Here is a 144,179-nt window from a genome sequence, read left to right on the forward strand (position 1 = left end):
CTTTAGCTAGATGTATCAACAACTTCAACGAGCTGTATCAACAACTTTAACGAGCTGTATCAACAACTTTTGTTAGATGTATCAACAACTTTAGCTAGATGTATCAACAACTTTAGCTAGATGTATCAACAACTTTAGCTAGATGTATCAACAACTTTAGCTAGATGTATCAACAACTTTAGCTAGATGTATCAATAACTTTAGCTAGATGTATCAACAACTTTAGCTAGATGTATCAACAACTTTAGCTAGATGCATCAACAACTTTTAACGAGCTGTATCAACAACTTTAGCTAGATGTATCAACAACTTTTAACGAGCTGTATCAACAACTTTAGCTAGATGTATCAACAACTTTAGCTAGATGCATCAACAACTTTTAACGAGCTGTATCAACAACTTTAGCTAGATGCATCAACAACTTTTAACGAGCTGTATCAACAACTTTAGCTAGATGTATCAACAACTTCAACGAGCTGTATCAACAACTTTAACGAGCTATATCAACAACTTTTGTTAGATGTATCAACAACTTTAGCTAGATGTATCAACAACTTTAGCTAGATGTATCAACAACTTTAGCTAGATGTATCAACAACTTTAGCTAGATGTATCAACAACTTTAGCTAGATGCATCAACAACTTTTAACGAGCTGTATCAACAACTTTAGCTAGATGTATCAACAACTTTTAACGAGCTGTATCAACAACTTTAGCTAGATGTATCAACAACTTTAGCTAGATGCATCAACAACTTTTAACGAGCTGTATCAACAACTTTAGCTAGATGCATCAACAACTTTTAACGAGCTGTATCAACAACTTTAGCTAGATGTATCAACAACTTCAACGAGCTGTATCAACAACTTTAACGAGCTGTATCAACAACTTTTGTTAGATGTATCAACAACTTTAGCTAGATGTATCAACAACTTTAGCTAGATGTATCAACAACTTTAGCTAGATGTATCAACAACTTTAGCTAGATGTATCAACAACTTTAGCTAGATGTATCAACAACTTTAGCTAGATGTATCAATAACTTTAGCTAGATGTATCAACAACTTTAGCTAGATGTATCAACAACTTTAGCTAGATGCATCAACAACTTTTAACGAGCTGTATCAACAACTTTAGCTAGATGTATCAACAACTTCAACGAGCTGTATCAACAACTTTAACGAGCTGTATCAACAACTTTTGTTAGATGTATCAACAACTTTAGCGAGATGTATCAACAACTTTAGCTAGATGTATCAACAACTTTAGCTAGATGTATCAACAACTTTAGCTAGATGTATCAACAACTTTAGCTAGATGTATCAACAACTTTAGCTAGATGTATCAATAACTTTAGCTAGATGTATCAACAACTTTAGCTAGATGCATCAACAACTTTTAACGAGCTGTATCAACAACTTTAGCTAGATGTATCAACCAATCATCACTTTACCTCCCCGACCTCGTTCTCTTGACATGAGCAATTGTTTCTACCACCTTCCTTCCATGTTAGCCCTCTGTTTCAGTGCTAGCCGACGTTAGCTTCTTTTGATATTAGCCAAAGTTTCTACCCTGTTCTTTTGATGCCAGCCAATCCGCTCCTCTGTCTCATTGATGTTATCAAGTTAGCTCTAGCTAGCCTGTTCTGCTGTTGTTAGCCAGTTAGCTCCTTATTTACACCCCATTACTCTGATATTAGCCAAAGTTTCTACCCTGTTCCTTTGATGTTAGCCAATCACCTCCTCTGTCTCATTGATGTTAGCTCAAGCTACCTTGTTCTGTTGTTGTTAGCCAGTTAGCTCCTTACCTACTCCCCATTTCTTTGATATTAGCCAAAGTTTCTATCCTGTTCCTTTGATGTTAGCCAATCAGCTCCTCTGTCTCATTGATATTAGCAAGTTAGCTCTGGCTACCCTGTTCTGTTGTTGTTAGCCAGTTAGCTCCTTACTTACTCCCCATTTCTTTGATATTAGCCAAAGTTCCTACCCTGTTCCTTTTATGCCAGCCAATCAGCTCATTTGTCTCATTCATGTTAGCAAGTTAGCTCTAGCTAGCCTGTTCTGTTGTTGTTAGCCAGTTAGCTCCTTACTTACACACCATTTCGTTGATATTAGCCAAAGTTTCTACCCTGTTCCTTTGATGTTAGCCAATCACCTCCTCTGTCTCATTGATGTTAGCCAGTTAGCTGTAGCTACCTTCTTCTGTGATTGTTACACAATTAGCTCCTTACTTACACCTAATTTCTTTGATATTAGCCAAAGTTTCTACCCTGTTCTTTTGATGCCAGCCAATCAGCTCTTCTGTCTCATTGATGTTAGTAAGTTAGCTCTAGCTACCTTGTTCTGTTGTTAGCCATTTAGCGCATTACTTACACCCCATTTTTGTGATATTAGCCAATGTTTCCACCCTGCTTCTTTGATGTTAGCCAGTTAGCTCCTTAGCTACCTTTTTCCTTTTGGTGTTAGCCAACCAGCTCATCCGTCTCTTCAATATTAGCCTCTTAGCTACGTTGTTCCTTTTCATGTCCGACAATCAGCTCTTCTGTTTCAATGTCAGTGTCTCTTGATATTATTAAATGTTTCTACCGTTTCTTCAATGTCAGGAAATCAGCTGCTTTGTCTCGCTAATGTTAGCCACTTAGCTCTTCAGCTATCTTGTTTCTCAGATGATATCCAAGCAACTTCTCTGTTTCAGTCTTAGCTTCTGTCGACCCTGCTTCTCTGTCTCTTCGATGTTAGCCAGTTGACTAAATAGTTACCCTGTTCCTTTGAAGTTACCAATTAACTCTATGTTTCGATGTTAGCCAATGTTTCTACCCTTTGATGCCAACCATTTCCTCCGTCTCTTCAGTATTAGCCTCTTAGCGACCTTGTTCCTTTGATGTGGGCCAATTAGCTCCTCTGTTTCAATGTTAGCGTCGCTTGATATTAATCAGCGTTTCTGGCCTGCTTCTTTGATGTTAACCAATCAGCTTCTCTCTCTTCGATGTTAGCCAGTTGGCTCTTAAGCTATCTTGTTTCTTTGATGTTAGCAATTAACTCCTATGTTTTGATGTTAGCCAACATTAGCTTCTCTTGAAGGTAGCCAAAGTTTCTACACTGTTACTTTGATGTTAGCTAACCAGCTCCTCCGTCTCTTCGATGTTAGCCAGTTAGCTTCTCAACTAACTTGTTCCTCGACGATAGGCGATCAACTCCCCCGATTCAACGTTATCGTCTCTTGAAGATAGCCAAATTGATGGATGGTTACCCTTGAAAACTATAATGTCTCCAAATGTGTTGAAAAGGAGGAACTCGCCCCAGATATATCCATCCATTCATTTTCTACCGCTTGTCCCTTTCGGGGTCGCGGAGGGTCCTGGAGCCTATCTACATTTTTTAAAATTTATAATAATATTTGGACCAGCTACACATTCCTTTGAGAAAAAATCCCCTCATCACTAGCCTTGGTCCACCCTTGTAAACATTCGTTGACCACGGACTCTTTGACCCACTGGACTTATCTACTCTTTTACTATAAAGAGAGTGAATAATTCTTTATCTGGGCTCACTTTGATAAGACAAGACCGACCTCTGACTGTACAACAAAAGAACGAAGGCGGACGCTTGCCTCTCTTCTCCCTTATCTTCCCTGCTTTTGCTTCTTTGTCTCGTCTTGTCTCGTCTTAACTTCTGGCAGCCTCTTTTTAGACTGCTCCCCAAAATCTAAACAATGGAATTGATCCACTGGCCTCTCGACAAAATTGACAAGATCTTCTCGACGAGAAACTCGGGTTCAGGGGAACCTGTCGGTCCTGACTGAACATTTGTTGCTGGGTACACGACGGACTCTCGGGAGAATTTGAGGGTCATGTGCCTGGCGATTCTTTCCGTCGAGGACTACGACACCTGTTCATGGACTACTACTATACAGGTACACACACATACGCCCCACGCCCCAATGTTCGCCGCTTCACCCCTTGTGGTGTGATGGATAACAGAGCACCACCCCTTGGGCTTCAGCTTTGGACTGATATGCCCGCCCCCTACTGTCGTTGCAAGTCTCGAGTTTTGAATCTGGTAGCTAAGGCTGCCTTAAAGAAGCCGCATGCAATAAATCAAAAGGCATTAATAAATCATGTTCTTTTCCAATACCTCTACAACTGATAACTGTAGTTCAGCCGGGATATGCTCATTTCAAAATTTCAATGCCCCGCCCTTCACCGTTTGGCCAATTAGAAAGTCCGTGAGTGTGTCACATCCAGGTTCCCAGTTCGTATCGCCATTGTCGTCTGGCTACTGCCACTGGTAAAGTTACTAAACATGTCAGACTTCAGTAAATCTAAAAGGCGTTGTTATGATTCTCAACTTATTCATGACAAAGCCAGGAACAAAACGAGGATTTGTAACGGGGATGCCTTTGAAAGATGGAGACGATTGAAGGCGGAGAAGATTTGTTCATCTGACGCCAAACTTGCTAATTTCCTCCTTGATAGGTAAGTCAGGCATTTACGTTTTCTTATAACTTGTAATAAATGGAAATGGACAATTCATCGTAAACTATGTTGTCCAATACAGTCTATGATCTTGTCTAACAAAGCTAGTATGTTCCTGCAACGAATACTTAGTGTGATGGTGCTTTGCTCCTAGTGTAATGCTTACTGTGCTAGCCCGGTCAATGACACATCGACATACAGGTTAACGTGTCCTGGGCATGACGTTAAAGTGCATCGGGCAGTGGAGGCTCCTCTATGGGGTCTTTGGGCACTAAGAGGTTAACCCCTTTACTACTGTTACCCCAGGTGGCCCTTGGCAAAGGCCTAGTACCTGACTGCCCCTTAGCCAGGGATACGGTGAAGACCTCAACGGCGGAGCAGGCGGAAGACGGTAGATGTAAGAACCACCACAACGGCTGCGATGGCGAAAGAAGGCACCCCCACATCCATGTGGGCCCAGTTATGGGGAAATAACGACCCAAGACCTCAACGGTGGAACAGGCGGAGGATGATTGCTAACCCTATGGAGCGGGATGGCGGATGAAGGCTGCAGCAGAAAAGGGTCCCCAGTCGTCTTGGACTCCATGCCACTGGACCCTGACCCGGATCTGTCAAGGATCGTGCGGTGACTGTCTGTGCACCAGTCTCCCCACGTTAAACAAAGTCACGCACAGGCATCCTCCATAAAGGGATACCCCCCTACCAGGAGGATAGTCATACTCGCTTCGAGTGACCGCCGATGATAGGTTAACGGGGGAAATATATGCCCGTTAGCCTGTATGTCCATGTGTATTCCAATTGACAGGGCAAAATATAATTTCGACAAATAAAACCTATGTGGACATGGGTAGTGTCAGTTAGGAAATGGGTTCCAAGATGACGTTTGTCATCATGGCAATGTCAAACGTATGGAGACAGCCAAATCACATGATAAAATAATTCCTCATTCGTGTAGCCTATAGGCATACCTTGGTAACATGTCTTCTCTTTAGTTCTTTTACATGAGGTTGCTAAGCTTCCTCTACTTATTTTCACCAGTATAACCATTGCTAGTGTTGGTTGTAGTTTGTTTTAGTCTTTGTTTTCTGATAGTACTGACAATAACCATATGATCGCCATTTGTTGTGATATTGTACGCCATACTTGCCAACCTTGAGACCTCCGATTTCGGGAGGTCGGGGGCGGGGGCGTGGTCGGGGGTGCGGCGGGGGGCGTGGTTGGGGGCGTGGTTAAGATATATATATATATATATATATATATATATATATATATATATATATATATATATATAAGAAATACTTGACTTTCAGTGAATTCTAGCTATATATATATATATATATATATATAAATAAAATAAATACTTGAATTTCAGTGTTCATTTACAAACTACAACTCACAAACACTTTAGAGTTAGGCTCCACCATCAGAATTTGTACTTAAACTTATAAAGATCACATGGATATTATTCAGTGAGTTGATTCACCAAAACTAACCTGTTATACAGGAGGAAAAAGCACACAGGACGTTTCAATTGTTCACAGACTGGTCGCGCTCATCAGAATGACAAGACACTTCCGGTCTGCAGTTGATAGCATTCAATTGGGAAGAAACGCCCTACTGCCCCCTACTGACCAATGTGAATACTGATAAATGTGTAATGACAGCTCCAAAAACGAATTCAAACCACAAAATAAAATAAATAAATCAACACAAAAATGTGACACATTATGGGTGGGTCACATATGCATGTACAGTAGATGGCAGTATTGTCCTGTTTAAAAGTGTCACAACATTGCTGTTTACGGCAGACGAACTGCTTTACGGTAGACACTGTTGTTGTGTGTCGTCAACACGTCACTCAGGTCCGCCTGAATTTCGGGAGTTTTTCGGGAGAAAATTTGTCCCGGGAGGTTTTCGGGAGAGGCGCTGAATTTCGGGAGTCTCCCGGAAAATCCGGGAGGGTTGGCAAGTATGTTGTACGCAGGCATGACGTACTTCCACCTAAAAATAGCCTAATTTCTGTATAAAATGTGTTGGTTAGAGATTTGTTATGGACAAAACGCTTGTCTGTTTAGCTATTATGGTCCTGGGCTCGATCCTGCGCTCGGGATCTTTCTGTGTGGAGTTTGCATGTCCGCGCTCGGGATCTTTCTGTATGGAGTTTGCAAGTTCTCCCCGTGACTGCGTGGGTTCCCTCCGGGTACTCCGGCTTCCTCCCACTTCCAAAGACATGCACCTGGGGATAAGTTGATTAGCAACACTAAATTGGCCCGAGTGTGTGAATGTGAGTGTGAATGTTGTCTATCTGTGTTGGCCCTGTGATGAGGTGGCGACTTGTCCAGGGTGTACACCGCCCTCCGCCCGAATGCAGCTGAGATAGGCTCCAGCGCCCCCCGCGACCCCGAAGGGAATAAGCGGTAGAACATAGATGGATGGAAGGGTCCCAGCACCTCAACTCCTAGTGAGAGGCTGGGGAAGATTGAAGTTCCTTGGAGTAGCCCAGTCCATCGAGCTGGATTTGGCTGCGTATCTGGCAACCTCAGTCAGGGAGAGTGGGAGGGGACTACAGAATTTTGACCATGACCATTTCTGGCCACAACATTACATATGGTACCTTTAATGCACGGGCTTACCAGGGGCCCCGATTTTGACGGCGGAATGAAATGATTGGTGTTCATAGCTGTCAATCTCAAACAACCAAGGCTCGTTTTGCGATTGTGTTCTCTCTGATTCTCTCTCGGCTGCGTGGTTTTTGTCTACTGCTGCGAGCACGGCTCAAACCCACGTCGCTCTTGTGAAAGAGCAGTGTACTACCATTGAGCTAAAACACAGGCCGTCTCCCGCATCGCCAGCACTTTACTTGAAATTGACCGGCTTCTGTTCCACTCATGAACACAATTATTTGTAAAATGGGTCATATTGTTTACATGGTAATTGTCAGTGACGTGCGGTGAGGTTGATGGCTAGTGAGGCACTGACTTCATCACAGTCAGATTTACAAACATATGAACCCTAAAGAGTATCTTATTCACCATTTGATTGGCAGCAGTTAACGGGTTATGTTTAAAAGCTCATACCAGCATTCTTCCCTGCTTGGCACTCAGCATCAAGGGTTGGAATTGGGGGTTAAATCACCAAAAATTATTCCCGGGCGCGGCGCCGCTGCTGCCCACTGCTCCCCTCACCTCCCAGGGGGTGATCAAGGGGATGGGTCAAATGCAGACGACAAATTTCATTACACCTAGTGTGTGTGTGACAATCATTGGTACTTTAACTTAACTTTAACTTTACACATACAAACTGTAGCACACAAAAAAGCACATTTAATAAAAAAAACTTTATTATGGTCTTACCTTTACTTATAAATTAAGTCCATGCGCCGCAACTAAAGCCCTCACTTAAACTTTCCACGTGCAAGATTGAATCTATTTAAAAAAGTGTAACCGAGGGTTTATAAATGTCGCCTATACTGTATGAAACTACAAAATAACAAACACGGAGGCTCCAGTTTACACGAGGACCACTTTATTTACCTTCTTTCGAAAACCTCCGCAACGTGTCATCACTTCCGCTCTTAGCGCCTTCAAAATAAGAGCTCAAGGCATATACTGTATAACAGCGCATAACAGGAACTTAACATCACAAAGAGGAAAGCCCATGAAAATATGTTACAAAAGTTATTTAATAAGAAGCCACAAAGTGCAAAAACAATAATGTTCGTGTTGGAGGAGTTGTGAATTAGGTACACCTGCAGTCTGCAGGTGTACCTAATGTTGTGGCCCTGCAGTCATTCACAACTCCTCCAACACCAACATTATTGTTTTGGCACTTTTTGGCTTCTTATGAAATAACTTTTTTAAATAGATTCAATCTTGCACGTGGAAAGTTTAAGTGTGGGCTTTAGTTGATATAACAATTCTACGGCGGGGGTGCAGGAGGCGGGATTACTGGAGCCTCAGCCAGTGCGTCTTTTGCAGCCATTTTATGATCGCTCAGCACAAGAAATACGTTACACACATACAGTTGTTGACAAAATACACTGTACATTATTATATACCTCAGCTACCTAAACTATGGAAATGTATAATATAATTCATATAGCAATACAGTCTCACTGCACAGCAGGCCAGCAGTTAGCCGAGTCCGGAATCCATGTTGAGGCACTGAGTGACGTGCCTCCACTGGCTGCTGTTCACCGCACCGTCTCTTCTCAGTATTTGAACGGCAAATGTGAAAATTCAACGATTTTGAATAAAAATAATCTAAAACTGGTGAAGTTAAATGGAAAATAACTTTATAGTATAATCACTGGATACATATAACAATTAAATTTTTTTTTTTCTTTTTACATTTTTTTTTTTTCCATGATGGCAGGTGAGGCCCCGCCTCACCTGCCTCTAGTGATTGCACGTCACTGGTAATTGTTATATATTGTATATATGATATAGACATAATATAATATAATACATCAGTATATATAATATACTCTACATATATTATGTAAATATTACGTATATATGTATTTTATATCGCTATATATAGTCCATTTATACCTGCATTGTCCTTTCCATCCTTACACTTTCCATCATTGCAACTGAGCTACTGTGTGGAACAATTTCCCTTGCGGATCATTACAGTTTGTCTAAGTCCAAGTCTAATATTTTGGCCACAGTTTGAACAGTAACACTGTGTTTGAAAATCTACGTGATCTTGCTCCTTCCACGTTAACCAATTAGCTCGTCCCTAGCTCAATCGTCCCTTTTGCTCATAGCCATCCATCCATCCATCCATCCATTTTCTACCGCTTGTCCCGTTCGGGGTCGCGGGGCTGCTGGAGCCTATCTCAGCTGCATTCGGGCAGAAGGCGGGGTACACCCTGGACAAGTCGCCACCTCATCGCAGGGCTGCTCAGAGCCAATCAACCCTTTTGTGTCTGCGCTATCTCCAATCCTTCTTCTCCGGTTGCGGCCAAACACCTCAAGATCCAAGATGCTTTATTATTGTCCAGTCTTTAACATGTACAAGACACATAAGAACTGAAATTTCATTTTCGGCACAGTCCCACTAAGAGCAGACATACGTTACAAGGGGACAAGACGAGACCGCCGAAGATCTCAAAGTTCGACACCAGGTGTAGTCCCTCCCCGCCTTCCCCGGTGTTTCCGCTCCTCCGTCCCCGTTTCGGTCGCTGGCGTTTTTTTTGCACTTTGCTCCCGGTGTGTGTCGTGCACACGCGCCGCTTACAAGCAGATTAAAGGCACTTATTATTATATAATCCCAAACCGGGGTTATGTTACGGCGAAGGGATGAGCGTCGCCCGTGAATCATGGCGGCCGCACTTTCATGCGGGAGGTGTCCTTCTTCTCCGCACCGTCTGGTCACACACACACACACACACACACACACACACACGCACACACACACACACACACACACATGCACGCAATGACACAGCTTCTTTTTTTCCGGAACATTTTTTTAAGTAGGGCTCTCTGTACCCCTCCCCAGCTTGCACCTCTTCCTCCAGCATCACCCAGCACACGTCACCGTCCCTCCGTCCGCGATGTGACGTAACACCACCACCCCCCCGTCCCCTCCCCCCCTTCTCCTCTTCATCCCTCCATCTTTCCCACCCCCCCTCCCCCCGCAGGGATGAAGGTGTTAAGTCATCCGAGCGGCACGCGAAAAAAGAGCGAGGTGGCGCAGTGCTCGTGCCTTTTTTTACCGTGTAATTCATTCCCCCCCCCCGCACCCCTACAGCTCCAACCTTGTGTTCCTAATATCGCCCCCCACCCCCCCGCCTCAGAGTAACCTTGAGATGTGACGCAGTGACATTAAAACCTTGCCGTGGTTTTCCACCATCTTGTCCAAAATGCGCCACTTCTTGTTCTGCACCCCCTCAACCCCGTGTGTGTCCCCGGCCTTACCGACATACATCACCCCCTCTTTGGTCTTGGCCGCAGCCTCCTCCATGCCGGCCTTGGTCTTCTCGGCGGCGGCCACCACGCCCTCCTTGGCCATGGAGAAGCCCTTCATGAGTGCATCCATCGTGGGGCGACGACACGGCTGCTGCTCCCCGGAAAAAACTGGGCCTGGACGTGCGGGTGGACCGTGTTGCTGCAGGACAGTGAGCGATGCGCAGCGCAGGATGGGAGATGTCACACTGTGTGTGTGTGTGTGTGTGTGTGTGTGTGTGTGTGTGTGTGGTTGGCTCCGCCTCCTCGGGATGCTGAGAAAGGAGGGGGCCGAGCAGCCACGAGGCGAGGAGAGATGCTGCAGCATTTTCCACATCCAGTCCCGGTCTACCCCTGCGCGTCCCATCGGGCTTGATTGACACGTCGCCGTGGAAACACCTCCCGGAAGATGCTGATCCGGCGGTTACATAACGGCAGAGCAGATTCTCCTGGGAGATGATGCCATGTACAACCCCCCCACCCACCCACCCCACACACAACCCCCTCTGACTCGACACGCTTGATGCAAATATTTCATTTCTTTTTTTATTGCAACCACTCCCGCAGTCGTTTCAATAAAAAAAAAATAAAAAAAAATGCTGAGTCGTGAATATTTTTGAGTGCAACGCTTTTAAGGTCTGGACATTTTCGGGGGCTGGTGCTCAAGCCAGAAACAAAAATTAATTTGATTATTATTTTTTAGTGCCCGAGAGCCCTGGTGCAGGGGTTCTCAAAAAGATTTTCCAGCTCTGTTTATCGACCTGTCTAAAGTAGGGTTGTACCAGTGACGTGCAGTCACTAGAGGCAGGTGAGGCCCCGGCTCACCTGCCATCATGGAAAGAAAAAAATGTAAAAATATTTTTTTTTAATTAAATTGTTATATGTATCCAGTGATTATACTATAAAGTTATTTTCCATTTAACTTCACCAGTTTTAGATTATTTTTATTCAAAATGGCTGAATTTTCACATTTGCCGTTCAAATACTGAGATGAGAGACGGTGCGGTGATCAGCAGCCAGTTGAGGCACGTCACTCAGTGCCTCAACATGGATTGCGGACTCGGCTAACTGCTGGCCTGCTGTACAGTGAGACCGTATTGCTATATGAATTATATTATACATTTCCATAGTTTAGTTAGCTGAGGTATATAATGTACAGTGTATTTTGTCAACAACTGTATGTGTGTAACGTATTTCTTGTGCTGAGCGATCATAAAACTGCTGCAAAAGACGCACTGGCTGAGGCTCGCCTCCTGCACCCCCGCCGTAGAATGCATGGCAACCCCTGACGGGAGTGTTATATCAACTAAAGCCCACACTTAAACTTTCCACGTGCAAGATTGAATCTATTTAAAAAAGTTATTTCATAAAAAGCCAAAAAGTGCAAAAACAATAATGTTCGTGTTGGAGGAGTTGTGAATGACTGCAGGGCCACAACATTAGGTACACCTGCAGACTGCAGGTGTACCTAATTCACAACTCCTCCAACATGAATGTTTTTGCACTTTTTGGTTTCTTATTAAATAACTTTTGTAACCTATTTTTTATGGGCTTTCCTCTTTGTGATGTTAAGTTCCTGTTATGCGCTGTTATACAGTATATACCTTGAGCTCTTATTTTGAAGGCGCTAAGAGCGGAAGTGACGACAGGTTGGAGTGGAGCGGAAGTTTTTGAAAGAAGGTAAATAAAGTGATCGTCGTGTAAACTGGAGCCTCCGTGTTTGTTATTTTGTAGTTTCATACAGTATAGGCGACATTTATAAACCCTCGGTTACACTTTTTTAAATAGATTCAATCTTGCACGTGGAAAGTTTAAGTGAGGGCTTTAGTTGATATAACACTCCCGTCAGGGGGTGCATTAATCCAGCACAATAGCGGCTCATGGATTTATTTTATAAGTAAAGGTAAGACCTTTTTTATTAAATGTGCTTTTTTGTGTGCTACAGTTTGTATGTGTAAAGTTAAAGTTAAGTTAAAGTACCAATGATTGTCACACACACACTAGGTGTGGTGAATTTTGTCCTCTGCATTTGACCCATCCCTTGATCACCCCCTGGGAGGTGAGGGGAGCAGTGGGCAGCAGCGGCGTCGCGCCCGGGAATAATTGTTGGTGATTTAACCCCCAATTCCAAGCCTTGATGCTGAGTGCCAAGCAGGGAAGAATGCTGGTATGAGCTTTTAAACATAACCCGTTAACTGCTGCCAATCAAATGGTGAATAAGATACTCTTTAGGGTTCATATGTTTGTAAATCTGACTGTGATGAAGTCAGTGCCTCACCAGTCATGAACCTCACCGCACGTCACTGGGTTGTACCCATACCAATATTTTGGTACCCGTACCAAATTGTATTTTGATACTTTTCAATACTTTTCTAAATAAAGGGGACCACATTATTTGCTTTATTTTAACAAAAAAATCTTAGGGTACATTAAACATATGTTTTATATTGCAAGTTTGTCCTTAAATAAAATAGTGAACATACTAGACAACTTTACTTTTAGTAGTAAGCATACTTGCCAACCTTGAGACCTCCGATTTCGGGGGAGGGGGGGAGGGGGCGTGGTCGGGGTGGGACGGGGTGGGACGGGGGCGTGGCTAAAAGGGGAGGAGTATATTTACAGCTAGAATTCACCAAGTCAAGTATTTCATATATATATATATATATATATATATATATATATATATATATATATACACATATATATATATATACATATATATATATATATATATAGACATATATATATATATATGTATATATATATATATGTATATATATGTGTATATATATATATATATATATATATATATATATATATATATATATATATATGTATGTATGTATGTATGTATATATATATGTATATATATATATATATGTATATATATATATATACGTATATATACGTATATATATATATATATATATATATATATATATATATATATATATATATAATACTTGAATTTCAGTGTTCATTTATTTACACATATACACACACATAACACTCATCTACTCATTGTTGAGTTAAGGGTTGAATTGTCCATCCTTGTTCTATTCTCTGTCACTATTTTTCGAATCATGCTGAACACCCTCTCTGATGATGCATTGATGTGTGGCACGCACAAAAGTGCTTTCATTAAATGCACTAGATGGCAGTATTGTCCTGTTTAAGAGTGTCACAACATTGCTGTTTACGGCAGACGAACTGCTTTACGGTATACAAAAACGTGACTGCTGTTGTTGTGTGTTGTTGCCGCGCTGGGAGGACGTTAATGAAAATGCCTAACAATAAACCCACATAAGAAACCAAGAACTCGCCCTCCATCATTCTACAGTTATAACGTGATTGGGCAGGTATGCTGTTTATATTGTGGGTTAGCGGACTCGGAGTCTCCCGGAAAATCCGGGAGGGTTGGCAAGTATGGTAGTAAGTAAACAAAGAAAGGCTCCTAATTAATCTGCTGATGTATGCAGTAACATATTGTGTCATTTATCTACCTATTATTTTGTCAACATTATTAAGGACAAGCTGTAAAAAAATTAATTATTAATCTACTTGTTCATTTACTGTTAATATCTGCTTATTTTCTCTTCTAACATGTTCTATCTACACTTCTGTTAAAATTTAATAATCACTTATTCTTCTGTTGTTTGATACTTTACATTAGTTTTGGATGATACCACAAATTTAGGGTGTAGATCTGATTCCAAGTAGTTACAGGATCATACATTGGTCATAATTTAAGTCCTCATGTGTCCAGGGACATATTTCCTGAGTTTATAAACATTATATACATTAAAAAAAAAAGATTTTATGATGCTAAAAAATATTGATGTAATCAAAGAAGTATCGAGTAGATACGATACTGTACTTGGTATCATTACAGTGGATGTCAGGTGTAGATCCACCCATGGCGTTTGTTTACATTGTGACGCCGGTTTAGCTATTCCTCGTCCTGCAGGGATGATACTTGTAAGAAACATACTTTGTTTGTCGCCATGGAGGCGAGGATTAGTGATTTAGAAGTAGCTACAACACTGCAGGCTGTGGATGGACGTTAGCCGCTAGCTAGCTAGTCATGTCTTAAAGCACCTCTTCCTAAAGGCGTTTCAGTGTTATAACTTCACCTTTATCTTTACTTTTTAGACCAAAATGCGTTCGTTATCCCTTTTCTGTCTACACACAGTGTCTGCTTGTAAGTACTCCGTGATTGTGCGCTGCCGAACATGCTCGTCTGCTCGTAAAAAAACAGTAATGTCATGACATGACGACGACGCGCCATCATGCCTGTTAAAAAAAAAAAAAGGTGGCGGGGGGAACTTTTAGAGGCGGTATAGTACCGAATATATTCATTAGTATACCGGTACTACACTAGTACCGGTATAGTGTACAACCCTATTCTAAAGCATTTGATACGACCATTTTGGTGGACAGACTGCACAGGATTGGCTGATCTCAGCGTTTTTTTAATGACCTGTGCTGGATCCTCTGTGTCTTTCCTCCCAGTAACATTTTTTTGTAACGGTGTTACAGAAAAGATCAATTAGAATAATGCATAATGTTGGCTATAGAGAACATACAAATCATTTATTTATTGAATCAAAAATATCGAAATTCAACAATTTGGTGCATTTGCAAACAGCTAAAATGATGTACAAAGCAAACTATAACCTGCTTGCCAAGAATGTACAAATATACCCTTAGAAGAAAATCTAATTTAAAACATCTGTATGCTCGTACAACACTTAAAACCTTTAGTATATCCGTATGTGGAATTACATTATGGAATGAATTAACCAAATAAATCACACAAAGCACCAATATGATGAATATCTTGAACCCCCTTTTTTTTTTTTTTTTTTAGATAAAGATTATTTATGTATTTAATATTTGTATTTATTTATTATTTATTTGTTCACTGTTCTGTTACAGAGAACAAGGAAATGGGATAAAATTGCTATGGTATGAAAAGGGGTAGGATTGAATAAGCTCAGCTTCTTCCTACTCTTTTTCTGGACGTGCTGTAATGAATCAACTGGAAATATGTGATTGCATACAAATAAACTGAAACTGAACGGTATTAAAGGGTGTTCCTCAGGGTTCCATATCAGGTCCATTGTTGTTTTCCATTCATGTGAACAATCTCTGTGAAAATGTGTCGGATGCTGCAGCCTTCCATTTTTATGCAGATCGCCCATAGCGTTTCTACTCATATGGATTTTTCATTCGTCGCTCTAAGCCATACTTGCCAACCTTGAAACCTCCGATTTCGGGAGGTGGGGGGTGGGGGCGTGGTCGGGGGTAGGGCGGGGCGTGGTTAAGAGGGGAGGAGTATATTGACAGCTAGAATTCACCAAGTCAAGTATTTCATATATATATATATACATCCTGAAAATATGCAAATAAACTGTGTTTAGATGATTGATACCTCAAACTTGCATAAATAAATCTTAAGGAATATAACATAACTTGGCTTCTGAGAGTTTCAAAATGTAATGAATAAAATGCTAAAGTTGTTGATAAACAAGCAATTATTTTAATAATTAAATATGGTCATTTTAAATGAATTATTATGATAATTTAAAATCAATTATTTCAAATATGTTTATTTTAATGTATAATTCTATGGCTGGATGTAATAAGGAGTCACGAAAAAATACAAATAAAAATACAATTAATTTTGATGTTTTTAGCAAAATATAGTAAAAATGTATTTATTATTATTATTTTTTTAAATTCCATCCATTTTCTACCGCTTATTCCCTTTGGGGTCGCGGGGGGCGCTGGAGCCTATCTCAGCTACAATCGGGCGGAAGGCGGGGTACACCCTGGACAAGTCGCTACCTCATCGCAGGGCCAACACAGATAGACAGACAACATTCACACTCACATCCACACACTAGGGCCAATTTAGTGTTGCCAATCAACTTATCCCCAGGTGCATGTCTTTGGAGGTGGGAGGAAGCCGGAGTACCCGGAGGGAACCCACGCAGTCACGGGGAGGACATGCAAACTCCACACAGAAAGATCCCGAGCCCGGGATTGAACCCAAGACTACTCAGGACCTTCGTATTGAATTAATAAATATATTTATTTTTAGGTAAAATAAACATAATAATACAATTTATCTCTAGTCTGGATGATTTAGTTCTTGTCACTCTGTTGTCCTCCCGTCATGAAAAAAGGCTGTCCTCACTCAGGCATGGAGCTGGAGGGGGCGTGGCTTCCAGCTCCGGCTGAAAATCGGGAGATTTTCGGGAGAATATTTGTCCCGGGAGGTTTTCGGGAGAGGCGCTGAATTTCAGGAGTCTCCCGGAAAATTCGGGAGGGTTGGCAAGTATGCTCTAAGCAACGTTTGTAAGTTTTACAATATAACTAAAACAATTCTTACTTACGAAACCGTCCCATGTGCTCTCGGATTTGCTATCGTAATGTATGTGGTATCATATTGGCATTAGCTAATATGATAATATTACTTCCTCCTTCTATTCTATTCTATTACATACACTTGTTTGTTTAACCTACTCAGTGGCCTAGTGGTTAGAGTGTCCGCCCTGAGATCGGTAGGTTGTGAGTTCAAACCCCGGCCGAGTCATACCAAAGACTATAAAAATGGGACCCAATGCCTCCCTGCTTGGCACTCAGTATCAAGGGTTGGAATTGGGGGTTAAATCACCAAAATGATTCCCGGGCGCGGCCACTGCTGCTGCCCACTGCTCCCCTCACCTCCCAGGGGGTGATCAAGGGTGATGGGTCAAATGCAGAGAATAATTTCGCCACACCTAGTGTGTGTGTGACAATCATTGGTACTTTAACTTTAACTTTAACTTTTTGAGCACAACAAAGAGTACACAATAACTAAACAAATACAAAAAATACTACCTGTTACTCTTTTAAATCCTTTTTGCCCCTCACAGTCCAATAAATTATTCGTAAAAACAATTATTTTTTTAATAAAATAAAAATATATACCTAATCAGTCTAGTATCGATCATATACTGATATTAACCTTGTGTCGACACCACTAATTTATGGATCGATCCGTGTGTTGCACTTCTGGCCGCTGCAATGCTCACACATGCAAAGTAAAGAGCTATTCTATTATCCTCTTTCTCGACTCCTATGAATCTACTTGTTGATTCCCGCTTACCTTCTGCTGTCCTGCGCCTCCATTGACACGTCTTTAACGCTACAATACACCTAGTTCTTGCTGTTGTTTCAAGATAGCTTAGCAATTAGCTTAGCTATTAGCATGCCTGCCCCCACTTGCTGGAGGTGAGTTACTTGTCATAATACACCGTCATAATACTTGACAATGATACTTAATATACTAACAAATGCAGCTTATTTGCCGTAATGAATGTTCATATTATTAACAACTTAGCCGAGTGTCTCCACACCGTGTATGGAGATACTTATTTAGTTGCTAGCTCATACTTGCCAACCCTCCCGAATTTTCCGGGAGGCTCCCGAAATTCAGCGCCTCTCCCGAAAACCTCCCGGGACAAATATTCTCCCGAAAATCTCCCGATTTTCAGCCGGAGCTGGAGGCCACGCCCCCTCCAGCTCCATGCGGACCTGAGTGAGGACAGTCTTTTATCAGGACGGGAGGACAACAGGGTGACAAGAACTAAATCATCCAGACTAGAGATAAATTGTATTATTATGTTTATCTTACCTAAAAATAAATATATTTACTAATTAAAAAAAACAAAAACGAAATACATTTTTACTATATTTTGCTAAAAACATCAAAATTAATTGTATTTTTATTTGTATTTTTTCTGACTCCTTATTACATCCAGACATTAGAATTATACATTAAAATAAACATTTGAAATAATTAATTTTAAATTATCATAATAATTCATTTAAAATGACCATATTTAATTATTAAAATAATTGCTTGTTTATCAACAACTTTAGCATTTTATTCATTACATTTTGAAGCTCTCAGAAGCCAAGTTATGTTATATTCCTTAAGATTTATTTATGCAAGTTTGAAGGATCAATTATCTAAACACAGTTTTGTTTGCATATTTTCAGGATATATATATATATATATATATATATATATATATATATATATATATATATATATATATATATATATATATATATATATATATATGTGTATATATATATATATGTGTATATATATATATATATATATATATATATATATATATATATATATATATATATTAGAGATGCGCGGTTTGCGGGCACAACCGCGGAGTCCACGGATTATCCGCGGATCGGGCGGATGAAATTAAAAAAAGGGCTCACCCTGGTTGATATAGAGAGCAGGACGGTGGCCATGGAAGTCGGAACCCGCTAAGGAGTGTGTAACAACCCACCTGCCGAATCAACTAGCCCTGAAAATGGATGGCGCTGGAGCGTCGGGCCCATATACCCGGCCGTCGCCGGCAGTGAGACGCGCTTGGAGGTGCGCTCAGCGCGGCTCCCATATGATTGTGCACTGGTGTGCGTCTGGGTCGTGACAGCGTGGCAAGCGAATGGCTGTGCTGCATTGGATCAGTCTCCTTTCTTTAACAGGCAAAAGCTTTATAACCTCACCATACCTGCCAACTTTTGAAATCAGAAAAACCTAGTAGCCAGGGTCCAAGGGCCGCAGGCCCCGGTAGGTCCAGGACAAAGTCCTGGTGGAGGGTTCAGGGCTTCGCCCCCCGACGCAAAATGATTATTAGCATTCAGACAGGTTAAAATGTTGCTAAAACCATCACTTTTCTATCAGTCACAGTGACTTTTCAAAACAAAAATATTACAGCAAAAATCATATGGGTTGATTGGCATGTTTATTCTGTAAGCTAACTTCAATAGTTTGAAATTATTTTGACAGTTAATGCCAGTTATCCTGTCAACCTTTCACAAGACTTCAATTTGTTAATTGAAAGTATAAACAGTATAAACACTTTTTACAGTAAACAAATGGTAAAACAGTACTAAACAATTCCATAAAAAAAAAAATTGGTGTCATTATTAACTTTCTGTCCAAGCTTGTATAATCTACTGCCTTGTTCAATTGTAAAAAATATTCTGTGCCTAAAATTCACATTTCTATCACAATTATCATACTGTAAACATGGTAAGCTAACTTCATTAAAATTAATAGTCCTGTCAATAGCATGGAATTACAATTCAAATGTAGTTTTTTTTGTAAGCCTTTCAAAAGAATTCAAAATATGAAAAATTAATGAAAATTAATTTAAACCATCAGACACTTGAAAAGTGGCACATCACATCTCTAATGTAATCATTTTAACTTTTCAACAGAAATAGCACTGCAAAAATATTAAGGACATACTTCTGTATTTTGGTAGTTATGCTGTCAACATTTAACACGATTTCTTCAACTTGGACTTGAAAGCATAAATAGTATAAACACTTTTAACAGTATGTCGTGCTGTGAAATACAGCCGACAGGATTGCGCACCAAACACGAAGCAAGGCCAAAGCGCATGCATGGTGCAGGAGAACAAAGGACTTCTTTCATTTAAGGTTTGTGATAAACCATCAAACTCATTCGTTAAAAGGACTCTATAGTAATATAAAGCGAGTTTTTCTGGACATTATCATGCAAGAAAAGTTTATTTTTGGGACCGCGATCACCGCGTAATGATTTTTAAAGGTTGCATTACAAACATTTAACTGTCCCATGTGATCAGCCAGTGCGATTGGAAATCCATGCTCAATTATTGCCTCCGTAAATACAACTTCGGCATTTATCACATCCAAAGAATCTGTTTGGGCGACGAAAAACGTTGAAAGTTTTCCACTTGTATCGCTAGCAACGGCATTAGACTTGTGTTTTTTTGTCCCAACGTGGTCTTTTACATCGCTAATTCCTCCGTGTCCGATCGAAAAATCTTGTCTGCACAAGGTGCAATTCGCGTAGTTTTCACCCTTTTTTTTTTAAATTAATGAAAAACCGTATTTTTTATCACTGCAACCGTAACCCGGAATAGGTTGATGAAAACCGTACGAATTACGGGAAAACCGGAGTAGTTGGCAGGTATGCCTCACTAATGCCTTGCATCGTCTATATTAAATATATAACAACGGGTGGGTGCGGGCGGATGGCGGGCGGGTGCAGTTCTGATCAAATGTTACATCGGGTGGATGGCGGATGGTTGACGACTTTCTGATGCGGTTGCGGATGAAATAATTGCCTATCCGCGCATCTCTAATATATATATATATATATATGTATGAAATACTTCACTTGGTGAATTCTAGCTGTCAATATACTCCTCCCCTCTTAACCACGCCCCCAACCACGCCCCGCCCCACCCCTGACCACGCCCCGCCCCACCCCTGACCACGCCCCCCACCCCCCACCTCCCGAAATCGGAGGTTTCAAGGTTGGCAAGTATGTGCTAGCTTGTCATAAAATAAATACCATTACCTTGTGTTAAAAAGCATTAATCGGCAATAGCGATTAAGTGGCCTATCGATCCGCACATTCCATACTATTATTATTATTATTATTAGAACCACTCTTAGGCTAAAAATCCCTGTACAATATTTTCAATGTATATAGTTATTTTAGTTAACATGGCCAATACCAACTCCAGTTATTTAATTAAATCAACAAATTAAAAAATCAATCAATGTTTACTTATATAGCCCTAAATCACGAGTGTCTCAAAGGGCTGCAAAAGCCACAACGACATCCTCTGCTCAGATCCCACATCAGGGCAAGGAAAAACTCAAACCAATGGGGCAATGAGATACCTTGGAGGGGACCGCAGATGTGGGGACAAACCTGGCGAACCTTAAAGGGGAACATTATCACCAGACCTATGTAAGCGTCAATATATACCTTGATGTTGCAGAAAAAAGACCATATATTTTTTTAACCGATTTCCGAACTCTAAATGGGTGAATTTTGGCGAATTAAATATTCGCTCTCGCATCGGGAAGCAATTCGCCATTTTCTCCAACACCGGGTCAAAACAGCTCTGTTATTTTCCATTTTTTCGACTGTTTTCCGTACCTTGGAGACATCATGCCTCGTCGGTGTGTTGTCAGAGGGTGTAACAACACGAACAGGGACGGATTCAAGTTGCACCAGTGGCCCAAAGATGCGAAAGTGGCAAGAAATTGGACGTTTGTTCCGCACACTTTACCGACGAAAGCTATGCTACGACAGAGATGGCAAGAATGTGTGGATATCCTGCGACACTCAAAGCAGATGCATTTCCAACGATAAAGTCAAAGAAATCTGCCGCCAGACCCCCATTGAATCTGCCGAAGTGTGTGAGCAATTCAGGGACAAAGGACCTCGGTAGCACGGCAAGCAATGGCGGCAGTTTGTTCCCGCAGACGATGGATGTCTTGGCTCACACCGTCCCAAGATGATCAAGAGAAGAATATCGACCCTAGCTTCCCTGGCCTGCTGACATGAGGGTATGTCTACAGAATATATTAATTGATGAAAATTGGGCTGTCTGCACTCTCAAAGTGCATGTTGTTGCCAAATGTATTTCATATGCTGTAAACCTAGTTCATAGTTGTTAGTTTCCTTTAATGCCAAACAAACACATACCAATCGTTGGTTAGAAGGCGATCGCCGAATTCGTCCTCGCTTTCTCCCGTGTCGCTGGCTGTCGTGTCGTTTTCGTCGGTTTTGCTTGCATACGGTTCAAACCGATATGGCTCAATAGCTTCAGTTTCTTCTTCAATTTCGTTTTCGCTACCTGCCTCCACACTACAACCATCTGTTTCAATACATGCGGAATCTGTTGAATCGCATAAGCCGCTGAAATCCGAGTCTGAATCCGAGCTAATGTCGCTATAGCTTGCTTTTCTTTCCGCCATGTTTGTTTGTGTTGGCTTCACTATGTGACGTCACAGGAAAACGGGTGGTTAAAATCAGGCACTTTGAAGCTTTTTTTAGGGATATTGCGTGATCGGTAAAATTTTGAAAAAACTTCGAAAAATATAATAAGCCACTGGGAACTGATTTTTAATGGTTTTAACAATTCTGAAATTGTGATAATGTTCCCCTTTAAAGGCCTACTGAAACCTACTACTACCGACCACGCAGTCTGATAGTTTATATATCAATGATGAAATCTTAACATTGCAACACATGCCAATACGGCCGGGTTAGCTTACTAAAGTGCAATTTTAAATTTTGCGCGAAATATCCTGCTGAAAACGTCTCGGTATGATGACGTCAGCGCGTGACGTCACGGATTGTAGAGGACATTTTGGGACAGCATGGTGGCCAGCTATTAAGTCGTCTGTTTTCATCGCAAAATTCCACAGTATTCTGGACATCTGTGTTGGTGAATCTTTTGCAATTTGTTCAATGAACAATGGAGACAGCAGAGAAGAAAGCTGTAGGTGGGAAGCGGTGTATTGCGGCCGACTTCAGCAACACGGACACGGCCGGTGTTTCATTGTTTACATTCCCGAAAGATGACAGTCAAGCTTTACCATTGGCCTGTGGAGAACTGGGACAACAGAGACTCTTACCATGAGGACTTTGAGTTGGATACGCAGACACGGTACCGTGAGTACGCTTCCAAACATTTGATCGCTTGCCGTACGTGCGTGCCGCTATGTGCATGTCACGTACGTAACTTTGGGGACTTTGGGGAAATATATGTGCTGTATGAACTTTGGGGAGGTGAACGGTACTTTGGGCTGTGGGATTGAGTGTGTTGTGCAGGTGTTTGAGTTGTATTGGCGGGTTATATGGACGGGAGGGTGGAGGTGTTTGTTATGCGGGATTAATTTGTGGCATATTAAATATAAGCCTGGTTGTGTTGTGGCTAATAGAGTATATATATGTCTTGTGTTTATTTACTGTTTTAGTCATTCCCAGCTGAATATCAGGTCCCACCCGCCTCTCACAGCATCTTTCCTATCTGAATCGCTCCCACTGCCCTCTAGTCCTTCACTCTCACTTTCCTCATCCACAAATCTTTCATCCTTGCTCAAATTAATGGGGAAATCGTCGCTTTCTCGGTCCAAATCGCTCTCGCTGCTGGTGGCCATGATTGTAAACAATGTGCAGATGTGAGGAGCTCCACAACCTGTGACGTCACGCTACTCGTCTGCTACTTCCGGTACAGGCAAGGCTTTTTTATCAGCGACCAAAAGTTGCTAACTTTATCGTCGATGTTCTCTACTAAATCCTTTCAGTAAAAATATGGCAATATCGCGAAATGATCAAGTATGACACATAGAATGGACCTGCTATCCCCGTTTAAATAAGAAAATCGCATTTCAGTAGGCCTTTAATGTATGCCAGGAGTGTCTTCCCGGCATACAGAGGATCTTTGACCGGTATTTTTGTGGTCCATTTATTTTAAAACGGTAAAGCGCTCCTGTCATATAAAACAGGGGTGCTCATTACGTCGATCGCGAGCTACCGGTCGATCGCGGAGGGTGTGTCAGTCGATCGCCAGCCAGGCATTAAAAAAATAGTCCTAAAAATGAGCGATCATAAATCTTCACTATGACGTCACTTTCGTCACTTGATTGACATTCACGGCACCCGAGGGTCTTCTGAGATGACGCTGGCTGCTGCCAGCTCATTAAAATTACCGACAGGAAGGCGAGAAACACTTTATTTCAACAGACTCTGGCGCCGTACCTGTCGTCAAAACTCCAAAGACCGACTGCACAGTTGCGCTAACAAAATAAGAGTCTCAGAAAGCTGGCGTGCACAAGCTGGCAAGCTACGGAGTTTGCCGCCAATGTATTTCTTGTAAAGTGTATACAAAGGAGTACGGAAGCTGGACAAATAAGATGCCAAAAACCAACCACTTTCATGTGGTATTGGACAGAAAGGAGGACTTTTTTTCTCCTCCATTCGAAAATGCGGACGTTATCATCACTACTGTCTGATTCCAATCAATGCAAGTCATCAGAATCAGGTAATACACCAACTTATATTCTCGTCTTCATGAAAGAAAGGAATCTATATGTGTTAAGCATGCTTGTATTATCTTTAAACACCTTTAACTTATTAACAATATTAACTATATGTGTTAAACATGCTTGTATTATCTTTAAACACCTTTAAGTTGTTAACAATATTAACTATATGTGTTAAACATGCTTGTATTATCTTTAACCACCTTTAACTTGTTAACAATATTAACTATATGTATTAAACATACTTGTATTATCATTAAACACCTTTAATTTTTTAACAAAATTAACTATATGTTAAACATGCTTGCATTATCATTAAACACCTTTAACTTGTTAACAAAAACATATATTTCATAAATAAGTAAATATAAATTATATATATATGAATGAGGTAGATCCCCACGACTTGATCAATTGAAAAGTAGCTCGCCTGCAGAAAACGTGTGAGCACCCCTGATATAGAAGATCTTTGACAAACATTTTTGCAATAAGTCCTTAAAAAAGCAAAGTACTCCCGTAATATACAGGATCTTTGACTAGCGTAACAAATGTGTTTCATTTCAAACACTGACTTTGTTTTGTAAATGCTTATAATAGTGTGATTGCTGCTTTATTGGTGAACATGTGAGTCGTGCATAAAGAGGATATTTCCAGTAGCAGCATCAGTCAGTCATGTCGTTTTAGGAAAACATTTATTCACATTGACATCGGTGTATTTTGAGTGCATTTTTTTTACATACTGTGCATGTTACATCTGTGTGTGTGATCGTGAGATCCTTCTTACTGGGGCTAAAAGGACGTCCACATTATTTCCCTACAGTGAATTTCTCTCTCCTGTAGCGCAGAGGAACCAAACGTATAGCAGCAGACATTGTATGGACACAACAGTCATGAATTAATAGCATAAAGTCGCACATTCTACTCATCTACAAGCCACACACATTCCGCCTCTTCCTTATTTGCCCTCATGTACATTATTTTCTCTGTGTGTTTTTATATATTGCCCCATGTCCCCTTCTCTTCCTTCCTTCCTTGCTTCCTTGCTTCCTCTCTCCTTTCCCCTTACACCCCGACGTTGAGGATCTGTGCAGACAGTCCGTGATGCCAATTCTTCAGCTTGGCAAAGCGAGGACCCCGCATCTCCGACTCAAACTTCTCTCTGCCAGAAAAAGCCGGTTTTTAATACTCAGTTAAGAACTAGAAATGTGTCGGACAACAAGGAAATAAAGCAGTGCAGCATTATTTAAGTACAAAACCCAAAACCAGTGAAGTTGGCACGTTGTGTAAATGGTAAATAAAAACAGAATACAATGATTTGCTAATCCTTTTCAACCTATATTCAATTGAATAGACTGCAAAGACAAGATATTTAACGTTCCAATTGGAAAACGTTGTTATTTCTTGCAAATATTAGCTCATTTGGAATTTGATGCCTGCAACATGTTTCAAAAAAGCTGGCACAAGTGGCAAAAAAGACTGATAAAGTTGAGGGATGCTCATCAAACACTTATTTGGAACATCCCACAGGTGAACAGGCTAATTGGGAACAGGTGGGTGCCATGATTGGGTAAAAAAGCAGCTTCCATGAAATGCTCAGTCATTCACAAACAATAATGGGGCGAGGGTCACCACTTTGTCAACAAATGCGAGAGCAAATTGTCGAACAGTTTAAGAACGATATTTCTCAACGAGCTATTGCAAGAAATTTAGGGATTTCACCATCTACAGTCCGTAATATCATCAAAAGGTTCGGAGAATCTGGAGAAAGCACTGCACGTAAGCGATTAAATTACGGACCTTCGACCCCTCAGGTGGTACTGCATCAAAAAGCGACATCAGTGTGTAAAGGATATCATCAAAAGGTTCGGAGAATCTGGAGAAAGCACTGCACGTAAGCGATTAAATTACGGACCTTCGACCCCTCAGGTGGTACTGCATCAAAAAGCGACATCAGTGTGTAAAGGATATCATCAAAAGGTTCAGAGAATCTGGAGAAAGCACTGCACGTAAGCGATTAAATTACGGACCTTCGACCCCTCAGGTGGTACTGCATCAAAAAGCGACATCGGTGTGTAAAGGATATCACCACATGGGCTCAGGAACACTTCAGAAAACCACTGTCAGTTACTACAGTTCGTCGCTACATCTGTAAGTTCGAGTTAAAACTCTACTATGCAAAGCGAAAGCCATTTATCAACAACACCCAGAAACGCCGCTGGCTTCGTTGGGCCCGAGCTCATCTAAGATGGACTAATGCATAGTGTAAAAGTGTTCTGTGGTCTGACGAGTCCACATTTCAAATTGTTTTTGGAAAGTGTGGACGTCGTGTCTTCTGGAACAAAGAGGAAAAGAACCATCCGGATTGTTCTAGGCGCAAAGTTGAAAAGCCAGCATGTGTGATGGTATGGGGGTGTATTAGTGCCCAAGACATGGGTAACTTACACATCTGTGAAGGCGCCATTAATGCTGAAAGGTACATACAGGTTTTGGAGCAACATATGTTGCCATCCAAACAACGTTATCATGGACGCCCCTGCTTATTTCAGCAAGAAAATGCCAAGCCACGTGTTACAACAGCGTGGCTTCGTAGTAAAAGAGTGTGGGTACTAGACTGGCCTGCCTGTAGTCCAGACCTGTCTCCCATTGAAAATGTGTGGCGCATTATGAAGCCTAAAATACCACAACGGAGACCCCCGGACTGTTGAACGACTTAAGCTGTACATCAAGCAAGAATGGGAAAGAATTCCACCTGAAAAGCTTCAAAAATTGCTCTCCTCAGTTCCCAAACGTTTACTGAGTGTTGTTAAAAGGAAAGGCCATGTAACACAGTGGTAAAAATGTTGCGTGTTGCTGCCATTAAATTCTAAGTTAATGATTATTTGCAAAAAAAAAATAAAGTTTCTCAGTTGGAAGATTAAATATCTTGTCTTTGCAGTCTATTCAATTGAAAATGAGTTGAAAAGGATTTGCAAATTATCGTATTCTGTTTACACAACGTGCCAACTTCACAGTTTATATATATATATATATATATATATATATATAAATATATATATATATGTATATGTGTGTATGTATACGTGTACATATATGTGTGTATATATATATATATATATATATGTATGTATATATGTATGTATATATATATATATATATATGTGTGTGTATATATTTATGTGTATATATATATATGTGTGTGTATATATTTATGTGTATATATATATATATATGTGTGTATATATATATATATATATATATATATATATATATATATATGTATGTATGTATGTATGTATGTATATACCTGCAACTTATTATTTACAAATATAAAAAGCATATAAGATAAACATAACAATTAATAAAAGTATTATATCAACTGACAGATTTAAAGTTGTTAAAAGATTTCAAGCGTTGAAAGTAAAAAAAACAAAAGTAAATGATTGTAAACCTATGACACTTCATCGTATTCTGTTTACACAACGTGCCAACTTCACAGTTTTTATATATATATATATATATATATATATATATATATATATATATATATATATATATATATATATATATATATATATATATATATATATATACTGTATATATAGATATATGTATATGTGTGTATGTATACGTGTACATTAGTGATGGGTTGATGAGGCGTCATGAAGCGTTTCGACACATTGCAAAACTGTATTGATACTGTGTCGATACTGTGTCACTAAATACTGACATCTGCTGGACATTAAAAATCCCTACAGGCAACCTATGGACCGACTCAACTGACACTGATTTTATGCTCTAGATCAGGGGTCACCAACCTTTTTGAAACCAAAAACTACTTCTTGGGTACTGATTAATGCGAAGGGCTACCAGTTTGATACACACTTAAATAAATAAATATATTGTCATTTGTAAGTTACACGTACCGGTAAGTGTGATTTAAACAAGAATAGCTAAATAAATACATTTATATATATAAAAAAAATGGGTATTTCTGTCTGTCATTCCGTTGTACATTTTTTTTTCCTTTTACGGAAGGTTTTTTCTAGAGAATAAATGATGAAAAAAACACTTAATTGAACGGTTTAAAAGAGGAGAAAACACGAAAAAAAAATCAAATCAAATTTTGAAACATAGTTTATCTTTAATTTCGACTCTTTAAAATTCTAAATTCAACCGACAAAAAGAAGAGAAAAACTAGCTAATTTGAATCTTTTTGAAAAAATTAAAAAAATAATTTATGGAACATCATTAGTAATTTTTCCTGATTAAGATACATTTTAGAATTTTGATGACATGTTTTAAATTGGTTAAAATCCAATCTGCACTTTGTCAGAATATTTAACACATTGGACCAAGCTATATTTCTAACAAAGACAAATCAGTATTTCTTCTAGATTTTCCAGAACAAAAATTTTAAAAGAAATTCAAAATACTTTGAAATTAGATTTAAATTTGATTCTACAGATTTTCTAGATTTGCCAGAATAATTTTTTTGAATTTTAATCATAGTAAGTTTGAAGAAATATTTCACAAATATTCTTCGTCGAAAAAACAGAAGCTAAAATATTTATTATTCTTTGCAATGAAAAAAAAAATAATTTACTTGAACATTGATTTAAATTGTCAGGAAAGAAGAGGAAGACATTTAAAAGGTAAAAAGGTATATGTGTTTAAAAATCCTAAAATCATTTTTAAGGTTGTATTTTTTCTCTAAAATTGTATTTCTAAAAGTAATAAGAAGCAAAGTAAAAAAAATAAATCAATTTATTTAAACAAGTGAAGACCAAGCCTTTAAAATATTTTCATGGATTTTCAAATTCTATTTGAGTTTTGTCTCTTTTAAAATTAAAAATGTCGAGCAAAGCGAGACCAGCTTGCTAATAAATAAATGACATTTAAAAAATAGAGGCAGCTCACTGGTAAGTGCTGCTCTTTGAGCTATTTTTAGAACAGGCCAGCGGGTGACTCATCTGGTCCTTACGGGCTACCTGGTGCCCGCGGGCACCGCGTTGGTGACCCCTGCCCTAGTATATACAATAATATAAACCAAGTCATTGTATTTCATTTAGGATTATTTCATATCTTCATTTAAATAAAAATATATTTGTATCTTTTTTAGATACAGTCAATAAATAACGTGAACATGTATCATAACATGGACATCTAAGAGAACGTGTTGTGGATGATTGTGGACTGGGAATTTTTTAAATTTTTTTTTTTACACATTTTTATTAAAAAAAAAAAAAAAAAGTTTTTCCGACGTATTACATTTTAGACGATTTCTCTTCTTAGTTATTATTTATCGGGCTGTAGAAAAGACCCGCTCACAGGGCACAGAGGAGGCGTCAGTGCGATACAGTTCGCGTATCGGTCACGTGACCAAAACAGCTCATGATCGGTCACGTGACTTTCTAAAAGCGGTACACGCACCGACACAGGGTTTTGCTCTATGAGCTCGACGCATGCGCCGATGCATCGGTGTTGCCGGACCCATCACTAGTGTACATATATGTGTGTATATATATATATATATATATATATATATATATATATATGTATGTATATATGTATGTATATATACATGTGTGTGTATATATTCATGTATATATATATATATATATATATATATATATATATATATATATATATATATATATATATATGTGTATATATATATATAAATATATATATATATATATATGTGTATATATATATATATATGTGTGTATATATATATATATATATATATATATTTGTATGTATGTATGTATATATGTATATACCTGCAACTTATTATTTACAAATATTATAAAAAGTATATAAAATAAACATAACAATTAATAAAAATATTATATCAACAGATAGATTTAAAGTTGTTAAAAGATTTCAAGCGTTGAAAGTAAAATAAACAAAAATAAATGATTGTAAACTTATGACACTTTTAGGATCCAAGAGTTAGTGTGTATATTCAATGGTAAGGTTGTTGTTGAAGGGTTAAGTAAACAAACGCCGCAGTTAAAGTCAGAGTAATTACTGATCAATGCAATAACGCTCACCTCGACTTCATCAGAGCTTCCTCGTCTGGGTCTTGCACTTTATGGAGAGAAAGAAGGTTAAACAAGGGTTAGACTTAAAAAAAAACAACAAAGTATAGGGACTTAAGGCCATTGCACCAACAGCGGGAATGTCCCATTATTTACGAAAACCTGACAATATATAACTCACTATATTCAGTTCCAGTGATGTGGGCCAGCATCCGGAAGCTCTTGGACTGCAGGTTGGCGGCACGGCGAGCCCAATCGGACAAGTCCTGGGGGTTTTCCTTTGGCTTGTTTACCGCCTGATAGACGGGGGAGGCGCAGTCCACCACGGGGTCCTTCATGGGCAGGACGGCACTGGGAGAGGCGGGGGGGGGGGGGGGGGGGCACACAAGCGTCAGTCGGCGTGCAGATGTCCATTGGGCGCATGAAGCAGGAAGTAGGCTATGGATGTTGTGAAGCCTTGTTAGGAGGCAGGATGTACTTACGCCAAGGGGGAGCCCGCCTCCTCACTGGCCGGGCGGCGGGGGGGAGGATGAGGAGGGATGGAGTGAGCAGAAAGGTGAAAGGTGGACAAAGAGAAGCAAAGCACACATTGGCGCGTTTTCAGCGGCGTCACCTCACCCGTCGTGTCCCTTGGCCTGCGATTGGCCGGCGATGGCGTCCATGATGGCGTCCTGCGAGTACATGCTAATGGGCGTGTTGTATTGGGCGTGGACGATGGTGGCCTTCCCGCCGGGGCCGCGCACCTCGATGGGCTTGTGGGTGGACAGGGCGGAGTCTTTCAGGGCGATGGGGTTGAAGCTGGGGGTGTACTCCACGCTGAGAGAGGGAGGGGCCAGGACAAAGTAGCACTTCAACCAAAATGGGGCCGCTATTTAGTAGACCGCCAACAGGTGGCGCTGTTGCATTCTTGCTTCCACAAAGCAACACAGCATTGGACTTTTCATGCAGTTTTTCTTTCTTCATCTCATGCAAACTTGTATTCTCTTTTATTCATGTCATATTTGAAAATAAAACATGATTTATTAATATCATAAAATAATATAATTTAATTAATTTCTGTATTGAAAATAAAATAAAATTACACTGCATTATGTAGGTCTCTGCCTTTAAAAAAAATTAAATAAAAGATCATTTAATAATGACCTCAAATTAAGTACAAATACAGCAAAATAAAGTATGGTTTGGTAACATAATACATAACAGATTTTAATACATTTAAATTACTTTCTGTATTAGAAATGAAATAAAATTACATTGAATTTTCTGGAATTAAATATTTAATTTAAGTGTGCTTTTCAAAAAATAGAATATAAATAATCATGCACAAACATAATAAAATAAAATATGATTTATTAATACCATAAATTAAATATAATACAATTTAATTAATTTCTGTATTAAAAATGACATAAAATACACTGCCTTTTCTGGAACTAAATACTTTATGTAGGTCTATGCCTTTAAAAGAATTAAATAAAATATAATTTGATAATGACCTTAAATTAAGTACAAATATAGCAAAATAAAGTATGATTTGTTAATATAATACATAACATATTTTAAATTAAATTAAAATTTTAATTACTTTCTGTATTAAAAATGAAATAAAATTACATTTCATTTTCTGGAATTAAATATTTATTGTAAGTGTGCCTTTAAAATAAAAATAAAAATAATAATTCAATAATTACCTTAAATCATGCACAAACATAACACAAATAAAGTACGATTCATTAATATCATAAATTAAATATAATACAATTAATTAATTTCTGTATTCAAAATGAAAAAAAATTACACTGCATTTTCTGGAACTAAATACTTTATGTAGTTCTCTGTCTTTAAAAAAATGAAATAAAAGATAATTTAATAATGACATTAAATTAAGTACAAATATAGCAAAATAAAGTATGATTTGTTAATATAATACATAACAGATTTTAATACATTTAAATTACTTTTTGTATTGAAAATGAAATACAATGACATCGAATTTTTCGGAATTAAATATTTAATGTAAGTGCTTTAAAAAAAATAGAATATAAATAATTCAATAACTACCTTAAAACATGCATAAACATAACAAAATAAAGTATGATTTATTAATATCATAAATTAAATATAATACAATTAATTAATTTCTATATTAAAAATGAAATAAAATTACCCTGCCTTTTCTGGAACTAAATACTTTATGTAGGTCTCTGCCTTTAAAAAAATGAAATACAAATATAATTTAATAATGACCTTAAATTAAGTACAAATATAGCAAAATAAAGTATAATTTGTTAATATAATACATAACATATTTTAAATTAAATTAAAATTTAAATTACTTTCTGTAATAAAAATGAAATAAAATTACATTTCATTTTCTGGAATTAAATATTTAATGTAAGTGTGCCTTTAAAAAAAATAGAATAAAAATAATTCAATAGTTACCTTAAATCATGCACAAACATAACAAAATAAAGTATGATTTATTGATATAAATTAAATATAATACAATTCATTCATTTCTGTATTAAAAATGAAATTATATTACACTGCATTTTTTTGGAACTAAATACTTTATGTAGGTCTCTGCCTTTAAAAAAATGAAATAAAATATAATGTAATAATGACCTTAAATTAAGTACAAATATAGCAAAATAAAGTATGGTTTGTTAATATAATACATAACATATTATAAATTAAATACAAATGTAAATACCTTCTGTATTAAAAATTAAATAAAATTACATTTCATTTTCTAGAATTAAATATTTATTGTAAGTGTGCCTTTTAAAAAGATACATTAAAAATAATTCAATAATTACCTTAAATCATGCACAAACATAACAAAAATAAAGTATGATTTATTAATAATATTAATTAAATATAATACAATGAATTAATTTCTGTATTAAAAATTAAATCAAAGTACACTGCATTTTCTGGAACTAAATACTTTATGTAGGTCTCTGCCTTTAAAAAAAAAATGAAATAAAAGATAATTTAAAAATGACATTAAATTAAGTACAAATATAGCTAAATAAAGTTTGATTTGTTAATATAATACATAACAGATTTTAATACATTTAAATTACTTTTTGTATTAAAAATGAAATAAAATGAAATTTCATTTTCTGGAATTAAATATTTATTGTAAGTGTGCCTTTAAAAAAATAAATTAAAAATAATTCAATAATTACCTTAAATCATGCACAAACATAACAAAAATAAAGTATAATTTATTAATATCATAAATTGAATATAATACAATTAATTAATTTCTGGATTGAAAATGAAATAAACTTACACTGCATTTTCTGGAACTAAATACTTTATGTAGGTCTCTGCCTTTAAATTTTTTTTTAATAAAAGATAATTTAATAATGAGTAAGTAAAAATAAGTAAAAAGTAAATAAAATATAGAAAAATTAAGTAGGATTTATTAATATCATAAATATTATAATACAACAAAATTATTTTATGTATTGAAAATGAAATACAATTACATTGCATTTTCTGGAATTAAATATTTAATGTAAGTGTGCCTTTAAAAAATTTAATAAAAATAATTCAATAATTATCATGCACACACATAACAAAATAAAGTATGATTCATTAATATCATGTATTAAATATTATAATACAACAAAATTACTTCAGGTATTAAAAATTAAAATACAATTATGTTGCATTTTCTGGAATTAAATATTTAATGTAGTTCTGCCTTTAAACATGGAATAAAAGAGAATTCAATAATTACCTTAAATCATGCACAAACATAACAAAATAAAATAGGATAGATTAATATCATGTACAAAATATAATGCAATTATAGTTACTTGCTGTATTAAAATAAAATAAAATGACTTTGTATTTTTTTGGAATTAAATACTGTGCCTTAAAAAATGATATCAATTTGAATAATTACCATAAAGGGTACAAACGTAACAACATAAATTATGATTCATCAATGTCACACATAAAACATTATAATCAAACTACATTTCTGTATTAAAAATGAAATACAATTACACTGCATTTTATGAAATGAAATATTTGATGTAGTTGTGCTTTAAATAAATGAAGTAAAAGATAATTTAATTAATACCTTAAACTATGTACAAACAACATAATAAAGTACGATTTGTTGATATCATACATAAAATATAATACAATTAAAGGACTTTCTGTATTCAAAATTGTATAAAATCACATTGCATTTGCTGTAATTAAATGTTGGCGTCTCTTAAAAAATTATGATTGAATAATTACCTCAAACAAATAAAGCTCCATGAATCCTTGAAATTAAGTACAAACATATCAAGGACTATATTTTAACACATTTAAAAATATGTGTTTTTACATGAAATGTGCTCAATTACTTTTAAAAATAAAATAATAAAAATTACAATTACATTAAATGAGATTAGATTGGATTGAATTAAATTGTATCACAATAAATTGTGGCTACATGCTTCTACACAAACACACACCATTGTCTTCTATTTCAGTGCATTAATAATGTTCTCATACATAAGAATCAAAGGAAGTTAGTGACATTTAGTACTAATGCAAACATTTCCCCGTTGAAGGCTTTTGGAATGTTAGAACTATACTGCCCTCTTTGGGATGGCGGAGGCACTGCAGCTCGGGAATATTCCACTATAGTGGGTTCAATTCAAGTAAGATTGGTAGTAAAATGTTACCATTCACTTCACAGCATGGCAACATGCACGTTATACCGACATGCTGGCAGTTTACTGACTTGGCAGGTGTGTTGGCGATGACCTGTAACACACACACAAACACACACACACATTGGGTTGTGATGTCAGACTTGTGGTGACAACAATGGCACAATGTGTGTTTGTAGGAAACTATCCAACTTGCTGTAATCTTCCATTGTTGCCTTCTTGAGTGTGATTGACAAGAGCAGGGTTTTTGGGGGGTTGGGGGGAACTATCACATGACACTGGAGAGAGAGAGAGAGGAGTGTGGTGGTAGGCAGGGGGTGGCGACACAAATAAACTGGAAGAGCTAGAAATACCTGCACCCACACACACCACCTGATCTTCTTATGTCAGACAGGACTTTTATGCTTTATGGATGTTCAGGCCAATGTAGGTGAAGACTACAGTACACACACACACATACATTCTTGTATTTGTTACCTACTTGAGACCTCCGAAAAAATGCCTACCTCTTTAGGACCACCCTTTCTAGATATACAGGTAAAAGCCAGTAAATTAGAATATTTTGAAAAACTTGATTTATTTCAGTAATTGCATTCAAAAGGTGTAACTTGTACATTATATTTATTCATTGCACACAGACTGATGCATTCAAATGTTTATTTCATTTAATTTTGATGATTTGAAGTGGCAACAAATGAAAATCCAAAATTCCGTGTGTCACAAAATTAGAATATTGTGTAAGGCTAATACAAAAAAGGGATTTTTAGAAATGTTGGCCAACTGAAAAGTATGAAAATGAAAAATATGAGCATGTACAATACTCAATACTTGGTTGGAGCTCCTTTTGCCTCAATTACTGCGTTAATGCGGCGTGGCATGGAGTCGATGAGTTTCTGGCACTGCTCAGGTGTTATGAGAGCCCAGGTTGCTCTGATAGTGGCCTTCAACTCTTCTGCGTTTTTGGGTCTGGCATTCTGCATCTTCCTTTTCACAATACCCCACAGATATTCTATGGGGCTAAGGTCAGGGGAGTTGGCGGGCCAATTTAGAACAGAAATACCATGGTCCGTAAACCAGGCACGGGTAGATTTTGCGCTGTGTGCAGGCGCCAAGTCCTGTTGGAACTTGAAATCTCCATCTCCATAGAGCAGGTCAGCAGCAGGAAGCATGAAGTGCTCTAAAACTTGCTGGTAGACGGCTGCGTTGACCCTGGATCTCAGGAAACAGAGTGGACCGACACCAGCAGATGACATGGCACCCCAAACCATCACTGATGGTGGAAACTTTACACTAGACTTCAGGCAACGTGGATCCTGTGCCTCTCCTGTCTTCCTCCAGACTCTGGGACCTCGATTTCCAAAGGAAATGCAAAATTTGCTTTCGTCAGAAAACATGACTATGGACCACTCAGCAGCAGTCCAGCTGGTGTCGGTCCACTCTGTTTCCTGAGATCCAGGGTCAACGCAGCCGTCTACCAGCAAGTTTTAGAGCACTTCATGCTTCCTGCTGCTGACCTGCTCTATAGAGATGGAGATTTCAAGTTCCAACAGGACTTGGCGCCTGCACACAGCGCAAAATCTACCCGTGCCTGGTTTACGGACCATGGTATTTCTGTTCTAAATTGGCCCGCCAACTCCCCTGACCTTAGCCCCATAGAAAATCTGTGGGGTATTGTGAAAAGGAAGATGCAGAATGCCAGACCCAAAAACGCAGAAGAGTTGAAGGCCACTATCAGAGCAACCTGGGCTCTCATAACACCTGAGCAGTGCCAGAAACTCATCGACTCCATGCCACGCCGCATTAACGCAGTAATTGAGGCAAAAGGAGCTCCAACCAAGTATTGAGTATTGTACATGCTCATATTTTTCATTTTCATACTTTTCAGTTGGCCAACATTTCTAAAAATCCCTTTTTTGTATTAGCCTTACACAATATTATAATTTTGTGACGCACGGAATTTTGGATTTTCATTTGTTGCCACTTCAAATCATCAAAATTAAATGAAATAAACATTTGAATGCATCAGTCTGTGTGCAATGAATAAATATAATGTACAAGTTACACCTTTTGAATACAATTACCGTACTGAAATAAATCAAGTTTTTCAAAATATTCTAATTTACTGGCTTTTACCTGTATAAAGATGTGTATTTACAACATTAATAATATATACATACTATGCAAATATAAAAAAGCTTGTTGTGATAAAGGAGTTGGAATTTCACAAGAAAAAGGTCACAATTTCACAAGAAAAACGTTAGAATTTTGGCAGTATTATAATAAAAGTCGTAATTTTACTCAACGCAAGTCAAGATTTTACAAGAAAAACTGAACATTTGTGCACTATTATGATAAAAGTTGGAATTGTACTCAATAACAGTCGCAATTTTACAAGAAGACCTTAAAATGTTGGCAATTTTATGAAAAGAGTTGTAATTTTATTCGACAAAAGTCACAATTTTATAAGAAAACTTAAAAATGTTGGCAATGTTATAATAATAATCGGAATTTTACTTGGCAAAATTATGACAGAAGTCATAATTTTACTCAAAATATGTCACTATTTTACAAGAACAACAAAAAAAATTGGCAATATTGTGATAAAAGTCAGAATTTTTGATGACAAATGTCACCATTTTGCATTAAAAAGTAATCATTTTACATAAAAAAAAGTAATCATTTTACGAGAAAATATTGCAATATTACAGAAACAGAAAGAATATGAGAAATTCTTCCCAATTTTATAAGAAAAAAGTCGACACATTGTGAGAAAAAGACTGCTTTTAGTTAATTAATTAATTTTTAATTTTTTTTGTTTGTAATTGGTTTATTATCTTCACTATTTACTTCAAGTTATTACAGTATGTCTCTATATACACATTTATTTATTTTTTTAAATTAACTTTGGCCAAAGGGGGCACATTTCAATGCCTTACACACACTGGTCATTACATATGTTGGCCAGAGGGGGAGCACTTCAAATTTTTACACACACTTGTTATTTCATATGTTGACCGAGGGGGAGCACTTTTTTAAAACCGACACAGTCAATTTGAAAAATCCCTCCTTTTTTGGGACCACCCTCATTTTGATAGATTTCACCACCAGGGGTGCAAATGAGACATTCTCTATTAGATGCAATGGTTTGCCGTATTGGGACCATGGTTTATGTCCTAACTTGTTCACACCTCCTCATATGGAAGCTACTTTTCCTTGTTGATGTCTCAAGAAGGGCAGAAATACAAGAACACACACACACACACACTATCTCTGGTGGACAGTGATGATGTGTGTGTGACAGCAACGGAACATTCCTTCAGCGTGTACAACAGCTGCTTGCACCCGTGTCGGCCAATGAGGCGGCGCCGCAAGGCCTGATAGCGCCATCATCGTATGGCGTGTCTGCGGCGAGCACGTGCCCCAGGCACCTGACTTATCTATACCCCCCCCGCGCTCCCGCCTCCCTCAGACCCTGGAACCTCTTAGGCCGCCCCTAAAACCTGGAAGGGACATGTCGAGACGCCACGAGAGGTCGTGCTAAAAGGTCTCGTTAGGGTGCTATTGAGTGTCGCCATAGCAACCGCAACATCCCGCATCGTCCCTTTTTAAGCGCCAGTCTAGTTAAGGCAAGTTTTTTGTTCCAAAATTAAATCAAATTAAATTGTGAATTAATGCATGTAAATGTAACATCATTTAATTATTAATTTATGAATGAAATAATATAAATCAATAGACGATTATAATTCATACATGTTAAAAAAATGAATCTGTTCTTAATTCATTTAATTTAAGTAAACGTTTTAAGAAGCAAGATTTTAGTGTTAAAATGAAATCAAACCAACTGAATATTTCAAATGTTAATTAAAATTTGTATTAATGCATGCAATTCATTTACACACTACGTAATTTAATTATGAATTTATTAATGATTTGATATAAACGTTTTAGAATGCAAGTTTTTGTGTGCCAAATTAAATCAAACCACCTGAATATTTAAAATGTTAATGAAAATGTTAATTAATGCTTGCCATTGTTAATCAATTTATTTCAATGTAACATATTTAATTATTAATGAAATAATATAAATCAATAGAAAAGTATGATTCATACATGTTAAATTATATAAAACAACAATTATTCTGTTCTTAATACATTTAATTTCATTTAAGAAACATTTTAGGATGCAAGCTTTTTGTGTTAAAATAATATCAAACCAACTGAATATTTAAAATGTGAATTAAAATGTGAATTAATGCATGCAATTGTTCATAAATTTGTTTACCCACTCTGTAGTTTATTTATTAATTTATTAATTAAATAATATAAAACAATAGACCGTTCTAATGCATACATGTTAAATATTTTTTGAAAGAAAAGTATTATTTTCTAAAAACGTTTAATGTGATTGAAGGAACATTTTAGGATGCATGTTTTTTGTGCCAAAATTAAATCAAATCAACTAAATCCATATTTAAAATGTTACATGCAATTGTCCATCAAAAATGTAACATAATTGGTTTATTAATATATATATATATATATATATATATATATATATATATATATATATATATATATATATATATTTTTTTTTTTAAATAAATCTAATTAATATAAATAAATTATTATAAACAAACATGTTGAAATCATTTTTAAATGTAGTATTATTTTTATCTGTTTAATTTAATCAAAACTTTTTTTTGGCGCAGGCTTTTTGTGCCCAACTTAAATCAAAATGTTTATTAAAAATGTTAATTGATTTGTAAATTAATTCATTCAGTTGTCCATCAATTTATCAATACATTGCATAATGCATGTATTCATTTATTAATAAAGTAATATAAATCAATACACAAACATGTTGAATGCATTTTCTTCATTTAATATTATTAGTGTTTGTTTAATTTAATTCAATATTTTTTGTGCCAAAATTTAATCAAATCAATAAATTCAATATTACAAATTTTTATGAAAAATTTGAATAATTTATTTTTTAAATAATTGAAATAATCTTGATAACTAAATAAAAAATATTACATTAATTTAGTTTTTTCTATTTAATTTAAGTGAATAAAAAGTAATTTATTTCAATGACTCTTAATACGGAAAGTATTTAATAAAAACAAAAAAAGGATACTATTTCATTTGAAATAATTAACATTTTAATGTTTGTTTTTAGTTATGTATTTGATGTATTATTTAATATAAAATGAAAACATTTATAAATCAAACCATGCATTAAATCTTTATTGTCATTGATTAGGCGAGTATACAACGACGTTACTGCTGATTATTATTTTTATGTCCATACTGAAACTTGATGGTGGTAATAAATAAAACCATAGAATAAAAAAAGTAAGATTCACATCATTCTTAAGCGTTATACTGAACCTCTGACTTCTTTTTACACTTGCAACTATGCTTCAATGCTACTGATGACATCACAAGTACGTACTTACACAAACTCTGGGCTTCCTTTTCTTATCAGCGCCTCGCAACCTTTTTGTAAAGGTCAGCCGACCTTTTGGTAAACTAGAGCTGTCCAGATGACCCGTGGACGTTCTGTCACCTGGACCCCGGTCAGGTATTTGGTATATGTGCGCCTGCTCCATAAATAGCGACACGTGAGGCGGCTTTTAATGCTGCGATAGCTGCAGAAAGCTCCGCTGATCTTTTTTTAGTTCCTAAAAAGCCGCTGTCAGTCCCAAATACCAAACATCGCCCTCTTTTGGGCACGGTGGAGTTTTTCCAGTTTTAAGGAAAGATTACAGCAGACCTGGGCAAATTAAGGCCCGGGGGCCACATGCGGCCCGTTAAGCTTTTCAATCTGGCCCGCAGGACATTCGTAAATCATTTTTGTTGGTCTTTAAGATGTAAAGTGTAGCTGCCATTATGATGTGCAGTGATGTTTTCTAATGACCGTAAGTCTTCAACTATACAAAGTATTTCAATGGTTGGAATCTGCAGTTTTGCATGAAATACTAGTTACTATGGTCATCTAATGAGTTACTATGGTCATCTAATTAGTTACTATGGTCATCTAATTAGTTACTATGGTCATCTAATTAGTTACTATGGTCATCTAAGTCTGTTTTTCAACCTTTTTTGAGCCAAGCCACATTTTTTGCGTTAAAAAAATCCAGAGGCACACCACCAGTAGAAATAATTGAAAAACGAAATTCAGTTGACAGTAAAAAGTTGTTGTCACAATTGTTGGATATGACTTTAAACTAGGGATGTCCCGATCCAGGTTTTTGCACTTCAGATCCGATACCGATATTGTTTTTGCATTTCCGATACGATACCGATACTGACCGATACTGGCCTATCCGAGTATGTATTAAAGTTTAAAGTTATTTAGCCTACTTAGTTGTCAGAATCATGTTGAAAAGGGTTTTAGTACTCTTGATAACAACTAGCCATCTGAATTAGGGGAGTTTGAATAATACACAATGGTTGGTAACAAGAAACTGACCTGTTTATTCAAGGATAAACACAAAATAGACAAAATTATACATGACAAACAGAAATGGCATCATTGAACTAGGGCTGGGCGATATGGCCTTTTTTTAATATTGCGATAATTTAAGGCCATATTGCGATACACAATATATATCTGGATATTTTGCCTTAGCCTTGAATGAACACTTGATGCATATAATCACAGCAGTATGATGATTCTATGTGTTTTGATTGATTGATTGACACTTTTATTAGTAGGTTGCACAGTGAAGTACATATTCTGTACAATTGACCACTAAATGGTAACACCCGAATACGTTTTTCAACTTGTTTAAGTCGGGGTCCACTTAAATTGATTCATGATACAGATATAAACTATCAGATATATACTATCATCATAATACAGTCATCACACAAGATAATCACATTGAATTATTTACATTATTTATAATCCAGGGTGTGGAGGGGGGCGCCGGATGTAAGTGTCAAAAAGACAGCCAAAAGAGTTTGATTTGAGGATAAATCTAAAGTTAAAATATAGGGTAGAAATGCATCCATTTGCAAGAAATGTAGTCTTGATTTTCACATTTTTCTTTCAAGGCTGACATGTCTACATTAAAACATTCTTCTTCATACTGCATTAATATATGCTACTTTTAAACTTTCATGCAGAGAAGGAAATCACAACTAAAAAAATCACTAATTTTTTCATACGGTGTTGATCTGGAAATTTTTGCCTCGGCATTTTGATGGTGTGGACGTGTGGCACCGAATGGAGATAAGCGTCTCGACTGACGTCACAATATTTGAACAATGATGACGAACACTGTTTTCTCTGTCGTGTCCGTGTGTCGAAAATTGTTATGCGCTTATTTTTTTATTTGATTTTGTGCGTGGCATATAATTGCTATGCACAGAGGACGCTTAAACAGTGCGCAATTGCACAGGCGAGCACCTTAGAGGGAGCGTTGATCGCACGGCTGCGCTAGCATCACAGCTAACGTTAGCCATGCTGCTACCTCTCTGCTCGGGGAGGACGTGTACGTATGTGACGTATGACGTGACAGTATGTGACGTGTGTAAGAAGGTGCGCTTGCTGTCTGTGAGAGGGAGACACAGAAAAGAGTGAGAAGAGCCTGTCGTGTAATGCCAGCAGCTAAAAGCAACTGCGTGAGAATCCACAGACCTGTGGATGTGTTGAAGGTGTGCTGGAAAATGCGGAACGGAAATTACGGAGCAGCAGAAAAGTGGAATGTATTATTTAAATCGGTGCGTTGGAAAACACGGAGCGGAGTTTTTTTTAAACTAGATCTGGATCGGCATTTTCCCATGCCTTGCCGATACGCAATTTTTGGCAAATATCGGCAGCCGATCCGATCCAAATATCGGATCGGGACATCCCTACTTTAAACCATAACCAAGCATGCATCACTATAGCTCTTGTCTCAAAGTAGGTGTACTGTCACCACCTGGCACATCACGTCGTGACTTTTTTTGAGTTTTTTTTGCTGTTTTCCTGTGTGTAGTGTTTTAGTTCTTGTCTTGCGCTCCTATTTTGGTGGCTTTTTCTCTTTTTTTGGTAGCAGTTTCAGGTCTTCCTTCGAGCGATATTTCCCGCATCTACTTTGTTTTAGCAATCAAGAATATTTCAGTTGTTTCAACCTTCTTTGTGTGGACATTGTTGATTGTCATGTCATGTACATATGTACATTGTGGATGACGTCTTTGCTCCACAGTAAGTCTTTGCCGTCGTCCAGCATCCTGTTTTTGTTTACTTTGTAGCCAGTTCAGTTTTAGTTTCGTTCTGCATAGCCTTCCCTAAGCTTCAATGCCTTTTCTTAGGGGCACCCACCTATTGTTTATTTTTGGTTTAAGCATTAGACACCTTTTTACCTGCACACTGCCTCCCGCTGTTTCTGACATCTACAAAGCAATTAGCTACCGGCTGCCACATACTGAGATGGAAGAGTATTACACGGTTACTCTGCAGATCTCTAGACAGCACCGACTCTCAACATCAACAAATAATTTGCAGACTATAATTACTGGTATGCAAAAAATATTTTTAACCCAAATAAGTGAAATCTTATCTCCCACGGCACACCAGACTGTGTCTCAGTGGTTGAAAAACACTGATCTAAGTCACAGCAGCTCAGACGAGGCACCAATCAGTGTGTGTGGGGAGCGTTTCCACAGAGTATTTCCAGAGCGACCAGCCTGAAATGCGGCTGTCAAGGACAGACGCGGAAGGAGATTTTTACAACAAAGTTCTAAAGCTTAGTGAAATATCAGATATATCAGATTGTAGGTGGAATTTTTTAGTTTTCGCGTTCATATTTCGCTGTTTGTTGCATTTTTGTTGCGTTTCACTTGATTGTAAAATATGTGGATATGTTGTCAATATTCAGTGTTTTATCGTTCATAGTTAATGTTGTAAATCCCACATTCTTTATTTTTTAATGTACATTCTGGGTGTCTCATTCAGTAATTAAAAAAAAAAAATTGCATTCAGTTTTTTAACAACGTTTTTAGCATTCAATCAGACATTATTGTGAGGTTTTGTTTGTTAGTGTTCCTAAAATTCAGATATACTGGCCCCCAGGCACATTTTTTTCTTTAAATTTGGCCCCCCGAGTGAAAAGAATTGCCCAGGCCTGGATTACAATGTTAGTAAGAGTAACGGACAGCAGGGGTGTCCAAATTATATCCACGTTTTTCATTTTAAAAACCAGTACAATATTTAGATTTTTTTTCTCTAAAAACACCTTACATTACACCTGTTTTATCTTTTATTCTACTTGTTTTATTTATTAAAAAAGTAGACGTAAGGTATTTTTAAAAGTAATGGAAGCAAAAGGAGTTGCTGCTGTATTGGAGGTTAATTTGTGTCTTTTTTTACAAAAGCTTTTTATGGACAATTAATTGTCTGCCTTTGAATTTTGTGAACAAATGCTGGAAATTTGACTGAATAAAAATGTGTTTAAAAATTTCTCAAATTCAGCACAGAAAATTTCGGTGTAAAAAAAAAAAAAAAAATTCAGTGTAAAAAAAATATTGCAGAAATGTTCGTTGCTTCAAAATACAAAATTAAGACTGCAGCAATCGATCCTGTGTCAGAACCTGCCAATGAGGTGTCAAGTTTGAAGTCACATGGTTTGAATATTTCTGCACTGAACTTTTTTCAAGCTGAATTTATTTTCACAGATTTTTTTTTACACTGAATTTTTGAGCTTTGAATCTTTTTACACTGCATTTTTTTACACTGAATTTTAACAAACTGAAATTTTGAAAACACAAATTTTGCTCGCAAATTTTTATTCAATGAAATTGTCAGCATAATTTGATGTAAACAAAAAAAATCCAGTCCACAAAATAAAACAAATGAATGCAGTTCATCAAATGCTGACAATTTGACTGAATACAAATGTATTTAAAAAGTTCTAAAATTCAGTGCAAAAAATTTCAGTGTAAAAAATTCAGTGCAGAAAATTGCTGTGTAAAAAAAAAAATAGTGCAGAAATATTCGTTGCTTCAAAATTCAAAATTAAATTAGCTATATACTTTGTAGATGTCGGAAACAGCGGGAGGCAGTGTGCAGGTAAAAAGGTATCTAATGCTTAAACCAAAAATAAACAAAAGGTAAGTGCCCCTAAGAAAAGGCATTGAAGCTTAGGGAAGGCTATGCAGAACCAAACTAAAACGGAACTGGCTACCAAGTAAACAAAAACAGAATGCTGGACGACAGCAAAGACTTACTGTGGAGCAAAGACGGCGTCCACAATGTACATAAGAACAAAATTCAAAATTAAGACTGCAGCAATCAATCCTGTGTCAGAACCAGCCAATGAGGTGTCAAGTTTGAAGTCACATGGTTTGAATATTTCTGCACTGAACTTTTTTTAAGCTGAATTTTTTTTCACAGATTTTTTTTTTTACACTGAATTTTTGAGCTTTGAATCTTTTTACACTGCATTTTTTTTACACTGAATTTCAACACACTGACATTTTGAAAACACAAATTTTGCTCGCAAATTTTTATTCAATGAAATTGTCAGCATAATTTGATGTAAACAAACAAAAAAATCCAGTCCAAAAAATAAAACAAACTAATGCAGTTCATCAAATGCTGACAATTTGACTGAATAAAAATGTCTTTAAAAAGTTCTAAAATTCAGTGCAGAAAATTTCAGTGTAAAAAATTCAATGCAGAAAATTTCTGTGTAAAAAAAAAATAGTGCAGAAATATTCTTTGCTTCAAAATTCAAAATTAAGACTGCAGCAATCAATCCTGTGTCAGAACCAGCCAATGAGGTGTCAAGTTTGAAGTCACATGGTTTGAATATTTCTGCACCAAACTTTTTTTAAGCTGAATTTTTTTTGCACTGAAATGTTTTACACTGAATTTTGCCAAACGTAAATTTTGAAAACACAAATATTCATTCATTTAAATTTCAGTGTAAAAAATTCAATGCAGAAAATTTCAGTGTTTAAAAAAAAAAAATGGTGCAGAAATATTAATAATTTGTGTCTTTTTAACAAAAGCAATCGATCCTGTATCAGAACCAGCCAATGAGGTGTCAAGTTTGAAGTCACATGGTTTGAATATTTCTGCACTGAACTTTTTTTAAGCTGAATTTTTTTTGCACTGATTTTTTTTTGCACCGAATTTTTGAGCTTTGAAACTTTTTACACTGAATTTTGCCAAACGTAAATTTTGAAAACACAAATTTTGCCCGGAAATTTTTATTCAATTAAATTTCAGTGTAAAAAAATTCAGTGCAGAAAATTTCAGTGTTTTAAAAAAAATAAAAATAGTGCAGAAATATTAAATGCTTCAAAATTAAGACTGCAGCAATCGATCCTGTGTCAGAACCAGGCAATGAGGTGTCAAGTTTGAAGTCACATGGTTTGAATATTTTTGCACTGAACTTTTTACACAGAATTTTTGAGCTTTGAAACTTTTTACACTGCATTTTTTTACACTGAATTAATTAACAAAATTAAATAACTAATTAATCAAATTAAGTTAAATAACAAACTGAAATTTTGAAAATACAAATTTTCCTCGCAAAAATATTTATTCAATGAAATTGTCAGCATAATTTGATGTAAAAAAAAAAAATCCAGTCCACAAAATAAAACAGTTACATAAGAAAGCCCTATTTTAATAAGTACACAAATTGACCTCCATCCTGCTGCACTGCCACCACTTTACACTGGAGGGCAGCACCGTGCACACTTTGCCAAACAAAGATGTTCAGTTTGGGGAGGCCGAGCTTCAATTGTCACAATAAAAACATTGAAAACAAATATTAATAACTCAATAAATATAATATTTGTGCATTGAACTGGCTTATCAATAAATTTTCTGTATGATTATAAGAATTAAAAAAAAAAAAAATTCTCATGTAAAAATCAGTACATTTGAACATTTCATAATAAAATACAGAGCAAAAACCTGATATGAGGCTTTTTAAGCTGCTTAGTGCACAAGTGAACTTACCAGGTTTAGTGCACTGCGCCTCGTCCTAAGTAAGGCTGATTCCAGGTAAATTCACAGGAATTTTTGTTAAATTCCCATGTTCACAGTCCTCATATGAGACTTTTTTATGCATTCTAACTCGTAAAGAACTGTTAGCAATAGGTGGCTGAAATGCAGCCAATGGGGATTGGCTCTATTCCGCCTCTAAAGCGCTCTAAAAACATTTGTTTTATATATTTGTATATATGTAATGTATGTAGTATATATGTAATGTAGTAACCGGCACATTCATAATAACATGTAATATTTACGTATTTTGCGTTTTACTGCCGCGTTACAGACACTGTTTGGAAACAACTAAGGTATGTAAATAAACATTTAAAGAATGTTTCTGTTGAAATAATTACTGTCACAACGTGGCTGGTGCGGCTAATATGAAAACTTATTTTTTACATCTAAAATTGAGGTGCGGCTTATATCCCGGTGCACTCTATAGTCCGGAAAATAGGGTACTATACGTGTTCTCAAGATTGCATAGTTGTTTAGGTTGTATGACCTGCAAGAAACGGCAACACCACAAGGCCAATCAGTAAGCATGTGGCCGGTTTAAAGTGACAAAAGGCTGTTTCCCGCCTGGTCCAAGTGTTTGACTTGTCTCCATTGAATATAGCGTAACATTACTTTTGGATGGTATACATTTACAGGGACCAAAACAAGTCCGGTTTTCTTGTTCCTACAGCTTATGTAATGTATTAAATGTACCGTAGTACTTTGAGTCACCGTTTAAAGGGGGGCAGACGTGAGCTGGCAGGTGCATGTAGCTACCGTCTCTTTTTCAGAGAAGAAACCAGCGTTACCTAGTTTGTTTTTCTAGCAACAAGTCAAATGCAGGATGGATTTTTTTATATTCCTGCTGAATGAATGAATGAATCAGGCTGCCAAAATTATATATCCAAGCTAAAAAACTTCTCCGCACTGGAGTTTCAGACAAACCAGAAGGTGAACATACTTTTTTACAACAAACACAAAGATAGAGTTTTTTTTTTTACAATTGACATTGACAATTTAGAATTTTCTTTTGTCATAAATGTTTTAAATAAATAAATGGGAATCAGAATTATTTAATAATATCATTACTATGAAAGTGAATTATACCCTTATTTTCTTGCTAATGAGCAACATGTATTATCATTATTATTATTATCGTTATTAGAGCATATCATAAAAAAATCAGACGCCATCAATGCCTCACCTGGTGTAAAGGCCAATAAAATAAGTTACACAATCAGCTGGCTTAGCTGTGCGCTGTGAGATACAGTCTGGTGTGCCGTGGGAGATGATCTAATTTCACCTATTTGGGGTAAAAAATATTTTTTGCAAACCAGTAATTATAGTCTGCAAATGATGGGTTGTTGAGTGTCGGTGCTGTCTAGACCTCGGCAGAGTAACCGTGTAATACTCTTCCATATCAGTAGGTGGCAGCAGGTAGCTAATTACTTTGTAGATGTCAGAAACAGCGGGAGGCAGCGTGCAGGTAAAAATTTATCTAATGCTTAAACCAAAAATAAACAAAAGGTAAGTGCCCCTAAGAAAAGGCATTGAAGCTTAGGGAAGGCTATGCAGAACCAAACTAAAACTGAACTGGCTACCAAGTAAACAAAAACAGAATGCTGGATGACAGCAAAGACTTACTGTGGAGCAAAGATGGTGTCCACAATGTACATCCGAACATGACATGACAATCGACAATGTCCACACGAAGAATGATAAAAACAAAGTAGATGCGGGAAAACATGAAACTGCTACAGGAAAATACCAAAAAAAGAGAAAAAGCCACCAAAATAGGAACGGAAGACAAGAACTAAAACACTACACACAGGAAAACAGCAAAAAACTCCAAATAAGTCAGGGCGTGATGTGACAGGTGGTGACAGTACACCTACTTTGAGACAAGAGCTATAGTGATGCATGCTTGGTTATGGTTTAAAGTCATATCCAATAATTGCGACAACGACTTTTTACTGTCAACTGAATTGCGTTTTTCAATGATTTCTACTAGTGGTGTGCCTCTGGATTTTTTTAACGCAAAAAATGTGCCTTGGCTCAAGAAAGGTTGAAAAACTCTGCGCTAGACCACTAAGTCCCCCCGAAGTCAACGGGTTGTGGGCTCACTGGCTAGTGTGCTCGACTCTTGGTCTACGGCGGTTATTCTCAAATAGTGAAAAAAAATCTGCGCAAAACGTTTCATTCTTTTTTGTTTTGCAAATGAAATATTGACATACTGTGCTGCTGAGTTAATGTTGCTGATTAAATGGAATGTATGATTATTGAGTTTATTTATTTATTTAAAAAAAATCATCAAATGGTGCAAGTGGGTCAAACATTTTTTATATTTAAAGTACCAGAACGGAAAAACAAGTTGCCTCTATATTGAAGCTATTATCATATATACAGTCGTGGTCAAAAGTTGACATACACTTGTAAAGAACATAATGTCATGACTGGCTTGAGTTTACAATCATTTCTACAACTCTTATTTTTTTGTGATAGAGTGATTGGAGCACATACTTGTTGGTCACAAAAAACATTCATGAAGTTTGCTTCTTTTATGAATTTATTATGGCTCTACTGAAAATGTGCTGGGTCAAAAGTATACATACAGCAATGTTAATATTTGCTTACATGTCCCTTGGCAAGTTTACCTGCAATAAGGCACTTTTGGTAGCCATCCACAAGCTTCTGCTTGACCACTTGACCACTCCTCTTGACAAAATTGGTGCAGTTCAGCTAAATTTGTTATTTTTCTGACATGGACTTGTTTCTTCAGCATTGTCCACACATAGGACTTTGAGAAGGCCATTCCAAAACCTTATTTCTAACCTGATTTAGCCATTCCTTTACTACTTTTGACGTGTGTTTGGGGTAGGGATGTCCCGATCCAGGTTTTTGCGCTTCCGATCCGATACCGATACTGACCGATACTGGCCTATCCGAGCATGTATTAAAGTTTAAAGTTATTTAGCCTACTTAGTTGTCAGAATCATGTTGAAAAGGGTTTTAGTACTCTTGATAACAACTAGCCAGCTGAATTAGGGGAGTTTGAATAATACACAATGGTTGGTAACAAGAAACTGACCTGTTTATTCAAGGAGAAACACAAAATAGACAAAATTATACATGACAAACAGAAATGGCATCATTGAACTAGGGCTGGGCGATATGGCCTTTTTTTAATATTGCGATATTTTAAGGCCATATTGCGACACACAATATATATCTCAATATTTTGCCTTAGCCTTGAATGAACACTTGATGCATATAATCACAGCAGTATGATGATTCTATGTGTTTTGATTGATTGATTGACACTTTTATTAGTAGGTTGCACAGTGAAGTACATATTCCGTACAATTGACCACTAAATGGTAACACCCCAATAAGTTTTTCAGCTTGTTTAAGACGGGGTCCACTTAAATTGATTCATGATACAGATATATACTATCAGATATATACTATCATCATAATACAGTCATCACACAAGATAATCACATTGAATTATTTACATTATTTATAATCCAGGGTGTGGAGGGGGGCGCCGGATGTAAGTGTCAAAAAGACAGCCAAAAGAGTTTGATATGAGAATAAATCTAAAGTTGGTTGATGTGGAAATTTTTGCCATTTTGATGGTGTGGACGTGTGGCACCGAATGGAGATAAGCGTCTCGACAGACGTCACAATATTTGAACAATGATGACGAAAACTGTTTTCTCTGTCGTGTCCGTGTGTCGAAAATTGTTATGCGCTTATTTTTTTATTTGATTTTGTGCGTGGGATAGATTTGCCGTGCGCAGAGGACGCTTGAGCAGGCGCGCACCTTAGCGGCTGCGCTAGCATCACAGCTAACGTTAGCCATGCCGCTACCTCGCTCTCTGCTGGGAGAGGGCGTATACGTATGTGACGTATGTCGTGACAGTATGTGACGTATGACGTGACAGTATGTGACATATGACGTGACAGTATGTGACGTGTGTAAGAAGGTGCGCTTGCTGTCTGTGAGAGGGAGACACAGAAAAGAGTGAGAAGAGCCTGTCGTGTAATGCCAGCAGCTAAAAGCAACTGCGTGAGAATTGTGGATGTGTTGAAGGTGTGCTGGAAAATGCGGAACGGAAATTACGGAGCAGCAGAAAAGTGGAATGTATTATTTAAATCGGTGCGTTGGAAAACACGGAGCGGAGTTTTTTTTTAAACTGGATCTGGATCGGCATTTTCCCATGCCTTGCCGATACGCAATTTTTGGCAAATATCGGCAGCCGATCCGATCCAAATATCGGATCGGGACATCCCTAGTTTGGGGTCATTGTCCTGTTGGAACACCCAACTGCGCCCAAGACCCAACCTCCGGGCTGATGATTTTAGCTTGTCCTGAAGAATTTGGTCCTTTTTCATTGTCCCATTTACTCTCTGTAAAGCACCAGTTCCATTGGCAGCAAAACAGGCCCAGAGCATAATACTACCACCACCATGCTTGACGGTAGGAGTGGTGTTCCTGGGATTAAAGGCCTCACCTTTTCTCCTCCAAACATATTGCTGGCTATTGTGGCCAAACAGCTCATTTTTTGTCTCATCTGACCACAGAACTTTCCTCCAGAAGGTCTTATCTTTGTCCATATGATGTCAGATAAAACAAACTTCTCAGTGGCTTAGTGGTTAGAGTGTCCGCCCTGAGATCGGTAGGTTGTGAGTTTAAACCCCGTCCGAGTCATACCAAAGACTATAACATTGGGACCCATTACCTCCCTGCTTGGCACTCAGCATCAAGGGATGGAATTGGGGGTTAAATCACCAAAAATGATTCCCGGGCGCGGCACTGCTGCTGCCCACTGCTCCCCCCACCTCCCAGGGGGTGAACAAGGGGATGGGTCAAATGCAGAGGACAAATTTCACCACACCTAGTGTGTGTGTGACAATCATTGGTACTTTAACTTTTAACTTTAACTTTAAAAATTGAGCTGTTTGGCCACAAGTGTATGTAAACTTTTGACCACGACTGTATATGATTTACGACTCAAAAGACTTCCAAAGTTTGCGAGTAAATAGATATGATCAAAGTATTATAAATTTCACGGAGATTCCCCCGTGCCATTTTGAGAGTTAATGACGAAGTCAGTCATGTGATCCGTGACATAGAGTTAGGAACCCCAGATCCTGTCATGTCTGTGTAATCATGTTTTGTTTTAGTCATGTTTTGTTTAGTTATTGGACTCTTTAGTTTCTGGCTTTTCACTCCCTTGTCTTGTTTCCATAATTACCGATTAGTTTCACCTGTTCCACGTTTGGACTCATTGTGCACTCTTGTTTGTCACCATAGCAACCCATTAGTTTTCACCTGTCACATCACGCACCTGTTTCACGTTTTGAGTCACGCACCTGTTTTCCTTAATCATGTCTGTAGTATTTAAGTTCATTATTTTCAGTTTGTCTTTCTGGTGACATCACACAATTATGCTCTACACACCCTTTCTGCTCTTTTTTCATGCCGGTTCCATGCCAAGTAAGTTTTTGTTTATTAAGCCACAGTTAGTGTTTTTTTGTTTGTTCATAGTTTCTGCCTTTGTGCAAGTATTTGTTTTCATAGCCAAGTCGTTTCTCCGCCACTGTGCGCGCTTTTCGTTTGTACTTTTTTTGGATAAAATTAAATAAATCATGTACTTACATTCCCGTCTCGCCCGAGCCAACTTTCCGTTGCATCCCGGAAAAGCAAACACCCAGGATCAAGTCATGACAGATCCCTTCCCCATCAACAACAATGCTGATCAAGCAGACCTTGTGAGAGCCAACGACGATTACTTTGGGAAAAGTTATGATCCAGAACCTTATATTTTTGAGGCCGAACACAAGGAGGATGAGTAATAAGTTCTAGAAGCCGAGTGATGGATGCAGCTTTATTATGACACTATAGCATTATCAATCAATATCAATCAATGTTTACTTATATAGCCCTAAATCACAAGTGTCTCAAAGGGCTGCACAAGCCACAACGACATCATCATTAGCAGCAATTCTAGGTGCTAAATATACGAACTAACCATAATTAAACAAACCCTTTCTGTAATATTTCCACTCTCGCTGGGATGCCGACTGGCGGGACGCTCGCATGATAAGAATTCATCGCAATCCTCACAAAGGGTTGACCGAAATTTGCCGCAACTACGTCTTTTTTGTCATCTCGGTGGATGTCAAAGTCTACCAGCCTCTCGGTGCATGACCACATTTGTCTACTACCAGGGGAGAGATGCATGAATTATAATCCAGAATTTAGGTTTGAGACCAAGCAGAAGCAGTGTGTCAACAATAGCATTGAAGCTAGCATTAGCTCACTGCTATCAATGGGCTGCTAAAATAGTCCGTCTGCGTTGCACTTATAAGAACAATATCACTCATATTTGGTTAATTTTCAGGTCGTGACATGTACCGTATTTTTCGGAGTATAAGTCGCACCTGCCGAAAATGCATAATAAAGAAGGAAAAAAACATATATAAGTCGCACTGGAGCCCGGCTAAACTATGAAAAAAACTGCGACTTATAGTCCGAAAAATACGGTAAATGGAGTACTGTTGGCGGTTTCTGGATGTTTTTTTTTTAAAGAGAGTGTAATGAGCGCAACAGATGACCCGGAATATTCAAAATGGCTGTAATGTTTAGACTAGAGATGTCCGATAATATCGGACTGCCGGTATTATCGGCCGATAAATGCTTTAAAATGTAATATCGGAAATTATCGGTATCGGTTTCAAAAAGTAAATGTTATGACTTTTTAAAACGCAAGCTGTACGGAGTGGTACACGGACGTAGGGAGAAGTACAGAGCAGTTGCGTCTCCCAGTCATACTTTTCAACCCTCCCGATTTTCCCGGGAGACTCCCGAATTTCAGTGCCCCTCCCGAAAATCTCCCGGGGCAACCATTCTCCCGAATTTCTCCCGATTTCCACCCAGACAACAATATTGGGGGCAGTGCCTTTAAGGCCTTTGAGTGCCGGCCCAATCACATAATATCTACGGCTTTTCACACACACAAGTGAATGCAAGCCATACTTGGTCAACAGCCATACAGGTCACACTGAGGGTGGCCGTAGAAACAACTTTAACACTGTTACAAATATGCGCCACACTGTGAACCCACACCAAACAAGAATGACAAACACATTTCGGGAGAACATCCGCACCGTAACACAACATAAGCACAACAGAACAAATACCCAGAACCCCTTGCAGCACAAATTTTTCCGGGACGCTACAATATACACCCCCCGCTCCTCCCCCACCGCCCACCCCAACCTCCTCATGCTCTCTCAGGGAGAGCATGTCCCAAATTCCAAGCTGCTGTTTTGAGTCATGTTAAAAAAAACAATGCACTTTGTGACTTCAATAATAAATATGGCAGTGCCATGTTGGCATTTTTTTCCATAACTTGAGTTGATTTATTTTGGAAAACCTTGTTACATTGTTTAATGCATCCAGCGGGGCATCACAACAAAATTAGGCATAAATAATGTGTTAATTCCACGACTGTATATATCGGTATCGGTTGATTTCGGAATCGGTAATTAAGAGTTGGACAATATCGGTATATCGGCAAAAACGCCATTATGGGACATCTCTAGTTTAGACGGTATTTTCACATACTTTGCGTATTGTTAAAACAGTTGGATGTGGTTTAATGGATACAACGGAACACAATTACGCATATAAATTAAACTTGTGTTTCCACTCTACTGGTACTTTGAATAAGATTTTTATTTTAATTTTAGGAAAATTAATGCACTTTAAATATTTTCTGTTACAGACTAAAAACAATGTTAATAAAGCTAATCTTTGTGGTAAGTTGATCTATATATATTTTAATGTTAATAAGGATATAATGTTATGCTGAGGTGTACTTATAACAATTTCAAGACAAAATAATACTATTTATAATCATGGCGGAGAGTGAGGCTGGGCACAATTTTTTAAATTTTTTTTCTAGTGGGGCGTAACAGAAAATAATTCAGGAACATCATTGCAAGAGAATGTGTGGTCGCGGGTTTGAGGCCGGCAAGCATGATCTCTTTTTAAAAACATAATTGTCTCTTATTAGATCAGCAATTGTCAATTATTTTAACCTCTTAAGGCCCAAGCTGTTTGTTTACGTGCTTTTTTGTATTTCTCTTTGCTATTTGGTCTTATTGGACCCTAATTAGAATAAAAACTAAGAATCATCTCTTGATTATGTTGTGGATCGGTGGAGGGAATACTTCGAAGACCTCCTCAATCCCACCAACACGTCTTCCTATGAGGAAGCAGTGCCTGGGGAGTCTGTGGTGGGCTCTCCTATTTCTGGGGCTGAGGTTGCTGAGGTAGTTAAAAAGCTCCTCGGTGGCAAGGCCCCGGGGGTAGATGAGAGCCGCCCGGAGTTCCTTAAGGCTCTGGATGCTGTGGGGCTGTCTTGGTTGACAAGACTCTGCAGCATCGCGTGGACATCGGGGGCGGTACCTCTGGATTGGCAGACCGGGGTGGTGGTTCCTCTCTTTAAGAAGGGGAACCGGAGGGTGTGTTGTATCTATCGTGAGATCACACTCCTCAGCCTTCCCGGTAAGGTCTATTCAGGTGTACTGGAGAGGAGGCTACGCCGGATAGTCGAACCTCGGATTCAGGAGGAACAGTGTGGTTTTCGTCCTGGTCGTGGAACTGTGGACCAGCTCTATACTCTCGGCAGGGTCCTTGAGGGTGCATGGGAGTTTGCCCAACCAGTCTACATGTGTTTTGTGGACTTGGAGAAGGCATTCGACCGTGTCCCTCGGGAAGTCCTGTGGGGAGTGCTCAGAGAGTATGGGGTATCGGACTGTCTGATTGTGGCAGTCCGCTCCCTGTATGATCAGTGCCAGAGCTTGGTCCGCATTGCCGGCAGTAAGTCGAACACGTTTCCAGTGAGGGTTGGACTCCGCCAAGGCTGCTCTTTGTCACCGATTCTGTTCATAACTTTTATGAACAGAATTTCTAGGCGCAGTCAAGGCGTTGAGGGGATCTGGTTTGGTGGCTGCAGGATTAGGTCTCTGCTTTTTGCAGATGATGTCGTCCTGATGGCTTCATCTGGCCAGGATCTTCAGCTCTCACTGGATCGGTTCGCAGCCGAGTGTGAAGCGACTGGGATGAGAATCAGCACCTCCAAGTCCGAGTCCATGGTTCTCGCCCGGAAAAGGGTGGAGTGCCATCTCCGGGTTGGGGAGGAGATCTTGCCCCAAGTGGAGGAGTTCAAGTACCTCGGAGTCTTGTTCACGAGTGAGGGAAGAGTGGATCGTGAGATCGACAGGCGGATCGGTGCGGCGTCTTCAGTAATGCGGACGCTGTATCGATCCGTTGTGGTGAAGAAGGAACTGAGCCGGAAGGCAAAGCTCGCAATTTACCGGTCGATCTACGTTCCCATCCTCACCTATGGTCATAAGCTTTGGGTCATGACCGAAAGGACAAGATCACGGGTACAAGCGGCCGAAATGAGTTTTCTCCGCTGGGTGGCGGGGCTCTCCCTTAGAGATAGGGTGAGAAGCTCTGCCATTCGGGGGGAGCTCAAAGTAAAGCCGCTGCTCCTCCACATCGAGAGGAGCCAGATGAGGTGGTTCGGGCATCTGGTCAGGATACCACCCGAACGCCTCCCTAGGGAGGTGTTTAGTGCACGTCCGACCGGTAGGAGGCTGCGGGGAAGACCCAGGACACGTTGGGAAGACTATGTCTTCCGGCTGGCCTGGGAACGCCTCGGGGTCCCACAGGAAGAGCTGGACGAAGTGGCTGGGTAGAGGGAAGTCTGGGCTTCCCTGCTTAGGCTGCTGCCCCCGCGACCCAACCTCGGATAAGCGGAAGAAGATAGATGGATGGATGGATCTCTTGATATGATGACTTAGTCCATAAGTAACAAACGTGTACTTCATGTTTAGTGACATGCTATTTCTTATTTTTACACTTTTTCTTCCAAATTCCATTGTATGTTATACTCTTCTGACACCACCAGATGGCAGTATAAGTGTCCACATAAGTGGCCATAAGACCCCAATTCAGTAGTATACACAATTTTTGAAAAAAGAGCTAAAAGGTGCATGTGGCCACTAAGCCTTTAGTTAAAGTCACTCTAAGAAGTGGTGTCCCTAATGTTGTGTCCATACCTTCTGGTGGGCGATGACGGGCATGGGGGAGTCCATCCTGGGAGTGGCTATGGGAACTGGTGCAGGGCGCCTGGATCTAAACATGACACAGGAAAAAAATTAAGCACGTGTTACGAAGAAAAAAACACTTTGCCATGTTTACTTCTGCATGGTGAGCGAGAGTCGAGTGGTGGCAGCCTTGATCTTGTTCTGGGCCTCCAGGTGCGTCAAGCCGTCGGTGCTGGTGCCGTCGATGGCTGAGATGATGTCGCCCTGGGACAGGCTGCCGCCCGACGCCTTACTGCCTGCCGTTATCTATAATGAGCCAGGGGAGTCGGGTGAATGGACTCAAAAACCACTATTACTAGTTATTCTTGTTATTATTATTATTATTATTGTTATTATTATCGAGGCCCTTTATGGCCGTGTAAGCACGCTCAGTTTAGGTCAAAGCACCACTTGATGGAGCCTGCGTATGTTCGTGGTTAGAGATTGGATTGATGGCTCATTAGAGGGAGCCATTCTTTTAAGAGCTGGTCAAATGACTGTGTGGAGGTCTTGCTACTCCGGGTTCTCTGGACCACCAATGACGGACATGACAGCCGTGTTCATCTTTGTGAACAATGATTTATTTTGCAATAAGTTGTCCTTCTTGTGCTTTTCAGCCATGTTAAAGTTTCTCTCGCTCACGCTCGTTCTCCACCATCAACAACCTCCTCTCCTTCCCGACTGCTGCCTTTAACAGAGCGACAGGCGATCAGATAAACACTCACAGCTGTGTCGTCTACGCACCTGTCACTAATCTTGAAGCCGGTCCTGACACACCCCGCTTCGCTGCAGGTCCGCAGGCCACGCCCACGCCCCCCCCCCACAGACTGGCTCGTTATTGTTTTTTTTATTATTATCAAGAAATCCATCACTAATATGAGTTGTACAATACAATGTAGATCGGAATAACTTCATTTACACAAATATTACTCTATTGGTGAGAATTACCAAAATCATTTTTTACCTTGAAAATCATTTTTTACCTTGAAAATCATTTTTTACCTTGAAAAAAAAAATTTACCTTGAAAATTTTTTTTTTACCTTGAAAATCATTTTTTACCTTCAAAAAAAAAATTTACCTTGAAAATTTTTTTTTACCTTGAAAATCATTTTTTTCTTTGAAAATCATTTTTTACCTTGAAAATCATTTTTTACATTGAAAAAAAAAATTTACCTTGAAAAATTTTTTTTACCTTGAAAGTCATTTTTTACCTTGAAAATCATTTTCTACCTTGAAAAAAAATTTTTACCTTGAAAAAAATTTTTTACCTTGAAAATCATTTTTTACCTTAAAAATCATTTTTAACCTTGAAAAACAATATTTACCTTGAAAAAGTTTTTTTACCTTGAAAATCATTTTTTACCTTGAAAATAATTTTTTACATAGAAAAATTTTTTTTACCTTGAAATTTTTTTTTACCTTGAAAATCATTTTTTACCTTGAAAAAAAAAATTTACCTTAAAAAATTTTTTTTACCTTAAAAATTTTTTAATTCATTTTTTAAAATCCTTTCATTTTCTCAAAACTCGACAGTGAATTAAAAAATATATTATATTTTTTATATAGCGCTTTTCTCTAGTGACTCAAAGTGCTTTACATAGTGAAACCCAATATCTAAGTTACATTTAAACCAGTGTGGGTGGCACTGGGAGCAGGTGGGTAAAGTGTCTTGCCCAAGGACACAACAGCAGTGACTAGGATGGCGGAAGCGGGGATCGAACCTGCAACCCTCAAGTCGCTGGCACGGCCGTTCTACCAACCGAGCTATACCGCCCCAGTGCGGCTTATAACCCGGTGTTTCTAATGTACGGAATCATTTTGGTTGTGCTTACCAACCTCGAAGCTATTTTATTTGGTACATGGTGAAATGATAAGTGTGACCAAGTTGAAAAACTTATTCGGGTGTTACCATTTAGTGGTCAATTGTACGGAATATGTACTGTACTGTGCAATCTACTAATAAAAATAAAGTTCTTACTTATATCTGTCAGTAAACTGGCCATGAAAGCACTAAAACATACCGGTGTAGTGAGTGTACATTATTCACCCAAGAAACTTTAGTTATTAGAGAGTTCTGGTTGGACGGTTTTTCACGGGACACATTTTAGGCGTTGTTATTGCACTAGTGAGCCACGGATGAGGATCCTGAAGCGACTGTCGGAAAGCGGCTTGAAAATGGTCTGTAAAACATAATTTATGCAACATTTTGACCAAAGAACTACCATCACATGTTATGTAGACCACAAGGAAGTCTTTTACATTTACAATAAATAAATAATAAGACCCCTTTAATGCGCCTTACAATCTGGTTCGCCTTTTGTATGAAAAAAAGACCTGAATAGACCCGCTCATCGGCAGTGCGCCTTATAATCCGGTGCGCCCTAAAGTCCGGAAAATACGGTAAACTAAAATATATTGGCTATATTTAAATTTTTGGGTCATGTTTTCATTGTAAACATTCCACAAGGTGTTGCCATATTTCCATGCTTTGTCAGTGACATCACTAGTTTGAATTTCCCCTCACCTAAAAAAAACTTTGTTGCATTTTAACTATACATAAAAAAATACACAAATAATAGCTTAGAATAAAATGCATTAATGGATATAAAAAATATAAATACAACTTTTTTGCCGATATTCTGATGTTGTCCGACTCTTAATTACCGATTCCGATATCAACCGATACCGATATATACAGTCGTGGAATTAACACATTATTAGTAGCGGTAGCGGGGGTGTATATTGTAGCGTCCCGGAAGAGTTAGTGCCGCAAGGGGTTCTGGGTATTTGTTCTGTTGTGTCTATGTTGTGTTACGGTGCGGATGTTCTCCCGTGTTCACAGTGTGGCGCATATTTGTAACAGTGTTAAAGTTGTGTATACGGCCACTCTCAGTGTGACCTGTATGGCTGTTGACCAAGTATGCTTGCATTCACTTGTTTGTGGGAAAAGCCGTAGATATTATGTGACTGGGCCGGCACGCAAAGGCAGTGCCTTTAAGGTTTATTGGCGCTCTGTACTTTTCCCTACGTCCGTGTACACAGCGGCGTTTTAAAAACGTCATACATTTTACTTTTTGAAACCGATACCGATAATTTCCGATATTACATTTTAAAGCATTTATCGGCCGACAATATCGGCAGTCCGATACTATCGGACATCTCTAAATACAACGATAATAAAAATTAGGACATGATAAAAATGTGAGTACAAACGATACACTTAAACTACTACACTATGCACCGGAAAAGTGAATCCAAAGTATATAAATAGATACAAGTAAAAAAAATAGTGGTTTAAAAAAATTTGTATTTCTATCTGTAAATAATAGATATAAAAAAAAGTGAATCCCATTGCTAACAATAACAACTGGAATTTGTTGTCATCGTTCACTTAAAATAGTTGTTCAAAGGACTTGATTTATTGGAGAATGTCACATGTCTACGAGTGCTACTTAATTGTACAATTGCTACTAATGTTTGCACATAAGCCGCTACAATATAAGTCAACAAGTTCAAAGCAAAATACTACATTACTATAACTCTGTACTTCTGTACAGTTTATCTCGCAAGGTCAGGGCTATATAGCATGGCAAGGGAGCTAGCTAAGTAGATATTATTTTCATGTACGTAGATGTTGTATGATTTAGCTTCATAGATAGTTAGATGTCTAAAAAGTTTAGTGTTTGTTCATACATCTACTTCAAGGTGTCCAAAGTGTGGCCCGGGTTACAGAATTTTTTAACAGCCCGTGGAACATTCTAAAAATACTATTACTAAAAAAAAAAAACATCAAGTGGAAATAAAGAGCAAAGAGATGTACAGTACTGTAATGAGAAAACATTGAATTGTTGAGACTAATAATACAAAGCTGCCATTAAGGCTGTTTTTTTTTTTTTTTTAAACTGTCATTTCGCAAAAATTAATAATGAATCAAAATCAATGTTGTTATAAATTATGGACCTATTTAAGGCTCCAATTACTTCACACTCAAAAAACCAAAAACAAACAAAAATGAATAAATAAATTATATATATATATATATATATATATATATATATATATATATATATATATATATATATATATATATATATATATATATGTCTTAATAAGGTTATCCAAAAAATAGTGCTCGATACCGTAGTAGAGCGCAATATATGTATGTGTGGGAAAAAAATCACAAGACTACTTCATCTCTACAGGCCTGTTTCATGAGGGGGTTCCCTCAATCATCAGGAGATTTTAATGGGAGCATTCACATACCATGGTTTATATAGGGCACAGAGTGGGTGGGTACAGGCTGGCGTAGGGGCGTGGTGATTGGCTCATGTGTTACCTAGGAGGTGTTTCCGTCTGTGGCGGCATGCTGTTACAATTTCGCTGCGCTTGTTGAGGGATGACAGGTCTGGACGGTAAATAATAAACAGTTTCTCTTTCAAGCATAGGTTGAAATAAAAATAAAAGATGCAACCTATGCTTGAAAGAGAAACTGTTTATTATTTACCGTCCAGACCTGTCATCCCTCAACAAGCGCAGCGAAATTGTAACAGCATGCCGCCACAGACGGAAACACCTCCTAGGTAACACATGAGCCAATTGCCACGCCCCTACGCCAGCCTGTACCCACCCACTCTGTGCCCTATATAAACCATGGTATGTGAATGCTCCCATTAAAATCTCCTGATGATTGAGGGAACCCCCTCATGAAACAGGCCTGTAGAGATGAAATAGTCTTGTGATTTTTTTTCCCACACACATATATATATATATATATATATATATATATATATATATATATATATATATATATATATATATATATATATGATTTTTTCTCACACTTTGAGTGGGACCTTTTTAGATCCACAACACCTTAACTTTTCATAAACCCTGTCATTGCTCAAAAAACCTATTAATTAATCAAAATCAAAGTTGGAATGAAATATTGACTTATTCAAGACTTCAATTATTTCAGATTAAATACACCACTTCAAATACATTTTGGAGGGAAATAAAGCATATTTTGTGTTTGCCGTAAAAAACAGGGTTTTCTTTGACAAGAAGGGCATACAACATAAAAAAAATTAATCTAACTTTATATCGACGGATAGATCTGTAGTTGATCTCGGGATTTTAGCATTGAAAGTAAAAAAAAACCCAAAATATTAACATGCATTACTTTTAAAACTTTTATGACTGACACCCTTCGGATCCACAGGAGTTATAACATTTACCAAACTTAAAGGGAGCCCTAAAGGCAATTTGTTTTTTTTATTGAAATAAATAAAATATATACATATAATATATATATATATATATATATATATATATATATATATATATATATATATATATATATATATATATATATGTATTAGTAGTTTGTTTGCTAGAGAGCAAAGTAGTCTGGAAGTAGCTATTTTAAAACAGGTAAACAACAATAACAAAGAAACAAAATGGAAGTCAGGAGGGGCCAATCATTACTACTGTCCTGATGCCGACTCAACTTAAATTTTCTCCAGGAAAGACATGACCATTTCTTTAAAGCCGTGAAACTACACACTACCACCTACAGTATTGGGTCTAAGTTTACAGTCAACTCGTTAAAAGGTTAAAAATAAGCGACGCTACCGATGCCTGTGGGATGATTGACACCCGGGAGGCCCCCCTGCCCTTGCACCCTCCTCGCCAAACACACACACACACCTGCTACTGACATTCACTCTCGCCCAATCTTCTATTAACATCCTGCAAAATGCAACAACATAGATTGTAACGACACATTTTTAAATGACATTCCTATTTGTTGCTCCTGATTTTTGCAGGAATTTGTGCAAGTAAATGTAATTTTAGGAGCCACACTTAAGAAATGTATCTATTTAAATTTGCAAGTAGGGATTGTTTTTTATCCCAAGCAATAATAAAACAATATAAAACACTATAAAGACTATAAGTAAGTAGTATAAATACATAGTATAAAAAAACTATACTGTAAAATAGTAAGAAAGTGTGCCGCTCTAAAATGTGTCATGGCTAACACGACGCTAACAAGGAAATTCTCGCTTTCTTTTCTTAGATGTTGGCTAAAATAGCGGGCCAAAACAGGAGCTCGCCGTGGAGTGGGGTGGGGGCCACTGCGTCAACGTGCAATGGCGGCGGCGTTTTATGTTAAAACCCCGTCAGAACCCATGGGGGGACTTAAATACCAGGCGCAGGATCAAGTCCGGGATCAGGGAACAATAGCTTGGCTATAAAAGTCGCCATCAATCAGGGTTCAACTTTTCCGGCATGACGCTGAGTCCCGCTTCTGCTTTCGGGTTAGCTGCTCGTATTCCTCGGGAATATCTGGAAGCGCACCCTTGAGATCTTGCAAGATCAGCGTTCTTGATCGTTCAAAGTGGACATCGCCTACTTGGATGCTGATGAGAGTGTCGATAATGTTATTTGTGTATGAAAGACATTTAAAGGGCCGCCGCTGCTCTTATCACATTACATAACACACACACACACACACACACACACACACACACACACACACACACACACACACACACACACACACACACACACACACACACTCGGTCATGTTATCGTGCTGTCCAAAGTGAGGCCCGGGGGCACAGTTAAACAAAAAAAGACAGCAAAATAGTTGTGTACGTTTTTTACTTCATCATTATGGAGTAGTCTGTTTTAAGTTAAAAATCGATTTTGAGTATTATGAATGCTCCAAAAAATCAATTCAAATTTTAAAATATATTTCTATTTTTTTTGGCAATTGTTTTTTAATTTTTTTTAAGAATGCATTTTGATTTTTTGTAATATTTTTTATTTTTTTGAAGTCTTTTTAAGCCAACAGTGTGTATACAAGTCGTCCGTTTTTTATCATTATTGATTAGTTTTTTTGTCTGTTTTAAGTTAAAAATGGAATTTGAGTATTAGGAGTGCTCCAAAAAGTCGATTCAAATTAAAAAATATATTTCTATATATTTTTTTGCAATTTCTTTAGCATTTTTTTTAAGAATCCATTTAGATTTTTGTAATATTTTTAATTTCTTTATACGGTCTTTTTAGGCCAACATTGTATATAAGTTATCCGTTTTTTACTTTATCATTATGGATTAGTTTTTTGTCTGTTTTAAGTTAAAAATAAATTTTTAGTATTAGTAGTGCTCCAAAAAATCGATTCAAATAAAAAAAAAAAATTTCTATATATTTTTTAAAATTTCTTACATTTTTTTTTTTTAAGAATCCATTTTGATTTTTGTAATATTTTTTATTTCTTTAAACAGTCTTTGTAGGCCAACACTGTTTATATAAGTCGTCCGTTTTTTACTTTATCATTATGGATTAGTTTTTTTGTTTGTTTTAAGTTAAAATCGATTTTGAGTATCAGGAGTGCGTTAAAAAATCTATTCAAATTAAAAATTATTTTACTATATTTTCTTTGCAATTTCTTTAACATTTTTTTAAAGAATCAATTTAGATTTTTGTAATATTTTTTATTTCCTTGAACAGTCTTTATAGGCCAACACTTTGTATACAAGTCGTCCGTTTTTTACTTGATCATTATTGATTCGTTTTTTTGTCTGTTTTAAGTTAAAAATGGAATTTGAGTATTAGGAGTGCCCCAAAAAATCGATTCAAATTAAAAAATATATTTCTTTATTTTTTTTGCAAGTTTTTTTTTTTTTTTTTTTTTAAGAATCCATTTAGATTTTTGTAATATTTTTTATTTCTTTACACAGTCTTTTTAGGCCAACACTGTGTATATAAGTCGTCCGTTTTTTACTTTATCATTATGGATTTGTTTTTTGTCTGTTTTAAGTAAAAAAAAATCGATTTTGAGTATTAGGAGTTCTCCAAAAAAACAATTCAAATTAAAAAATATATTTCTATTTTTTTTTTTTTGCAATTTCTTTAAAAAAAATGTTAAGAATCCATTTTGATTTTTGTAATATTTTTAATTTCTTTAAACAGTCTTTTTAGGCCAACACGGTGTATATAAGTCATCCGTTTTTTACTTTATAATTATGGATTAGTTTTTTAGTCTGTTTTAACTTAAAAATGGAATTTGAGTATTAGGAGTGCCCCAAAAAATCGATTCAAATTAAAAAATATATTTCTTTTTTTTTTTTGCAAGTTTCTTTTTTTTTTTTTTTAAGAATCCATTTAGATTTTTGTAATATTTTTTATTTCTTTACACAATCTTTTTAGGCCAACACTGTGTATATAAGTCGTCCGTTTTTTACTTTATCATTACGGATTAGTTTTCTGTCTGTTTTAAGTAAAAAATCGATTTTGAGTAGTAGGCCAGCTCCAAAAATTCAATTCAAATTAAAAAACATTTCTATATTTGTTTTGCAATTTCTTTAGCATTTTTTTTAAGAATCCATTTAGATTTTTGTTATATTTTTTATTTCTTTAACAGTCTTGTTAGGCCAACACTGTGTATATAAGTCGTCCGTTTTTTACTTTATCATTATGGATTAGTTTCTTGTCTGTTAAGTTAAAAAAAGACATTTTAAGTATTAGGAGTGCTCCAAAAAATCGATTCAAATTAAAAAAAAAAATTTTTTTGCAATTTCTTTCAAATTTAAAAAAAATATCCATTTTGATTATTGTAATATTTTTTTATATCTTTAAACAGTCTTTTTAGGCCAACACTGTGTATATAAGTCCTCCGTTTTTTACTTTATCATTATTGATTTTTTTTTGGTCTATTTTAAGTTAAAAATGGAATTTGAGTATTAGGAGTGCTCCAAAAAATTGATTCAAATAAAAAAATATATTCTATATATTTTTTGCAATTTCTTAAATTTTTTTTTTAAGAATCCATTTAGATTTTTGTAAGATTTTTTATTTCTTTAAACAGTCTTTTTAGGCCAAGACTGTGTATATAAGTCATCCGTTTTTTACTTTATCATTATGGATTACAGTAGTTTTTTGTCTGCTTTAAGTTAAAAATTGAATGTGAGTATTAGGAGGGCTCCAAAAAATCGATTCAAATAAAAAAATATATTTATAGATTTTTTTATTTGCAATTGTTTAAAAAAAAAAAAATTTAAGAATCCATTTCGATTTTTGTAATATTTTTTATTTCTTTAACAGTCTTGTTAGGCCAACACTGTGTATATAAGTCGTCCATTTTTTACTTTATCATTATGGATTACTTTCTTGTCTGTTAAGTTAAAAAAATACATTTTAAGTATTAGGAGTGCTCCAAAAAATCGATTCAAATAAAAAAAAAAAATTTTTTTCCCCTAGTGTGTGGATGTGAGTGTGAATGTTGTCTGTCTATCTGTGTTGGCCCTGCGATGAGGTGGCGACTTGTCCAGGGTGTACCCCGCCTTCCGCCCGATTGTAGCTGAGATAGGCTCCAGCGCCCCCCGCGACCCCAAAGGGAATAAGCGGTAGAAAATGGATGGATGGATGGATATTTTTTGCAATTTCTTTCAAATTTAAAAAAAATATCCATTTTGATTTTTGTAATATTTTTTTATATCTTTAAACAGTCTTTTTAGGCCAACACTGTGTATATAAGTCCTCCGTTTTTTTACTTTATCATTATTGATTTTTTTTGGTCTATTTTAAGTTAAAAATGGAATTTGAGTATTAGGAGTGCTCCAAAAAAATTGATTCAAATAAAAAAATATATTCTATATATTTTTTGCAATTTCTTAAAATTTTTTTTTAAGAATCCATTTAGATTTTTGTAAGATTTTTTATTTCTTTAAACAGTTTTTTTAGGCCAACACTGTGTATATAAGTCGTCCATTTTTTACTTTATCATTATGGATTACTTTCTTGTCCGTTAAGTTAAAAAACTAAATTTTGAGTATCAGGAGTGCTCCAAAAAATCGATTCAAATTAAAAAAAAAAATTTTTTTTGCAATTTCTTTGAAATTTAAAAAAAATATCCATTTTGATTTTTGTAATATTCTTTTATATCTTTAAACAGTCTTTTTAGGCCAACACTGTGTATATAAGTCCTCCGTTTTTTACTTTATCATTATTGATTTTTTTTGGGTCTATTTTAAGTTAAAAATGGAATTTGAGTATTAGGAGTGCTCCAAAAAATTGATTCAAATAAAAAAATATATTCTATATATTTTTTGCAATTTCTTAAATTTTTTTTTTAAGAATCCATTTAGATTTTTGTAAGATTTTTTATTTCTTTAAACAGTCTTTTTAGGCCAACACTGTGTATATAAGTCATCCGTTTTTTACTTTATCATTATGGATTAGTTTCTTGTTTGTTAAGTTAAAAAAATAAATTTTGGTATTAGGTGTGCTCCAAAAAATCGATTCAAATTAAAAAATATATATTTTTTGCAATTTCTTTCAAATTAAAAAAAAAAATCCATTTTGATTTTTTAAATATTTTTTTATATCTTTAAACAGTCTTTTTAGGCCAACACTTTGTATCTTCCGTTTTTTACTTTATTATTATTGATTTTTTTGTGTGTCTATTTTAAGTTAAAAATGGAATTTGATTATTACAAGTGCTCCAAAAAATGTATTCAAATAAAAAAAAAATATTTCTATATATTTTTAGCAATTTTCTTAAACATTTTTTTTAAGAATCCATCTAGATTTTTGTAACATTTTTTATTTCTTTAAACAGTCTTTTTAGGCCAACAGTCGTCCGTTTTTTTACTTTATCATTATGGATTAGTTTTTTATCTGCTTTAAGTTAAAAATCGAATGTGAGTATTAGGAGGGCTCCAAAAAATCTATTCAAATTAAAAAGTATATTTCTATATATATATATATATATTTTTTTAAGAATCCATTTTGATTTTTGTAATATTTTTTATTTCTTTAAACAGTCTTTTTAGGCCAACATTGTGTATAGAAGTCGTTCGTCAGCAGCCAAGATGAGCTTTTGTAACCTGTTTTGAAAAGGTTTCATGACTATTTATATACCAAATAACATATTATGGTAATCGTGTTGAATCGGGAATCGATTCTGAATCGAGTCGTCACCCCAAGAATGGGAATCAAATCATGAGGCGAGTACGCGGGGCCTGATCCGAAGTAAACGATGCATTCAAGTGCCGTCAAGTGTTTCTGGGCGTCACTTACCCTGGAGATGGTGAGCGGCATGTTGAAGTCCTTCCCGCCCTGGAGCCTGAAGCCCCACGGCGCCGGGCCGTTCAGCGTCACCGTGTACGTGCTCATGTCGGGCCTGGATGAGTGTGTGTGCGCGTGTGTGTGTGTGTGTGTGTGTGTGTGTGTGTCGTCCTGGCTCTTCGGGCTCGCCCCTGGTATCCTTCTAATGCGGTCGTGTATCCCGCCCCGCCTTTGCACCGTGCTCCTGCGTCAGGCCTTGAGGCGTCACTGTGATCCCTCGCCGCTCTCGGAGCTGGAGGTCGGGTGGGGCGGGGCACCGGTGGGCGGGGCTTCTGTGACGTACACGTGTTGCACACACACACACGTAAACACACACACAGGAAGGTGGGCTTTTTTAGCCAACAAACAACCTCTTTTTTCTGAAAAATGTTAAATAATAATACTGTAAAAATGTGTTTATGAATATTAACGGTGGGTTTCTCGCCTGCTGGGTGGGGGCTGGACAAGGGCCTAAGAATAGCAGACACGGGGACCCCTGTGGCCCCTTATAAGGCATGTAACCAGAAGCCCCAGAGTGCCTTAGTGCCCATGCACTTGCAGCCAATATAGACCTCTCTTACTGCAACACATTCTCTCTCTCTCTCTCTCTCCATCTCTCTCTCTCTCTCTCTCTCTCTCTCTCTCTCTCTCTCTCTCTCTCTCTCTCTCTCTCTCTCTCTCTCTCCCCTATATCTTGCCTCCCCCTTCCTCATTAGAGGTGATGTCATCTACTTCCTTGTGGTGTTAACCTGCATGCATGTCATTCAATTAGCACAGATGTGTCCAAAGTGCAGCCCAGAGGCCATTTGCGGCCTGCAGCTAATTTTTTATCGGCCGGCGGCACATTGCAAAAATACTACTACCCCCCAAAAAACATAAGAAAGTGGACTAAAAGAGCAAACAAGTGAAATTTACCGTATTTTTCGGACTATAAGGCGCACTTCAAATCCTTTCATTTTCTCAAAACTTGACAGTGCGCCTTATGTACGACATAATTCTGGTTGTGCTTACTGACCTCGAAGCAATTTTATTTGGTACATGGTGAAATGATAAGTGTGACCAGTAGATGGCAGTCACACATAAGAGATACGTGTACACTGCGATATGACTCAAGTAAACAACACCGAAATGTTATATGTTCCATTGAAAATATTTAAAATCTACACAGTTCTCAAAAATCCATCAAAATGTTTTAGTACAACTTTGATAAGCTATGAAGCCGCATAGGTTATTCTTAGGATTTTTTCACCACTTAATGTCTAGATAAATTTTGGATCTATCTGTCAATAAAGTAAAAAAAAAAAAAAAGTTTTAAGTCCTTTTGTTGAGAAAACCTCGTTTTTATGGAAAAGACACAAAACATGCAATATTTCCCCCCCCCAAAAAATTCCACAGTTAAATAGTTGATGTGAAGTAATTGGAGTCTTGAATAGGTCATAATTTATAACAACATTGATATTATTAACATTCATTATATATATTAACTTTCATTATTATGTTTGAGCAATGACAATAAAAAAAAAAAAATCACACAAAAATTCTTAGGGAACCAAAAGGGCCTCACTCATAAAAGTGTTAAAAAAAATATTTTTTACTTTCAACTTCAGATCAATCCGTCAATTATAAGTTTTCATTATTTTGTTATGCTCTTTTATGCTCTTTTTGTAACAGAAAACTGTTTTTAATGGCAAACGCACAAAATATGCAATATTTCTCCCAAAAAATATGTTTAAATGGAATATTAGAGTAGTAGTTGGAGCCTGGAGTAAGTCAACAAGTCATAACAACATTGACATGATTCATAACAACATGATTCATTATTATTTTTTGAGCATTGAGTTAAAAAAAACCCCACTAAAATTCTTAGGCATGCAAATGGGCCTTACTCATAAAAGTGTTAAAAATAAGTCATACATTATTTTATTTTTTTACTTTCAGCGCTTGAATCTGGAGATCAACTTCAGATATATATAACCCGCTTGATGGATTGTACTGTGCGTCAACATAGGAGTATTATTAGGGTGTGTGTATAAGTTAAGACATATTATCTGATGTTTTGTTTTGCAATATTATGCAAAAGCAACTTTTCTTACCTCCTGATACCTGCTGATCTGTATTTGGGATCTGCATAAATCCTAAAAATGTGCGTCATTTGCGGCCTGCAGCTAATTTTTTAACGGCCGGCGGCACATTGTAAAAATACTATTATCCTCCTGAAAACATAAAAAAGTGGACTAAAAGAGCAAACAAGTGAGATTTAACAAGAAAAAGTTGCAATGTTCTCTAATAAGACAAAGCTGCCATGCTTTTTTTTTTTTAACTGTCATTGCTAAAAAAATTTTTTTTTAAATTCAATGTTATTGAATTACTTCACAAAAACTAAACTTATAATTGATGGATTGATCTGAAGTTGATCTACAGATTTTATGCGCAGAAAGTAAAAAAAAATAAAAAATGTCTGACTTATTTTTAACACTTTTATGGCGCGCTTAAAATCCTTTCATTTTCTCAAAAGTCGACAGTGCGCCTAATGTACGGAATAATTTTGGTTGTGCTTACCGACCTCGAAGCTATTTTATTTGGCACATGGTGAAATGATAAGTGTGACCAGTAGTTGGCAGTCACACATAAGAGATACGTGTAGACTGCAAACTAACTCAAGTAAACAACACCAAAATGTTATATGTTCCATTGAAACTATAGAACATTACACACGGCGCTCAAAAATCTATCAAAATGTTTTAGTACGACTTTGGTAAGCTATGACGCCGCACCGCTTGATGGATTGTACTGTGCTTCAACATCGGAGTATTATTATGGTGTGTGTATAAGGTAAGACATATTATCTGGTGATTTGTTTCGCAATATTATGCAAAATAAACTTTTCTTACCTTCTGGTACCTGCTGATCTGTATTTGGGATCTGCATCAATCCTAAAAATTTGCGCCATTTGCGGCCCGCAGCTAATTTTTTTAACGGCCGGCGGCACATTGTAAAAATACTATTACCCCCCAGAAAACATAATAAAGTGGACTAAAAGAGCAAACAAGTGAGATTTAACAAGAAAAAGTTGCAATGTTCTCTAATAAGACAAAGCTGCCATGCTTTTTATTTTATTTTTTATTTGTCATTGCTAAAAAATTTTTTTTAATCAAAATCAAAATTCTATGTTATTGAATTACTTCACGAAAATTATTCCACTTTGAAATATTTTTTATTTAATTTTTCAAATGTTCCATCGCATTTTTTGTGCGTTTGCCATAAAAAAAACAGTTTTCTATGACAAACACACACAAAACAAGCTCAAAAAAATTAATTAAACTTATAATTGACGGTTTGATCTGAAATTGATCTCCAGATTTAAGCGCTGAAAGTAAAAAAATAAAATAATGCATGACTTATTTTTCACACTTTTATGAAAGAGGCCCATTTGCATCCCTAAGAATTTTAGTTTTTTTTTTTTTTTTTTTTTAACTCATTGCTCAAAAAATAATAATGAATCATGTTGTGATGAATCATGTCAATGTTATGACTTGTTGACTTACTCCAGGCTCCAACTACTTCACATCTAATATTCCATTAAAACATATTTTTTGGGAGAAATATTGCATATTTTGTGCGTTTGCCATTAAAAACAGTTTTCTGTTACTAAAAGAGCATAAAAGAGCATAACAAAATAATGAAAACTTATAATTGACGGATTGATCTGAAGTTGAAAGTAAAAAATATATTTTTTAACACTTTTATGAGTGAGGCCCTTTTGGTTCCCTAAGAATTTTTGTGTGATTTTTTTTTTTTATTGTCATTGCTCAAACATAATAATGAAAGTTAATATATATAATGAATGTTAATAATATCAATATTGTTATAAATTATGACCTATTCAAGACTCCAATTACTTCACATCAACTATTTAACTGTGGAATTTTTTTGGGTGGGGAAATATTGCATGTTTTGTGTCTTTTCCATGAAAATGGGGTTTTCTCAACAAAAGGACTTAAAACTTTTTTTTTTTTTTTACTTTATTGACAGATAGATCCAAAGTTTATCTAGACATTAAGTGGTGAAAAAAAAGTTAAAATATGACTTACCGTGTATTTTGGTAAAATCCTTTCATTTTCTCAAAAGTCGTCTTATAACCCGGTGCGCCTAATGAACGGAATAATTTTGGTTGTGCTTACCGACCTCGAAGCTATTTTATTTGGTACATGGTGAAACGATAAGTGTGACCAGTAGATGGCAGTCGCACATAAGAGATACGTGTAGACTGCAAAATAACTCAAGTAAACACCAACATTTTATATGTTCCATTGAGAATATAGAACATTACACACAGCGCTCAAAAATCTATCAAAATGTTTTAGTACGACTTTGGTAAGCTATGAAGCCGCACCGCTTGATGGATTGTACTGTGCGTCAACATAGGAGTATTATTATGGTGTGTGTATAAGGTAAGACATATTATCTGGTGTTTTGTTTCGCAATATTATGCAAAAGCAACTTTTCTTACCTTCTGGTACCTGCTTATATGTATTTGGGATCTGCATAAGCCCTGAAATTTGTACGCCTCCGCCTTTGTAGTCCGTGATGACACCGTAGTCGATAAGCTTCTTCTTTTTTCTCTATCTTCTTGTTATGGGACATTCATCCTCCGCTGTTGCCATTTCTAATATAAAATAGTGTAAAGTTCTTACTTATATCTGTCCGTAAACTCGCCATTAAAGCGCTAAAACATACCGGTGAGTTTACATTATTCACCCAAGGAACTTTAGTTATTAGAGAGTTCCGATCGGACGGTTTTTCACGTTGTTGTTGCATTATTGAGCCACGGATGAGAAAATGCTGCTCTGTTATTGATTGAAGTAAAGTCTGAATGTCATTAAAACAGTTAGCTCCGTCTTTTGACACTTCTTACACTCCCGTCCTTGCACGCTACACCGCTACAACAAAGATGACGGAGAAAAGACGCTGCTGAAGTAAATAAGACCGCCCACAAACCGGCCCATGCTGAAGTGACTGTCAGAAAGCGGCTTGAAGATGATCTGTAAAACATCATCTATGCAACATTTTGACCAAAGAACCACCATCACATGTTATGTAGACCACAAGGACGTCTTTTATATTTAGAAAAAAATAAAAATAATATGACATGTGCCTTAAAATCCGGTGCGCCTTTTGTATGAAAATAGACCTGAATAGACCCGCTGAAAAAAAATAAAAATCTATATATTATATGTGGAAACTGTTTGGACAACTCTGAATTAGCACAAACAAGAACAAAAATGTGTTTATGCCCATGATGGTGCACCCAGGAGAGGATTATAGGAGCTAAAAGAAGTAAAGCGTGCCAGTAAGAGGATTTGAAGAGCATAAATTAATATGTGTAATATATGTATATGTTTATCTGTGTTAGCTAAGCAGTTCAAACGGAATATAAAAGGAGCTGCGAAATGATTAATAATCATAAAAAAAAGTGAGCAAATCAAAGAAAATGACAGCGGGGAGAAAGTGTGAGTAAAGCTGCTAACCTCAATTAACCCAGGCAAAGATTGTCTATTGAAGGAGGAACACTCGCTTCCTAGTTCTGTCAATCAATTAACCTTTTTTTTTATTACATTATTGTTGCATGTAGAATGAAAAGAAAAAAATGCAGTGCAGTTCTCTGACGTCAGATTGAAAATGAAAATAAAATACCAGCTATTACCTGCAGAGAGCGCCGGAGCTCCACAAGTCAGGCAGGTAGGCTCATTGGACAAGGTCAAAGGGCAAGCCAGCAGGGTTGACACGCTGACATGATAATTATTAGTGTGAATATTCGTCAGTGTGATTCTCAAACATGTTGGATATACTGAGGTTTTAGCACGTTATTTGCTTTGGACATACAGTAGATAATTAATACAATAGTTATTAAATACATATTTATTATACATTATTAATTAATTAATAATAATAATTATAATAAATATATTGGTTGTATTATTTATTGTCACTATTTAATAATTTATTGAATAATAATAGTTATAGCCTTACACCATATGCATCACCATTAACAAATCAGTTTTTTGATTGAAACTTTTATTAGTAGATTGCACAGTACAGTACATATTCCGTACAATTGACCACTAAATGGTAACACCCCAATAAGTTTTTCAACTTGTTTGAGTCGGGGTCCATGTAAATCAATTTATGGTACAAATATATACTATCATCATAATACAATCATCACACAAGTTAATCATCAGAGTATATACATTGAATTATTTACATTATTTACAATCCGGGGGGTGGGATGAGGAGGGTTTGGTTGATATCAACACTTCAGTCATCAACAATTGCTTCATCAGACAAATGGACATTGAAACAGTGTAGGTCTGACTTGGTAGGATATGTACAGCGAACAGAGAACATAGTGAGTTCAGAAAGCATAAGAACAAGTATATACATTAGAAATACATTTGATTATTTACATTTGGTTATTTTCAATCCGGGGAGGTGGGATGTGGAGGGGGGAGGGTGTTAGTCAAGGTTTGAAGTTGCCTGGAGGTGTTGTTTTAGTGCGGTTTTGAAGGAGAATAGAGATGCACTTTCTTTTACACCTGTTGGGAGTGCCTTCCATATTGATGTGGCATAGAAGGAGAATGAGTTAAGACATTTGTTAGATCGGAAACTGGGTTTAACGTAGTTTGTGGAGCTCCCCCTGAACTACACACAGAATGATCCCGAGCGCAGGATCGAACCCAGGACCTTCGTATTGTGAGGCAGATGCACTAACCCCTCACGCACCGTGCTGCCTGCTTCCAATTAAGGCACCGCACTTTCTATAATTATAGCTTTACACCACTGAAATACAACCAGAAAATACAACAGAATATTACATTATTAATTAAATAATAAAATATTAATAATGAATAAAATAATAACTAGATGAGGTAATTCATGAAGGAATTGCGTGTGAATGCTCCAATGCTGAAGTTGAACTGAAATCCAGGAATTTTTTTTAGAATTGTTGAAGTAGAGCACACAAAAGTCCCAAACAGGCTGAATATTTTGAAGTTGGAACAGTTTGAATCAGATGAGAAATGTGGGAGTTTTGGAAGTTTGAAGATTGTCCCATTGATTTCAATGGAAATTTTCCCGAAAATTTGGGAATTTCGAGAAAGGCGGGAATTTTTTTGAAAATGGTAAAAAAAAAACCTTGAATGGTCTGAATGAGTTGAAATGGTTGGTGTTGGAATTTTTCAAATCGGTCGAGAAATGTTGAAATAGTAACATTTTTAATAGAGAAATGGTATTACGGAATTCCTGGAATTTCGGGAAAAACAGGAATTTTTCCAGTTCGAAAAACAACTTTGTTTGTTGTCCTGGTTAAGAGGAATGTTTGGACGGTTGGAGCGGGTTGAAGAATGTGGAAGGAGTAGTCGCCGGAAAAAAAGGTCAAAAAAGGGTTTGAAAAACAGGAATTCCGGGAATTCCTGGAATTTTTTTTAACTTGGAAACATGATAGTTTGAATGTCCACAATGAGTGGAATGTGTTGAAGGTGGAATGGTTTTAATCGGTTGAAAAATGTGGAAATGGTGGATGTTTGAAAAATCCTGGAATTTTTTTTAGAATTGTTGAAGTAGAGCACACAAAAGTCCCAAACAGAGTTGGAACAGTTTGAATTAGATGAAAAATGTGGGAGCTTTGGAAGTTTGAAGAATGTCCCATTGATTTCAATGGGAATTTCCCCGAAAATTTGGGAATTTCGAGAAAGGCGGGAATTTTTTTGAAAATGGTAAAAAAAAACCTTGAATGGTCTGAATGAGTTGAAATGGTCGGTGTTGGAATTTTTCCAAATTGGTCGAGAAATGTTGAAGTAGTAACATTTTTAATTGAGAAATGGTATTACGGAATTCCTGGAATTTCGGGAAAAACAGGAATTTTTCCAGTTCGAAAAACAACTTTGTTTGTTGTCCTGGTTAAGAGGAATGTTTGGACGGTTGTAGTGGGTTGAAAAATGTGGAAGGAGTAGTCGCCAGAAAAAAAGGTCAAAAAAGGGTTTGAAAAATTCCTGGAATTTTTTTGAACTTGGAAACATGATAGTTTAAATGTCCACAATGAGTGGAATGTGTTGAAGGTGGAATTGTTTTAATCGGTTGAAAAATTTGGAAATGGTGGAAGTTTGAAAAATCCTGGAATTTTTTTTTAGAATTGTTGAAGTAGAGCACACAAAAGTCCCAAACAAGCTGAATATTTTGAAGTTGGAACAGTTTGAATCAGATGAAAAATGTGGGAGTTTTGGAAGTTTGAAGAATGTCCCATTGATTTCAATGGGAATTTCCCCAAAATTTGGGAATTACGAGAAAGGCGGTCATTTTTTTGAAAATGGTAAAAAATAACTTGAATGGTCTGAATGAGTTGAAATGGTTGGTGTTGGAATTTTTCAAATCGGTCGAGAAATGTTGAAGTAGTAACCTTTTTAATTGAGAAATGGTATTACGGAATTCCTGGAATTTCAGGAAAAACAGGAATTTTTCCAGTTCGAAAAACAACTTTGTTTGTTGTCCTGGTTAAGAGGAATGTTTGGACGGTTGGAGTGGGTTGAAAAATGTGGAAGGAGTAGTCGCCAGAAAAAAAGGTCAAAAAAGGGTTTGAAAAATTCCTGGAATTTTTTTGAACTTGGAAACATGATAGTTTGAATGTCCACAATGAGTGGAATGTGTTGAAGGTGGAATGGTTTTAATCGGTTGAAAAATGTGGAAATGGTGGAAGTTTGAAAAATCCTGGAATTTTTTTTAGAATTGTTGAAGTAGAGCACACAAAAGGCCCAAACAAACTGAATATTTTGAAGTTGGAACAGTTTGAATCAGATGAAAAATGTTGGAGTTGTGGAACTTTGAAGAATGTCCCATTGATTTCAATGGGAATTTCCCCAAAATTTGGGGATTTCAAGAAAGGCGGGAATTTTTTTGAAAATGGTAAAAAAAAAACCTTGAATGGTCCGAATGAGTTGAAATGGTTGGTGTTGGAATTTTTGAAATCGGTCGAGAAATGTTGAAGTAGTAACATGTTGAATTGACAAATGGTATTACAAGGAAGTGATTTACATTTAGAAAAAATTCCTGGAATTTCAGGAAAACCAGGAAATTTTAGTTAAAAAACCTGTCGTATTTTGTCCTGATTAAGAGGAAAGTTTTGACGATGGAACGGTTGAAGTTGGTTGAAAAATGTGGAAGGAGTAGTCGCCAGAAAAAAGGGTGGAAAGAGGGCTTTGGAAAATCCCGGAATTGTTTTGAACTTGGAAAAAAGGTAGTTTAAATTTCCAGGATGGTGGAATGTGTTGAAGGTGGAATGGTTTGAATCGGTTGAAAAAGGTGCAAATGGTGGAAGTTTGAAAAATGTCAAATTCTGGGAAATCTGTGAATTTTTGGGGAATTTGTCAAGGGAAAGCCCGCGATTTCCGAATAGGCTGAACAGTTTGAAGTTGGAACGGTTTGAATTGGATGAAAAATGTGGAAGGTAGAGCGCGCCAAAATCTGGAGAAGAAGAAGAAGTTTAATAAATAGATTAATTTTGATGTAGAAAACCATATGTGTGAATGTTTTGAAGCATTCACACAATTAATATTCTGTTAATGAAATTATTTATTAATTGAAATAATTCATTAAGTGAATAATAACATTTTGTAGAGCATAGTAATAGTTTTACGTGTATAAAACAATGTTTTTAAGATAGGATAGGATAAGTCTTTATTGTCATTGCACAAGTACAACAAAACTATGTTTCAGCACAAATCCGTTCAAGAGTGGAAAAACAAACAGTGTACATACAGGGTTACAGAACAGGAACGCTGATGGGTCGCCACGAGGCGCCCCGTAAAAGGTGGGAAAAAGGTAAAACGCTGAGTAAGAAGATGAGTAAAAAAATACAATCTAGACTGGGCTCCTAAGGGGGCCTAGTCTGGAGTGGGAAAAACCCTCCATGCCATGCACACATAAACATGTTGCATTTAATCACGACAACTCGCAACAGAGGGGTGGGGGAATTGGGACCCTGGAGGTCGACTGCTGCTATGAAGCGCTGCCAGCCGTCCATCACCCCGAAACAGTGTAGACAAGACAAAAACAAAGAGAGCAAGCAGGGAGAAGATGGGAGCGGAAAAAAGGCAAGACAGAAAGTTAAATACATATTTGTGAGTAATGTAATGGATAAATGATCACTTACTTTACCTTGTATTCGATGCCTCCTTTGTACTTTGTTACGAGTTATTTCTTGAATTCAACAGTGTTTCTCACCTTCTTCATCAAAGTGATGTCACTCGCAACTTATGTTGGCCCCATAGTCATACTTGCCAACCCTCCCGGATTTTCCGGGAGACTCCCGAAATTCAGCACCTCCCCCGAAAACCTCCCGGGACAAATTTCCCCCCGAAAATCTCCCGAAATTCAGGCACACAATATAAACAGAGTACCTGCCCAATCAGTTCTTGGTTTCTTATGTGGGTTTATTGTTAGGCAGTTTCATTAACGTCCTCCCAGCGCGGCAACAACACACAACAACAGCAGTCACGTTTTGTCTACCGTAAAGCAGTTCGTCTGCCGTAAACAGCAATGTTGTGACACTCTTAAACAGGACAATACTGCCATCTAGTGCGCTTGATGAAAGCACTTTTGTGCGTGCCACACAGCAATGCATCATCAGTGAGGGTGTTCAGCATGGTTAGAAAAATAGTGACAAATAGAACAAGGATGGACAATTCAACCCTTAACTCAACAATGAGTAGATGAGTGTTATGTGTGTATATGTGTAAATAAATGAACACTGAAATTCAAGTATTTCTTTTATTTATATATATATATATATATATATATATATATATATATATATATATATATATATGTATGTGTGGGAAAAAAAATCACAAGACTATTTCATCTCTACAGGCCTGTTTCATGAGGGGGGTTCCCTCAATCATCAGGAGATTTTAATGGGAGCATTCACATACCATGGTTTATATAGGGTACAGAGTGGGTGGGTACAGGCTGGCGTAGGGGCGTGGTGATTGGCTCATGTGTTACCTAGGAGGTGTTTCCGTCTGTGGCGGCATGCTGTTACAATTTCGCTGCGCTTGTTGAGGGATGACAGGTCTGGACGGTAAATAATAAACAGTTTCTCTTTCAAGCATAGGTTGCATCTTTTATTACCACTATTGTAAGGTGTGCTGGATGCAAGAATTTGCCATGTTATTGAATATTCAACATTATTGTCTTTGAGGTCCCAAATGTGTTTGCTGAGTTCTGTGGTATTCCGCAGGTTTTGGTTCCTGAAAGAAGCCTTGTAATTGTTCCATCTGGTTTTGAACTCTCCCTCGGTTAATCCTACATATGTGTCGGATGTGTTAATGTCCTTGCGTGTTACCTTAGATTGGTAGAAACCTGATTGCCCTCTCAACGGGGGGTGCTTACAAACATCAGTTGTCTACCAATCTAAGGTAACACGCAAGGACATTAACACATCCGACACATATGTAGGATTAACCGAGGGAGAGTTCAAAACCAGATGGAACAATCACAAGGCTTCTTTCAGGAACCAAAACCTGCGGAATACCACAGAACTCAGCAAACACATTTGGGACCTCAAAGACAATAATGTTGAATATTCAATAACATGGCAAATTCTTGCATCCAGCACACCTTACAATAGTGGTAATAAAAGATGCAACCTATGCTTGAAAGAGAAACTGTTTATTATTTACCGTCCAGACCTGTCATCCCTCAACAAGCGCAGCGAAATTGTAACAGCATGCCGCCACAGACGGAAACACCTCCTAGGTAACACATGAGCCAATCACCACGCCCCTACGCCAGCCTGTACCCACCCACTCTGTACCCTATACAAACCATGGTATGTGAATGCTCCCATTAAAATCTCCTGATGATTGAGGGAACCCCCCTCATGAAACAGGCCTGTAGAGATGAAATAGTCTTGTGATTTTTTTTCCCACACATACATATATTGCGCTCTACTACGGCATCGAGCACTATTTTTTGGATAACCTTATTAAGACATATATATATATATATATATATATATATATATATATATATATATATATATATATGAAATACTTGACTTGGTGAATCCTAGCTGTAAATATACTCCTCCCCTCTTAACCACGCCTCCGCCCCCCACCCCCCACCTCCCAAAATCGGAGGTCTCAAGGTTGGCAAGTATGCCCATAGTAGCCACTCATGATATTCCAAACACAGCTACTGTCATCCTGTGGAGTTAGTTTACCAAAAAAAAAAAAAACATCGGTAGTTGCCTACAGCCACAGCTGTTAATGTGTGTTGACCCTGCACTAATTAGATTTATAGTTGTCCTGGGCAAGTAATTAATTGAATAAAAGCGTTAATTGGAGCATTTCGAGTATTGTCGTTTTTGCAAAACAAACATCACAAAACAAACGTCGCACACAATTTAGCAACATTTTTATTCATAAAAATAAATTAAAAACAACCGGAAGCATTTTTGTACAAAGAACATTAAAACATCACTTCATGGGAGCAGAGTGTACATGTAACATGTACATAATATTTACAGTACACACACTGTCGTACACTGACAACATATTTAAAACTGTACATTCAGGTCAGGAATATGTCGCCTTACGGGTGACATTGATCATAAATCCAACATAACAAAGACAAGCATGCGTCAGTTTTATTACAATCACAGTTTAGGATTCCGCAGTCCTGCTGGTCTCTTGGAGGCGGGGTTATTGTAATTGGGGTCTATTTTTTAAGTTAAATTAATTTAAATTATGCAAGCAAGTAATACCCTTGATTAGTCGTGATTAATCCAAATTCAAGAGTGTGATTAATCAGATTAATAAAATTAATCATCCAAATGTTGAGGTATTTTTTAAAATTTAAGTAATACCATGTGATTAATCAAGATGAATCCAAATTCAAAAGTGTGATTAATCTGATTTAAAAAAAAAAATCATCCAACTATTGGGGTCTATTTTAAATTAAGGTTTTTTGAATTATGCAAGCAAGTAATACCATGTGATTAATCCCGATTAATCCAAATTCAAAAGTGTGATTTAATCTGATTAAGAAAATTAATCATATAAATGTTGAGGTATTTTTTAAATTAAGGTAATACCATGTGATTAATTCAAATTCAAAAGTTTGATTAATCTTATTAAGAAAATTAATCATACAAATGTTGAGGTATTTTTTGAATTAAAGTCATACTATGTGATTAATCAAGATTAATCCAAATTCAAAAGTGGGATTAATGTGATTTGAAGAAAAAAAAAAGAATCATCTAAATATTGGGTTCTGTTTGAATTATGGAAGAGAGTAATACTATATGATTAATCATGATTAATCTGAATACAAAAGTGTGATTAATCTGATTAAGAAAATCAATCATCCAAATATTGGGGTTTATTTTAAATTAAGTTAATTTGAATTTTGCAAGCAAGTAATACCATGTGATTAATCCCGATTAATCCAAATTCAAAGGTGTGATTAATCTGATTAAGAAAATTAATCATCCAAATGTTGAGGTCTTTTTTAAATTAAGGTAATACAATGTGATTAATCAAGATTAATCAAAATTCAAAAGTGGGATTAATCAGATTTTAAATTTTTTTTATCATGCAAATATGTGGTCTGTTTTAAATGAGGTCATTTGAATCATGCAAGCAAGTAATACCCTGGGATTAATCACGATGAATCCAAATTCAGTCATGTGGTTAATCTGATTATTAAAATTAATCATCCAAATATTGGGACCTTTTTTAAAAATTAAATAAATTTTAATTCCGACTATGCAAGCAATGAATCATCCAAATATTGGCGTCTTTAATTTAAAATATGCAAGTGAGTTATACTATGTGATTAATCAAGATGAATCCAAATTCAAAAGTTTGATTAATCTGATTTAAAAAATTAAAAATCATCCAAGTATTGGGGTCTATTTTAAATTAAGGTTATTTGAATTATGCAAGCAAGTAATACCATGTGATTAATCAAGATGAATCCAAATTCAAAAGTGTGATTTAATCTGATTAAGAAAATTAATCATACAAATGTTGAGGTATTTTTTAAATTAAGGTAATACCATGTGATTAATTCAAATTCAAAAGTTTGATTAATCTTATTAAGAAAATTAATCCTACAAATGTTGAGGTATTTTTTAAATTAAGGTAATACTATGTGATTAATCAAGATTAATCCAAATTCAAAAGTGGGATTAATATGATTTGAAAAAAAAAAGAATCATCCAAATATTGGGTTCTGTTTGACGTTAAAGTAATTTGAATTATGGAAGCGAGTAATACTATATGATTAATCATGATTAATCTGAATACAAAAGTGTGATTAATCTGATTAAGAAAATCAATCATCCAAATATTGGGGTTTATTTGAATTTTGCAAACAAGTAATACCATGTGATTAATCCCGATTAATCCAAATTCAAAAGTGTGATTAATCTGATTAAGAAAATTAATCATCCAAATGTTGGGGTCTTTTTTAAATTAAGGTAATACCATGTGATTCATCAAGATGAATCCAAATTCAAAAGTGGGATTAATCTGATTTTAATTTTTTTTTATCATCCAAATATGTGGTCTGTTTTAAATTAGGTCATTTGAATTATGCAAGCAAGTAATACCCTGGGATTAATCACAATTAATCCAAATTCAGTAGTGTGGTTAATCTGATTATTAAAATTAATCATCCAAATATTGGGGCCTTTTTTTTTTAAATTAAATACATTTTAATTCTGACTATGCAAGCAATGAAGCATCCAAATATTGGCGTCTTTAATTTAAAATATGCAAGTGAGTTATACCATGTGATTAATCAAGATGAATCCAAATTCAAAAGTGTGATTAATCTGATTTAAAAAATTAAAAATCATCCAAGTATTGGGGTCTATTTTAAATTAAGGTTAATTGAATTATGCAAGCAAGTAATACCATGTGATTAATTCCGATTAATCCAAATTCAAAAGTGTGATTAATCTGATTGAGAAAATTAATCATCCAAATGTTGAGGTCTTTTTTGAATGAAGGTAATTCCATTTGATTAGTCAAGATTAATCCAAATTCAAAAGTGGGATTAATCTGATTAAAAAAAAAAAAAAAGAAAAGAATCATCCAAATATTGGGGTCTGTTTTAAGTTAAAGTAATTTGAATTATGGAAGCGAGTAATACCATATGATTAATCATAATTAATCCGAATACAAAAGTGTGATTAATCTGATTAAGAAAATCAATCATCCAAATATTGGGGTCTATTTTAAATTAAGGTAATTTGAATTATGCAAGCAAGTAATACCATGTGATTAATCACGATTAATCCAAATTTAAAAAGTGTGATTAATCTGATTTAAGAAAATTAATCATCCAAATATTGAGGTATTTAAAAAAAATGTAATTAATACCATGCGAATAATCCCGATTAATCCAAATTCAAAAGTGGGATTAATCTGATTTAAAAAAATATATCATCCAAATATGATGGTATAAACTAAGGTAATACCATGTGATTAATCCAAATTCAAAAGTGGGATTAATCTGATAAAAAAAAAAAAAAGAATCATCCAAATATTGGGGTCTGTTTTAAATTAAAGTAATTTGAATTAAGGAAGCGAGTAATACCACATGATTAATCATGATTAATCCGAATACAAAAGTGTGATTAATCTGATTTAGAAAATCAATCATCCAAATATTGGGGTCTATTTTAAATTAAGGTAATTTGAATTATGCAAGCAAGTAATACCATGTGATTAATCCCGATTAATCCAAATTCAAAGGTGTGATTAATCTGATTAAGAAAATTAATCATCCAAATGTTGAGTTTTTTTTTAAATGAAGGTAGTACCATGTGATTAATCCTGATTAATCCAAATTCAAAGGTGTGATTAATCTGATTAAGAAAATTAATCATCCAAATGTTGAGGTCTTTTTTAAATGAAGGTAATACCATGTGATTAATCAAGATGAATCCAAATTCAAAAGTGGGATTAATCTGATTTTTTTTTTTTAAATTAATCATCCAAATATTGGGGTCTGTTTTAAGTTAAAGTAATTTGAATTATGGAAGCGAGTAATACCATATGATTAATCATGATTAATCCGAAAACAAAAGTGTGATTAATCTGATTAAGAAAATCAATCATCCAAATATTGGGGTCTATTTTAAATTAAGGTAATTTTAATTTTGCAAGCAAGTAATACCATGTGATTAATCACGATGAATCCAAATTTAAAGTGTGATTAAGAAAATGAATCATCCAAATATTGAGGTCTGTTTTAAATGAGGTCATTTGAATTATGCAAGCAAGTAATACCCTGGGATTAATCACGATGAATTCAAATTCAGTAGTGTGGTTAATCTGATTATTAAAATTAATCATCCAAATATCGGGGCCCTTTTTTAAAAAAGTTAAATACATTTTAATTCTGACTATGCAAGCAATGAATCACCCAAATACTGGCGTCTTTAATTTAAATTATGCAAGTGAGTTATACCATGTGATTATTCATGATTAAAGCAGATTTAAAAGTGTGATTATTCTAAGAATATTAATCATCCAATTATTAAGGTCTTCAAGTTAAATTCATTGTAATACCAATCATGCAAGCTAGTAATAACTTGTGATCATTTATGAGTAATCAAAATTCAAAAGTGTGATTAATCTATAAAAGAAAATAAATCGTCCAAATATTGGGTTATATTTTAAATTAAGTTAATTTAATGAATCACGAGTAATCCAAATTCAATAGTGTATCCTAAGAACATGAATAAAAAATATTGAGTTTTTTTTTTTTTTAATTAGGTGATTTGAATTAAGCAAGTAATACCCTGTGATTAATCATGATTAAGTCAAATGTAAAAATGTGATTAATCTGATTAAGAAAATGAATCATCCAGCAATCAGTACTACTGTTTTTGCGCCATCTTTTGATGACTCTGTGAATGGATTTTAAAGGTCCTCTGTGTCACCAAAGTGACTTTAAGGACGCGCTAACAGTAATACGTGTAACCCGTTTATGAACTCAGAACGTAAGAAACATGCAAGCTGATTTTTAAGAGAGGGACTGAATGCTGGCTTTTGAAGTTGCCATGAAGGGAAAATCTTGATGAAGATGAAGATGAACCTGCCCCGTGTTTACGCCCAAAACTTCACATTGGACACTTTCGGTTTGAAAAAGCAGGCTTTGCTACCCGTCCTAAAGTACAACTGTCAACTATATCTGTGGAGTGTGTGTTCAAACCGGTCACGTTCAGAGTGCGAGTGAGAGGTCGTTCTTTTTCACATATCACTTAGACCTGTGGCAGATTTTCAAGCATAACTAGATGAGGTGAATGCTCCAATGCTGACGTTGAACTGAAAACCTGGAATTTTTTTTAGAATTGTTGAAGTAGAGCACGCAAAAGTCCCAAACAGGCTGAATATTTTAAGTTGGAATAGTTTGAATCAGATGAAAAATGTGGGAGTTGTGGAACTTTGAAGAATGTCCTATTGATTTCAATGGCAATTTCCTCAGAATTTCGGGAAAAGCAGGAATTTTTTTGAAAATGTTAAAAAACTTGAATGGTCTGAATGAGTTGAAATGGTTGGTGTTGGAATTTTTCAAATTGGTCTAGAAATGTTGAAGTAGTAACATTTTTAATTGAGAAATGGTATTACGGAATTTCGGGAAAAACAGGAATTTTTCCAGTTCGAAAAACAACTTTGTTTGTCGTCCTGGTTAAGAGGAATGTTTGGACGGTGGAACGGTTGGAGTGGGCTGAAAAATGTGGAAGGAGTAGTCGCCAGAAAAAAAAGTGTTTGAAAAAACAGGAATTCTGGGAATTCCTGGAATTTTTTGGAACTTGGAAACATGATAGTTTGAATGTCCACAGTGAGTGGAATGTGTTGAAGGTGGAATGGTTTGAATCTGTTGAAAAATCCTGGAATTTTTGAAGTAGAGCACAAAAAAATCCCAAACAGGCTGAATATTTTGAAGTTGGAACAGTTTGAATCAGATGAAAAATGTGGGCGTTGTGGAACTTTGAAGAATGTCCTATTGATTTCAATGGGAATTTCCGCCATATTTGGGAATTTCGGGAAAAGCGGGAATTTTTTTGAAAATGGTAAAAAAAAAAACTTGAATGGCCTGAATGAGTTGAAATGGTTGGTGTTGGAATTTTTCAAATTGGTCGAGAAATGTTGAAGTAGTAACATTTTTTGTTGAGAAATTATATTACGGAATTCCTGGAATTTCGGGAAAACCGGGAAGTTTTCCAGTTAAAAAAACAACTGTTTGGAAAAGGGTGGAAATAGGGCTTTGGAAAACCATGAATTCTGGAAAATCCCCCAAAAATGTTTCACTTGGAAAAAAGGTACCGTATTTTTCGGAGTATAAGTCACACCGGAGTATAAGTCGCACCTGCCGAAAATGAATAATAAAGAAGGAAAAAAACATATATAAGTCGCAATGGAACCCGGCCAAACTATGAAAAAAACTGCGACTTATAGTCCGAAAAATACGGTAGTTTAAATTTCCAGGATGGTGAAATGTATTGAAGGTGGAATGGTTTGAATCGGTTGAAAAATGTGGAAGGTAGAAAAATGGCCAATTCATTTTGAATGGGAAAAATGTCCCGAAGAACCTTGAATTCTGGGAAATCTGGGAATTTTTTGGAATTTGTCAAGGGAAAGCCCGCGATTCCCGAATAGGCTGAACAGTTTGAAGTTTGAACGGTTAGAATCGGATGAAAAATGTGAAGGTAGAGCGCGCCAAAATCTGGAGAAGAAGAAGAAGAAGTTTAATGAATAGATCAATTTTGGTGCAGAAAACCATGTGTGTGAAAACAACTTTGGTTTTTGTCCTGATTAGGAGGAATTTTTGGACGGTGGAACGGTTGGAGTGGGTTGAAAAATGTGCAAGGAGTAGTTGCCAGAAAAAAGAAAAAAAAAAGTGTTTGAAAAAACAAGAATTCTGGGAATTCCTGGAATTTTTTGGAACATGGACACATGATAGTTTGAATGTCCACAGTGAGTGGAATGTGTTGAAGGTGGAATGGTTTGAATCTGTTGAAAAATTTGGAAATGGTGGAAGTTTGAAAAATCCTGGAATTTTTTTAGAATTGTTGAAGTAGAGCACACAAAAATCCCAAACAGGCTGAATATTTTGAAGTTGGAACAGTTTGAATCAGATGAAAAATGTGGGAGTTGTGGAACTTTGAAGAATGTCCTATTGATTTCAATGGGAATTTCCCCCATATTTGGGAATTTCGGGAAAAGCGGGAATTTTTTTTGAAAATGGTAAAAAACTTGTATGGCCTGAATAAGTTGAAACGGTTTGTGTTGGAATTTTTCAAATTAGTCAAGTAATGTTGAAGTAGTAACATGTTGAATTGAGAAATGGTATTACGGAATTCCTGGAATTTCGGGAAAACCGGGAATTTTTCCGGTTCAAAAAACAACTTGGTTTTTTGTCATAATTAAGAGGAATGTTTTGACGGTGGAATGGTGGAAGTGGGTTGAAAAATGTGGAAGGAGTAGTCGTTAGAAAAAGAGTGGAAATAAGGCTTCGGAAAACCAGGAATTCTGGAAAATCCTGGAATTTTTTTGAACTTGGAAAAAGGTAGTTTAAATTTCCAGGATGGTGCAATGTGTTGAAGGTGGAATGGTTTGAATCAGTTGAAAAATATGGAAATGGTGGAAGTTTGAAAAATCCTGGCATTTTTTTTTTAGAATTGTTGAAGTAGAGCACACAAAAGTCCCAAACAGGCTATATATTTCGAAGTTGAAACAGTTTGAATCAGATGAAAAATGTGGGAGTTGTGGAACTTTGAAGAATGTCCAATTGGAAATTTCCACAAAAATAGGGAATTTTGGGAAAGACAGGCCTTTTTTGGAAAATGGTACGAATGAATTGAAATGGTTGGTGTTGGAATGTTTCAAATCGGTCAAGAAATGTTGAATAATAACATGTAGAATTGAAAAATGGTATTACGGAATTCCTGGAATTTCGGGAAAACAGGGAATTTTTCCAGTTCAAAATATAACTTTGTTTTCTGTCCTGATTAAGAGGAATGTTTTGACGGTGGAACGGTTGAAATGCGTTGAAAAATGTGGAAGGAGTAGTCGCCAGAAAAAAGGGTGGAAATAGGACTTTGGAAAACCAGGCATTCTGGAAAATCCTGGAATTTTTTGGAACTTAGAAAAAAGGTAGTTTAAATTTCCAGGATGGTGGAATGTGTTGAAGGTGGAATGGTTTGAATCAGTTGAAAAATATGGAAATGGTGGAAGTTTGAAAAATCCTGGCTTTTTTTTTTTAGGATTGTTGAAGTAGAGCACACAAAAGTCCCAAACAGGCTGAATATTTTGAAGTTGGAACAGTTTGAATCAGATGGAAAATGTGGGAGTTGTGGAACTTTGAAGAATGTCCAATTGGAAATTTCCACAAAAATAGGGAATTTCGGGAAAGACAGGCCTTTTTTGGAAAATGGTACGAATGAGTTGAAATGGTTTGTGTTGGAAAGTTTCAAATCGGTCAAGAAATGTTGAATAGTAACATGTAGAATTGAAAACTGGTATTACGGAATTCCTGGAATTTCGGGAAAACAGGGAATTTTTCCAGTTCAAAATATAACTTTGTTTTTTGTCCTGATTAAGAGGAATGTTTTGACGATGAAACGGTTGAAATGCGTTGAAAAATGTGGAAGGAGTAGTCGCCAGAAAAAAGGGTGGAAATAGGGTTTTGGAAAACCAGGAATTCTGGAAAATCCTGGAATTTTTTTGAACTTGGAAAAAAGGTAGTTTAAATTTCCAGGATGGTGCAAAGTGTTGAAGGTGGAATGGTTTGAATCGGTTGAAAAATGTGGAAATGGTAGAAGTTTGAAAAATCCTGGCATTTTTTTTTTTAGAATTGTTGAAGTAGAGCACACAAAAGTCCCAAACAGGCTGAATATTTTGAAGTTGAAACAGTTTGAATCAGATGGAAAATGTGGGAGTTGTGGAACTTTGAAGAATGTCCAATTGAAAATTTCCACAAAAATAGGGAATTTCGGGAAAGACAGGCCTTTTTTGGAAAATGGTACGAATGAGTTGAAATGGTTGGTGTTGGAATGTTTCAAATCGGTCAAGAAATGTTGAATAGTAACATGTAGAATTGAAAACTGGTATTACGGAATTCCTGGAATTTCGGGAAAACAGGGAATTTTTCCAGTTCAAAATATAACTTTGTTTTTTGTCCTGATTAAGAGGAATGTTTTGACGGTGGAACGGTTGAAATGCGTTGAAAAATGTGGAAGGAGTAGTCGCCAGAAAAAAGTGTGGAAATAGGGCTTTGGAAAACCAGGAATTCTGGAAAATCCTGGAATTTTTTTGAACTTGGAAAAAAGGTAGTTTAAATTTCCAGGATGGTGCAAAGTGTTGAAAGTGGAATGGTTTGAATCGGTTGAAAAATGTGGAAATGGTGGAAGTTTGAAAAATCCTGGCATTTTTTTTTTTAGAATTGTTGAAGTAGAGCACACAAAAGTCCCAAACAGGCTGAATATTTTGAAGTTGAAACAGTTTGAATCAGATGGAAAATGTGGGAGTTGTGGAACTTTGAAGAATGTCCAATTGAAAATTTCCACAAAAATAGGGAATTTCGGGAAAGACAGGCCTTTTTTGGAAAATGGTACGAATGAGTTGAAATGGTTGGTGTTGGAATGTTTCAAATCGGTCAAGAAATGTTGAATAGTAACATGTAGAATTGAAAACTGGTATTACGGAATTCCTGGAATTTCGGGGAAACAGGGAATTTTTCCAGTTCAAAATATAACTTTGTTTTTTGTCCTGATTAAGAGGAATGTTTTGACGGTGGAACGGTTGAAATGCGTTGAAAAATGTGGAAGGAGTAGTCGCCAGAAAAAAGTGTGGAAATAGGGCTTTGGAAAACCAGGAATTCTGGAAAATCCTGGAATTTTTTTGAACTTGGGAAAAAGGTATTTTAAATTTCCAGGATGGTGCAATGTGTTGAAGGTGAAATGGTTTGAATCGGTTGAAAAATATGGAAATGGTGGAAGTTTGAAAAATCCTGGCCTTTTTGTTTTTTTAGAATTGTTGAAGTAGAGCACACAAAAGTCCCAAACAGGCTGAATATTTTGAAGTTGGAACAGTTTGAATCAGATGAAAAATGTGGTAGTTGTGGAACTTTGAAGAATGTCCCATTGATTTCATTGGCAATTTCCACAGAATTTCGGGAAAAGAAAAATGTTAAAAAACTTGAATGGTCATGTAGAATTGAAAAATTGTATTACGGAATTCCTGGAATTTCGGGAAAACCGGGAATTTTTCCGGTTCAAAAAACAACTTTGTTTTTTTGTCCTGATTAGGAGGAATGTTTTGACGGGGGAACGGTTGAAATGCGTTGAAAAATGTGGAAGGAGTAGTCGCCAGAAAAAAGGGTGAAAATAGGGCTTTGGAAAACCAGGAATTCTGGAAAATTCTGGAATTTTTTGGAACTTGGAAAAAAGGTAGTTTAAATTTCCAGGATTGTGCAAAGTGTTGAAGGTGGAATGGTTTGAATCGGTTGAAAAATGTGGAAATGGTGGAAGTTTGAAAAATCCTGGCATTTTCTTTAGAATTGTTGAAATAGAGCACACAAAAGTCCCAAACAGGCTGAATATTTTGAAGTTGGAACATTTTGAATCAGATGGAAAATGTGGGGGTTGTGGAACTTTGAAGAATGTCCAATTAGAAATTTCCACAAAAATAGGGAATTTCGAGAAATACAGGCCTTTTTTGGAAAATGGTACGAATGAGTTGAAATGGTTGGTGTTGGAATGTTTCAAATCGGTCAAGAAATGTTGAATAGTAACATGTAGAATTGAAAAATTGTATTACGGAATTCCTGGAATTTCGGGAAAACCGGGATTTTTTCCGATTCAAAAAACAACTTTGTTTTTTGTCCTGATTAAGAGGAATGTTTTGACGGTGGAACGGTTGAAATGCGTTGAAAAATGTGGAAGGAGTAGTCGCCAGAAAAAAGGGTGGAAATAGGGCTTTGGAAAATCAGGAATTCTGGAAAATCCTGGAATTTTTTGGAACTTGGAAAAAAGGTAGTTTAAATTTCCAGGATGGTGCAATGTGTTGAAGGTGGAATGGTTTGAATCAGTTGAAAAATATGGAAATGGTGGAAGTCATTTTGAAAAATCCTGGCATTTTTTTTAGAATTGTTGAAGTAGAGCACACAAAAGTCCCAAACAGGCTGAATATTTTGAAGTTGGAACAGTTTGAATCAGATGGAAAATGTGGGAGTTGTGGAACTTTGAAGAATGTCCAATTGGAAATTTCCACAAAAATAGGGAATTTCGGGAAAGACAGGCCTTTTTTGGAAAATGGTACGAATGAGTTGAAATGGTTGGTGTTGGAATCTTTCAAATCGGTCAAGAAATGTTGAATAGTAACATGTATAATTGAAAAAATGGTATTACGGAATTCCTGGAATTTCGGGAAAACCGGGAATTTTTCCGGTTCAAAAAACAACTTTGTTTTTTGTCCTGATTAGGAGGAATGTTTTGACGGGGGAACGGTTGAAATGCGTTGAAAAATGTGTAAGGAGTAGTCGCCAGAAAAAAGGGTGGAAATAGGGCTTTGGAAAATCAGGAATTCTGGAAAATCCTGGAATTTTTTGGAACTTGGAAAAAAGGTAGTTTAAATTTCCAGGACGGTGCAAAGTGTTGAAGGTGGAATGGTTTGAATCGATTGAAAAATGTGGAAATGGTGGAAGTCATTTTGAATGGGAAAAATGTCCCGGAAAACCTGGTATTCTGGGAAATCTGGGAATTTTTGGAATTGGTCAAGAAGAAGGCTGCGATTCCCGAATAGGCTGAAAAGTTTGAAGTTGGAAGTTGGAAAAATGTGAAGGTAGAGCGCTCCAAAATCTGGAGAAGAAGAAGTTGAAGAAGTTTAACAAATAGATGAATTTTGGTGTAGAAAACCATATTGTGTGAATGCTTTGGAACATTCACACAATAAAACCTAATGTATGAAAAGAAACCCGAAAGAGCTGAAATCAATTTTTCCTGCAATAAAACAGCCTGACCAGAGCAAATCTGAAGAGACTGGAGTTGCTGTATTATATGTAAGAGAGAGCTTCCAGCTAATGTTTCCATTCAGTTGGTGACGTAAAGAAGAACATTCCATCCGACCTGCCATTTAAACTCTAACTAACGGACATATTTGTTGGCGTTAGCTGGCGCTTCTCCCCCAAAAATGTGTCTAATCATGCACCTGTGTTGCCTGTGTTGTTATTTTTATCACCACCATATGGTGGCGCTGTTTTATTAAACCCTGCATGTCGCATTGACTTGAAATTTCTCACACACACTCCAAATTTGTGGTTTAAAAACACGGCTGCCACCTTCGTATTTAGGACTCTGCAACTCATTGTCCATGAGAGCTGCGCTGGACAACGAGTTGACGGCTCAGTGGCCAGCGCTGCACGACTTCACATTCAAATCAGCAGGGATTTGCGGCTGCCGGGTCGAGCTTACATAACGAGGATAAAACGTCTTCCAGCGCAACATATAGGGGGCGCCATAATTACTGTAGTTCCTCAAAATATTCCAAACAGAGTGCAAGAGGCGGAAATGCATTTTTGACACTACAATAAAGGATAGTTTAAAACATAGGTGTCAAAGTCAAGGCCCGGGGGCCAGATGTGGCCCGCCGCTTCATTTTATTTGGCCCTCGAAAGCCTGGAAATAATATGTATCAGTAAAATACTGTAACTTTTCTTACTAAATGTATTCTTTCTTTCTATTTTGGGCTAAAAAAAAAAAAATGTACTCCATGTAACCGCAAATTATGTTAACTTAAATATCGTCTAATTATGCAAAAATGTATTCTCAAACATTCAAACCATTTTTAAATAGAAATAAATACTAATAATAATGATTTCAAAGCAAGTTATCTATCAAAGTGTGCAATGTAAAAGTAACAATAGATTTCATGGTAAAATTGTGAAATTTACTGTGTTTTTTACAGCATTTTTCTCTAAATGAAAAAAACAGTACTTTTTTTTTTACTGTAATAAACTGTGGTGCCGTTTTAGCATTTACAGTAATACACCGAAAAATCTACAGTTATTGAAACAAACTGGCAGCTCAGGTGCCAAAATTTTACTGTAAAACTGCAGTTTTTTTATTTACAGTAAACAAACAAATGTAAATTTTACAGTAGAATTCTGGCAACTGAGCTGCCTTTTTTTTTAACCATAAAAACAACGGTACTGTTTTTCCATTTACAGTAATATACACTCAATTTTGAAGTGAAATTATTGCAACTTACCATATTTTTTTTTAACATTTTAGTTTTTTTAAAATCTACCAATAAAATGCATTAAAAAAATTGTGTAATATTATGAAAAACATTTTTTAGATATAAATAAATACTAATAATAATGATTTCAAAGCAAGTTATCCATCAAAGTGTGCAATGTAAAAGTAGCAATACATTTCATGGTAAAATTGTGAAATTCCCTGTGGTTTTTACAACATTTTTCTCTAAATGAAAAAAACAGTACTCCAGTTTATTACAATAAAAATACTGTAATAAACTGTGGTGCCGTTTTGGCATTTACAGTAATACACCGAAAAATCTACAGTTGTTGATTTGCGGTAAAAAAAAAAACCAAACAAACTATCAGCTCAGGTGCCAAAATTTTACTGTAAAATTGGATTATTTTTTTTTACAGTAAAAAAAACAAATGTAAATTTTACTGTAAAATTCTGGCAACTGAGCTGCCTTTTTTTTTTTTTTTTAATCTTTTTATCGTGAAAACAGCAGTACTGTTTTTTCATTTACAGTAATGTACACTACATTTTGAGGTGAAATTTTAGTAAAAAAAAAAATCTACTAATAAAATGCATTAAAAAAAAAAGTTAATTTTACAGTAGAATTCTGGCAACTGAGCTGCCTTTTTTTTTTAACCATAAAAACAACAGTACTGTTTTTCCATTTACAGTAATATACACTCAATTTTGAAGTGAAATTATTGCAACTTACCATATTTTTTTTACATTTTAGTTAAAAAAAATCTACCAATGAAATGCATAAAAAAATTGTGTAATATTATAAACAAATTTTTTAAATAGAAATAAATACTAATAATAATGAATTCAAAGCAAGTTATCCATCAAAGTGTGCAATGTAAAAGTAGTAATACATTTCATGGTAAAATTGTGAAATTCCCTGTGGTTTTTACAGCATTTTTCTCTAAATGAAAAAAACAGTACTACAGTTTATTACAATAAAAATACTGTAATAAACTGTGGTGCCGTTTTGGCATTTACAGTAATACACCGAAAAATCTACAGTTGTTGATTTGCGGTAAAAAAACCCCACCCAAACAAACTGTCAGCTCAGGTGCCAAAATTTTACTGTAAAATTGGATTTTTTTTATTTACAGTAAAAAAAACAAATGTAAATTTTACTGTAAAATTCTGGCAACTGAGCTGCCTTTTTTTTTTTTTTACCATGAAAACAGCAATACTGTTTTTTTCATTTACAGTAATGTACACTACACTTTGAGGTGAAATTTTAGTTAAAAAAAAAATCTACTAATAAAATGCATTAAAAAAATTGTGTAATAATAGTATTCACTGTTAGAAATAGCCAATGGAGTGTAAAAGACATTTGTGGCGCCCCCTAAGGGTTGTGGCTAAGATGACTGGCTTTTTTTGTTTAGTTTTTTTCAATCATGCTCAAAATTGACACGCGTGTGCTTTTCAGTCTCCCAAAGGTGTGTACCAAATTTCGTGGTGATTCAGCGGGGAAAAAAAAAAAAGCGAGAAAATTCAAGCCAGTGCGATTTTTGACGCCACCATGTATTTGCTAGGAAAATACTAACACAGGCAACAGACACATTTTCAGCACTTTAGCCTCTACAGATTTAGACCACGCCCCCTTTTGCAGCTGTTGGCAGTGCAGGACCAGAACCAGAACCAGAGATGAAGTATGTCGCACTGTAGCAAATGTAAAACGTCCCAGGTTTCAGGGCAACAGTGCATGCTCGGGCTTGACGTTGGCACCACGAGCACGCCCGGGTAGGGAAAGTTCTGGAACGCGCGTACAAAGTCGATGGCGGGGCGACGCTCACGCCGTCATGGTGGTGTCCAGTCTGCCGATGTCTAGGGACTCCTTAGCAACGGCGCTGAAGGTTTTGCTCAACTTGAGGTTGCCGTGGAAACCGGGCGGGCTGTGCAGTATGGACGGGCTGGATATGGAGGTAGCGATGACGGCGGGCGGCGCCCTAGAGAAGGTGCCCAGGCACAGCTCGTCCACTGTCCGACCCAGCTGCGTGGTACAGACACAAAACATTTGGCAACGCAAACGCAGACCTCCACATTGACCAAGTACAAACCCCAAAACCAGTAAAGTTGGCACGTTGTGTAAATTGTAAATAAAAACAGAATATAATGATTTGCGTTCAACTTATATTCAATTGAATAGACTGCAAAGACAAGATATTTAATGTTCACACTGGAAAACGTTGTTATTTTTTGCAAATATTAGCTCATTTGGAATTTGATACCTGCAACATGTTTCAAAAAAGCTGGCACAAGTGGCAAAAAAGACTGAGAAAGTTGCGGAATGCTCATTAAACACTTATTTGGAGCATCCCACAGGTGAACAGGCTAATTGGGAACAGGCGGGTGCCATGATTGGGTATAAAAACAGCTTCCATGAAATGCTCAGTCATTCACAAACAAGGATGGGGCGAGGGTCACCACTTTGTCAACAAATGCGTGAGCAAATTGTTTAAGAACAACATTTCTCAACCAGCTATTGCAAGGAATTTAGGGTTTTCACCATCTAAGGTCCATAATGTCATCAAGAGGTTCAGAGAATCTGGAGGAATCACTGCACGTAAGCGATTAAATTACGGACCTTCGATCCCTCAGGCGGTACTGCATCAAAAAGCGACATCAGTGTGTAAAGGATATCACCACATGGGCTCAGGAACACTTCAGAAAACCACTGTCAGTGACTACAGTTGGTCGCTAAATCTGTAAGTGCAAGTTAAAACTCTACTATGCAAAGCGAAAGCCATTTATCAACAACACCCAGAAACGTCGCTGGCTTCGCTGGGCTCGAGCTCATCTTAGATGGACTGATGCAAAGTGGAAAAGTGTTCTGTGGTCTGACGAGTCCACATTTCAAATTGTGTTTGGAAACTGTGGATGTCGTGTCCTCCGGACCAAAGAGGAAAGGAACCATTCGGACTGATATAGGCGCAAAGTTGAAAAGCCAGCACCTGTGATGGTATAGGGGTGTATTAGTGCCCAAGGCATGGGTAACTTACACATCTGTGAAGGCACCATTAATGCTGAAAGGTACATACAGGTTTTGGAGCAACATATGTTGCCATCCAAGCAACGTTATCATGGACGCCCCTGCTTATTTCAGCAAGACAATGCCAAGCCAGGGTGAGGGTACTAGACTGGCCTGCCTGTAGTCCAGACCTGTCTCCCATTAAAAATGTGTGGCGCATTATGAAGCCTAAAATACCACAACGGAGACCCCGGACTGTTGAACAACTTAAGCTGTACATCAAGCAAGAATGGGAAATAATTCCACCTGAAAAGTTTCAAAAATGTGTCTCCTCAGTTCCCAAACGTTTACTGAGTCTTGTTAAAAGGAAAGGCCATGTAACACAGTGGTAAAAATGCCCCTCTGCCAACTTTTTTTCACAATGTGTTGCTGCCATTAAATAAAAAAAAAAAAAGAGTTTCCCAGTTCGAACATTTAGTATCTTGTCTTTGCAGTCTATTCAATTGATTATAAGTTGAAAAGGATTTGCAGATCATTGTATTCTCTTTTTATTTACCATTTACACAACGTGACAACTTCACTGGTTTTGTGTTTTGTACATTATGAGGTGCTGTTGCACTCCTATCCTGTAGAGGGCAGTAATTAAAGTGCCCATTAACAACTACTTGTCTGTTTTTTTCACTGCAGCTGAATTTGCTGCTTCCCACTTGGCTCCGATGCAAGCTGTATTTGTATATTTTAGTAGGGTTATGACTCTTTGGGCACCTTACGATTCGATCCGATTCCTGGGCTGACGGTTGCATTCGGAATTGATTCTCGACTCAACACGATTCTTGATTCAAACAGATTCTTGCACTGTAATTTTGGTATAATTAAAAACTATTTCAAAGCAGGTTACAGGTTAGAAAAGCTCCTTTTGGTTGCATAGAGATAGCCTAAAATCGTCTGCTTGAATATTGATTTTCTTTACATTTTTCTTTACATTTTTGAAAATTATGAGCCTATTTAGAATCAGGATAAATACAGATTGCGATTCGGATGTGAATTGATACTTTTGTGCACCCCTTTGTTACATTATAGTATACTGTATTATGTATTATATATTTGTAGTATTGTGTGTAGTATATTTGATTTATTTTTATGATTTTATCTAATTGTTTTTACTATTTTTGTAATAAATATGAGTTTTATTTGGAAATGTTTGATTTAATAGTAAAATGTTGAAGCCAATTAATCCCCAAGTACATTTCAATTTCACTTTCATTAATTAATCATTATTAATTGTTTTGATTATTTTTGTAACAAATATCAGTGACCAGTAATGCATTGATTTATTTTTATTTGGAAATGTTTGATTTAATAGTAAAATGTTTAAGCCAATTAATCCCCAAGTACATTTCAATTTCACTTTCATTAATTAATCATTATTAATTATATATGTATTTTTAAACATAATAAATTAAGTCAATTTATTAATAAATATATGTATTTTAATTGGATTTCTTACATTGTATTTGTAATATTTCGGTATTATATACACTACAATGCTCTATAATTTGTGATTTTTTTTAATTTTTTTTAAAATTATTTTTGTAATAAATACGAGTGACCAGTATTGCATTGTTTTATTTTTATTTGGAAATGTTTGATTTAATAGTAAAATGTTTAAGCCAATTAATCCCCAAGTACATTTCAATTTCACTTTCATTAATTAACCATTATTAATTGTTTTTATTATTTTTGTAACAAATATCAGTGACCAGTAATGCATTGATTTATTTTTATTTGGAAATGTTTGATTTAATAGTAAAATGTTTAAGCCAATTAATCCCCAAGTACATTTCAATTTCACTTTCATTAATTAATCATTATTAATTATATATATATTTTTAAACATAATAAATTAAGTCAATTTATTAATAAATATATGTATTTTAATTGGATTCCTTACATTGTATTTGTAATATTTCGGTATTATATACACTACAATGCTCTATAATTTGTGATTTTTTTTAATTTTTTTTAATTATTTTTGTAATAAATACGAGTGACCAGTATTGCATTGATTTATTTTTATTTGGAAATGTTTGATTTAATAGTAAAATGTTTAAGCCAATTAATCCCCAAGTACATTTCAATTTCACTTTCATTAATTAACCATTATTAATTGTTTTTATTATTTTTGTAACAAATATCAGTGACCAGTAATGCATTGATTTATTTTTATTTGGAAATGTTTGATTTAATAGTAAAATATTTAAGCCAATTAATCCCCAAGTACATTTCAATTTCACTTTCATTAATTAATCATTATTAATTATATATATATTTTTAAATATAATAAATTAAGTCAATTTATTAATAAATATATGTATTTTAATTGGATTTCTTACATTGTATTTGTAATATTTTAGTATTATATACACTACAATGCTCTATAATTTGTGATTTTTTTTAAATTTGTTTTTATTATTTTTGTAATAAATATGAGTGACCAGTATTGCATTGTTTTATTTTTATTTGGAAATGTTTGATTTAATAGTAAAATGTTTAAGCCAATTAATCCCCAAGTACATTTCAATTTCACTTTCATTAATGAATCATTATTCATTGTTTTGATTATTTTTGTAACAAATATCAGTGACCAGTATTGCATTGATTTATTTTTATTTGGAAATTTTTGATTTAATAATAAAATATTTAAGCCAATTAATCCCCAAGTACATTTCAATTTCACTTTCATTAATTAATCATTATTAATTATATATATATTTTTAAACATAATAAATTAAGTCAATTTATTAATAAATATATGTATTTTAATTGGATTTCTTACATTGTATTTGTAATATTTCGGTATTATATACACTACAATGCTCTATAATTTGTGATTTTTTTTATTTGTTTTTATTATTTTTGTAATAAATACGAGTGACCAGTATTGCATTGTTTTATTTTTATTTGGAAATGTTTGATTTAATAGTAAAATGTTTAAGCCAATTATTTCCCAAGTACATTTCAATTTCACTTTCATTAATTAATCATTATTAATTGTTTTGATTATTTTTGTAACAAATATCAGTGACCAGTATTGCATTGATTTATTTTTATTTGGAAATGTTTGATTTCATAGTAACATGTTTAAGCCAATTAATCCCCAAGTACATTTCAATTTCACTTTCATTAATTAATCATTATTAATTGTTTTGATTATTTTTGTAACAAATATCAGTGACCAGTAATGCATTGATTTATTTTTATTTGGAAATGTTTGATTTAATAGTAAAATGTTTAAGCCAATTAATCCCCAAGTACATTTCAATTTCACTTTCATTAATTAATCATTATTAATTATATATATATTTTTAAACATAATAAATTAAGTCAATTTATTAATAAATATATGTATTTTAATTGGATTTCTTACATTGTATTTCTAATATTTCGGTATTATATACACTACAATGCTCTATAATTTGTGATTTTTTTAAATTTGTTTTTATTATTTTTGTAATAAATACGAGTGACCAGTATTGCATTGTTTTATTTTTATTTGGAAATGTTTGATTTAATAGTAAAATGTTTAAGCCAATTAATCCCCAAGTACATTTCAATTTCACTTTCATTAATTAACCATTATTAATTGTTTTTATTATTTTTGTAACAAATATCAGTGACCAGTAATGCATTGATTTATTTTTATTTGGAAATGTTTGATTTAATAGTAAAATATTTAAACCAATTAATCCCCAAGTACATTTCAATTTCACTTTCATTAATTAATCATTATTAATTATATATATATTTTTAAATATAATAAATTAAGTCAATTTATTAATAAATATATGTATTTTAATTGGATTTCTTACATTGTATTTGTAATATTTTAGTATTATATACACTACAATGCTCTATAATTTGTGATTTTTTTTAAATTTGTTTTTATTATTTTTGTAATAAATATGAGTGACCAGTATTGCATTGTTTTATTTTTATTTGGAAATGTTTGATTTAATAGTAAAATGTTTAAGCCAATTAATTCCCAAGTACATTTCAATTTCACTTTCATTAATGAATCATTATTCATTGTTTTGATTATTTTTGTAACAAATATCAGTGACCAGTATTGCATTGATTTATTTTTATTTGGAAATTTTTGATTTAATAATAAAATATTTAAGCCAATTAATCCCCAAGTACATTTCAATTTCACTTTCATTAATTAATCATTATTAATTATATATATATTTTTAAACATAATAAATTAAGTCAATTTATTAATAAATATATGTATTTTAATTGGATTTCTTACATTGTATTTGTAATATTTCGGTATTATATACACTACAATGCTCTATAATTTGTGATTTTTTTTTTGTTTTTATTATTTTTGTAATAAATACGAGTGACCAGTATTGCATTGTTTTATTTTTATTTGGAAATGTTTGATTTAATAGTAAAATGTTTAAGCCAATTATTTCCCAAGTACATTTCAATTTCACTTTCATTAATTAATCATTATTAATTGTTTTGATTATTTTTGTAACAAATATCAGTGACCAGTATTGCATTGTTTTATTTTTATTTGGAAATGTTTGATTTCATAGTAAAATGTTTAAGCCAATTAATCCCCAAGTACATTTCAATTTCACTTTCATTAATTAATCATTATTAATTATATATATATTTTTAAACATAATAAATTAAGTCAATTTATTAATAAATATATATATTTTAAATGGATTTCTTACATTGTATTTGTAATATTTCGGTATTATATAATAACACTACATTGCTCTATAATATGTGATTTATTTATTTATTTGTGTTTCTTACGTATTTTTATTTTGCCAGTTCTTTTTCTGACATAACCCAAACAAACTAAACAAGTATTTTCTTTTTTTTGGCTTATCTGTACTCTCCGCGGTCCTCCTGTTGGTTCCCAAATTTGGTCCTCCGCCTGATAAAGGGTTAAGTGAGAGAAATGACCATCCGTCACTTTGTGGATCAATACTTTCCTTTGCTCCTATAAACCTGTCAGGGGAGGACACAAAACAGTCACAGCTGATTGCAGCATTGATTGGGTAGATTGATTGGACACCGAACCTCTCCCTGCTCTATTTTTAACGTACAAGAACGCGTCTGGTTTGCTCCTAACCACCGAAAGCAGCTCATTTGTACTTTAAGAAGGTGTGATTTCTGTGTTTGCATGAAATATTATTCTCTATTTCATAGGAAAAGATTATGAAAGCATCAATGCCACTCAAAGTTCTTTGCATTTGTGCCAAAATATATTTTTCCTGTGGTTGTTATGACATACGGACTTGATCTGGCCGCACATTTCCAACGCAAAAATGATTGTCGAGGTTTTTCAAGCAGGGTTTGGCGATAAAAACAAAACAATTATGACTTACACTGCAGGCAGGAAGATGATTTTGGTTCTTTGGTAGGAGGCTGAGGTCCGACATGAAGATGTCTTCAGGGTCTTTTGTAGTCTGAAAAGTCACACATAAGCAAAGTTGCATCAAAATAGGCCCCAAATTTGCATCATCTCTAACACACAATGGGGGTGATGCTTTAAAAAACAAACAAAAAGGTTTTGAAGCCGCATTTTTGGGTAAAAAAATATGTTTTAGATATATTGGCCGCTCAAGTCTATAAGCCACAGGTGTACACATTGACCATGGTCTCGTCTTTGTCCCCCACCTCCTCTGCGGGGACTGCGGCTGTTTCCTTTTCCAATTGCCCGGTCAATCGTCTTTGGCTAGAAGCCTGCGTCTTGTGCATTTCGTCATTTTTTTCTCCATGGCGAGAGTGAGTCCATAATGGGTTAAATGGCCGACTGAATGATTGTGTGAGTGCGTTTGTGAACAATTACATTGGTCTGATGTGGTGAGGCTACATTTATCGGCGGCGTGTGACGCTCGTGAACCCGGAAAAAATCCACCAATTAGCCGTAGCGTTGTATAAAGCGCAGGGTCAAAGTCAATCAATGTTTATTTATATAGCCCTAAACCACAAGTGTCTCAAAGGGCTGCACAAGCCACAACGACATCCTCGGTACAGAGCCCACATAAGGGCAAGGAAAAACTCACCCCAGTGGGACGTCGATGTGAATGACTATGAGAAACCTTGGAGAGGACCCCTCTAGGGGAGACCGAATGCAATGGATGTCGAGTGGGTCTGACATAATATTGTGAGAGTACAGTCCATAGTGGATCCAACATAATAGTAAGAGTCCAAAGCGTGAGAAAAATTAATAGTTTATAGTCCGGAAATTACAGTACTTCTATTTTTGGCATGATAGTTATTTCTACATTTTTAATAGCCTTAAACTGATGATTAAATTAAGCATATTGTATTATAGCCAGGTGTATATGTCCCTTGGATTGGAAGTAGGGACTAATCGGAGAGACGATGTGAAAACTCATTATACAAACTTCAATAATGGTTGGTAGTAGGGATGTCCCGATCCAGGTTTTTGCACTTCCGATCCAATACCGATATTGTTTTTGCATTTCCGATCCGATACCGATACTGACCGATACCGATACTGACCGATACTGGCCTATCCCAGCATGTATTAAAGTTTAAAGTTATTTAGCCTACTTAGTTGTCAGAATCATGTTGAAAAGGGTTTTAGTACTCTTGATAACAACTAGCCAGCTGAATTAGGGGAGTTTGAATAATACACAATGGTTGGTAACAAGAAACTGACCTATTTATTCAAGGATAAACACAAAATAGACAAAATTATACATGACAAACAGAAATGGCATCATTGAACTAGGGCTGGGCGATATGGCCTTTTTTTTAATATTGCGATATTTTAAGGCCATATTGCGATACACGATATATATCTCGATATTTTGCCTTAGCCTTGAATGAACACTTGATGCATATAATCACAGCAGTATGATGATTCTATGTGTTTTGATTGATTGATTGACACTTTTATTAGTAGGTTGCACAGTGAAGTACATATTCCGTACAATTGACAACTAAATGGAAACACCCGAATAAGTTTATCAACTTGTTTAAGTCGGGGTCCACTTAAATTGATTCATGATACAGATATATACTATCAGATATATACTATCATCATAATACAGTCATCACACAAGATAATCACATTGAATTATTTACATTATTTATAATCCAGGGTGTGGAGGGGGGCTCCGGATGTAAGTGTCAAAAAGACAGCCAAAAGAGTTTGATATGAGAATAAATCTAAAGTTAAAATATAGGGTAGAAATGCACCCATTTGCAGGAAATGTAGTCTTGATTTTCAAAATGTTCTTTCAAGGCTTGCATGTCTACATTAAAACATTATTCTTCATACTGCATTAATATATGCTACTTTTAAACTTTCATGCAGAGAAGGAAATCACAACTAATGTGGAAATTTTTTGCCTCTGCATTTTGATGGTGTGGACGTGTGGCACCGAACGGAGATAAGCGTCTCGACAGACGTCACAATATTTGAACAATGATGACGAAAACGGTTTTCTCTGTCGTGTCCGTGTGTCGAAAATTGTTATGCGCTTATTTTTTTATTTGATTTTGTGCGTGGCATAGATTTGCTATGCGCAGAGGACGCTTAAACAGTGCGCAATTGCACAAGCGCGCACCTTAGAGAGAACGTTGGTCACACGGCTGCGCTAGCATCACAGCTAACGTTAGCCATGCTGCTACCTCTCTGCTCGGGGAGGACGTATACGTATGTGACGTATGACGTGACAGTATGTGACGTGTGTAAGAAGGGGCACTTGCTGTCTGTGAGAGGGAGACACAGGAAAGAGTGAGAAGAGCCTGTCGTGTAATGCCAGCAGCTAAAAGCAACTGCGTGAGAATTGTGGATGTGTTGAAGGTGTGCTGGAAAATGCGGAACGGAAATTACGGAGCAGCAGAAAAGTGGAATGTATTATTTAAATCGGTGCGTAGGAAAACACGGACCGGAGTTTTTTTTTTAAACTGGATCTGGATCGGCATTTTCCCATGCCTTGCCGATACGCAATTTTTGGCAAATATCGGCAGCCGATCCGATCCAAATATCGGATCGGGACATCCCTAGTTGGTAGTGCATGAGAAAGTGGAATGGTAAAACACAGTTCTGCTCAAATAGACGGTAGGGGGTGAGTGTGTCCCCCGGGAAGCATGCTTTATCAGTATCATGCTTCGAACCCCGCTTCGAATAGCTGTGCACTACAAAATATGCTCATTGTCGCCAATAATCCTGACTTTCTTTATTGTGATTCAAAAATCAGCACAAGTTGTTTTGTAATTTTTATTTTGTAGGTTAAAGTGTTTAATATATTGGTAATTTTGCAAATCAATTTTGATTTATTATTATTCAATGAGTTTATTTCATTTTATTTTTCAGTAATAATTGGTTTTAAGTCAGTCAATAAATGATTACAGTTTAAATAAGGATTCTTTTTAATTTCAGGCAAATTGATGCATTTTAAATCTTTTCTGTAACAGACTAAAAACAATGGTAATAAAGTTATTATTTGTTGTAAGTTGGTCCGTATTTTTTTTTTGTTTTCTTTAAAGTTAACAAGGATGCGATGTCATGCAGAGGTGTACTATCAACAATTGTATAGACAAATTATATTATTTATAGTCGCGGAAAAATGTTCTCTTCTTTTTAGGGGGCCATAGAAAAATATAAATGAGAAGCATTTAGTAGTAGCAACTGACAACTTAAAAAACGCAATCCAAAGGCAGCATTTTCATAAAACAAGCTACATCGGGAGGTTGCCTACAGCCACAGCTGTTACTGTTTTTTTGACCGAGTGCTAATTTAGTAGACGGCACACCTGGCGACTATAAGAGACCTAATTGAGTGGAGGCGTTGATTGGAGCTTTTATGGTATGTAAACATGTCAACATTAGAGGTCAAAGGTCAGAGACTCTGGGGACATAATAGGTCCAAGGTCAGCGACTCAGAAAAACTTTCCATCATCCTCAAGTCTGCGTAGTGGCTTGAAACGCGTCATGCAAACTGGGGATTAAGTCTGAAACTCCCAGATTACTGGATTAGTCTTTGGACACTGTAATGGAGTCCTCCGGGAACTGTGTGTGTGTTTTTGTGTGTGTGTCTGTGTGTGTGTGTGTGTGTGTGTGTGTGTGTGTGTGTGTGTGTGTGTGTGTGTGTGTGTGTGTGTGTGTGTGTGTGTTGCATGTGTTCTTTTAAGATGATTACATAGAGACGGAAATGCTCCATAAAACGGCTGATGTCACACATAAAATCACGCGCCCTTTTCCGATGGCCTGATAGCTCCTCGATTATAAACGTCCGAGAACTGCAGAGATAACGAAAAATGTCACTTAGAGTTCAGCCCAGACTTGTTTTTGTCTTTATAAGATTCAAGATAATGAAGTTATAGGCAATGCACACATATATATATATATATATATATATATATATATATATATATATATATATATATATATATATATATATATATATATATATATATATATGTATGTATGTATGTATGTATGTATGTATGTATGTATGTATGTATGTATGTATGTATGTATGTATATATATATGTATATATATATATATATATATATATATATATATATATATATGCATATATATATATATATATATACACATATATATATATACAGTATATATATATATATATATACACACACACACATATATATACACATATATATATATACACACAAAGGTATGTGTGTATATATGTATATATATGTGTGTGTATATATCTATATACATATATATATGTATGTATATATGTGTATATATGTGTATATATATATGTTATGTATATGTATGTATATGTATATATATATATGCATATATGTATGTATTTGTGTATATATATATCAATCAATCAATCAATCTTTATTTATATAGCCCTAAATCACAAGTGTCTCAAAGGGCTGCACAAGCCACAACGACATCCTCGGTACAAAGCCCACATACGGGCAAGGAAAAACTCACCCCAGTGGGACGTCGATGTGAATGACTATGAGAAACCTTGGAGAGGACCGCATATGTGGGTAACCCCCCCCCTCTAGGGGAGACCGAAAGCAATGGATGTCGAGTGGGTCTGACATAATATTGTGAGAGTCCAGTCCATAGTGGATCCAACATAATAGTAAGAGTCCAGTCCATAGTGGGGCCAGCAGGAGACCATCCCGAGCGGAGACGGGTCAGCAGCGCAGAGATGTTCCCAGCCGATGCACAGGCGAGCGGTCCACCCCGGGTCCCGACTCTGGACAGCCAGCACTTCATCCATGGCCACCATATATATGCATATATGTATGTATATGTATATATATATATATATGCACAAATGTATTTATTAGGGCTGCAACAACTAATCGATTAAATCGATTATAAAAATAGTTGCCGATTAATTTAGTCATCGATTCGTTGGATCTATGCTATGCGCATGCGCAGAGGCTTTAAAAATTTTTTTTTTTTTTTTTTTTTTTAAATAAACCTTTATTTATAAACTGCAACATTTGCAAACAGCTGAGAAACAATAATCAAAATAAGTATGGTGCCAGTATGCTGTTTTTTCCCCCAATAACATACTGGATAGGATAGAAATGTAGTTGGTCTCTTTTATGCGATTATTAATCGATTAATCAAAGTAATAATCGACAGATTAATCGATTATCAAATAATCGTTAGTTGCAGCCCTAGTATATATATATATATATATATATATATATATATATATATATATATATATATATATGTATATGTTATATATATATATGTTATATATACAGTATGTATATGTATATATGTATGCATATATATGTATGTATGTATATATATATATATATATATATATATATATATATATATATATATATATATATATATATATATATATATATATATTCATGTATATTAGGGGTGTGAATTCGAATCGCGATTCTCACGTTGTGCGATTCAGAATCGATTCTCATTTTTTAAAAATCGATTTCTTTTATTTTTTTATTTTTTTAATTTATTTTTTATTTTTTAAATAAACCTTTATTTATAAACTGCAACATTTACAAACAGCTGAGAAACAATAATCAAAATAAGTATGGTGCCAGTATGCTGTTTTTCCCCCCAATAAAATACTGGATAGGATAGAAATGTAGTTTGTCTCTTTTATCTGATTATTAGTCGATTAATCAAAGTAATAATCGAAAGATTAATCGATTATCAAATAATCGTTAGTTGCAGCCCTAGTATATATATATATATATATATATATATATATATATATATATATATATATATATATATATATATATATATATATATATATATATATATATATATATGTATAAGTGTATATATGTTATATATATATATGTTATATATACAGTATGTATATGTATGCATATATATATATATATATATATATATATGTATAAGTGTATATATGTTATATATATATATGTTATATATACAGTATGTATATGTATGCATATATATGTGTGTATATATATATATATATATTTATATATATATGTATGTATATATATGTATGTATGTATATATATATATATATATATATATATATATATGTGTGTATTTATATATGTGTATAAAAATGTGTGTATAAATGTGTATTCATGTGTGTGTATATACATATATACACATATATATATATAAGGGGTGTGGGAAAAAATCGATTCGGATTCGAATTTGAATCGCGATTCTCACGTGCGATTCAGAATCGATTCTCAATTTTTTTAAATCGAATTTTTTTTTTAATTTTTTTATTTTTTTTTTATTTAAATTTTTTTTTTTTTTTTTAAATTAATCAATCCAACAAAACAATACACAGCAATACCACAACAATGCAATCCAATTCCAAAACCAAACCCGACCCAGCAACACTCAGAACTGCAATAAACGGAGCAATTGAGAGGAGACACAAACACCACACAGAACAAACCAAAAGTAGTGAAACAAAAATGAATATTATCAACAACAGTATCAATATTGGTTACAATTTCAACATAGCAGTGATTAAAAATCCCTCATTGACATTATCATTAGACATTTATAAAAAAAAAATAAAAAAAGAACAATAGTGTCACAGTGGCTTACACATGCATCGCATCTCATAAGCTTGACAACACACTGTGTCCAATATTTTCACAAAGATAAAATTAGTCATATTTTTGGTTCATTTAATAGTTAAAACAAATTTACATTATTACAATCAGTTGATAAAACATTGTCCTTTACAAATATAAAAGCTTTTTACAAAAATCTACTACTCTGCTTGCATGTCAGCAGACTGGGGTAGATCCTGCTGAAATCCTATGTATTGAATGAATAGACAATCCTTTTGAATCGGGGGAAAAAAAAATCGTTTTTGAATCGAGAATCGTGTTGAATTGAAAAAAAATAAAAAAATCGATTTTGAATCGAATCGTGACCCCAAGAATCTATATTGAATCGAATCGTGGGACACCCAAAGATTCACAGCCCTAATATATATATATATGTGTGTGTATATGTATGTGTTTATATCCATGTGTGGATATATGTATGTGTGTATATATGTACTGTATGTATTTGTATATATAGAATGTTATGAATTGTTATTAAATTTCATGAAAAAAATGAAAAACACATATATATGCTACAATATTAAAAAAAACTCAAATATAAAACAATAAATATTAAAATACTTTTTAAATCTAATTTTGATAAACATATAAACATGAAATATGTATGAAATTAAAATGATGTGTGGTGCTGGCAAAGAAAACTAACCCCGCTATGATCCCTGTGATATTCCCAGTGGCCCAAAGCAACGTGACCTTCTTGTTCACAAAACCTTCTTGTCTTTGCCATCAATTCTTTTTTGTTTTTGGGGAAATTTGCAAGGAGTGTGACTTCCATTTTGTCAGGAATCTGTACGTCCATTCATTGAGCACGCAGAAAACCAACCTCAAATCGCATTTATGAGGACATTTTGTTGTCAGATGATTTTCACTCAACCAGGGTGAACACGTCACAAGATAGCCACAACATTGCATGGAATAAAATCAATTTTGTATAATATCTTATTAACAGAGGTGGGTAGTAACGCGCTACATTTACTCCGTTACATCTACTTGAGTAACTTTTGGGATAAATTGTACTTCTAAGAGTAGTTTTAATGCAACATACTTTTACTTTTACTTAAGTATATTTATAGAGAAGGAACGCTACTTTTACTCCGCTACTTTTACTCCGCTACTTTTATCTACATTCAGCTCGCTACTCGCTACTAATTTTTATCGATCTGTTAATGCACGCTTTGTTTGTTTTGGTCTGTCAGACAGACCTTCAAAGTGCCTGCCTTACTGGTGACGTTTCACTTCGTTCCACCAATCAGATGCAGTCACTGGTGACGTTGGACCAATCAAACAGAGCCAGGTGGTCACATGACCTGACTTAAACAAGTGGAAAAACTTATTCGGGTGTTACCATTTAGTAGTCAATTGTACGGAATGTGTACTTCACTGTGCAATCGACTAATAAAAGTTCCAATCAATCAATCAAAAGTGTGAAGGAAAAAAGATACTTTATTTCAACCGTACATGCCGTCAAAAGCCTAAAGACTGATCGCACATGAGGACGTTCCTGTCTTCACAATAAAAGTGCCGCTCCATCGCGCCTGCGCTTTCAAAATAAGAGTCTCCGAAAGCCAGCGTAAACAAGCTAGCAAGCTACGGAGTTTGACGCCAATATATTTCTTGTAAAGTGTATAAAAACGAATATGGAAGCTGGACAAATAAGATGCCAAAAACCCACCACTTTCATGTGGTATTAGACAGAAAGGAGGAACTTTTCTTCTCCTCCATTTGAAAACGTGGACGTTATCATCACTACTGTCTGATTACAATCAATGCAAGTCATCAGAATCAGGTAATACACCAACTTATATTCTAGTCTTCATGAAAGAAAGGAATCTATATGTTAAACATGCATGTATATTCATTAAAACACCTTTAACATGTAAACAAAAACAGCAAAATAAATACATATAAATGATATACTGTATATATCAATGTATATGTATGTATGTATATATATATATATATACAGTATATATATATATATATATATATATATGATATGAGTGTGTATGTTACTCATCAGTTACTCAGTACTTGAGTAGTTTTTTCACAACATACTTTTTACTTTTACTCAAGTAAATATTTGGGTGACTACTCCTTACTTTTACTTGAGTAATACATCTTTAAAGTAACAGTACTCTTACTTGAGTACAATTTCTGGCTACTCTACCCACCTCTGCTTATTAACAATAGTGCCCGAAGTGGGTAGTAACGTGCGACTGGACAATTACGCCTTTCCATTTACTTCAGTAACTTTGTGGATAAACTTGCCAGAGTGATATCAATGCAACATATTTTTGACTTTTTCTCAGTATTTTTGCGATTGAGTTTTATTCCGATTGCTACATCATTATGTTTTTTTGTAATCTATTAATGACTACTAAAAATATGTATTCATTTGGTTCCTTAAAAAAGATTACGTCAGCTGGCACCGTCACATGACTGCATTTCACCAATCAAACGAAACCTGGTAGTCACATGACCACACCCTAACACACTGTAAAAAGTGACATGACATCAGATGAGACAGCAAAACTCTTCAATGTTTACTTGCAAATTATGAAAAAGAACATTTATATGAAGTCTGTGTCAGTAGAAATGTTCACATTTCAATATTAGGGTCTTTTTTAAATTAAGTTCATTTTAATCATGAATAATCCAAACTCCAAAGTGTGATTAATCTACAAACCCCGTTTCCATATGAGTTGGGACATTGTGTTAGATGTAAATATAAACAGAATACAATGATTTGCAAATCCTTTTCAACCCATATTTAGTTGAATGCACTACAAAGACAAGATATTTGATGTTCTAACTCATAAACTTTATTTTTTTTTTGCAAATAACAATTAACTTAGAATTTCATGGCTGCAACACGTGCCAAAGTAGTTGGGAAAGGGCATGTTCACCACTGTGTTACATGGTCTTTCCTTTTAACAACACTCAGTAAACGTTTGGAAACTGAGGAGACACATTTTTGAAGCTTCTCAGGTGGAATTCTTTCCCATTCTTGCTTGATGTACAGCTTAAGTTGTTCAACAGTCCGGGGGTCTCTATTGTGGTATTTTAGGCTTCATAATGCGCCACACATTTTCAATGGGAGACAGGTCTGGACTACAGGCAGGCCAGTCTAGTACCCGCACTCTTTTACTATGAAGCCACGTTGATGTAACACGTGACTTGGCATTGTCTTGCTGAAATAAGCAGGGGCGTCCATGGTAACGTTGCTTGGTTGGCAACATATGTTGCTCCAAAACCTGTATGTACCTTTCAGTATTAATGGTGCCTTCACAGATGTGTAAGTTACCCATGTCTTGGGCACTAATACACCCCCATACCATCACACATGCTGGCTTTTCAACTTTGCGCCTATAACAATCCGGATGGTTCTTTTCCTCTTTGGTCCGGAGGACACGACGTCCACAGTTTCCAAAAACAATTTGAAATGTGGACTCGTCAGACCACAGAACACTTTTCCACTTTGTATCAGTCCATCTTAGGTGAGCTCAGGCCCAGCGAAGCCGACGGCGTTTCTGGGTGTTGTTGATAAACGGTTTTCGCCTTGCATAGGAGAGTTTTAACTTGCACTTACAGATGTAGCGACCAACTGTAGTTACTGACAGTGGGTTTCTGAAGTGTTCCTGAGCCCATGTGGTGATATCCTTTACACGCTGATGTCGCTTGTTGATGCAGTACAGCCTGAGGGCCCGAAGGTCACGGGCTTAGCTGCTTACGTGCAGTGATTTCTCCAGATTCTCTGAACCCTTTGTTGATATTACGGAGCGTAGATGGTGAAATCCCTAAATTCCTTGCAATAGCTGGTTGAGAAAGGTTTTTCTTAAACTGTTCAACAATTTGCTCAGGCATTTGTTGACAAAGTGGTGACCCTCGCCCCATCCTTGTTTGTGAATGACTGAGCATTTCATGGAATCTACTTTTATACCCAATCATGGCACCCACCTGTTCCCAATTTGCCTGTTCACCTGTGGGATGTTCCAAATAAGTGTTTGATGAGCATTCCTCAACTTTATCAGTATTTATTGCCACCTTTCCCAACTTCTTTGTCACGTGTTGCTGGCATCAAATTCTAAAGTTAATGATTATTTGCAACAAAAAAAAATGTTTATCAGTTTGAACATCAAATATGTTGTCTTTGTAGCATATTCAACTGAATATGGGTTGAAAATGATTTGCAAATCATTGTATTCCGTTTATATTTACATCTAACACAATTTCCCAACTCATATGGAAACGGGGTGTGTAATTGTCCATGGATGTTCTCATTCATCCAGGTCATTATAATATCAGGGCATTCAATCAATCGTAGTCCAGTCACGATCGATTGAATGCCCTGAGATGATTAATCTAATTAACAAAATGAATTAATCCTAATATTGAAGTCGGGTTAATTTTAACTACGCAAGCAAATTCAAAAGTGTGAGTAATCTGATTTAAGAAATTTTCATCTAATTATTGGGGTCTTTTTTAAGTTAATTAAATTAAATTAAATTAAATTAAATTAAATTATGCAAGCGAGAAAAAAACATTTGATTAACCATGAATTAACGTAATTAAAAATCGTGATAGATCCAATTAGAAAAATTAATAATAAAAATATTGGGGTCTTTTTCAAGTTTTTATTTTATTTGTATTTTTTCCAAGTTTTTTTTTAAATTATGCAAGAGAGTAATAACCTCTAATTAATCATGGATAATCCAAACTGTGATTTATCTGATTAAAAAAAATTAATCGATCCTAATATTGGGATCTTTTTTTAAATTAAATTAATTTAAATTACTCAAGCGAGTAATAACCTGTGATAAATCATTAATAATTCAAATTTAAAAGTGTGATTATTCTGATAAAGGAAATTAACCATCCAAATATGAGGGTATTTTTGAAGTTAAGTTAATTTGAACTACGCAATTGAGTAAAACCTGTCATTGATCATGATTAATCCAAATTCAGAAGTGTGATTAATCCAAATTTTTATGAAAATAAATGAGTCCTAATATTGGGGTCTTTTTTAAATTAAGTTAATGCAAATTATATAGGCAAGTAATAACCTATGATTAATCATGACTAATCCCAATGCAAAACTGTGAGTAATCTGATTAAGAACATTTAAATTTATCCATCCATTTTCTACCGCGTGTCCCTTTCGAAGATGGTGGTGCATAACTGGCAACCTGGATGTGACACACTCACGGACACTCACGGACTTTCTAATTGGTCAAACGGTGGCGGTTTGAACCTGACAGTCTTGCCTTATACCAGTGGTTCTCAAACTTTTTTTGTCATCCCCCACTTTGGACAAGGGGGAGTTTTCAAGCCCCACCTGCCCCCATCGCCCCAACAGAACGCTAATGCCAAGCTTAACATTTTCAAATTTATTGAACATCAAGTAACATCAAGTTGTATACATTCAAACTCAATAACATAACATAACATCAAGTTCAATAATAAATAAAATAACTGTGCAGCTGTGGTATAACTTGCATCAAGTTCAATAATAAATAAAATAACTGTGCAGCTGTGGTATAACTTGCATCAAGTTCATCCATCCCATCCATTTTCTACCGCTTATTCCCTTTGGGGTCGCGGGGGGCGCTGGAGCCTATCTCAGCTACAATCGGGCGGAAGGCGGGGTACACCCTGGACAAGTCGCCACCTCATCGCAGGGCCAACACAGATAGACAGACAACATTCACACTCACATTCACACCCTAGGGCCAATTTAGTGTTGCCAATCAACTTATCCCCAGGTGCATGTCTTTGGAGGTGGGAGGAAGCCGGAGTACCCGGAGGGAACCCACGCAGTCACGGGGAGAACATGCAAACTCCACACAGAAAGATCCCGAGCCCGGGATTGAACCCAAGACTACTCAGGACCTTCGTATTGTGAGGCAGATGCACTAACCCCTCTGCCACCGTGAAGCCCGCATCAAGTTCAATAATAAATAAAATAACTAAGCATGACTGACACCAGGTCTATTGCAGCGGGGAGAATGAGCTGCTCAGCAATTGTGTGAGGTGTCATGTACTGTTTTGTCATGTCCGAGCCACCGTAGCATGTGTTCAGTGTGTGACGTCACGGGAGGGAGGGAGAGTTTGGACTCTCGAAGTTGTTAATAAACGGGAGCGATCCGAGGCATTGAGTTGAAACGTGTTGCCTGATTATTATTAAATTAAGACACCTAAATAAGCACATAGGTGAAACCGAGGACATAACATGTGTTTTTTTGCATTGTGCAATTCTGTATGCAACTCTATATGAAGCCATTTGAGCGTTACTGTTTACTGATGTAGCTTTTACCATGCGCTTCTCCTGTTGACGCTACTCTGTCAGTTTTCTTTGAAAGAAATCAAGTGGCTTATTGACGTGATTGGGGTGTGTGGTCTCGAGGTGTCTCTTTAATTTGTTGGGTCTCATGCTGTCTGCTGCTAGCGCTTTTAGACACAGAACACACAGGGGTCTCTCCTCTGCCTCCACCACCACTGCCGTGAATCCAAGAGCAAGATACCCTTCATCATATTTTCTTTTCGGTTGGCTTTATGGTTGATTAGGCCCGTCAGATTTTTGTTTTTCTACAGGCGCTGGCTCTGGCTCTGGCTCTGGCTCTGGCTCGACGACCTTTGAGGTGCCAGTCACAAATGTATCCATTTTGTGTAATTGTGGTCCACACATTAGCCCGCTACCCATCCGCGCGAAAGTTTGATCCGCTTAGCCCCGCCCCCATTAGTTACTGTTGCTATGTCTGTCAAGCTTTCGCTCCTACCGAAAAATTTAAAGCCTACAGGAAAAATAAGTAATTTACATTTATTTATATAGCGGATTCCACAGACAGAATCACAAAGTGATTTACAGTGTGTATAGAAAATGAAAGCATAGTAAAAAAAAAAAATCTAAGTATATAATTTAAAAAAAAATAATTAAAGTGAAATGTCCTCCCGTTCCTCGCGCCCCACCTGTCATGTCTCTATTCCCCACCAGTGGGGCGCGCCCCACACTTTGAGAAACGCTGCCTTATACACACACCATAATAATACTCGTATGTTGAAGCACAGTTTAATCCATCAAGCGGTGCGGCTTCATAGCTTACCAAAGTCCGACTAAAACATTTTGATAGATTTTTGAGCGCCGTGTGTAATGTTCTATGTTTTCAATGGAACATATAACATTTTGGTGTTGTTTACTTGAGTCATATTGCAGTCTACACATATCTCTTATGTGTGACTGCCATTTACTGGTCACACTTATCATTTCACAATGTACCAAAAGAAGTAGCTTCGAGGTCGGTAAGCACAACCAAAATTATTCCGTACATTAGGCGCACCGGTTATAAGTAGAGATGTCCGATAATGGCTTTTTTGCCGATATCCGATATCAACCGATACCGATATATACAGTCATGGAATTAACACATTATTATGCCTAATTTTGTTGTGATGCCCCGCTGGATGCATTAAACAATGTAACAAGGGCGGTATAGCTCGGTTGGTAGAGCGGCCGTGCCAGCAACTTGAGGGTTACAGGTTCGATCCCCGCTTCCGCCATCCTAGTCACTGCCGTTGTGTCCATGGGCAAGACACTTTACCCACCTGCTCCCAGTGCCACCCACACTGGTTTAAATGTAACTTAGATATTGGCTTTCACTATGTAAAGCGCTTTGAGTCACTGGAGAAAAGCGCTATATAAATATAATTCAAATTCAAAATTCCAAAATAAATCAACTCAAGTTATGGAAATACATGGCACTGCCATATTTATTATTGAAGTAACAAAGTGCATTTTTTTTTTTAACATGCCTCAAAACAGCAGCTTGGAATTTGGGACATGTTCTCCCTGAGAGAGCATGAGGAGGTTGAGGTGGGCGGGGTTGAGGTGGTGGGGAGGTAGGGGGTGTATATTGTAGTGTCCCGGGAGAGTTAGTGCTGCAAGGGGTTCTGGGTATTTGTTCTGTTGTGTTTATGTTGTGTTACGGTGCGGATGTTCTCCCGAAATGTGTTTGTCATTCTTGTTTGGTGTGGGTTCACAGTGTGGCGCATATTTGTAACAGTGTTAAAGTTGTTTATACGGCCACCCTCAGTGTGACCTGTATGCATACTTGCCAACCTTGAGACCTCCAATTTCGGGGGGTGGGGGCGTGGTTAAGAGGGGAGGAGTATATTTACAACTAGAATTCACCAAGTCAAGTATTTCATATATATATATATATATATATATATATATCCCCGCGACCCCGAAGGGAATAAGCGGTAGAAAATGGATGGATAGATGGATGAATGGATGGATATATATATATATATATATATAAGAAATAATTGACTTTCAGTGAATTCTAGCTATAAATATATATTTATTTTATTATATATATATATATATATATATATATATATATATATATATATATATATATATATATATATATATATATATATATATATATAAAAGAAATACTTGAATTTCAGTGTTCATTTATTTACACATATACACACACATAACACTCATCTACTCATTGTTGAGTTAAGGGTTGAATTGTCCATCCTTGTTCTATTCTCTGTCATGTTCTCTATCTTTCTAACCATGCTGAACACCCTCTCTGATGATGCATTGCTGTGTGGCACGCACAAAAGTGCTTTCATCAAATGCACTCGATGGCAGTATTGTCCTGTTTAAGAGTGTCACAACATTGCTGTTTACGGCAGACGAACTGCTTTACTGTAGACGTTGTTTATATTGTGGGAAAGCGGACTCAGGTCCGCATGGAGCTGGAGGGGGCGTGGCCTCCAGCTCGGCCTGAATTTCGGGAGTAAATTTGTCCCGGGGTTTCGGGAGAGGCGCTGAATTTTGGGAGTCTCCCGGAAAATCCGGGAGGGTTGGCATGTATGCCTGTATGGCTGTTGACCAAGTATGCGTGGCTTTCACTTGTGTGTGTGTGTGTGAAAAGTCGTAGATATTATGTGACTGGGTCGGCACGCAAAGGCAGTGCCTTTAAGGTTTATTGGCGCTCTGTACTTCTCCCTACGGACCACTCCGTACAGCGGCGTTTTAAAAAGTCATGAATTTTACTTTTTGAAACCGATACCGATAATTTCCGATATTACATTTTAAAGCATTTATCGGCCGATAATATCGGACATCTCTAGTTATAAGGTGCACTGTCGAGTTTTGAGAAAATGAAAGGATTTTAAGTGCGCCTTATAGTTCGAAAAATACGGCATTACCCCAAAAAAAAGCATCTTTCAAATGCTTGTCTCACTTCAAAGTCGTCTGCGGTTTTTGACACACCGCTCACCTTTAACCTCAGGCTGGGATGGCGCACGTGCTTGACTTCGTAGGTCAACTGATGGTTCACGGGCGTTCGGAAGGAACTGTCCTCGTCCACGTCGGAGAGGCGGGCCTGCGGTGGAAACACACAGAGATGGAACCAAGCACAATGAGCGGCTGGTTAAAAGTGTGAGCCAGAAGAGGTGTAGGACGCGGACATACCATAACTAGACATGAGCGGCACTCACTGATTCGCTGTCCGACTGCGAGGAGCGGGCGGGCTTGCACTGGCGGTGGATCTCGGACTGGCTGGTGACGGTCGAGCGGCGGGTGGACTGGAAGCTGCTGCTGCTGAAGCGGTCCCGGCCTTTGATGCAGAGCAGCGCGCCCAGGTAGGGCACGTACCTGCTGATGGCCGACCTGCGTGCAGACGCCACATCGTTAGGCACACCCGCATCGCAAAGAGTTTTCACGGACTTGCCTGGGACCCCACCTGTATTTGGGGTGCGTGATGGCGTATATGATGGGGTTGTGGATGGCCGACGCCTTGGCGATCACCGCCGGGACGGAGTGCATGTAGGGCGTCAGCAGGTCGGCGTGCCTAAAAGCAATAGCAGGGAAAAAATGAGCAGAAACTGACTTGGTCATGTGACACAAACCAGCTGTGAGGAAACACGCAAAAGTGGCGAGCTAACTGTACTGTTTATGAGCCAGGCAGCGGGAGGTACAAAACCCAAAACCAGTGAAGTTGTCACGTTGTGTAAATGGTAAATAAAAACAGAATACAATGATTTGCAAATCCTTTTCAACGTATATTCAATTGAATAGACTGCAAAGACAAGATACAGTTTCCAAAAACAATTTGAAATGTGGACTCGTCAGACCACAGAACACTTTTCCACTTTGTATCAGTCCATCTAAGATGAGCTCAGGCCCAGCGAAGCCGGCGGTGTTTCTGAGTGTTGTTGATAAATGGCCTTCGCTTTGCATAGTAGAGTTTTAACTTGCACTTACAGATGTAGCGACCAACTGTAGTTACTGACAGTGGTTTTCTGAAGTGTTCCTGAGCCCATGTGGTGATATCCTTTACACACTGATGTCGCTTTTTGATGCAGTACTGCCTGAGGGATCGAAGGTCCGTAATATCATGGCTTACAGTACGTGCAGTAGAGATGCGCGGATAGGCAATTATTTCATCCGCAACCGCATCAGAAAGTCGTGAACCATCCGCAATCCACCCGATCTAACATTTGATCAGAACCGCATCCGCCCGCATCCGCCCGTTGTTATATATCTAATATAGACGATGCAAGGCATTAGTGAGGTTATAAAGCTTTTGCCTGTTAAAGAAAGGAGACTGATCCAATGCAGCACAGACATTCGCGTGCCACGCTGTCACGACCCAGACGCACACCAGTGCGCAATCATATGGGAGCCGCGCTGAGCGCACCTCCAAGCGCGTCTCGCTGCAGGCGACGGCCGGGTATGGGCCCAACGCTCCAGCGCCATCCATTTTCAGGGCTAGTTGATTCGGCAGGTGGGTTGTTACACACTCCTTAGCGGGTTCCAACTTCCATGGCCACCGTCCTAGCTGCTGTCTAAATCAACCAGGGTGAGCCCCACCCCTTTCGTGAGCGCACTGCGCGCGGAGTGACCCCTGTTACGCGCCCCCGGCAACAGGGGTGGCGGGCAGGTAAGCTGCGCGGGCGGAGCGTGCGGAGTGACCCCTGTTACGAGCCCCCGGCCACGGGGGTGGCGGGCAGGTAAGCTGCTTACCTGCTGCGCGTGACGCCGGCCGCGGCGAAGGCGGACGAGGCGGGGTGTCGGTGCGGTGGGCGCGGTGGTGACCCTGGACGTGCGTCGGGCCCTTCTCGCGGATCGCCTCAGCTACGGGTCCCGGTGGGGCCCTCTCGGGGGAAGGGGCCTCGGTCCCGGACCCCGGCGAGGCGTCCCTTCTCCGCTCCGTAAAAGTGTCCATCTCTTTTTTTTTTTTTCTTCTGTTGTGGCATATGCTGCAGGTGCCTGCTCGTTTTTCGTATGTGGGTAACAACATTTAACTATGTATATATATTTCCGAATTGGTTTAACTGCCACCCGCCTGAATCTATTTAAAATCTAATTTTTTTTAACCACCCGACCCGACCCGACCCGCGGATAAAATCTAATTTTTTTAAATTTCATCCGCCCGATCCGCGGATAATCCGCGGACTCCGCGGTTGTGCCCGCAAACCGCGCATCTCTAACGTGCAGTGATTTCTCCAGATTCTCTGAACCTTTTGATGATATTACGGACCGTAGATGGTGAAATCCCTAAATTCCTTGCAATAGCTGGTTGAGAAATGTTGTTCTTAAACTGTTTGACAATTTGCTCACGCATTTGTTGACAAAGTGGTGACCCTCGCCCCAGCCTTGTTTGTGAATGACTGAGCATTTCATGGAAGCTGCTTTTATAACCAATCATGGCACCCACCCGTTCCCAATTAGCCTGTTCACCTGTAGGGATGTTCCAAATAAGTGCTTGATGAGCATTCCTCAGCGTTCTCAGTCTTTTTTGCCACTTGTGCCAGCTTTTTTAAAACATGTTGCAGGCATCAAATTCCAAATGAGCTAATATTTGCAAAAAATAACAACGTTTCTCAGTTCGAACGTTAAGTATCTTGTCTTTGCAGTCTATTCAATTGAATATAAGTTGAGAAAGATTAGCAAATCACTGTATTCTGTTTTTATTTACCATTTACACAACGTGACAACTTCACTGGTTTTGTGGTTTGTATATCAACAATATGATGTGTCTGAGTGGCTGGACAGGACAGATAAAAACATAAATAAATATATATATATTTTTTGATTGTTACAAATAAGAATACATTTGTTTCGACACCCATAGTCAACATCCCAGGTGTCTACAAGAGGAGGGGGAAGGGATTTCAGAGCAATGGTCTCACTGGGGTGTTTGCAGAGTTGTCCGTTCCCACTCTCAAATTAATCAGTGTTGATGTGGGATTTGAGCCGAGGATGTTGTTGTGGCTTGTGCAGCCCTTTTGAGACACTCGTGATTTAGGGCTATATAAGTAAACATTGATTGATTGACTGATTGATTTCGCCTTGCAGAGCGGAATGCTTCTCCGAGATGTTATCCATTTTTGCGATTCAATTCAGAAATCGCCAAAGTCTGAATGCCCACAGATCTGCCCAACTCGTCCATCCTCTGGGCTCCTTGAACAGCCGCCATCGTCTACCAAATTTGTCCATGGACTGGAGCAACGTTCCGTCCAATCTCGGTTCCAAAATCAAATTCCAAATGAGCTAATATTTGCAAAAAATAACAAAGTTTGTCAGTTCGAACGTTAAGTATCTTGTCTTTGCAGTCTATTCAATTGAATATAAGTTGAAAAGGATTTGCAAATCATTGTATTCTGTTTTTATTTACCATTTACACAACATGCCAACTTCACTGGTTTTGGGTTTTGTACATGTGCACAGCAGGGGAGCGAGTTCACTTTTTATTACCTGTCGATCTGACTGCTTGTTATTTATTTGTTTCGCAAAATTTGAAGCAAAGGTGGTCGTACTTTAATCATGCCACCTTTGGAGAGGCATGTTTCAAAGCAAGCCCTTCCGTGTTTGAAGCGTCCCTTGATCGATAATTTTGAAGCCCAAATCCCTCCATATTGTGCTTCACACACCCTCTTTATTAACCACTAGAATTGCCTTTATATGTTTTTTTCCCCTCTCCTCACTGTTTCTGCTTGTGCACTCTGCGAGTGTGTGCGCGCTGACACTTTATTCGTACCAGTATACCGTACAACCCGAGTTTATGCTGTAATATTGCACTTATCCTTTGAGATGTGTGGTAAATGTAGAATATTAAACGTATCCTGGAAAGAAGGGCAAACAAATGAAGAAGTACTAACAATGGCAAACCAGCGGCGGACGCTCTTAATCAACGCTATGCAAAGGAAAAACATGTTCTTTGGGCACACGATCAGATGGAATCTGTTTCAAACTCAACTCAACTCCCAAAGGAAAAGGGGAAGACAGAGAGGCGGATAGGTTGACGACAACACAGCATGGAATAATAAATGCTATGAGGACTGTAAAATAACAGCTCAAAACCGGCGAGCCATGACATGCAACCTTCAGCAAGAAGATGGAACAAAATGACAATTGTACTTATTACACACCAGCTGTTTGATTTAACGTGCATCCTAAATCATCAAACTTGAAAGTGTTGAGATTGCCATGTAAAAAGGCTAATGCTAATCAGTAGCATGAATATGTAAATTAGCATGAAGCTAGTGCATTCTGAAATGTGGAGCCTTACTTTTGAGATCTTTCTATCAGCTAAGCTTGCTTTGTTGGAATGCAAGTATGCATTCATTTCAGTTTGTCATAGTTGTTTAGTTAGAAAGTAGCCTTTGCCAGTAGGTTAAATGTGCCAGTTTTATTTTGTTGAGTCCTACAAAGTGTTTAAACTGTAATATTGGCCTTATTACACATCAGCTGTTTTATTTCAATGTGCATCTTAGTTTGGATTTTCAAATTTGAAGTTGTTGAGATTGCCATGTAAAAAGGCTAATGTTAATCAGTAGCATGTATATGTAAATTAGCATGGAGCTAGTGCATTTTGAAATGTGGAGCCTTACTTTTGAGTTCTTTCTATCAGGCAAGCTTGTTTTGTTGGAATGCAAGTATGCATTCATTTCAGTTTGTCAAAGTTGTTTAGTTAGAAAGTAGTCTTTGTTGTTCGTTGTTGCCCTAGGGTAAACTGGGTATAACACATGGCACACGGACAAAGCTTAACCTATTTATACTATAACAATCTACAAGGTTAATGTAGGTTGCTTCTCTTTCTCCCCCTCCATTTTTCTGCATTCTTTCGTATCTCAAGTTATCATTACGTATATGTATTGTTGCATTTAAACAACTGTATTGTTGATAATAAAGGTAAAGCATTGGTATTGTTCATTATCAATAGTGATATTTCTATTGGTATTTGTATTGCTCCATTTGTAGTGTAATAATGCTCATTGTCATTTCTGTATTTTTTTATTTTCGCTAACTGCTTATTTGCTATTACTTTTACCATCATATTTGTACATGTCGTATTTGCTGATGTTGCTCTATTGTTGTTGTTGTTGTTGTTTGCTGTTGTTGTTTTTGTCTCTCTGTCTAATCCCCACAATTTCCCCCTCTGTCTTCTTTTTTCTCTCTTTCTATCCCCTCCTGCTCCGGCCCGGCTGCACCAAATGATAATATAAATACATTTAATAAAGTCAAATACAAATAAGGCAACAAGAGAAGTATCCTACACTTCTCTTTTGTAAAGTAAATCTGAACAGCCGACATGGGCATCTACATCAACTATATGATTTGCCTGAGAAGCTGGACAGGACAAAAAAAAAAGAAAAGAAAAAAAAAGAAAGTAGTCTTTGCCATTGGGTAATGTGCATCTTAGTTTGTGAAGTGAAGTGAAGTGAATTATATTTAAATTGCACTTTTCTCTAGTGTCTCAAAGCGCTTTTACATAGTGAAACCCAATATCTAAGTTACATTTAAACCAGTGTGGGTGGCACTGGGAGCAGGTGGGTAAAGTGTCTTGCCCAAGTACACAACGGCAGTGACTAGGATGGCGGAAGCGGGGATCGAACCTGGAACCCTCAAGTTGCTGGCACGGCCGCTCTATCAACCGAGCTATGCCACCCCAATTTGGATTTTCAAATTTGAAGTTGTTGAGAATGCCATGTAAAAAGGCTAATGCTAATCAGTAGCACGTATATGTAAACCGGTCAGCGCTTGAAAATTTGTCCCACGGACCGGGGTGGGGGGGGTGGTATTTTTATTTTATTTTATTTTTTTTTGTTTATAAAAAACATACAATCATGAGTGCTTACGGACTGTATCCCTGCAGACTGTATTGGTCTATATTGATATCTTGTGTTTTTTATGTTGATTTAAAAAAAAAAATATATATATATATATTTTTTTGATTTCTTGTGCGGCCCGGTTCCAATCGATCCACGGACCGGTACCGTTGGGGACCACTGCTTTACACCACTGCATCCCACGCTTTGCATTGGACTTGGTGATGTACGCCTTAGATGCAGCTGCTCGGCCATGGAAACCCATTCCATGAAGCTCTCTGCGTACTGTACGTGGGCTAATTGGAAGGTCACATGAAGTTTGGAGCTCTGTAGCAACTGACTGTGCAGAAAGTCTTTGCACTATGCGCTTCAGCATCCGCTGACCCCTCCCTGTCAGTTTACGTGGCCTACCACTTGGTGGCTGAGTTGCTGTTGTTCCCAAACTCTTCCATTTTCTTATAATAAAGTTAACTTTGGAATATTTAGGAGCGAGGAAATTTCACGACTGGATTTGTGGCACAGGTGGCATCCTATGACAGTTCTACGCTGGAAATCACTGAGAGCGGCCCATTCTTTCACAAATGTTTGTAGAAACAGTCTCCATGCCTAAGTGCTTGATTTTATACACAAACCCTGTTTCCATATGAGTTGGGAAATTGTGTTAGATGTAAATATAAACGGAATACAATGATTTGAAAATCATTTTCAACCCATATTCAGTTGAATATGCTACAAAGACAACATATTTGATGTTCAAACTGATAAACTTTTTTTTGTTTTGCAAATAATCATTAACTTTAGAATTTGATGCCAGCAACACGTGACAAAGAAGTTGGGAAAGGTGGCAATAAATACTGATAAAGTTGAGGAATGCTCATCAAACACTTATTTGGAACATCCCACAGGTGTGCAGGCTAATTGGGAACAGGTGGGTGCCATGATTGGGTATAAAAGTAGATTCCATGAAATGCTCAGTCATTCACAAACAAGGATGGGGCGAGGGTCACCACTTTGTCAACAAATGCGTGAGCAAATTGTTGAACAGTTTAGGAACAACATTTCTCAACCAGCTATTGCAAGGAATTTAGGGATTTCACCATCTACGGTCCGTAATATCATCAAAGGGTTTAGAGAATCTGGAGAAATCACTGCACGTAAGCAGCTAAGCCCGTGACCTTCGATCCCTCAGGCTGTACTGCATCAACAGGCGACATCAGTGTGTAAAGGATATCACCACATGGGCTCAGGAACATTTCAGAAACCCACTGTCAGTAACTACAGTTGGTCGCTCCATCTGCAGGTGCAAGTTAAAACTCTCCTATGCAAGGCGAAAACCGTTTATCAACAACACCCAGAAACGCCGTCGGCTTCGCTGGGCCTGAGCTCATCTAAGATGGACTGATACAAAGTGGAAAAGTGTTCTGTGGTCTGACGAGTCCACATTTCAAATTGTTTTTGGAAACTGTGGACGTCGTGTCCTCCGGACCAAAGAGGAAAAGAACCATCCGGATTGTTATAGGCGCAAAGTTGAAAAGCCAGCTTCTGTGATGGTATGGGGGTGTATTAGTGCCCAAGACATGGGTAACTTACACATCTGTGAAGGCGCCATTAATGCCGAAAGGTACATACAGGTTTTGGAGCAACAAGCGAATTTACCATGGACGCCCCTGCTTATTTCAGCAAGACAATGCCAAGCCACGTGTTACATCAACGTGGCTTCATAGTAAAAGAGTGCGGGTACTAGACTGGCCTGCCTGTAGTCCAGACCTGTCTCCCATTGAAAATGTGTGGCACATTATGAAGCCTAAAATACCACAACGTAGACCCCCCGGACTGTTGAACAACTTAAGCTGTACATCAAGCAAGAATGGGAAAGAATTCCACCTGAGAAGCTTCAAAAATGTGTCTCCTCAGTTCCCAAACGTTTACTGAGTGTTGTTAAAAGGAAAGGCCATGTGACACAGTGGTGAACATGCCCTTTCCCAACTACATTGTCACGTGTTGCTGGCATCAAATTCTAAAGTTAATTATTATTTGCAAAAAATAAATAAAGTTTATGAGTTTGAACATCAAATATGTTGTCTTTGTAGTGCATTCAATTGAATATGGGTTGAAAATAATTTTCAAATCATTGTATTCTGTTTATATTTACATCTAACACAATTTCTCAACTCATATGGAAACGGGGTTTGTACTTTTGGCAAAATAGTGTACTTTGTTGATAACTAAACTGTTATTTGTTTTTCTTCTAGAGATTTTTCCAATATTTTTAGTGACTTTTCCTTTAATAAAACTGATTAGCAACACATCGAGCATCTATTTTTGGTGTTATTGGCGACCGTACTCGTGTTTAGAGCCTCTATTCAGATTGTGTCGCGCCATGTGCGTGACGAAAAGCGAGCTGATGTCACACTTGCTTCACGTTGCCGGGAGCCTTTCTGTCATTAAAAACTGCCTGTGTCATCTTAAATGTGAAGGTCGCTGTCCGCGGGTGTATATACAATAAATTAAACAACGTCCACAGCGCGGAAACGCTGCCTCCGCTCCAGACAAACCCATGCGTAGGGCTGGTGTTAATGTGTATGTTACTGTGTTATGCTGGTCATTCCAGAATCAGAACCAGAATCGGAAATACTTTAATAATCCCTCAGGGGAAATTAAGATTTAAAGCACATTTTTTTCCCATGGTCTGTGAACACATCGTGTCGGTGGAAAATGAACAAGTGCTGTGTGTCTTGGAGTGAAACACGGAGGCAGACGTGTGTGCACGGAGGAAATACTTGCTGGAATTGAACCCGTTGTCAGCATAACATTGGCAATAAAAGCTAAAAAGAGTGTCAGACTTTGTTTGTTTTCTCCTGGACGCTACAATACATGATATTTGTCATGTCTGTGTAATCATGTTTTGTTTTAGTCATGTTTTGTTTTGTTTAGTTATTGGACTCTTTAGTTTCTGGCTTTTTCACTCCCTTGTCTTGTTTCCATGATTACCCATTAGTTTCACCTGTTCCACGTTTGGACTCATTGTGCACTCTTGTTTGTCACCATAGCAACCCATTAGTTTTCACCTGTCACGTTTTGAGTCACGCACCTGTTTTTGTTAATCATGTCTGTAGTATTTAAGTTCATTGTTTTCAGTTTGTCTTTCTGGTGACATCCCGCATTTATACTCTCAACACACCCTTATGAGCCTTGCTGCGCTTTTTCATGCCGTTTTTTCATCCAAGTAAGTTTTCTTTATTCATGCCATAGTTTGCAAGTTTTGTTTAATTGTTCATAGTTTCTGCTAGTGATGGGTTGATGAGGCGTCATGAAGCGTTTCGACACATTGCAAAACTGTATTGATACTGTGTCGATACTGTGTCACTAAATACTGACATCTGCTGGACATTAAAAATCCCTACAGGCAACCTATGGACCGACTCAACTGACACTGATTTTATGCCCTAGTACAGGGGTCACCAACCTTTTTGAAACCAAAAACTACTTCTTGGGTACTGATTAATGCGAAGGGCTACCAGTTTGATACACACTTAAATAAATAAATATATTGTCATTTGTAAGTTACACGTAAGTGTGGTTTAAACAAGAATAGTTAAATAAATACATTTATATATATAAAAAAAATGGGTATTTCTGTCTGTCATTCCGTCGTACATTTTTTTTTTCCTTTTACGGAAGGTTTTTTGTAGAGAATAAATGATGAAAAAAACACTTAATTGAACGGTTTAAAAGAGGGGAAAACACGAAAAAAATTAAAATAAAATTTTGAAACATAGTTTATCTTCAATTTCGACTCTTTAAATTTCAAAATTCAACCGACAAAAAGAAGAGAAAAACTAGCTAATTTGAATCTTTTTGAAAAACTTAAAAAAATAATTTATGGAACATCATTAGTAATTTTTCCTGATTAGTATACATTTTAGAATTTTGATGACATGTTTTAAATTGGTTAAAATCCAATCTGCACTTTGTTAGAATATTTAACAAATTGGACCAAGCTATATTTCTAACAAAGACAAATCAGTATTTCTTCTAGATTTTCCAGAACAAAAATTTTAAAAGAAATTTAAAATACTTTGAAATAAGATTTAAATTTGATTCTACAGATTTTCTAGATTTGCCAGAATAATTGTTTTGAATTTTAATCATAGTAAGTTTGAAGAAATATTTCACAAATATTCTCCGTCGAAAAACCAGAAGCTAAAATATTTATTATTCTTTACAATAAAAAAATTTTTTTTTACTTGAACATTGATTTAAATTGTCAGGAAAGAAGAGGAAGAAATTTAAAAGGTAAAAAGGTATATTTGTTTAAAAATCCTAAAATCATTTTTAAGGTTGTATTTTTTCTCTAAAATTGTATTTCTAAAAGTAATAAGAAGCAAAGTAAGAAATAAATGAATTTATTTAAACAAGTGAAGACCCATCCATCCATCCATTTTCTACCGCTTATTCCAAGTGAAGACCAAGTCTTTAAAATATTTTCTTGGATTTTCAAATTCTATTTGAGTTTTGTCTCTTTTAGAATTAAAAATGTCGAGCAAAGCGAGACCAGATTGCTGGTAAATAAATAAAATTTAAAAAATAGAGGCAGCTCACTGGTTAGTGCTGCTCTTTGAGCTATTTTTAGAACAGGCCAGCGGGCGACTGATCTGGTCCTTACGGGCTACCTGGTGACCGCGGGCCCCGCGTTGGTGACCCCTGCCCTAGTATATACAATAATATAAACCAAGTCATTGTATTTCATTTAGGATTATTTCATATCTTCATTTAAATAAAAATATATTTGTATCTTTTTTAGATACAGTCAATAAATAATGTGAACATGTATCATAACATGGAAATCTAAGAGAACGTGTTGTGGATGATTGTGGACTGGGAATTTTTTTAATTTTATTTTTTTACACATTTTTATCAATAAAAAAAAAAAGTTTTTCCGACGTATTACATTTTAGACGATTTCTCTTCTTAGTTATTATTTCTCCGGCTGTAGAAAAGAGCCGCTCACAGGGCACAGAGGAGGCGTCAGTGCGACACAGTTCGCGTATCGGTCACGTGACCAAAACAGCTCATGATCGGTCACGTGACTTTCTAAAAGCGGTACGCGCATCGACACAGGGTTTTGCTCTATGAGCTCGACGAATGCGCCGATGCATCGGTGTTGCCGGACCCATCACTAGTTTCTGCCTTTGTGCAAGTTTTTTGTTTATAGTCAAGTTTTGTACTTCCGCCCCTGTGCGCGCCTTTTGTTTGATCCTTCTTTTTTTTTGTAGTTATAGTGTTTAAATAAATCATGTACTCCCCTTCACGCCACGTATGGTCCAAATCTTTTGCACCTCGGGAGAACAAACCACGCCACAGTCCCAGTCGTGACAATATTACTTTATTTTGTTAGGCGTGGCAGCTAATATGAAGCCCGTACATTAAGGAGAAACCCTAAAGTAGTTAAACCGGATGTATAGCCTGCGCTTTTATTTTGAAGACGGAAAAGTGTGTGATTGGTTTGAGAAAGTGTCGTTAAATGTTTTGATGTCGGATCGACTGTTTGCAATAAAAAAAAAATTAGAGATGTCCGATAATAGCTTTTTTGCCGATATCCGATATTCCGATATTGTCCAACTCTTAATTACCGATTCCGATATCAACCGATACCGATATATACAGTCGTGGAATTAACACATTATTGTGCCTTACAAAATAAATTTAAAAAAGTATCTATGTCGAGTGTGCAATACAACGGTGCTGCTTTTGTTTTGAAAAGCGTTATTTGTATTACTTCCGTGTGGACTATGCTCGTGCGCGATTGTGAGTGAATGTGAACAGCGGCAATCACAAATTACAAAATAAATTTAAAAAAACATCTATGTCTATCTGTGTTGGCCCTGCGATGAGGCGGCGACTTCTCCAGGGTGTACCCCGCCTTCCGCCCGATTGTAGCTGAGATAGGCTCCAGCGCCCCCCGCGACCCCGAAGGGAATAAGCGGTAGAAAATGGATGGATGGATCTATATCGTGCGTGCAATACAACTGTGCTGCTTTTATTTTGAAAAGTGTTATTTATGGGCGTGTGTAACCTGTGAGTGAAGGTGCACAGCGACAAGTGATGCCCGGTTACCCCCGAGACACTAAAAAGAGAAAAGTTGATGACGAATGGCGTGTTTTCAACAAGACATAGATTGCCAAGTATTTCTTTACAGAAATTAAAGGTAAAGCCGTGTGCTTAATGTGTGGTACACAGGTTGCTGTGTTTAAAGAATATCATTTGAATCGCCACTACACGACGAAGCACGAGGAAAAATACCGGAATCTGTCTGATGAAGCGCGCGCAAGGGAGGCTGATGCGTTGATGGTAAAACTGCAAACCCAACAAGGACTTTTTGCCAAATTTCACACCCCCAGAGATGCAGCTGTCAGGACAAGTTTCGTCATTTCTCACAAAATCGCCAGAAAAAGTAAGGCGTTTTCTGACGGAGAGTTTATTAAGGAGTGCTTATTGGACTCTGTTGCGCTGATATGCCCGGAGAAGAGGGGCGCATTTGAGAACGTGTCACTCTCCCGACGCACTGTAACGAGGCGGGTCGAGACCATCGCTGGAAACTTGGAGCTTCAGCTGAAGAACAGAACGGCCGACTTTGACTGTTTTTCGCTGGCTTTGGATGAGAGCTGCGATGTACGTGACACCGCCCAGCTGCTCATCTTCTTACGTGGGATAACTGCAGACTTTCAAATCACGGAGGAGCTGGCAGCCATGCAGTCAATTAAAGAGACAACCACAGGTAATGACTTGTTCACATAGGTCAGGGGTCGGCAACCTTTACCAGTCAAAGAGCCATTTTGACCAGTTTCACAAATTATAGAAAACAATGGGATCCGCAAACATTTTTTGAAATTTTAAATGAAATAACACTGCATACAAAGTTTTTTTTTTGCTTTGTGCTAGGTATAACCAGGGGTCTCAGACACGCTGCCCACACCTTTATGTGGAATTTGAAAGCTGGTGGGGCACGCAGGTTTTAAATGAATGGCGCTTGTCAGCGTCATGCGTGCCGTGATGGTACAGCATATAGCACCCACTACAGTCAGCGTGCCTGATCAGACGCACGTTGTATGGGGCTTCCGCTTACTCACTTAGGTAACAGCAAGGCATACTTGTTCAACAACCACACAGGTCACACTGACGGTGGCGGTATAAAAAAAAACTTTAACACTCTTACTAATAATGCGCCACACTGTGAACCCACACCAAACAAGAATGACAAACACATTTCGGGAGAACATCTGCACCGTAACACAACATAAACACAACAGGACAAATACCCAGAATCCCATGCAGCCCTAACTCTTCCGGGATACATTATACACCCCCGCTACCAAACCCCACCCACCTCAACCGACGCACAGAGAGAGGGGGGGAGGGGGGGTTGGTGGTAGCAGGGGTGTATAATGTAGCCCGGAAGAGTCAGAGCTGCATGGGATTCTGGGTGTTTGTTCTGTTGTGTTTATGTTGTGGCTGTTGACCAAGTATGCCTTGCTGTCACGTACGTGTGCAAGCAGAAGATGTATATGGTATAACAAGTGTTGGGCTGGCACGCTGCTAATACAGATTGTAGAGGGCGACAAATGTTGTACCATCATAGCACGCCCTTATTATAGCCATAAGGGTGAGAATCGGTGAATATTAATCCCGGGAGTTTTCTGCGAGAGGCACTGAAATCCGGAAGTCTCACGGGAAAATTGGGGGGGTTCAGCAAGTAAGCTGCTGAGCCGCATCAGAGTGATCAAAGAGCCGCATGCGGCTCCGGAGCCGCGGGTTGCCGACCCCTGACATAGGTAAATGCGTGTTTGGACATGTTAGGACTGAAACGGGACAAGCTGGCAGGTGTGACAACAGATGGTCGTCCAAATCTGACGGGGAAAAATGTTGGACTTTTAAAGAGGATGCAGGATAAAGTGACAGAAATTGACATTTTTGCATTGTATTATTATACATCAGGAAGTGTTGTGTAAGACGGTGTTAAAAATAAAACCATCAAAAGCAATCTGCTTTTGTATAAAGTTAAGTTAGGTTAAATGAAATTATTATTATTATTATTATTATTTATTTTACGGTATATCAAAAATAATTTAATTGAAATATTGTCGGTGTGGCCCTCCAGCAGTGCTCGGGTTGCTCATGCGGCCCCCGATAAAAATTACTTGCCCACCAGATTTACTCGACGTCCATTGCACCAATCGCCACGTAAGAAGATGAGCAGCTGGGCGGTGTCAAGTACATCGCAGCTCTCATCCAAAGCCAGCGAAAAACAGTCAAAGTCGGCCGTTCTGTTCTTCAGCTGAAGCCCCAAGTTTCCAGTGGTGGTCCCATTGGGTTGAGTTTTTTCTTGCCCTGTTGTGGGATCTGAGCCGAGGATGTCGTTGTGCAGCCCTTTGAGACACTCGTGATTTAGGGCTATATAAATAAACTTTGATTGATTGATTGATATATTTTGCTGTGTGAATTGTTGCTAAATAAATAAAACGGAATTCGGTCTAGCAACAAGTGGCCCAGCGACCACGTGAGAGGCGACACGTACCCGGCGAAGGCGGTTAGGGCCGCGCAGGAGTACGGCGCCCAGGAGATGATAAAGAACATGATGACGATCAATGCAATCTTGGCCATCTTCCACTCGCTCTTCATCCTGTGGAACCTCTTAGCAGACTCCCTGGTGCCCCCGCTGTTGATCTTCTCGAAGGCCCTGTCGAGGCAGTTCAGGAGCCGGCGTTCAGAGAGCGCGTTCTGGTGGCGTGCGGTTGGTTACCTTCTGGGCCTGGCACTCACCGGGTGGTGTGTCGGATGGCCCGGAAGATGCAGCAGTAGCAGAAGACGATGATGGCGAGCGGGATGAAGAAGACGAAGGTGAAGAGCAGCATGGTGTAGGAGCGCACCGAGGGCGTGAAGGTGATGTAGTCCCAGGAACAAGACGTCATTAGACCCTCTGGGACGTAAGCACCTGGAAGACACATTTGTTTAGTGTAGTCCTGTTTCCACAAAGTATTCAATAACCGCTAAGTCCTGATTAGCGCTCCGTCGAAAACTGGTAACATCTGCGACCTCCTTTATTAACTTCACAAGATGGCAGTATCCGCATTTAAAGTATGATCAGCATACGTTTTAAAATGCTGCTCACGTTCAATCAGATCAAAAATAAAAATGCTTCATGTAAACACGCTATTCGGAATTGTCAGATTCAAACACTGATGACATCTATTAAACAAGACAAGAAGCAAAGAATTAAACAGAGACAGAATTGGCTCAATTTGAGGAGAGACGCTTGGACATCTGTACCCTTGTACAGTGTCATTACCCTCTGCCAAAAGATTGTACGCCTCCCCTTACAGTGGAGTTTTACGAGCCTTACTCTTGGTAGGTTCAAAGACAGCTTTTGGTCTTCTCGCTGGGAACTCATTTCAACACAAAGTTTTTGTGATAACTTAAATACAATTATTCTAACAGGAATATTCTGACCCGATAACAGATGTAGCGACAAACCGTAGTTACCGACAGTGGTTTTCTGAAGTGTTCCTGAGCCCATGTGGTGATATCCTTTACACACCGATGTCGCTTTTTGATGCCTGAGGGACCGAAGGTCACGGGCATTCAAATTTGGTTAACTTCACTGGTTTTGGGGGTTTGTATTTTCGGTGAAAAATATAGACATTTTGAAAAATATGTGTTTCGTTAAACCACTAATGACAACGTTGTTTTATGTGTACCAGTCCTAAACACTATGACTAATTGGCTATAACTAATTAGCTATAATTAATTACCTATAGTTAATAGGTTATATTTTGAGCATTTACAGTATAGACCTTGGGATGTCCAAAGTCTGGCCCGCAGACCGAGTTTTGTTGGCCCGCAAATTGTTGAAAAAAAAACCAACAGTAAAAATGTAACAAAAAACAGCAAACTATCAGAAGGTAATGAGAAAAAAACTGATGTTTTGAATTATTATTAATATACTTAATCAGTTATAACACAAAATGTTGTCTTTAAATATATATAACATATATATTAAAGTCTCAAAATTTTGTTAGTTAATTAAAAATACAAATAATGCTGAAAAATGAATGAATTAAAAACAACAATAATAAACACTGGTAAATGTGTAACTACACATTCATATTTTTGTACAGGCAGAATTTTTGACGCAATATGTTAGGGAGTTACACAATCATATTATTATTATTATTATTTTTTTTATCCATCCATTTTCTACCGCTTGTGTGTCTCGGTGTCGCAGGGGTGGCTGGACATTATTATTATTATTATTATTATTATCATTATTATTACATTCTTACAGGAGAAAAGATTTAAAAAGTAAGAAAAAAGAACAACAACAAAAAAAAAAACAGTAAAAATGTAACAAAAAACAGCAAAATATCAGAAAGTAATGAGAAAAAAAAATTATGTTTTTAATTATTAATAATATACTTAATCACTTATAACACAAAATGTTGTCTTTAAATATATATAATATCTGCTTATAGCATTTTTTGTTAAATTAAAAAACATCAAAATTATGCGGCCTTTGGTGGAAAAAGTTTACACAACCTTCATCCAAAATATCAAAGTCTCTCCAAAATAAAGTAAAATAAAAATATACACACAATTTAGTTAGTAAATGAAACATACGAATAATGCTGAAAAATGTATTAATTAAAAACAAAAATAATAAACACTGGTAAATGTGTAACTAAACATTCATATTTTTGTACAGGCAGAATTTTGGACGCAATATGTTAGGGAGTTACACAATCATATTATTATTATTATTTTTATCCACCCATCCATCCATTTTCTACCGCTTGTGTGTCTCGGTGTCGCGGGGGTGGCTGGACCCTATTATTATTATTATTATTATTATTATTATTACATTCTTACAGGAGAAAAGATTAAAAAAGCAAAAAAAACTAACAGTAAAAATTTAACAAAAAACAGCAAAACATTAGAAGGTAATGAGAAAAAAAATGATGTTTTTAAATATTATTATTATACTTAATCACTTATAACACAAAATGTTGTCTTTAAATATATATAATATATGTTTATAGCATTTTTTGCTAAATAAAAAAACATAAAAATTATGCGGCTTTTGGTGGAAAAAGTTTACACACCCTTCATCTAAAATATTAAAGTCTCTCCAAAATAAAGTAAAATAAAAATATACACACAATTTAGTTAGTAAATGAAACATACGAATAATGCTGAAAAATGTATTAATTAAAAACAACAATAATAAACACTGGTAAATGTGTAACTAAACATTAATATTTTTGTACAGGCAGAATTTTGGACGCAATAGGTTAGGGAGTTACACAATCATATTGTTATTATTATTTTTATCCACCCATCCATCCATTTTCTACCGCTTGTGTGTCTCGGTGTCGCGGGGGTGGCTGGACCCTATTATTATTATTATTATTAATATAATTATTATTATTATTATTATTACATTCTTACAGGAGAAAATATTTAAAAAGTAAGAAAAAAGCAAAAAATAAATAAAATAACAGTAAAAATTTAACAAAAAAACAGTAAAATATCAGAAGGTAATGAGAGAAAAAATGATGTTTTTAATTAATAAGAAATAAGAAAAAAGAGCACAAAAAAAAAAACTAACAGTAAAAATTTAGCAAAAAACAACAAAATATCAGAAGGTAATGAGAAACAATATGTTTTTAATTTGTCTTTAAATATATATATATATATCACACAAAATGTTGTCTTTAAATATATATATATATATATTTAAAGACAACATTTTGTGTGATAATATATATATATATATATATATATATATATATATATATATAACATCTGTTTATAGCATTTTTTTGTTAAATAGAAAGACGTCAAAATTATGCGGCTTTTGGTGAAAAAAGTTTACACACCCTTGATCTAAAGTATTAAAGTTTCTCCAAAATAAAATAAAAATGTACACAAAATTTTGTTAGTTATTAAACATACAAATGATACTGAAAAATTAATTAATTAATTAAAATCAACAATAATAAACACTGGTAAATGTGTAATTAAACATTCATATTTTTGTATAATTTTTGACACAATAGGTTATGCAGTTACACAATCATATTATATTATATTATTATTATTATTATATTCTTACAATAGAAAAGATTAAAAAAGTAAGAAAAAAGAGCAAAAAGAAATGGAATCTAATGAGAAAAAGCTGAATTGTTCTAACTAATAATTCATAGGAATAAAATATAAAGCTTACACAAAGTTGTGTCTTTATATATAATATCTTTTTTAGATTTTTTTAAGATAAAGAAATAACAAAATGCCACCCTCATACTTGACTTTTCAGTATGCCATACTTGCCAACCCTCCCGGATTTTCCGGGAGACTCCCGAAATTCAGCGCCTCTCCCGAAAACCTCCCGGGACAAATTTTCTCCCGAAAATCTCCCGAAATTCAGGCGGACTCAGGTCCATGAGGATCTGAGTCCGCTAACCCACAATATAACCAGCATACCTGCCCAATCACGTTATAACTGTAGAATGATGGAGGGCGAGTTCTTGGTTTCTTATATGGGTTTATTGTTAGGCAGGTTCATTAACGTCCTCCCAGCGCGGCAACAACACACAACAACAGCAGTCACGTTTTTGTATACCGTAAAGCAGTTCGTCTGCCGTAAACAGCAATGTTGTGACACTCTTAAACAGGACAATACTGCCATCTAGTGCATTTGATGAAAGCACTTTTGTGCGTGCCACACATCAATGCATCATCAGAGTTCAGCATGGTTAGAAAAATAGTGACAGAGAATAGAACACGGATGGACAATTCAACCCTTAACTCAACAATGAGTAGATGAGTGTTATGTGTGTGTATATGCGTAAATAAATGAACACTGAAATTCAAGTATTTATTTTATATATATATATATATATATATATATATATATATATATATATATATATATATATGTAATAAAATTAATAAATATATATATATATATATATATATATATATATATATATATATATATATATATATATATATATATATATATATATATATAGCTAGAATTCACTGAACGTCAAGTATTTGTTATACATATATATATATATATATATATATATATATATGAAATACTTGACTTGGTGAATTCTAGCTGTAAATATACTCCCCTTTTAGCCACGCCCCCAACCACGCCCCCTCTCACCCCGACCACGCCCACCCCCTCCCCCCACCTCCCGAAATCGGAGGTCTCAAGGTTGGCAAGTATGCAGTATGCGGCCCCTGGTATAGACCATGTCAATTGAAAAAAAAAAAAAAAAAAAAATTATTTTATTTAAAAAAAATAATGTAATGCGATCTACCAATACTACCTAATCGACTGGTAGATCGCGATCGACGTATTGAGCACCCCTGCTATAAACAATGTCAAATCCAAGATGAGCTTCCAAAAATTAGGAAATTTCCTTTGCACAACATATTATAAATACACTTTGTACACAACATAAACACTGTTCAATTATATACACAGTAAAGACATGTGGAATATCCTTGTACACGTGTTAGTTAAACCTTTGTACCAATTATATACTATATACAAACAATTATACTTCCATTATTATTTACATCCCACATTTAGTTTGTAATTATGGGCGGCGTGGCGCAGTGGAAGTATGGCCGTGCGCGACCCGAGGGTCCCTGGTTCAATCCCCACCTAGTACCAACCTCGTCATGTCCGTTGTGTCCTGAGCAAGACACTTCACCCTTGCTCCTGATGGGTGCTGGTTAGCGCCTTGCATGGCAGCTCCCTCCATCAGTGTGTGAATGTGTGTGTGAATGGGTAAATGTGGAAGTAGTGTCAAAGCGCTTTGAGTACCTTGAAGGTAGAAAAGCGCTATACAAGTACAACCCATTTATTATTTATAATTGGAATAAAACAGGAAGCAAACAAAATCACAAAAAAACTCAAAAGTTCCGCTCGACTTTTTCGCGTATGTTTTCCAGAACACCTTCTTTAATCCGACTGTATTTGCTCTCCCCAGCCAACATTGCAGTTTTCCAGTACTGACTGACATGCTCGACTCGGCGCTTTCCTCCCCAGATCAAAGGGTCTGCGAGTACAAATCAAACCGAGGAAATAATATTTCAACCGGGACGACTCTTGATGTTGTTTCTGCACGCACGCCCGGAGGCTCCTTCCACTCAGAACGCCTAACGTCCGCATAAAAAAAAAAAAAAACACACGCCGCGAGAAGGCTTCGCTGACACGCAACTAAACAACGCTATCGCAACACTGGGGCTTTTACACATCACATGGCAATCAGCTCAGGGAAGCCATACATTATGTTTCTTACATGGTGAGTTGTTGTTCTGCAAGCCCAGTGATGTGGAAAAGATCCATCATCTCATTGGAAGATAATCTCTCAGGTCAACATTCATATACTCGTACATATATCTGTTCAGGTATTGCATGGATTTAAGAACAAATCCTTTTTGGAATCGGAGAGCATACTAACCTTTGCAAATCCTCAGGCCTCTGTGTGCCGCTGCTCTTTACGTAGTTTATTGTGCTCACATTTTTTAGTCACGTTTTCAAATATGTCTTTGTGACATTTGTCGACAAAAATACTAAAGAAAAGTACTCGCTGTAGTTACTTTGGCGAGCTACTTTTTAAAAAGACCAAGTTGAGGTGATCTACCTCATAAATATATATATATATATATATATATATATATATACAGTCGTGGCCAAAAGTTGACATACACTTGTAGAGAATAGAATAGAATAGAAAGTACTTTATTGATCCCTGGGGGAAATTCATCACCACAGTTCGCTCACAATAGACAATAAACACTTAGGTATTTTTTAGGGTTACGGGAAAAAATCGATTCGAATTCGATTCGCGATTCTCACGTTGTGCGATTCTCATTTTTTTAAAAATCGATTTTTTTATTTTGTATTTATTTACTTATTTATTTAAAAAAAATTTAAATTAATCAATCCAACAAAACAATACACAGCAATACCACAACATTGCAATCCAATTCCAAAACCAAAGCCGACCCAGCAACACTCAGAACTGCAATAAACAGAGCAATTGAGAGGAAACACAAACACGACACAGAACAATCCAAAAGTAGTGAAACAAAAATGAATATTATCAATATTAGTCACAATTTCAACATAGCAGTGATTAAAAATCCCTCATTGACATTATCATTAGACATTTATAAAAAAATAAAAAATGAACAATAGTGTCACAGTGGCTTACACTTGCATCACATCTCATAAGCTTGACAACGCACTGTGTCCAATATTTTCACAAAGATAAAATAAGTCATATTTTTGGTTCATTTAATAGTTACAACAAATTTACATTATTGCAATCAGTTGATAAAACATTGTCCTTTACAATTATAAAAGTTTTTTACAAAAATCTACTACTCTGCTTGCATGTCAGCAGACTGGGGTAGATCCTGCTGAAATCCTATGTATTCAATGAATAGAGAATCCTTTTGAATCGGGAAAATATCGTTTTTGAATCGAGAATCACATTGAATCGAAAAAAATCGATTTATAATCGATTCCTGACCCCAAGAATCGATATTGAATCGAATCGTGGGACACCCACAGATTCGCAGCCCTAGTATTTTTACATGTGAATAGTATAAATACAGTCTATTATACAGCATTATTTACATAATAAAGACATACTGTACACTTATCATTACACCGTGTACCAAATAAAATTGCTTCAAGGTTGGTAAGCAAAACTGTAGATTAAGCGCACCGGGTTATAAGGCACACTGTTGAGTTTTGAAGAAAAAAAAGCATTTTAAGTGCGCCTTAAATCCATCCATCCATCCATCTTCTTCCGCTTATCCGAGGTCGAGTCGCGGGGGCAGCAGCCTAAGCAGGGAAGCCCAAACTTTCCTCTCCCCAGCCACTTCGTCCAGCTCCTCCCGGGGGATCCCGAGGCGTTCCCAGGCCAGCCGGGAGACATAGTCTTCCCAACGTGTCTTGGGTCTTCCCCGTGGCCTCCTACCGGTCGGACATCCTGACCAGATGCCCGAACCACCTCATCTGGCTCCTCTCGATGTGGAGGAGCAGTGGCTTTACTTTGAGCTCCCCACGGATGGCAGAGCTTCTCACCCTATCTCTAAGGGAGAGCCCTGCCACCCGGCGGAGGAAACTCATTTCGGCCGCCTGTACCCGTGATCTTGTCCTTTCGGTCATAACCCAAAGCTCATGACCATAGGTAAGGATGGGAACGTAGATCGACCGGTAAATTGAGAGCTTTGCCGTCCGGCTCAGCTCCTTCTTCACCACAACGGATCGATACAGCGTCCGCATTACTGAAGACGCCGCACCGATCCGCCTGTCGATCTCACGATCCACTTTTCCCTCACTCGTGAACAAGACTCCTAGGTACTTGAACTCCTCCACTTGGGGCAGGGTCTCCTCCCCAACCCGGAGATGGCACTCCACCCTTTTCCGGGCGAGACCCATGGACTCGGACTTGGAGGTGCTGATTCTCATCCCAGTCGCTTCACGACTGGGATGCGAACCGATCCAGTGAGAGCTGAAGATCTTGGCCAGATGAAGCCATCAGGTCCACATCATCTGCAAAAAGCAGAGACCTAATCCTGCAGCCACCAAACCAGATCCCCTCAACGCCTTGACTGCGCCTAGAAATTCTGTCCATAAAAGTTATGAACAGAATCGGTGACAAAGGGCAGCCTTGGCAGAGTCCAACCCTCACTGGAAACGTGTCCGACTTACTACCGGCAATGCGGACCAAGCTCTGGCACTGATCATACAGGGAGCGGACAGCCACAATCAGACAGTCCGATACCCCATACTCTCTGAGCACTCCCCACAGGACTTCCCGAGGGACACGGTCAAATGCCTTCTCCAAGTCCACAAAGCACATGTAGACTGGTTGGGCAAACTCCCATGCACCCTCAAAGACCCTGCCGAGAGTATAGAGCTGGTCCACAGTTCCACGACCAGGACGAAAACCACACTGTTCCTCCTGAATCCGAGGTTCGACTATCCGGCGTAGCCTCCTCTCCAGTACACCTGAATAGACCTTACCGGGAAGGCTGAGGCGCCTTATAGTCCTGGAAAATACTGCTTTATCACGTAACACACTATTATTTTTCGTGGCATATAAATTACGAGCAATTATTCGGTCCGTACTCAAGTATTAACTACTGAAAGTCTGTCTTGTTACGCCCTCTAGTGGCATGTGCAAGTAGGTTTTTTTGTTGAAGAAAACGACTTGCAACTAATGTAACTGCTATGTTATGCAGGTTGCATAAATAAATCATTCTTTGATTTAAGTCTAATCATAGCGAATGGAAATAGCAACTCAGATGTGTAAGTGCATGCGGGACATGAAAAAAGTAATAATTGGATTTAAGAAGAAAATCCATTTGGAATCAGAGAGAATAAATAAGCTTTTAGTGATCCCCAGGGCTGTGTTCGAGGTCCTTTAGCTTTGTCCCTGTGTACTGCTGCTTTATTGCACCAAACAGGTTGTAATGAACTAGTATCTCTCTTGTTGTCTTCTTCCCCCTGATTTCCCTCAATCTCCGGCAGCCCCAGCAATTACAGAAATGATTTTCTTCCCATACGAGTATTGATAAACAACGGCTCAGGTCTCTTATCGTATTGTAGTACCATGTGCCATGAAAAAACATAAAGAAGGTTCTACTAATTACTTTACTACTTTTACTAGGGGTGTAACGGTACGTGTATTTGTATTGAACCATTTCGGTACGGGGGTTTTGGTTTGGTTCGGAGGTGTTTCGAACAAGTTTCCACACGAACATATTAAGTAAGCCTGAGCTAAAGTCTTAACAAGCTGTTCCGCTTCCTTCTGCGTGTGTGTGTGTGTGTGTTACGGACAGAAAAGCCCTGTCTGTCTGTTATTTCACTTTACTTTTTTCTGTGTTGATTGAGCTGTGTTGAAGTAGCAAAAAAGGACATTATGTTAAATGAAGAGTTTCTGTCTCTGATAGTTGATATAATAATGTAACTGCATCATTAAGCCTACATGAACTCCATGGTGTTCAGGGATGAATAGTCTCTCCTATTGCTATTTTTTTCAGCTATAGTTACATTAATCATTAGTAATGCAGCAGCCTAGTTTTGAATGGCAGGGTCCCTGCTATCACATGTTGATAAAAATTTACATAATAAATCAACTACAGGCTTCCCAAATTCTGTAATAAATTAAGCATGATGAGTTGACTTGAAACTGTTTAAAGGGGAACATTATCACCAGACCTATGTAAGCGTCAATATATACCTTGATGTTGCAGAAAAAAGACCATATATTTTTTTAACCGATTTCCGAACTCTAAATGGGTGAATTTTGGCGAATTAAACGCCTTTCTAATATTCGCTCTCGGAGCGATGACGTCACAACGTGAAACATCGGGAAGAAATCCGCCATTTTCTCAAATCAGCTCTGTTATTTTCCGTTTTTTCGACTGTTTTCCGTACCTTGGAGACATCATGCCTCGTCGGTGTGTTGTCGGAGGGTGCAACAACACGAACAGGGACGGATTCAAGTTGCACCAGTGGCCCAAAGATGCGAAAGTGGCAAGAAATTGGACGTTTGTTCCGCACACTTTACCGACGAAAGCTATGCTACGACAGAGATGGCAAGAATGTGTGGATATCCTGCGACACTCAAAGCAGATGCATTTCCAACGATAAAGTCAAAGAAATCTGCCGCCAGACCCCCATTGAATCTGCCGGAGTGTGTGAGCAATTCAGGGACAAAGGACCTCGGTAGCACGGCAAGCAATGGCGGCAGTTTGTTCCCGCAGACGACCGAGCTAAACCCCCTATCGACCCTAGCTTCCCTGGCCTGCTGACATCAACTCCAAAACTGGACAGATCAGCTTTCAGGAAAAGAGCGCGGATGAGGGTATGTCTACAGAATATATTAATTGATGAAAATAGGGCTGTCTGCACTCTCAAAGTGCATGTTGTTGCCAAATGTATTTCATATGCTGTAAACCTAGTTCATAGTTGTTAGTTTCCTTTAATGCCAAACAAACACATACCAATCGTTGGTTAGAAGGCGATCGCCAAATTCGTTCTCGCTTTCTCCTGTGTCGCTAGCTGCCGTGTCGTTTTCGTCGGTTTCGCTTGCATACGGTTCAAACCGATATGGCTCAATAGCTTCAGTTTCTTCTTCAATTTCGTTTTCGCTACCTGCCTCCACACTACAACCATCCGTTTCAATACATTCGTAATCTGTTGAATCGCTTAAGCCGCTGAAATCCGAGTCTGAATCCGAGCTAATGTCGCTATAGCTTGCTGTTCTTTCCGCCATGTTTGTTTGTGTTGGCTTCACTATGTGACGTCACAGGAAAATGGACGGGTGGTTAAAATCAGGCACTTTGAAGCTTTTTTTTAGGGATATTGCGTGATGGGTAAAATTTTGAAAAAAACTTCGAAAAATATAATAAGCCACTGGGAACTGATTTTTAATGGTTTTAACCATTCTGAAATTGTGATAATGTTCCCCTTTAATCATTAGTAATGTAGCAGCTTAGTTTTGAATGGCAGGGTCCCTGCTATCACATGTTGATAAAAATATAACATTTACATAATAAATCAACTGCAGGCTTCCCAAATGCTGTAATAAATTAAGCATGATGAGTTGACTTGAAACTGTTTAATGTTGCACTTTTTATATGTAAAATAAAAGTTTTGTCATTTTATTTAATCTGAGCAACAACTTGAGGCAGTTTAGTGTTGATTAACGTGAGCAGAATTATTATAGTGTTCCCAATGTATAAAAGGATAAAGCCATTGTTTACAAATTTGGTAAATAAATAATCAAAAAATGTATATTTTGTTGTTTTCTTACTGCATACTTGCCAACCCTCCCGAATTTTCCGGGAGGCTCCCGAAATTCAGCGCCTCTCCCGAAAACCTCCCGGGACAAATATTCTCCTGAAAATCTCCCGATTTTCAACCGGAGCTGGAGGCCACGCCCCCTCCAGCTCCATGCGGACCTGAGTGAGGACAGCCCTTTCCTTATGACGGGAGGAAAACAGGGTGACAAGAACTAAATCATCCAGACTAGAGATAAATTGTATTATTATGTTTATCTTACCTAAAAATAAATATATTTATTAATTTAAAAAAAATGTATGCCCCCTGGTAGG

The 144,179-nt window shown here is 36.7% G+C and overlaps 3 protein-coding genes across 5 annotated transcripts in view; all 3 read right to left on the bottom strand.

The window, feature by feature from the left end:
- sncgb (synuclein, gamma b (breast cancer-specific protein 1)) overlaps positions 1 to 10,663 on the bottom strand; it is a 25,103-nt gene extending 14,440 nt beyond the window's left edge. The window contains exon 1 of one of the 2 annotated variants that reach the window (XM_061931823.2): positions 10,402 to 10,663. In XM_061931823.2, coding sequence (XP_061787807.1) covers positions 10,402 to 10,522 — 121 coding nt within the window. In that variant the 5' untranslated portion in view covers positions 10,523 to 10,663. The remainder of the gene's footprint in view (positions 1 to 10,401) is intronic. The other variant, XM_061931824.1, reaches the window with a different exon arrangement.
- A 14,363-nt stretch (positions 10,664 to 25,026) lies between these two features.
- On the bottom strand, positions 25,027 to 68,575 carry ldb3b (LIM domain binding 3b). Of its 2 annotated transcripts, XM_061931782.1 has the most exons (9): positions 68,332 to 68,575; positions 57,361 to 57,512; positions 57,219 to 57,294; positions 35,155 to 35,177; positions 31,014 to 31,211; positions 30,878 to 30,901; positions 30,577 to 30,746; positions 30,408 to 30,444; positions 25,027 to 25,510 (listed from the first exon to the last, which is right to left on the bottom strand). In XM_061931782.1, the coding sequence occupies exons 1-9, from the start codon at positions 68,425 to 68,427 to the stop codon at positions 25,414 to 25,416; spliced, it is 873 nt and encodes a 290-aa protein (XP_061787766.1). In that variant the 5' UTR covers positions 68,428 to 68,575; the 3' UTR covers positions 25,027 to 25,413. The 2 variants fall into 2 exon arrangements, with proteins under 2 accessions (XP_061787766.1, XP_061787767.1); XM_061931783.1 differs by lacking the exon at positions 30,878 to 30,901.
- Positions 68,576 to 95,018: 26,443 nt separating this feature from the next.
- Positions 95,019 to 144,179, bottom strand: part of LOC133577875 (melanopsin-A-like) — a 134,720-nt gene continuing 85,559 nt past the window's right edge. The window contains exons 5-11 of the mRNA XM_061931970.1: positions 132,780 to 132,951; positions 132,535 to 132,696; positions 118,589 to 118,696; positions 118,344 to 118,515; positions 118,124 to 118,228; positions 102,101 to 102,181; positions 95,019 to 95,708 (exon numbers count right to left, since the gene is read on the bottom strand). Of these exons, the coding sequence (XP_061787954.1) occupies positions 95,508 to 95,708; positions 102,101 to 102,181; positions 118,124 to 118,228; positions 118,344 to 118,515; positions 118,589 to 118,696; positions 132,535 to 132,696; positions 132,780 to 132,951 (1,001 nt within the window). The 3' untranslated portion in view covers positions 95,019 to 95,507. The remainder of the gene's footprint in view (positions 95,709 to 102,100; positions 102,182 to 118,123; positions 118,229 to 118,343; positions 118,516 to 118,588; positions 118,697 to 132,534; positions 132,697 to 132,779; positions 132,952 to 144,179) is intronic.

Source organism: Nerophis lumbriciformis, linkage group LG39, assembly GCF_033978685.3.
Source record: "Nerophis lumbriciformis linkage group LG39, RoL_Nlum_v2.1, whole genome shotgun sequence".
Classification (NCBI taxonomy): Eukaryota; Metazoa; Chordata; class Actinopteri; order Syngnathiformes; family Syngnathidae; genus Nerophis; species Nerophis lumbriciformis.

What these genes read in the sequence shown, in the direction of transcription:
- ldb3b (XM_061931782.1), bottom strand. Translation starts at nt 68,427, where the DNA reads ATGAGCACGTACACGGTGACGCTGAACGGCCCGGCGCCGTGGGGCTTC. An exon ending in TGCCGCTCACCATCTCCAGG is followed by an intron (nt 57,513 to 68,331) that starts GTAAGTGACGCC and finishes GGCTCATTATAG; the next exon opens with ATAACGGCAGGCAGTAAGGC. An exon ending in GAGGCGGGCTCCCCCTTGGC is followed by an intron (nt 30,747 to 30,877) that starts GTAAGTACATCC and finishes CGCCTCTCCCAG; the next exon opens with TGCCGTCCTGCCCATGAAGG.